We start from the raw sequence: 144,179 nt of genomic DNA, 5'->3' as shown, positions 1-144,179 counted from the left end.
CGAGCCGACAAGGGGACAGCTGATCTGGATTGTCCTGAGTGTCATCAGATTTGTTTTCAAGCGTGGTCGGACTGCACGCTTCAGTATTCACGGGTGTCAAAGACAGGTGGTCAACAATGGCACTTTTGGTGGGAGTGTGTGTTGATCCCAAGGCTGCAGTTAAAGCCCTCTTGTAAATAGCCTTCATCACGTCCTCCGCTGTCTTCGCCTTCTTTTTCATGTCCAAGGGAAGAGAGGATGCATGGCTTTCTGTAGAGTCCTGGGAGATGACAAGATGACCAGGCTAACTCGAGGTTTTGCAATAAAAATGTGCCACGAGGTATTGAACAAATTCACCTTGAGTGACTCAAAGGTCATCCTGGAGCGCTTCCTCAGCTCCACTTTGCTGTGAGAGGGGACGCCATCGCAGATCTCCTCCGCTTTTCTCTTGGGAGTGTCCAGATTGAGCTCAGCGAAGCCCACCGATCCTGGCGAGTCACTGAGGGCCAAAGCTTCTTCGGGTATCCTTTTTCCCGCCGAGGGCAGGGAAGAGTGAGAAGAAGATGGGGTTGGCGAAGAAGCCCTTCGAAGCCACCTAAAAGTCACCTTCTTCCTGCTGCTCTCCATGTCACGGAACCTGGACATGGCCAGAAAAGACATGATTCAACTCGATCATAGGATCCAGAAATCCACTTTGTAACCTGCTTAGCACAGGGGTGTCCAAACTTTTTCCACTGATGGCCGCACACTGAGAAATCAAAGCATGCAGGGGCCATTTTGATATTTTTGATATTCAAAACCAATACAATCTATAGATTTGTTTTTAACCTTTAGGGCTCCCCTGAGGTTTTAATCTACTGAGAACCGTTGAAAATAAATAATATACAATTTTTTCCCCCTCAAAGCTTAAATCTGTAGATCTGGGATAGAGAAAACATTTTTATATCGCAAACATACAAAATGTGCAATATTTTCCACAAAAAATTTTAAAGTGGATTTTTTAAGTATTTTTGTGCAATGACAGTTTTAAAAAAAATCCCACAACAGTTCGATTAAAGAGAGAAAAATAAAGTCATACATTGTTTTTCTTAGTTTCAACACTTAAATCTTAAGGTAAATTTCTGATCTATTCGTTGATTATAAGTTTTTATAATCTTCCGAGGATGTTGTAGTCGTAATGATTTGTGCAGTCCTTTGAGACATTTGTGATTTGGGGCTATATAAATAAACATTGATTGATTGATTGATATTATTTGTGTTTTTGGTTTGTTTTATGCCCTTTTTGCCAAAGAAAACTTTGTTTTCCATATAGCAAACACACAAAAAGTGCATTATTTCCCCCCCCAAAATATTTAAAAGTGGATTTCTTTCAATTATTTTGTGCAATGAGTTTAAAAAAATAAAAAATAAATCACACTACACTAATTGGGGATCCAAAGAGGCCCCACTCATTACAGTTAAAAATAAGTCATATATTTTAATTTTTGAGCTTTCAACAATTAAATCTCAAGATAAATTTCTGATCCATTCACAGATTATAAGCTTTGCTCATGTTTTCATATTTTTTTATTTATGCGCTTTTTGCCAAAGAAAACATTGTTTTTTTTTTGTTATATCGCATACATACAAAAAGTGCAATATTTCTCCCCCAAAATATTTCTAAGTGGATTTTTTAAATATTTGACAGTTTAAAAAAAATCCCACTACAATTCAATAAAATAGTAAAAAATAAGTCATAACATTTCATTTTTTTTACTTTCAACACTTAAATCTCTTGATCAATTTCTGATCTATTCGTTGATTATAAGTTTTTATTATTAGTTTGATGGCCTTTTTCCAAAGAAAACTGTTTTTCATATGACAAACACACAAAATGTGCAATATTCTCCCCAAAATATATTTCAAGGTGAATTTTTTTATTTATTATTTTGGGCAATGACAGTTTAAAAAAAAAATCCACAACAATTATTGGTGATCAAAAAGGGCCCAACTCACAAAAGAGTTCAAAATAAGTCATACATTTTATTTTTTCCTTCAACAGTTAAATCTCTCTTATTTGTGTTTTTTGTTTGTTTAATACCCTTTTAGCCAAAGAAAACTGTGTTTTTTATATAGCAAACACATAATGTGCAATGTTTCCCCCCGAAAAACATTTAATTGTTTCTTGGTTTTTTTTAACTATTTTTGTGCAATGACAGTTAAACAAATCCCACTACAATTATTGCGGATCCAAAAGGTCCGTACTCATAAAAGAGTTAAAGAAAGTTCATAAATTGTATTTTTTTACTTTCAACAGTTAAATCTCTATTATTTTTGTGTTTGTTTCATGCCATTTATGCCAAAGAAAATTTAGTTTTTCATATAAAAAATATACAAAAACCTGCAATATATTCCTAAAAAATATTTCAATGTGGATTTAAAAATATTTTTTGTGCAATGACAATCCCACTACAATTCTACCAAATAATAAAAAAATTGTCATACATTAATTTTTTTTTACTTTTAACACTTAAATCTCTGGATCAATTTATGATCTATTTGTTGATTCTAAGTTGTTATCATTCATGTTTGTTTTATGCCCTTTTTACCATATACAACTTTATTTTTCATATGGCAAACACACAACATGTGCAATGTTTTCAGTGTTTTTCTTTTACTATTTTTTTTGCAATGACAGTTAAAAAAATCCGACTATACTTATTGGGAATCCAAAAGAGTTAAAAAACAAGTCTTACATTTAATTTGAAATTATTTTAAATGTTTAAATCTCTAGATCAATTTTTGATCCATTCATTGATTATAAGTTTTCCTGTGTGTGTGTTTGTTTGATGGCCTTTTTGCCAAAGAAAACTGTGTTCTTTAAAGGCCTACTGAAATGAAATGTTCTTATTTAAACGGGGATAGCAGCTCTATTCTATGTGTCATACTTGATCATTTCGCGATATTGCCATATTTTTGCTGAAAGGATTTAGTAGAGAACATCGACGATAAAGTTTGCAATTGTCGGTGTTAAGTCGCAGACGATGACGTCGCAAGTGTGGGGGCTCCTCACATTCTCATTGTTTTTAATGGGAGCCTCCAACAAAAAAAGCTATTCGGACCGAGAAAACGACAATTTCGCCATTAATTTGAGCGCGGATGAAAGATTCGTGTTTGAGGATATTGATAGCGACAGACTAGAGAAAAAAACAAAAAAACAAAACGCGATTGCATTGAGACGGATTCCGATGTTTTTAAACACATTTAGTAGGATAATTCTGGGAAATCCCTTATCTTTTTATTGTGTTGCTAGTGTTTTAGTGAGTTTAATAGTACCTGATAGTCGGAGGGGTGTGTTGACGCGCAGTGTCTCAGGGAAGTCGACGTCAGCTTCATGGACGGCCCAAGCTCAGCTTTTCTCCGGTAAGAAGCGACTTTTTAACCACAATTTTCTCACCGAAGCCTGCTGGTTGACATTTGGTCTGGATTCATGTCTGCTTGACCGCGCTCTGATTCATAATAAATTTTCACCTCCGGTAATTTTAAACAAGGAATCACTGTGTGTTTGTGTGGCTAAAAGCCAACTCCATCTTTCTACTGTGACTTCTCCAATATTAATTGAACAAATTGCAAAAGATTCAGCAACACAGATCCCCAAAATACTGTGTAATTATGCCATTAAAGCAGACGACTTTTAGCTGTGTGTGTGTGCAGCGCTCATACTTCCTAAAAACGCATGAAGTCTTGCGTACACGTCATCATTACACAATGTTTTCAAGACGAAACTCCCGGGAAATTTAAAATTGTAATTTTGTAAACTAAAAAAGCCGTATTGGCATGTGTTGCATTGTTAATATTTCATCATTGATATATAAACTATCAGACTGCGTGGTGGGTAGTAGTGGCTTTCAGTAGGCCTTTAAAAAGTAAACACATAAAATGTGCAATATTTTCCCAAAAAGTATTTCACAGTGGATTGAGTGATGTATTTTTTAGAGCAATGACAGTTTTAAAGAAACAAAAAACAGTCTGCATGGCAGCTTTATGTCATTAGAGTCAACTTTGCACATTTTTCTTGTTTCATTTCACCTGTTTATTCTTTTGTTTCCACTTAAGTTTTTTTTTATAAATAGTACTTATAGAAAGTGTTCAAAAAGGAGCTGCGAGCCGCACTTTGGACATCCCTGACTTACTGTAGGGTGACGTGTGATCTATCCCAGCTGGTCCTCCTTAATCCAGGACTGTGCTCCGAACAAACTCTTCAAGCTGTTTGAACTGTAAAGTATGAACATTCACATATGTATTCATTTATCTTTTTAATCAACGAACATGTTATATTGACATCATTTAAAGGCGAAACTTCGACAAAATAACATGCATCCAGGGACTGTTTACCACCTGTTTTGGACTTGTGAAAGCACTCCATCACTATAGCAGGCATCCTGGACAATATTCATGACAAATTTGTGCTTCATTTTAAAAATGTGCTATTTGGATTTACACGGTATGAGAAAAAAATTGAAAAGGAATTTTACCTTTGCAACCTCATTATACTATTGGGATAAGTTTTATAATCATAAATGTAAGGATTAAATATTCTTTGCTTCTTCCTACTCCTTTTCGGACATGATGTAATGTGAAATAATATGAAATTGTCTGATGTATTATGTTGTAAGTATGTTCATGTTCGAAATAAACTAAGAAAGAAAGAAAGAAAGAAAGAAAGGTTCTCAACACCCGATCTGTTTGTGCCTTTAAAAAAAGGATTAGAAACTTTACTTTAAAAACACTATTTACCTCTAACAATCAAAAAGCTGTGAAAACTATGATGCTGTGCTCCAAATTTGGATTGTTTACGGAACTTGTGTGAGCCTATAAGTATGCACACACACGTGTGTGTGTGTATGTATATATATATATATATATATATATATATATATATATACAGTATTTTTTTTTTTTCTCACACCCCGCCCCATTGTTTACCTGTATCTTACCTTTTTTGTAAGGGGCACCGGAAGTTGTCAGACTCGTCAGCCATCCTGTTCTGTCTCCCTGTAATGTTTGTCTGATCTTGAATGGGATTGTGCTGAAAATTTTAATTTCCCCTCTGGGATTAATAAAGTATTTCTGATTCTGATGTATATATGACCATCCATCCATCCATTTTCTACCGCTTATTCCCTTTTTTGGGGTGGCGGGGGGTGCTGGCGCCTATCTCAGCTACAATCGGGCGGAAGGCGATTACACCCTGGACAAGTCGCCACCTCATCGCAGGGCCAACACAAATAGACAGACAACATTCACACTCACATTCACACACTAGGGCCAATTTAGTGTTGCCAATCAACCTATCCCCAGGTGGGGAGGAAGCCGGAGTACCCGGAGGGAACCAACGCATTCACGGGGAGAACATGCAAACTCCACACAGAAAGATCCCGAGCCTGGATTTGAACCCAGGACTGCAGGACCTTCGTGTATGTATGACATATGTATATATATATATACATATATATATATATATATATATGACATATATATGTATATATGTGTATATATTAGGGCTGGGCAACGATTAAAAATTTTCATCGAAGTTAACCGCACTATTTCTCAGATCAATCGCGATTAACTGCATTGTATACGCAAAGCCCAATAATTAATTCAAAAGTAGTGTGTAGTGCACCTTTATTGGAATATCCTCCCACATGAACAAAAGCGCCAAAACATTTGTTGTGCAAACACAATTTAAATCAGTCCTTGTTAAACAGTAGCAGTTAAATAGCATATTTTATGAAAATCAACTCAAAAAATGTAAATACAAACATTTAAGCTTATTACTACCACTGCCAGGGTATTTAAGTTATCCTGTTTGTTATGGAAAATAAATATAATCTACCTACAAATCTCTGAGCCACAATCATAACATCCGAACAGGCAATTTCTGAGGTAACAGCAGAAACATTTTTTTTATCAGGGATCTTATGTTTAAAAAACCTATATTATAGGTAGTGGGCTGTTTTAGGGAATTTTTTATCAAATTATCCGTAGTAGCAATATTAATAATGTTGTGTTTATTCTGCGTAGTGCACTTAAAATAATTATGACCATATTTAGGAATTGATATGATGGGAATTTTCCGATTGTTTGATGTTATGAGCCAGGGAATAAAAGAACTACCCTACCCAGCATGCAACAGGAGTGACGAGCATGCGCGGTAGCCTGGTACAGGTTGTGTCGCCATGACGGCATCTTGTATGTTGTGATATGCACGCTCTGAAAGCAAACGTTAAGAACTCAGCCAACACTCCTGGTCTGCATTATTCATAAATAGACAGACAACACATATACTCCGCTGCTTCACAGGCCGCTGGATGTAGCCGGCAAAGTATTCCCATGCTAGCTAGCCGGTCTAGCAAGCAAACCTCATTCAGTCCAAAACGGCCCGATCGATCCCCATTCAGAATTGTCTGGCGGTCGTAAGTGATCCCGGAGTGTCCACGCTGTAAGCCAGCCATGAAATTTGCAGAATTGTCCGGTATTTTTGCCAAATGTTCCCTCTTTACAAAGAGCCCCTCGACGCCATCTTGTTAAGAAAAAGCGTTAACAAAATAAAAGCATGTAAACAACATACGCAAATATGCGATAAAATAATTGTCAGCGTTAATAGATTGATGAGTTAACTCATAATTAACGCACTAATTTGCCCACCCCTAGTATATATATATATATATATATATATATATATATATATATATATATATATATATATATATATATATATATTGCATTCTTCTTTTGTTGCTTTATTGACTTTACAACCCCCTGGCACTGTTTTGAACAGTATATGTACTTGTTTTGATTATTATTATTTCTTTAAAGAAAAAAATAAATTAAAAAAATAAAAACTAAATAAAAAAAATAATAGAAACCCCTGTCAGAATTTTGTGGAGCACCACCTTACAAAACACGACATAAAAGGCTTAAAACTTTACCTTACCTCGTGGAAAACAATGATTTTGACTTTCTTCTTCGTAGATAGTAAAGTATTAGAACGTTTAAAGAGGATGTGTGAGTAGCATGTTAGCCAGCTAGTTAGCATTCCGCGCTTGAGTCAATTAGCGAAGGCTAGCGGCTAAGCTAACTCAGCTAGCTTCGCTTAAGCCAGCAACATTACTTACGTCGACACTCAAAATGTTCCCTTCTTACAGAAAATCGGCACAATTAAATATATACCAACTTACTCCACATCGTATTAAAAAGCAAATGACCATGTATTTAACGTATACATTGCCAAAGGTGTGTACCTTTTTCTGTGCGGGAAGTTGCAATGTCTTGATGAAATATCCACGCAGCCTTTCACTTCAAGCTGCCGCAACCAAACTAAAAGTATAAATGGATTTTTTTTAAGAACTTTGAACGGAACATACATTTGTATTTTTAGTGCATTGTCTGGACTCCGGAGGATGTTTTAGTCAAATTAAAAAACGAAGGCTGCGGCCAGAGGGCGACAAATTCCAGCTTGGTCTCATCTCGCGAGATTTTGTGCCGAGAGCACTTTTATAATGCAAATATTTCTAATAAATTCTATTTGAAAGTAGGCACAATATTTTTCCACATTGAAGAAATTCATTATTAATCAAATAAGCAAAAAACAAGTTTGCATTGTATTGTATGGTGGCATTTAATTTTTTATTCTACTTGTGTTTGCATAAAAAATTTCAGACAGTACAAGAATTAGCCTAAGAACAATGAGAACTGATAAATATTTTTTATTTTAGAACAAAGGCTAAAGTAGCAGAAACACTGACACTAACAGTATTAACAACAACTTCCATAAACTGTACAAAATGTATTTGATGTTCTTTGAAGTCTTAATGCAGGGGTCACCAACTTTTTTGACAGCAAGAGCTACTTCTTGGGTACTGATTAATGCGAAGGGCTACCAGTTTGATACACACTTAAATACATTGCCAGAAATAGCCAATTTACTCAATTTACCTTTAATAAATAAATCTATATATATATATATATCCATTTTTTTTTCTTTTACGGGAGTTTTTTTTTTGTAGAGAATAAATGATGCAAAAAACACTTAATTGAACGGTTTAAAAGAGGAGAAAACAGGGAAAAAATGAAAATTAAATTTTGAAACATAGTTTATGTTCAATTTCGACTCTTTAACATTCAAAATTCAACCGAAAAACAGAAGAGAAAAACTAGCTAATTTGAATCTTTTTGAAAAAATAAAAAAACTTTTTGAAAGAAAGAGCTACTTCTTGGGTACTGATTAATGCGAAGGGCTACCAGTTTGATACACACTTAAATAAATTGCCAGAAATAGCCAATTTGCTCAATTTACCTTTAATAAATATATCTATATATATATTTTAAAAAATGGGTATTTCTGTCTGTCATTCAGTCGTACATTTTTTTTCCTTTTACGGAAGGTTTTTTTTTAAAGAATACATGATAAAAAAAATACTTAATTGAACTGTTTAAAAGAGGAGAAAACACGAAAAAAATGAAAATGAAATTTTGAAACATAGTTTATCTTCAATTGCGACTATTTAAAATTCAAAATTCAACCGAAAAAAATGAAAACAAAAACTAGATAATTCGAATCTTTTTGAAAAAATAAACAAACTTTTTGAAAGCAAGAGCTACTTCTTGGGTAATGATTAATGCAAAGGGCTACCAGTTTGATACACACTTAAATACATTGCCAGAAATAGCCAATTTACTCAATTTACTTTTAATACATAAATCTATATATATATACATTTTTTTTCCTTTTACGGGAGTTTTTTTTGTAGAGAATAAATGATGCAAAAATCACTAAATTGAACGGTTTAAAAGAGGAGAAAACAGGAAAAAAATTAAAATTAAATTTTGAAACATAGTTTATCTTCAATTTCGACTCTTTAACATTCAAAATTCAACCGAAAAAAAAGAAGGGAAAAACTAGCTAATTCGAATCTTCTTGAAAAAAATAAAAAAATAATTTATGGAACATCATTAGTAATTTTTCCTGATTAAGATTAATTTTAGAATTTTGATGACATGTTTTAAAAAGGTTAAAATCCACTTTGAAATAAGATTTAAATTTGATTCTAAAGATTTTCTAGATTTGCCGGAATAATTTTTTTGAATTTTAATCATAATAAGTTTGAAGAAATATTTCACAAATATTCTTCGTCGAAAAAACTGAAGCTAAAATGAAGAATTAAAATAAAATGTATTTATTATTCTTTACAATATTAATTAAAAAAAATACTTAAACATTGATTTAAATTGTCAAGAAAGAAGAGGAAGGCATTTAAAAGGTAAAAATGTATATGTGTTTAAAAATCCTAAAATAATTTTTAAGGTTGTATTCTTTCTCTAAAATTGTCTTTCTGAAAGTTATAAGAAGCAAAGTAAAAAAAATAAATGAATTTATTTAAACAAGTGAAGACCAAGTCTTTACATTTTTTCTTGGGTTTTCAAATTCTATTTGAGGTTTGTCTCTCTTAGAATTAAAAATGTTGAGCAAAGCGAGACCAGCTTGCTAGTAAATAAACAAAATCAAAAAAATAGAGGCAGCTCACTGGTAAGTGCTGCTATTTGAGCTATTTTTAGAACAGGCCATCTGGTCCTTACGGGCGACCTGGTGACCCCTGCTTTAATGTCAACAATATACAGTCGTGGTCAAAAGTTTACATGCACTTGTAAAGAACATAATGTCATGGCTGTGTTGAATTTCCAATCATTTCTACAACTCTTTTTTTTTTTTGTGGTAGAGTGATTGGAACACATACTTGTTGGTCACAAAAAACATTCATGAATTTTGGTGCTTTTATGAATTTATTATGGGTCTACTGAAAATGTGAGCAAATCTGCTGGGTCAAAAGTATACATACAGCAATGTATGTATAGTATATTATAATATTTAGTTACATGTCCCTTGGCAGGTTTCACTGCAATAAGGCGCTTTTGGTAGCCATCCACAAGCTTCTGCTTGAATTTGTGACCACTCCTCTTGACAAAATTGGACTTGTTTCTTCAGCATTGTCCACATGTTCTCAGTGGGGTGACCAAAAAAAGTAATACACACAACCTCCCCTTCAAAAAAAATCATGCTTCATTTTAAATGAACTTTTCAGAGTTTAGGGAGTCCAAGAGATGTCTTGTAGGTACCGAGGCTGTATCCTTTACCTGTAAGGTGAGGAAATAAAGACGGAGGGGGTCACTCATGCAACATTCGTGTACATTATGTTATATTTCATGGATAATTCTTTTTTTTTCTTTTTTTTGATCTACAGCAGTTTCTTGACATAATTTTCCTCCATTTGTGCATATTTTAATGAGGATTATTGGGCTTTCATATATTTTAAACTCCTATCTCGACCCCAATGGCGATAAATCCATCCTCTTCTGTACATGCGCAAATCTTTCTTCCTAAACGTTAACATTTTTCACGTAATTTTTTTATTTTTTATTTTGAGAATATTCCAGTAGATTTAAACAAAGAACAAAAGACCATTACTGACAGAATAAAGTCATCTGAAAAAAGGTTAGATATAAAAACAAGAAACAAGAAGAAGTCGACCTTATAGCATTCTGCTCAATTTATCATTTTCTGAACATATTTATCTTATTAATCACACATGATCAAACTATGAGTAGAGTATACTTTATTTATTATGATTTTAGTTTTATTCCTGGCTGTGGTGATAAGTCTACAGTCAGGAAATAGGGGACCCTTTGTGACATAATAGTTGCAAGAAAAATGACACTCAACTAGGGATGCACCGAAATGAAAATTTGTGGCCGAAGCCGAAGCCGAATAAAATTTAAACGCTTGGCCGAATACCGAATAATGAATGCAGTTTTTTACAATTTTTTTAATATTGCATAAATAGCCTAGAATAAATATTTAGACATGTTTTTTCAAATAAAGTAATTTTTTATTGAATATTGACATTTTTTAAATAATCCAGTAGCCTTTGCTTTTCAAAAAAAGCACGAAGTTTTTCATTTATATTAGGCCTTCAAGCAAAACATGCATTCCAAAAAAAAAATAAAGTGCATTAAAGTGGATAAACCCACAACAAATGAATTATTGTCCTTTTGGCAAAAGTCTGCTTAGCCACAGTAGATATGCTAATAATGTAAACCGAAGGCTCAAGTAAATCTCAATTAAGTGTGTGCTTGTAACCTCATACACCTATACAGGTAGCCTACACAACAGGCTAATAATGTAAACAGAGGCCCCACTAAATCTCAAAAAGTGTGTGCTTGTAACCTCATACACTTATACAGGTAGCCTACACAACAGGCTAATAATGTAAACAGAGGCCCCACAAAATCTCAATAAGTGTGTGCTTGTAACCTCATACACTTATACAGGTACACAACATATCCCAACGTCACCGCGTCAAAAAATTGCGTCGCACGCCACTATTCGGCCTTGTTTTTAACTCATTCCACCGAAGGCCGAATGTGGCTTTTTTTTGCCATATTCGGCCGAATATATTCGGTTACCGATTAATCGGTGCATCCCTACACTCAACAATTGCAATACATTCAAAGTTATTATTGGAAAGACACTGTTCATTTTTGTCCTCAAAAATCTACACACAATACACCATAATGACATTTGTTTTGTTAATTATGCAAATGTATATTAAAAAAAAAAAAATCACATGTACATAATGTGGAAAAGCGGAGCGGACGGTCCGACAGAGCGGCAGGGCATGCTGGAGCCCGGCCAAGATGGCGGCGAGGAGGCGGAGATGGCGAGCGAGCGGCGAGGCAGGGCGTGCCGGGAGCGACGCCACAAGCGAGATCAGGTGCGTGGATCACGCACCTGGATACAATTAATGAATCGTCTCGCACTGTTAAAAGGGGCCGCAGCTGTGAACGCGAGAAGCGGAGGCGGAGAGACTGGAAGAAGCAGGAGTGCAGCTGACGCAGAGCGAGAGAGGAGGAGAGCCGAAGAGAGACGACGAGCAAGTGGAAAAGAGAAGCGGAAAAGCGACCTGGACTGAGGTGTTTATTGAAAAATAAACAAAGTCAAACTGTCCTTACTTGGTGGTCCATGGAACCCCGTAAGGCGACAGCTTGAGACGGTCACATATAAGTATTGACAGTCAATACTTTGTTGATGCACATTTGGCAGCAATCACAGCCTCAAGTCTTTTTGAATACGATGCCACAAGCTTGGCACACCAATCTTTGGGCCGTTTCACCCATTCCTCTTTGCAGCACCTCTCAAGCTCCATCAGGTTGGATGGGAAGCGTTGGTTTTCATCCGGGATGTCTCTGTACATTGACGCATTCATCTTTCTCTCTATCCTCACTAGTCTCCCAGTTCCCCACACCATGCTTCACTGTAGGGATGGTATTGGCCTGGTGATGAGTGGTCACTGGTCCTCTCTAAACATGACGCCTGGCATTCACGCCAAAGACTTCACGCTTGCCTCGTCAGACCAGAGAATTTGGTTTCTCATGGTCTGAGAGTCTTTCAGGTGCATTTTGGCAAACTTTTATTACAAAAATGACTTCCGTCTGGCCACTCGACCATACAGGTCTAATTGGTGGAGGGATGGTTGTCCTTCTGGAAGGTTCTCTTCTCTCCACAGAGGAATGCTGTAGCTCTGACAGAGTGACCATCGGGTTCTTGGTCACCTCCCTGACTAGACTAATGCAGGAACTGGGAGACTAGTCAGGATAGAGGGAAAGATGAATGCAGAAATGTACAGAGACATCCTGGAGGATAACCAACGCTTTTCATCCAACCCGATGGAGCTTGAGAGGTGGTGTAAAGAGGAATGGGTGAAACTGCCCAAAGACAGCTGTGCCAAGCTTGTGGCATCTTATTCAAAAACACTTGCGGCTGTAATTGCTGCCAAAGGTGCATCAACAAAGTATTGACTGTCAATACTTAAGTACATGTGATTTTTTAATACATTTGAAATGTAAAAAAAAACTTGTCACATTGTTATTATGGGGTATTGTGTGTGGAATTTTGAGGACAAAAGTGAATGTATTCCATTTTGGGAAAAGTGAAGCGCTGTGAATACTTCCACTGTAATATACAACTTTTATTTTAAGCTGCATGAAATGTATCCGTGAACGAGTACAATAAGTATCATGAAGTCCCACCACCTCCTAATTCGGGAGGTGGTGGGACGTGGTTAAGAGGGGCGGAGTATATTTACAGCTACAATTCACCAAGTCAAGTATTTCATATACAGTATAAGAAATACTTGACTTTCAGAGAATTCTAGCTATAAATAAAAGAAAAACTTGAATTTCAGTGTTAATTTATTTACACTTATACACACACATAATACTCATCTACTCATTGTTGAGTTAAGGGTTGAATTGTCCATCCTTGTTCTATTCTCTGTCACTATTTTTCTAACCATATGCATGTACAGTAGATGGCAGTATCGTCCTGTTTAAGAGTGTCACAACATTGCTGTTTACGGCAGACGAACTGCTTTACGGTAGACGAAAACGTGACTGCTGTTGTTGTGTGTTGTTGGGAGGACGTTAATGAAACTGCCTAACAATAAACCCACATAAGAAACCAAGAACTCACCCTCGATCATTCTACAGTTATAACGTCATTGGGCAGACACGCTGTTTATATTTTGGGAAAGCGGACGTGAAAACAGGCTGTCCTCACTCAGGTCCGCATGGAGCTGGAGGGGGCGTGGCCTCCAGCTCCGTCCGAATTTCGGGAGAAAATTTTTCCCAGGAGTTTTTCGGGAGAGGCGCTGAATTTCGGGAGTCACCCGGAAAACCCGGGAGGGGTGGCAAGTATGCCGACAAGTGAAAGTGAAAGAGAAAGTGATTATTTTGGTGACAAAAACTCACATGTCGTGGCTTTCTTCTCCAGCAGCCAGTAGCAGAAGCCCCTCCTGGCACGTTCATTAAACACATTCCTGTACTCGGGCATGTCTTGAGGCCGCACAATGTTTTTCACAGTCTTATGACCTGAGGTAAAAAATATAATACAATATTCCCAAGCAAACTCACTAAATAAACTGTGTGGAAAAACAATATTATTGTAGTACTGACTGTGTGCTTGCAGGGACGTTTCATTTCGCTTCCCTGAAGGCAACGTGTTGATGGCGGCACGTCTTGGAGCACCTTTTGAATGGCAAAAATCATAATATTTATTGTGTGAATTCCCCAGCATTCAGCTAGAATGTTGATTGTGTTGGACAGGAAGTCACGCTCAAACACAAAATGAAGTACTTTCAAAATAAAATAGTCCGTCTTCAAGGCGGATCGTATTTTACACTTTGAAATCCATCCATCCATTTTCTACCGCTTATTCCCTTTCGGGGTCGCGGGGGGCGCTGGCGCCTATCTCAGCTACAATAGGGCGGAAGGCGGGGTACACCCTGGACAAGTCGCCACCTCATCGCAGGGCCAACACAGATAGACAGACAACATTCACACTCACATTCACACACTAGGGACCATTTAGTGTTGCCAATCAACCTATCCCCAGGTGCATGTCTTTGGAAGTGGGAGGAAGCCGGAGTACCCGGAGGGAACCCACGCAGTCACGGGGAGAACATGCAAACTCCACACAGAAAGATCCCGAGCCTGGATTTGAACCCAGGACTGCAGGACCTTCGTATTGTGAGGCAGACGCACTAACCCCTCTGCCACCGTGAAGCCCCTTGTTGACCCAAAAGCTGACTGTGGACGTCCGAAACGAAGGAATCATATACAGGCATATCCCGGGCAGCTATGTGCGCATATGGGGTCAAATGTCAGCTGATAGTGAATATGTCCATTTTTTTACCACATTTTGTTATGTTACAGCCTCATTACAAATGGAGTAATTGCATTTTTGTCCTCAAAATTCTACACACAATACCTCATCATTAACACTTTGAAACGTCAAAGTAATTTCACCTTGTTGACCCAAAAGCTGACTGTGGACGTCCGAAACGAAGGAATCATATACAGGCATATCCCGGGCAGCTATGTGCGCATATGGGGTCAAATATCAGCTGATAGTGAAGATGTCCATTTTCTTACCACATTTTGTTACGTTACAGCCTCATTACAAATGGAGTAAATGCATTTTTGTCCTCAAAATTCTACACACAATACCTCATCATTAACACTTTGAAACGTCAAAGTAATTTCACCTTGTTGACCCAAAAGCTGACTGTGGACGTCCGAAACGAAGGAATCGTATACAGGCATATCCCGGGCAGCTATGTGCGCATATGGGGTCAAATGTCAGCTGATAGGGAAGATGCCCATTTTCTTACCACATTTTGTTACGTTACAGCCTCATTACAAATGGAGTAAATGCATTTTTGTCCTCAAAATTCTACACACAATACCTCATAATTTTGCAAATTTGGTAAAATAAAATAAAACATTACATTCATAAGCTTTGCTCAATACTTTGTTGATGCACCTTTGGCAGCAATTGCAACCTTAAGTGTTTTTAACTCTGGCTTATTAGTGATTCCCAGAGCCCAAAAAAAGTCTGCGGGCTATATAGTGTTTTCCATTCGGGCTCCAGTACTCTGGAATGCCCTCCCGGTAACAGTTAGAGATGCTACCTCAGTAGAAGCATTTAAGTCTCACCTTAAAACTCATCAGTATACTCTAGCCTTTAAATAGACCTCCTTTTTAGACCAGTTGATCTGCCGCTTCTTTTCTTTCTCCTATGTCCCCCCCTCCCTTGTGGAGGGGGTCCGGTCCGATGACCATGGATGAAGTACTGGCTGTCCAGAGTCGAGACCCAGGATGGACCGCTCGTCGGGACCCAGGATGGACCGCTCGCCTGTATCGGTTGGGGACATCTCTACGCTGCTGATCCGCTTGAGATGGTTTCCTGTGGACGGGACTCTCGCTGCTGTCTTGGATTCGCTTGAACTGAACTCTCGCGGCTGTGTTGGAGCCACTATGGATTGAACTTTCACAGTATCATGTTAGACCCGCTCGACATCCATTGCTTTCGGTCCCCTAGAGGGGGGGGGGGGGGGGGGGTTGCCCACATCTGAGGTCCTCTCCAAGGTTTCTCATAGTCAGCATTGTCACTGGCATCCCACTGGATGTGAATTCTCCCTGCCCACTGGGTGTGAGTTTTCCTTGCCCTTTTGTGGGTTCTTCTGAGGATGTTGTAGTCGTAATGATTTGTGCAGTCCTTTGAGACATTTGTGATTTGGGGCTATATAAATAAACATTGATTGATTGATAGAAGCATTTAAGTCTCATCTTAAAACTCATTTGTATACTCTAGCCCAGGGGTAGGGAACCTATGGCTCTAGAGCCAGATGTGGCTCTTTTGATTACTGCATCTGGCTCTCAGATAAATCTTAGCTGACATTGCTTAACACGATAAGTGAAGTGAATTGTGAAAAATATTTATGTAGCGCTTTTTCTCTAGTGACTCCAAGCGCTTTACATAGTGAAACCCAATATCTAAGTTACATTTAAACCAGTGTGGGTGGCACTGAGAGCAGGTGTGTAAAGTGTCTTGCCTAAGGACACAACGGCAGTGACTAGGATGGCGGAAGCGGGGATCGAACCTGCAACCCTCAAGTTGCTGGCACTGCCGCTCTACCAACCGAGCTATAAGTCAGTGTTTTTCAACCTTTTTTGAGTCAAAACACATTTTTTTCATTGAAACAATTCTGAGGCGCACCACCAGCAGAAAAAATTAAAAAAATTAAACTCAGTAGCCGATATTGACAAGAAAAAAATTGTTCTCGCCATAGCTCTTGTCTCTATGTAGGTGTACTGTCAAGCCGTAACTTATTTGGAGTTTTTTCGAAGTTTTCCTTTGCCTCCTATTTCAATCAATCAATCAATGTTTATTTATATGGCCCCAAATCACAAATGTCTCAAAGGACTGCACAAATCATTACGACTACAACATCCTCGGAAGAACCCACAAAAGGGCAAGGAAAACTTTTTGGAGGCTTTTCTTCTTTTGTTGGTATTTTCCTGTAGCAGTTTCATGTCCTCCTTGAATGCTTTTCATCGCACCTGCTTTGTTTTTACAATCAAGACTATTTAAGTTGTGCGGACGCACTCCTTCTTTGTGTGGACATTGTTGATTGTCATGCCATGTACGGATGTACTTTGTGGACGCCGTCTACTGATATGGAAAGAGTATTACACACTTACTCTGCCGAGCTCTAGACAGCACAGACACTCAGTAACAGCACATTTTTGAATTATAGTTACAGGTTTGCAAAAAATATTATCAACCCAATTAGGTGAAATTACATAATGTCTCCCACGACACACCAGACTGTATCTCACGCGCGGCACAGTGGTTGAAAAACACAGCGATAAGTAATGAATAATTCCGCTGGTAATCACAGTGTTAAAAATAACGTTCAAAATATAAAACATTCTCATGCATTTTAATCCATCCATCCGTTTTCTACCCTTCCTGTTCAAGAAGTCGCATTAATGGTAAGAACTATTTTATTCATTAGCTTCAGAATAACAATGTTATTAAAAAGAAGAAGATACGTATTATATTCTTAAAATGTTGGTCTTACTTAAAAATGCACACATTTATTTGTGTTCAGTGTTAAAATTATTATATGGCTCTCACGGAAATACATTTTATAATATTTTGCTTTCATGGCTCTCTCAGCCAAAAAGGTTCCCGACCCCTGCTCTAGCCTTTAAATAGACCCCCTTTTTAGACCAGTTGATCTGCCGTTTTTCTTTTTCTCCTCTGTCCCCATCTCCCTTGTGGAAGGGGGGGACACAGGTCTGGTGGCCATGGATGAAGTACTAGCTGTCCAGAGTCAGGACCCAGGATGGACCGCTCGCCTGTGCATCGGTTGGTGACATCTCTGCGCTGCTGATCTGCCTCCGCTTGGGATGGTTTCCTGCTGGCTCCACTATGGACGGGACTCTCGCTACTATATTGGATCCACTTTGGACTGGACCCTCACCGTTATGTTAGATCCACTATGGATTGGACTTTCACAATATGTCACAATATGTTGGATCCGCTTTGGACTGGACTCTCGCGACTGTGTCGGATCCATTATGGATTGAACTTTCACAGTATCATGTTAGACCCGCTCGACATCCATTGCTTTCCTCCTCTCCAAGGTTCTCATAGTCATCACTGTCACCAACGTCCCACTGGGTCATTATTGTCACCGATGTCCCACTGGGTGTGAGTTTTCCTTGCCCTTATGTGGGCCTACCGAGGATGTCGTAGTGGTTTGTGCAGCCCTTTGAGACACTAGTGATTTAGGGCTATATAAGTAAACATTGATTGATTGATTGAATATCATGTTAGACCCGCTCGACATCCATTGCTTTCGGTCCCCTGGTGAGGATAGGGGGGGTTGCCAACATGTGCGGTCCTCTCCAAGGTTTCACATAGTCATCATTGTCACTGTCACCGACGTCCCACTGGGCGTGAGTTTTTCCTTGCCCTTACGTGGGCTCTACCGGGGATGTCGTTGTGGTTTGTGCAGCTCTTTGAGACACTTGTGATTTAGGGCTATATAAATAAACCTTGATTGATTGATTATCTTATGTTTGACGTCCCAGACATATTTTCCTGGTAAACATTTTAATAATCAATACTTCACACAGACCTGTGACTTCCCAAAAGGCAGATGGAAGGGACGTAAGACACACCGGCGCCTGCTTGGAGGAAAACAGGAACACAAATGAGTCAAGTGATGATAATCTTCAACATTATTCAATCATTTTACCTTTGGTTTCATTTTGCTCCAGTGATCAGTCTGGAGATGAGGAAACATGACCGGATCGTCCCTCGACCAAAACGTCATGCTAGTAAAAGATGATATCGGTTAATCCGTCGTCCAAAAGTAAACTGCATGAACGAGCAAAGACTTACTGCTCTTGCCTGAAACGCTTCGAGTTCCAGCCTTTTTTTGCCTTTTGTCCGGCCTGCATGTCCCTGCTGCTTCACTTGCAGATAAATGGCTTGTGTTACCCAGTTGCCTAGCAACAGTGTAGGAAACAAAACCCCTGCAAACATCTGATGATCCCCTACGGCAGGGGTTGGCAACTTGCGGCTCATTGATCACTCTGATGTGGCTCAGCTGCATACTTGCCGACCCCCCCAATTTTTCCGGGAGGTTTCCGGATTTCAGTGCCTCTCCAAGAAATATCCTGAGGCTAACGTTTACAGATTTTCACCCAGACAACAATATTGAGGACGTGCCGTGATGGCGATGCCTTTAACGTCCTCTAGAACATGTCGTCACGTCCGCTTTTACACAATGCTATCTTAGTGCCGACCGGTCACATGTAGTGTGCGGCTGCTGTCAACACGCGCAAGTAACTGCAAGGCATACTTGGTCAACAGCCGTACAGGTTACACTGAGGGTGGTGATATAAACAACTTTAACACTCTTACTAATATGCGCCACAGTGTGAACCCACACCAAACAAGAATGACATCGGCACTGTAACACAACAGAACAAATACCCAGAATCCCATGCATCCCTAACTCTTCCGGGCTACATTATCCACCCCCCCTTCCACCAACTCCTCACCCCCTCTGTGCGTCGGTTGAGGTGGGCGGGGTTGGTGGTAGCGGGGGTGTATAATGTAGCCCGGAAGAGTTAGGGATACATGGGATTTGTTCTGTTGTGTTTATGTTGTGTTACAGTGCAGATGTTCTCCCGAAATGTGTTTGTCATTCTTGTTTGGTGTGGGTTCACAGTGTGGCGCATATTAGTGAGAGTGTTAAAGTTGTTTAAACGGGCACCCTCAGTGTGACCTGTATGGTTGTTGAACAAGTATGCCTTGCAGTCACTTGCGTGTGTCTGCAGAAGCTACATACAACATGGGTTGGCAAGCTGTTTGTTACGGTTGTAGAGGGCGCTAGACGCATTGCCATCAAAGCACACTCTTAGTATTGTTCGGGTGAAAATCAGCAGACGTTCGATGGAATAGTTGTCCTGAATGGTATATAAACAACTTTAACACTCTATAACTAATATGGCCCACACTGTGAACCCACACCAAACAAGAATGACAAACACATTTCAGGAGAACATCCGCACCGTAACACAACATAAACACAACAGAACAAATACCCAGAATCCCATGTATCCCTAACTCTTTCGTGCTACATTATACACCCCAGCTACCACCATTCTTGTTTAGTGTGGGTTCACAGTGTGGCGCATATTAGTGAGAGTGTTAAAGTTGTTTAAACGGGCACCCTCAGAGTGACTTGTATGGTTGTTGAACAAGTATGCCTTGCAGTCACTTGCATGTGTCTGCAGAAGCTACATACAACATGGGTTGGCAAGCTGTTTGTTACGGTTGTAGAGGGCGCTAGACGCATTGCCATCATAGCACGCTCTTAGTATTGTTCGGGTGAAAATCAGCAGACGTTCGATGGAATAGTTGCCCTGAATGTGATATAAACAACTTTAACACTCTTACTAATATGCCCCACACTGTGAACCCAAACCTAACAAGAATGCCAAACACATTTCAGGAGAACATCCGCACCGTAACACAACATAAACACAACAGAACAAATACTCAGAATCCCATGCATCCCTAACTATTCCGGGCTACATTCATCACTCCATTGCGCTAGAGTCCAATGCTTTACATCACTGAATCCCATGCTTTGCATTGGATTTGGTGATGTATGGCTTAGATGCAGCTGTTCGGCCATGAAAACCCATTCCATGAAGCTCTCTGCGTACTGTACGTGGGCTAATTGGAAGGTCACATTAAGTTTGGAGCTCTGTAGCCACTGACTGTGCAGAAAGTCTTTGCACTATGTGCTTCAGTATCCGCTGACCCTTCTCTGTCGGTTTACGTGGCCTACCACTTGGTGGCTGAGTTGCTGTTGTTCCCAAACTCTTCCATTTTCTTACAATACAGCCGACAGTTGACTTTGGAATATTTAGGAGCGAGGAAATTTCATGACTGGATTTGTTGCACAGGTGGCATCCTATGACAGTTCAAAAACTTACATTGCAAAACAGTGTCACCGTCTGAAATTAGTTGAAATAGTTTCTTTTTCGCTCGGCATCTCAATTTTAACATGGAAGTAATGAATATTTTACTAAAAAAACAGTACAATAGAATGTCGTACAAACAAGTATAGCATTTGACTTGAAGAGCAGACTTCTATGGTGGTGGTTCTCAATATTTTTTCACCAAGTACCACCTCAGAAAACACTTGGCTTTCCAAGCACGGCCATAATGGCCAACATTGAAATACAGTAGCATAGTAGGCCTGAGTATTCAGTAAAAACAAGGCAGAGGTTTATTTAACAAGCATATTCAATATTATAGCCCACTGTAACATTACACACAGTTTGAACAGTCAGACTGTGTTTGAATATTTAATTAAGTGATTATTTGGCATACCACTAGATGGAACCCATACCACAGTTTCAGAATCACTGTTCCCTATATTTTATTCAAGCTGTTTTGTCAGTCAGTCAAACACAGCATCAGCAGCTCCTCTATATTTTCATGGATAAAACATACCAGATATTATTTCAAAGTTCTTGTCTGGCGTTATCGACTCATTCTGCTTCAGTAAGCAGCAGGCTAGCAGCAAAATGCTCCAACTGCTAAGCCACTACACACTCAGTCATGTTCTTTGATGATTTCCTTCTTTAAATAGATGAATTTCATCCGCTAGCAACGTCCTTTACACTCATTTTCTTCCTTCTAATGCTTTGAAAGCAAAGTGAGGTCAATCCATAGCTATAAGCTAATGCTAGCACGCAAAACCAGATGTTTACGTTGGCTCTTACGGTGGTCATGTGACATGCGCTACACCAACTACGTACACATTTTTGCCAGCAAGCCGTTTTTCACAGTTAATAATGAGATGTAATTTCTTAAGTTTTAACCGTGAAGTCAAAATTTAGATATTTCATGGAGACAAAAAAACAAACAAAAAAGTAGTTTCTGTTTACCGAGTGGCTAAAAACATATGTTCCATTGTCACATACATCAGCTAAGAACATCTACGCAGACTTTTAATATGCCATGTAAAACATTATTTATTTAGGTTCCCCCACCACACCTATGTATTCTGTCACAATTTAGTATCATTTTGAGTGCATAAGTGTATTCACACTGGGAAGTACGCGCATGTTTTACTTAATACGCCCCAAATTGTGAGTGGAGCCCAACCTCCCTCAATAGTCTTCCTTCTAATGCTTTAAAAGCAAAGTGAGGTAAATCCATAGCTATAAGCTAATGCTAACACGCAAAACCAGATGTTTACGTCGGCTCTTACGATGGTCATGTGACATGCACTACACCAACTACGTAGGAATTTTTGCAAGCAAGCTGTTTTGCACAGGTACTAATCAGATGTAAATTGTTAAGTTTTATCTGTAAAGTCAAAATTTAGATTTTTCATGAGACAAAAACAAGACAAAACAGTAGTTTCTATTTACCGAGTGGCTAAAAACGTATGTTCCATTGTCACATACTCTTAATATGCCATGAAAAGAATGATTTATTTAGGTTCCCCCACCACACCAATGTATTCTGTCACAATTTAGTAGCATTTTGAGTGCGTAAGTGCATTCACACTGTGAAGTACACGCATGTTTTACTTAATACGCCCCAAATCGTAAGTGGAGCCCAACCTCCTTCAATAGTCTTCCTTCTAATGCTTTGAAAGCAAAGTGAGGTCAATCCATAGCTGTAAGCTAATGCCAGCAAGCAAAACCAGATGTTTACGTCGGCTCTTACGGTGGTCATATGACATGCGCTACACCACCTACGAAGGAATGTTTGCCAGCAAGCTGTTTTGCACAGGTACTAATCAGATGTAAATTCTTAAGTTTTATCTGTAAAGTCAAAATTTAAATTTTTCATGAGACAAAAACAAAACAAAACAGTACTTTCTATTTACCGAGTGGCTAAAAACATATGTTCCATTGTCACATACTCTTAATATGCCATGAAAAGAATGATTTATTTAGGTTCCCCCACCACACCTATGTATTCTGTCACAATTTAGTATCATTTTGAGTGCATAACTGCGTTCACACTTGGAAGCACGCGCATGTTCTACTTAATACGCCCCAAATTGTGAGTGGAGCCCAACCTCCTTCAATAGTCTTCCTTCTAATGCTTTGAAAGCAAAGTGAGGTCAATCCATAGCTATAAGCTAATGCTAGCACGCAAAACCAGATGTTTTCGTCGGCTCTTACGGTGGTCATGTGACATGCGCTACACCAACTACGTAGGAATTTTTGCCAGCAAGCTGTTTTGCCAAGGTACTAATCAGATATAAATTCTTAAGATTTATTTGTAAAGTCAAAATTTAGATTTTTCATGAGACAAAAACAAAACAAAACAGTAGTTTCTATTTACCGAGTGGCTAAAAACATACGTTCCATCGTCACATACTCTTAATATGCCATGAAAAGAATGATTTATTTAGGTTCCCCCACCACACCTATGTATTCTGTCACAATTTAGTATCATTTTGAGTGCATAAGTGCGTTCACACTCCGAAGTACACGCATGTTCTACTTAATACGCCCCAAATTGTGAGTGGAGCCCAAACGCCCTCAATATTCGGAAGGGGAGGGACTAACTCTTCAAAAGGAGAGAAGAAGTATTTTCCGGTAAGTGCACAAAGTAATAGATTTGGGACAACACGACACTGTGGAAATACGCCCCGTCAAGAACTGAGTATGCAGTGTATATAGCATACACTTTGAAGTGTACTGACGGAAGTATTCCAGTTGAGACACAGCCACTATAGAGCACTCAAGAGGCTACAGGGATATTTTCCCGTGAGGGTCGACAATACATTTGGAGTGCCGAAAAAAGCCATTTTTCAGTTCCAAGTAGAGAGAGGAAATGTAGCTGACCAGTTCAGTCTTGATCTGCCGCCTCGTTGCGTCTCCAATTCTCCAGAGTCAGCGAGTCCGCTTGTGACTCACTCCCCGTGTCCTTGGATTCTCTCTATCAAATGCTGCTCCACTCGATGATTCAAGCGCCGTAGACTCTTGGCCAAACTGGGCGGATCCCCCAGCTCCTCGATGAGACTCCGCGCTATTTCCAAGCTGCCGTAGTCCCCCGGTCGAACCAGGCGTCGGATCACCTGCAGGGCGCGGTCCTTGAGGCTGTAAACTGCGCAGGGATGGACGTTAAAGGGGAACATTATCACCATTTCAAAAGGGTTAAAAACAATAAAAATCAGTTCCCAGTGGCTTGTTGTATTTTTTGAAGTTTTTTTCAAAATTTTACACCTCCCGGAATATCCCTAAATAAAGCTTTAAAGTTCTTGATTTTCGCTATTTGCGGTGCGACTGTCCATTTCCCTGTGACGTCATACAGGGCTGCCAATACAAAGAACATGGCGGTTACCACAGCAAGACATAGCGACATTAGCTCGGATTCAGACTCGGATTTCAGCGGCTTAACCGATTCAACAGATTACGCATGTATTAAAACAGATGGTCGGAGTATAGAGGCAGATAGCGAAAACGAAATTGAAGAAGAAATTGAAGCTATTGAGCGAATAGCTATTGACGCTATTCGGCCATAGCGTGGGTGTACTTAATGAAGTGGCCCATAGCATGGCTGCCTTATTAGCATCGCCAGTAAAACGTGCGGACCAAACGATCAGGACTTTCGCATCTTGTGACACTGGAGCAACTTAAATCCGTCGATTGGTAAGTGTTTGTTTCGCATTAAATGTGGGTATCTAGTTTCAAATGTACATACTGCTAGCGTAAATAGCACGTTAGCATCGATTAGCGTAGCATGTTAGCATCGATTAGCTGGCAGTCATGCCGTGACCAAATATGTCTGATTAGCACATAAGTCAACAACATCAACAAAACTCACCTTTGTGATTTCGTTGACTTAATCGTTGCAAATGCATCTGCAGGTTATCCATACATCTCTGTGCCATGTCTGTCTTAGCATCGCCGCTAAAATGTGAAGACACTTTGGTACATTCAATGGGGGTCTGGCGGCAGACACTTTCTCATCTTCGGGCCGGTGGTGCAACTTGAATCCCCCCGTTAGTGTTGTTACACCCTCCGACAACACACCGACGAGGCACGATGTCTCCAAGGTTCCAAAAAATAGTCGAAAAAACGGAAAATAACAGAGCTGAGACCCGGTGTTTGTAATGTGAAAATAAATATGGCGGGTGTGTTATCTCGGTGACGTCACATTCTGACGTCATCACTAAAACACCGATAAACAGAAAGGCGTTCAATTTGCCAAAATTCACCCATTTAGAGTTCGGAAATCGGTTAAAAAAATACATGGTCTTTTTTTCTGCAACATCAAGGTATATATTGACGCTTGCATAGGTTTGGTGATAATGTTCCCCTTTAAGGAAGTGGAATAAGGCAGCCGACGTATTCCAGGTACGCAATGGATTAATGAAGTGGTAATGGCGGCCACACTTACCTGGTAAGGTGATATTTACAAAGGCAGCGCTTTCACCACCTGCCAGAGCAGGGAGGAACAGCTCCTTGCCATTCACCCGCAACAGGTCATCGCTTTCTGCATCTTTAAACATCCACGGATGACCTGGGTGGCACATTCACAAGACATGACTATACACACGCCACTGGTGGAGGAGGGACAAACTAATCTAAATATAGACAGTATTCGTACCAAAGACTTAATCCCACACATTTATCCATCCATCCATCATCTTCCGCTTATCCGAGGTCGGGTCGCGGGGGCAGCAGCCTAAGCAGGGAAGCCCAGACTTCCCTCTCTCCAGCCACTTCATCTAGCTCTTCCCGGGGGATCCCGAGGCGTTCCCAGGCCAGCCGGGAGACATAGTCTTCCCAACGTGTCCTGGGTCTTCCCCATGGCCTCTTACCAGCTGGACGTGCCCTAAACACCTCCCTAGATGCCCGAACCACCTCATCTGGCTCCTCTCGATGTGAAGGAGCAGCGGCTTTACTTTGAGTTCCTCCCGGATGGCAGAGCTTCTCACCCTATCTCTAAGGGAGAGCCCCGCCACCCGGCGGAGGAAACTCATTTCGGCCGCTTGTACCCGTGATCTTATCCTTTCGGTCATGACCCAAAGCTCATGACCATAGGTGAGGATGGGAACGTAGATCGACCGGTAAATTGAGAGCTTTGCCTTCCGGCTCAGCTCCTTCTTCACCACAACGGATCGATACAACGTCCGCATTACTGAAGACGCCGCACCGATCCGCCTGTCGATCTCACGATCCACTCTTCCCTGACTCGTGAACAAGACTCCTAGGTACTTGAACTCCTCCACTTGGGGCAGGGTCTCCTCCCCAACCCGGAGATGGCACTCCACCCTTTTCCGGGCGAGAACCATGGACTCGGACTTGGAGGTGCTGATTCTCATTCCGGTCGCTTCACACTCGGCTGCGAACCGATCCAGTGAGAGCTGGAGATCCCGGCCAGATGAAGCCATCAGGACTACATCATCTGCAAAAAGCAGAGACCTAATCCCGTGGCCACCAAACCGGATCCCCTCAACGCCTTGACTGCGCCTAGAAATTCTGTCCATAAAAGTTATGAACAGAATGGGTGACAAAGTACAGCCTTGGCGGAGTCCAACCCTCACTGGAAACGTGTTCGACTTACTGCCAGCAATGCGGACCAAGCTCTGGCACTGATCATACAGGGAGCGGACCGCCACAATCAGACAGTCCGATACCCCATACTCTCTGAGCACTCCCCACAGGACTTCCCGAGGGACACGGTCGAATGCCTTCTCCAAGTCCACAAAGCACATGTAGACTGGTTGGGCAAACTCCCATGCACCCTCAAGAACCCTGCCGAGAGTATAGAGCTGGTCCACAGTTCCACGACCAGGACGAAAACCACGCTGTTCCTCCTGAATCCGAGGTTCGACTATCCGGTGTAGCCTCCTCTCCAGTACACCTGAATAAACCTTACCGGGAAGGCTGAGGAGTGTGATCCCACACATTTATTTATACTGAATACTGAGGCCCGCTGTATACTGAGGTCGCTAACGTTATTAGCGACCAAAAGTTGCGAACTTTATCGTAGATGTTCTCTACTAAATCCTTTCAGCAAAAATATGGCAATATCGCGAAATGATCAAGTATGACACATAGAATGGACCTGCTATCCCCGTTTAAATAAGAACATCTCATTTCAGTAGGCCTAAAAAAGTTAAAAAACTTATTCGAGTGTTACCGTTTAGTGGTAAAGGCCTAAACAAGTTGAAAAACTTATTCGGGTGTTACCATTTAGTGGTAAATTGTACGGAATATGTACTGAACTGGGGCTTCACGGTGGCAGAGGGGTTAGTGCCTCACAATACGAAGGTCCTGCAGTCCTGGGTTCAAATCCACGCTCGGTGTGGATTTGCATGTTCTCCCCGTGAATGCGTGGGTTCCCTCCGGGTACTCCGGCTTCCTCCCACCTCCATAGACATGCACCTGGGGATAGGCCCCTCCCACCTCTAAAGACATGCACCATGCCAACTCATTCATTTTCACCTTGCCCTCATGTCACGCCCCTGTCCTCTGTTTGTAATGATCATTTTCATTATTTAAACCTGTAGTGGTCAGCCTGGCAACTTTTCATTATCCTTCAACCTCCTTCTCCATGCCATGGTGTTTAGTCCCTACTGCTTATGTCAAGTAAGTTTTTATGTCAGGACTTGGACTATGGAGTGGATTGTGTTTCCGACGCAAAGGAAAATTGGCACGAGCAAGGCGTGAATGAAGGTACATTTTAATTTTTAACACTATAACCAAAGACACGCACCTGGGGATAGGTTGATTGGCAACACTAAATGGTCCCTAGTGTGTGAATGTGAGTGTGAATGTTGTCTATCTGTGTTGGCCCTGCGATGAGGTGGCGACTTGTCCAGGGTGTACCCCGCCTTCCGCCCGATTGTAGCTGAGATAGTTTGATTGAATGACCCCAAAAGGGAATAAGCGGTAGAAAATAAATGGATGGATGAACTGAACTGTGCAATCTACTAATAAAAGTTTCAATCAATCTGTACTGTACCGACGTAAGTTGTGACTTTTCGCCCGGTTCTCGGCTGCAAGTCGCTGTACGGCCGCGGCTCCCCGCGGAAGTCTATCCAGAGCGGCTGCACCAGGCGGGGACTGCGGTTGCAGAAGACAACACTGATGGGGATGCGAGTGTTGAGGGAGCGGACCAGAGGAAGAGACTCATGCCCGTCTGAAGACATCCCTGGTTAGCTCTAATGCTAACTTCTTCTTGGGACCACGAGTAGACGTCGAACCAAAGCTAACTGGTCTAAAAAAATGTTACTTTAAGTAGCCCACTTGGTTGAAATTATTCCAAAAATAGAAACAGAAAGGCTTAAAAAACAACAAAAGCGTTGCAAGTTCGAGCCTGTATGTTTACTTTCCAATTTCCGGGTGCAAGTCACGTGGTTGTGTAAGGCGATTGGTTAAGACGTCCCTAAAAAATGTTTCCACCTCAAACTTTATTTTAATAACGTTTTATACTGTTTTTTGCACTATTTTGATTATTTTTTCAAATATGTTTGTTATTGTTGAAATTTATAAATAAACATAAAAATAAATAAAAAGTTCGCGGTCTTGTCTTTAAATGGCAATTTCCGGTTCCGGTGTGAGGATATGAGAACAACGTTTGTCTATGATCTCTTTTTTGTCCCTTTCTTTATTATTTTTAAATGTATTAATCAATACAACAAAACAGTACATAACACGACCATAACAAAGCAATAAATTCCAAAACCAAACCCGACCCAGCAACATTCCGAATAGCAATAATCAGAGGACACACAAACATGACACGGTACAATTTAAAAGTAGTCAAACAAAAATGATCCATCCATCCATCCATTTTCTACCACTTATTCCCTTTCGGGGTCGCGGGGGGCGCTGGCGCCTATCTCAGCTACAATCGGGCGGAAGGCGGGGTACACCCTGGACAAGTCGCCACCGATAATTATCAATATTAGTAACAATTTCAAAATAGCACTGATTAAAAATCTCTCATTGATATTATAATTAAAAACATTAATTAAAAAAAAAAAAGCTTAACACACTGTGTCCATATTTTATTTTTTCCCATTCTGATCACAAATCATTTAAATTTTTGTTATGTGAAATTTGAAATACTCTTCGACGCTGAAAAAAAGAAAGCTTTATTTTTCAATTTGATTTTCTTGTATGTCAAAATAAATCGTCGATAAACAAAAAAAACAACTTTATTTTAATAACAGTACAATCATTTCCATCCATCCATTTTCTACCGCTTATTCCCTTTGGGGTCGCGGGGATCGCGGGTGCCTATCTCAGCTACAATCGGGCCGAAGGCGGAGTACATCCTGGACAAGTCGCCACCTCATCACAGAGGACAATAATTTAATAATTGAAATAACAAAAACCAACAATTATATACACAAATAAGAAGTTGTAACAATGGAAACAGAAACACACACAAAAAAGAAAAAAATATATATATATATAAGAAGAAACATGCAACATGTGCGAAGGATTACACTAGAATACAACAAAAAAAAGTATGAGGCGATACATTTAAATGTTGTCAACAACGTGACTGCAACTATTTTAAACTAATGCACTTCCAGAAAAATGACTAATACCTAAGATTTTAATATTGTTCACAGTTTTTTTGTAAACGTTATTCATTACTATTGTTTCGTAAGATTAAATGTACGAAATGTATAGTTTTGTATTTAATTGTCACTAGAAAGAAAACGAAAAAAAGAAAAAAAAAGAAAAAGCAAGGACGGCAAAACCTAAAGGTCAAAAAGAGCTAAAAGGACGAAAAATACAAGTTTCAAACAACAAACAATAATAAACTTCAGACAAAAATAGAGGTTTGGAAATTGATAGAAATTCAACCAAAATTCAAAAAAGAGTTACAAAGACATAATAAAATGTCAAAAAGAATAAAGAATCATAAATAAAATGTAATACAATCAGCGGAAGTTATAGGACATAGTTCAAGTTAAAAAGTGTTGAACTTTTAATTTGAAGAAATTGAATAAAACAAAAAAAGACCAGCAAATTGTTCGAATACAGTAAGAAAAAAAAATGCACATACACACACACACACACACATATATATATATATATATATATATATATATATATATATATATATATATATATATATATATATATATATATATATATATATATATATATATATATACACACAGTATATACTATTGGATTTGGTTGTCTTTTTATTTCCTCGTCAGATTTTAGAACGGCTAAAGTGTGAGCCTTTTACATAGACCTTGAATTTGGAATGTTGGAATGAAGACATAACAATCTGTTATCTCAACTGTCCGAGGTCGGGAGGAGAAGAAGAGGGGCGGGTGAGAGTGAGTGAGGAGGGAGAAACTGCCATTTCAGGAGTAGATCAATTTGGACCGTGCCTTTGAAATGTTGTATCTAGATCTCCCTAAGCGCTTTGGTTACAAAATATCAAAATGAGCAACCTCTGTCTCTGATTGATTTAAAACCAGCTTGTGTGTCATAAAAGAACCTGGGGGCGTTGACCGAAGGAAGAACGGGTCAGAACGCAACAATACACACACAAACATATATACTATGTATGTACTCATATATATGTATACACACACAACACATATATACTGTATATACACACACACACATATATATATATATATAGGTATATATCTATATATATAGCGCTATATATCTATATACATCCATATATATCGCTATATATATCAATATGTGTATATGTACATACATATATATATAGCTATATATATACACACATACTGTATATATACACACACACACACATATATATATATATATATATATCCTTCCATCCATTTTCTACCGCTTATTCCCTTTCAGGGTCGCGGGGGGCGCTGGCGCCTATCTCAGCTACAATTGGGCGGAAGGCAGGGTACACCCTGGACAAGTCGCCACCTCATCGCAGGGCCAACACATATATATATATATATATATATATATATATATATATATATATGTAGCTGAGATAGGCGCCAGTGCCCCCCGCGACCCCGAAAGGGAATAAGCGGTAGAAAATGGATGGATGGATATATACATAGGGGCTTCACGGTGGAAGAGGGGTTAGTGCGTCTGCCTCACAATACGAAGTTCCTGCAGTCCCGGGTTCAAATCCAGGCTCGGGATCTTTCTGTGTGGAGTTTGCATGTTCTCCCCGTGAATGCGTGGGTTCCCTCCGGGTACTCCGGCTTCCTCCCACCTCCAAAGACATGCACCTGGGGATAGGTTGATTGGCAACACTAAATGGTCCTTAGTGTGTGAATGTGAGTGTGAATGTTGTCTGTCTATCTGTGTTGGCCCTGCAATGAGGTGGCGACTTGTCCAGGGTGTACCCCGCCTTCCGCCCGATTGTAGCTGAGATAGGCACCAGCGCCCCCCGCGTCCCCGAAAGGGAATAAGCGGTAGAAAATGGATGGATGGATGGATATATATATATATACATATATGTATATACACACACACACACACACACAGTGGACACATGTAGAACTGCAGTTTCTTTCATTAAAAAAAATAAATTGCCGCTCATTTTCATACTTAGCAAACTCATCTTGCGTCACTCATCTTGCGTCTCTCACCTGTGCCTGGCAGACCTGGTGGTCACTTTCTTCCAGTCCCAGGTGTGCCCACAGCTCACGTGGGACATCACGGACAGGCTCGTCTGTGGCTGGAAACGATGTACCGCCTGGTGAAAAAGTACCTTCGGGTTCTGGGGATGTTCTCATCTGCTGACATGACCGTGGTGATGCTGGTGGACAGGCACCGGGCCGCGTGCGAGGTCACTTACGCATCAAAGTGCAGGTGTGACACTGGAGGGCAGCTAGCCGCAGATGTTCGTCTTCTCCCAGGTGGAGGTGTAAAATGCTATAGAAGGTAAACCTTCTATTTTTGAGCCCAAAACAAAGAGGATGACAAATACAAACTAACCATAATAAACTATAATTAATGTAATATTTCCCCACATCTGCCGTCCCCTCCTCTCATTGTTATCCCATTGGGTTGAGTTTTTCCTTGCCCTGATGTCGTTGTGGCTTGTGCAGCCCTTTGAGACACTCTTGATTTATGGTTGCATAAGTCAACATTTATTGATTGATTCATTGATTGAATATGTTGCATTCAAGTGTAGTTTTAAGTCTAAACCCAGGAAGATGTTGAATTCAAGCACAAGTTTTAAATCTAGTATTGTATTCCAGAGCAGTTTTAGTTCTACATCCAAGGAACACGTTGCATTCAAGTGCAGTTTTAAGTCTAGATACAAAGAACATGTTGCATTCAAGTGCAGTTTTAAGTCTAAATTAATAATACATTTTGTATTCAAGTGCAGTTTTAAGTCTAAATCCACAGAACATGTTGCATTCAAGTGCAGTTTTAAGTTGAGATACAAGGAACATGTTGAATTCAAGCACAGTTTTAAATCTAGATACAAGGAACAGATTGTATTCCAGAGCAGTTTTAAGTCTAAATCCAAGTAACACGTTGCATTCAAGTGGAGTTTTAAGTCTGAATCCAAGGAACATGTTGCATTCAAGTGCAGTTTTAAGCTTAAATCTAAGGAAGACGTTGAATTCAAGCAGTTTTAAATCTAGATCCAAGGAACATATTGTATTCAAGTGCAGTTTTAGGTCTAAATCCACAGAACATGTTGCATTTAAGTGCAGTTTTAAGTCTAAATCCAAGTAACACGTTGCATTCAAGTGCAGTTTTAAGTCTGAATCCAAGGAACATGTTGCATTCAAGCGCAGTTTTAAGTCTAGATCCAAGGAAAATTTTGCATTCAAGGGGAGTTCTAAGTCTGAATCCAAAAAACATATTGTATTCAAGTGCAGTTTTAAGTCTAAATCCACAGAACATGTTGCATTTAAGTGCAGTTTTAAGTGAAAATCCAAGGAACACGTTGCATTCAAGCGGAGTTCTAAGTCTGAATCCAAAAAACATATTCTATTCAAGTGCAGTTTTAAGTCTAAATCCACAGAACATGTTGCATTCAAGTGCAGTTTTAAGTCTATATCCAAAAAACATGTTGCATTCAAGTGCAGTTTTAAGTCTGGATACAACAAACATGTTGCAATCAAGTGCAGTTTTAAGTTGAGATACAAGGAACATGTTGCATTCAAGCACAGTTTTAAATCTAGATACAAGGAACAGATTGTATTCAAGTGCAGTTTTAAGTCTAAATCCACAGAACACGTTGCATTCAAGTGCAGTTTTAAGTTTGAATCCAAGGAACATGTTGCATTCAAGAGCAGTTTTAAGTTTAAATCTAAGGAAGACGTTGAATTCAAGCAGTTTTAAATCTAGATCCAAGGAACATATTGTATTCAAGTGCAGTTTTAAGTCTAAATCCACAGAACATGTTGCATTTAAGTGCAGTTTTAAGTCAAAATCCAAGTAACACGTTGCATTCAAGTGCAGTTTTAAGTCTGAATCCAAGGAACATGTTGCATTCAAGCGCAGTTTTAAGTTTAGATCCAAGGAACATTTTGCATTTAAGCGCAGTTCTAAGTCTAAATCCAAAAAACATATTGTATTTAAGTGCAGTTTTAAGTCTAAATCCACAGAACATGTTGCATTTAAGTGCAGTTTTAAGTCTAAATCCAAGGAACACGTTGCATTCAAGTGCAGTTTTAAGTCTGAATCCAAGGAACATGTTGCATTCAAGCGCAGTTTTAAGTCTAGATCCAAGGAAAATTTTGCATTCAAGCGCAGTACTAAGTCTGAATCCAAAAAACATATTGTATTCAAGTGCAGTTTTAAGTCTAAATCCACAGAACATGTTGCATTTAAGTGCAGTTTTAAGTCACAATCCAAGGAACACGTTGCATTCAAGTGCAGTTTTAAGCCTGTATCCAAAAAACATGTTGCAATCAAGTGCAGTTTTAAATCAAAATCCAAGGAACACATTGCATTCAAGTGTGGTTTTAAAGGCCTACTGAAATGAGATGTTCTTATTTAAACGGGGATAGCAGGTCCATTCTATGTGTCATACTTGATAATTTCGCGATATTGCCATATTTTTGCTGAAAGGATTTAGTAGAGAACATCCACGATAAAGTTCACAACTTTTGGTCGCTAATAAAAAAGCCTTGCCTGTACCGGAAGTAGCAGACGATGTGCGCGTGATGTCACGGGTTGTGGAGCTCCTCACATCTACACATTGTTTACAATCATGGCCACCAGCAGCAGGAGCTATTCGGACCGAGAAAGTGACGATTTCCCCATTAATTTGAGCGAGGACGAAATATTTGTGGATGAGGAAAGTTAGAGTGAAGCACTAAAAAAAAAAAGAAAAAAAAGGGTGACGGCTCCAGGCGCGGAAGTGGGAGCGACTCAGATGTTATTAGACACATTTACTAGGATAATTCTGGAAAATCCCTTACCTGCTTATTGTGTTAATAGTGTTTTAGTGAGATTATAAAATCATACCTGAAAGCCGGAGGGCTGCGGTGACCGCCAGTGTCTCCGAGAGAAGCTAATGGAGGAGCCAAGATCACAGCTGCCTTTTCTGAATTCTGAATTATATTTATATAGCACTTTTCTCTAGTGACTCAAAGCGCTTTACATAGTGAAACCCAATATCTAAGTTACATTTAAACCAGTGTGGGTGGCACTGGGAGCAGGTGGGTAAAGTGTCTTGCCCAAGGACACAACGGCAGTGACTAGGATGGCGGAAGCGGGAATCGAACCTGTTTCTGGCACGGCCACTCTACCAACCGAGCTATACAGCTGCTGCAGGAGGACGCTAACTCCGCACAAGTCTCCGGTAAGAGCCGATTTAATATCACAATTTTCTCTTCCAAAAACTTGCTGGTTGACATGTGGTGGAGAAACATGTTCGCTAAAGCTTCACAACAGACAAAGAAACACCGGCTGTGTTTTGAGTGCTAAAGGCAGCTGCAATCCACCGCTTTCCACCAACAGCATTCTTCTTTGACGTCTCCATTATTAATTGAAGAAATTGCAAAACATTCAGCAGCACAGATGTTCAAATTACTGTGTAATTATGCGATTAAATCGGACGACTTTTAGCAGTGAGTGGTGCTGGGCTAAAATACGTCATAAGCATGCGTCAACATAAGTGTCATCATTCCGCGACATTTTCAACAGGATACCTCGCGGGAAATTTAAAATTGCAATTTAGTAAACTAAAGCGGCCGTATTGGCATGTGTTGCAATGTTAATATTTCATCATTGATATATAAACTATCAGACTGCATGGTCGCTAGTAGTGGCTTTCAGTAGGCCTTTGCTTAAGTCTAAATCCACAGAACATGATGTATTGAAGTGCAGTTTTATTAGAGATTACAGTCATAAACATGACCCAGCATTTTGACAAGAACAGTAGTACAACCTGGAGAGAATCATCTGGACGATCACAAGTTCACTTCCATCCTCACTTTGCCGTTAAACAAAGTACATTGTGTGTAAAAAAAAAAAAAAAAACACAACAGCTGCAACATTTAAAAGCTCCTCCCTCGCTTAAGTCTAAATGAGCGTTGAGTATTTTTGGCATTTTGCAGCAGAAAGTCACATCCATCATTAAGGACTTTTAGTCTGCATGCCCAAGGTCTACATCAGGGGTCGGGAAACTTTTTGGCTGAGAGAGCCGAGAAGCCAAATATTTTAAAATGTATTTCCGTAGGAGCCATATATATATTTTTTTTAACACTGAACACAACTAAACGCCTGCATTTTTAAGTAAGACCAACATTTATAATAGGTCTCTTATTCTTTTTAATAACATTGTTATTCTGAAGCCAACTATGGAGGGGGTGTGGCCTGCGGGCCTGCAGCGAAGCGGGTTGTTGCCAGGACCGGCCTTGAAATCAGCGACAGATGCGTAGATGGCCCACCTGTCTAATCACCTGTGGCTGTGTTATAAGGAGAAGTGACGGGGTTGGGGCTGGAGCCAGAGCGCGAGTAAGGACGAAAGAGAAAAAGACAATTGCTGGAAAGCAACTGAGAGACTTATTGAAAAAAAAAAACAATATTGTAACCCTAAAACAGGCTCTCATGTCAATGCTTGGTGGTCTGAAGAACCCCCAGGAGGGCAAGCCCCACACTAACCAATAATAAATAACTTATTACCATTAACGCAAATTCTTGAACAGGTGCGATATAAAAAAGGATGGATGGACTAAAAATGCTTGAGAATGTTTTATATTTTGAACGTTATTTTTAACACTGATTACAAGTGGAATTATTCATTATTTATCGTGTCAAGCAATGTCAGCTCAGATTAACCCGAGAGCCGGATATAGTCACCAAAAGAGCAGCATCTAGCTCTAGAGCCATAGGTTCCCTACCCAAGGTCTACATGGACATATGAAGTATATGTTGGTGACTCGCAGCCATACTTTGATGCAAAGCTTTGAAACCGGGCCAGGTTTGGACTTCATGACATAATGCTGGTCTCGGCACACATGGACCACATTTACTGGCGCTTGGGGTTGGTCTTCTGGGTTCTCCAAACAGGTTTTAGCGGACGTTGTTGTTATGGACAAAACACCATCGCAAGACTATTTCAGAATGTGTCACCTGACGTCATTCAGCCCTCACCTACAAAAATACACTTGACTTTTTAAAAAGTCCCCTCTCTGAGGTTCTACACTGCAAAAACTGAAATTTAAGTAAGAGGAAATATCTCAAATAAGGCTGATATTTGCTTATTTTCTGTCTGGTAAGATAATTCTTCTCACTAAGCAGATTTTATGTTAGAGTCTTTTACTTGTTTTAAGGGTTTTGCTCCTAAATGATCTCAGTAAGATACTACAGCTTGTTTCCGACATTTGATGACCTATTTTGAGAAAAATATTTTTGTCCAAGTGTCCAAAACACACCCAGCAATGGTGCACAGGAAGGCGGGGAAGAAGAGGGAGAAAAGGCGGCCAAAATGTTCAAAAGTCCCAATTGTGTCCAAAATACCTCCCCGGGGTTCCAGTCCCACGAGTCCCGCCGCCGGCCACACAAGTCCTGGGATACAAAAAATGTCCAAAACGCACCCAGCAAAGTCCCACGGGAAGTAGGGGGGGAAAAATGAGAAAAGTCGGCAAAAGTCCCCCAAAATTTTCTAAATACCTACCCAGGTTTGAGTCCCAACCGGGTTCGAGTTTGAGTTTGAGTGCACACTCGAACCCAGGTGGGACTTTTGAACATTTCCCCGACTTTTGTCACTTTTGTCTTTGCTGGGCGTGTTTTGGACATTTTCCGCATCCAGGCCGGCGGCGGAACTTGTGGGACTCGAACCTGTGTAGGTATTTTGAACATTTTTGGGACTTTTGCTGACTTTTCCAACTTTCATCCCGTCTCCCCATGGGACTCGGCTGGGTGTGTTATGAACATTTAGGGCATCCCGGGACTTGCGCGGCCATACATAAGATTTTAAGTTAGAGTGTTTTACTTGTTTTAAGTGTTTAGGTCCTAAATGATCTCAGTAAGATATTACAGCTTGTAGCTGAGATTTGATGACCTATATTGAGTAAAACAAGCTTGAAACGAGAATATCAAATGTTGCAAAGCTGTGTCATCAACACTCACAAGTATAAAACTACTTTTTAAAGTAAGAATTTCTTATTTCAAGAATGTAAAACAAAATCATGGCTTCGACACAATTCTTTCTCATATTAAAACAGATGACAGCCAAATATACTTTGCCGTTTTTTTTTCAATGAAACAATAGAAAATTCGTACTCGTATACTGTAGTAGTACACTTGTTATTAGTGAGAATATACTTATTTTGAAGTATTTTTGGGTTCATTGAAGTTAGCTAATTTTACTTGTTTTAAGGGTTTTGCTCCTAAATGATCTCAGTAAGATACTACAGCTTGTTTCCGACATTTTATGACCTATTTTGAGTAAAATATGCTTGAAAATATTTTTGTCCAAGTGTCCAAAACACACCCAACAAAGGTGCACAGGAAGGCTGGGAAGAAGAGGGGTAAAAGGCGGCCAAAATGTTCATAAGTCCCAATTGTGTCCAAAATACCTCCACGGGGTTCCAGTCCCACGAGTCCCGCCGCCGGCCACACAAGTCCTGGGATACAAAAAATGTCCAAAACGCACCCAGCAAAGTCCCACGGGAAGTAGGGGGGAAAAATGAGAAAAGTCGGCAAAAGTCCCCCAAAATTTTCTAAATACCTACCCAGGTTTGAGTCCCAACCGGGTTCGAGTTTGAGTTTGAGTTTGAGTGCACACTCGAACCCGGGTGGGACTTTTGAACATTTCCCCGACTTTTGTCACTTTTGTCTTTGCTGGGCGCGTTTTGGACATTTTCCGCATCCTGGCCGGCGGCGGAACTTGTGGGACTCGAACCTGTGTAGGTATTTTGAACATTTTTGGGACTTTTGCTGACTTTTCCAACTTTCTTCCCGTCCCCCCATGGGACTCGGCTGGGTGTGTTATGAACATTTAGGGCATCCTTGGACTTGCGCGGCCATACATAAGATTTTATGTTAGAGTGTTTTACTTGTTTTAAGTGTTTGGGTCCTAAATGATCTCAGTAAGATATTACAGCTTGTAGCTGAGATTTGATGACCTATATTGAGTAAAACAAGCTTGAAACGAGAATATCAAATGTTGCAAAGCTGTGTCATTAACACAAGTATAAAACTACTTTTTAAAGTAAGAATTTCTTATTTCATGAATGTAAAACAAAATTATGGCTTCGACACAATTCTTTCTCATATTAAAACAGATGACAGCCAAATAGACTTTGCCGTTTTTTTTTCAATGAAACAATAGAAAATTCGTACTCGTATTCTGTAGTAGTACACTTGTTATTAGTGAGAATATACTTATTTTGAAGTATTTTTGGGTTCATTGAAGTTAGCTAATTTTACTTGTTTTGGAAAGTCTTGACAAGCCAAATTTTCTTGTTCTATTGGCAGATAATTTTGCTTACTTCAAGTAAAATACCTCTCATTTTTGTATTTTTTTTTCTTGTTTTTGAACACTGACTTTTTGCAGTGTAGCAGTGGGAAATTTTGTCCTCCTGAGAAGACGTTGCTACTCAGAAGAAGGTGGTCAAATGTTTAGATACACTTTTCAAGAACATAATGTACTGGCTGTCTTGAGTTTCCAATCATTTCTACAAACTCTGTTTCCATATGAGTTGGGAAATTGTGTTAGATGTAAATATAAACAGAATACAATGATTCGCAAATCCAAATATTCAGTTGAATATGCTACAAAGACAACATATTTGATGTTCAAACTGATAAACATTTTTTTTGTTGCAAATAATCATTAACTTCAGAATTTGATGCCAGCAACACGTGACAAAGAAGTTGGGAAAGGTGGCAATAAATACTGATAAAGTTGAGGAATGCTCATCAAACACTTATTTGGAACATCCCACAGGTGTGCAGGCTAATTGGGAACAGGTGGGTGCCATGATTGGGCATAAAAGCAGCTTCCATGAAATGCTAAGTCATTCACAAACAAGAATGGGGCGAGGTACACCTCTTTGTAAGCAAATTGTCAAACAGTTTTAGAACAACATTTCCCAACGAGCTGTTGCAAGGAATTTACCATCTATGGTCCGTAAAATCATCAAAAAGTTCAGAGAATCTGGAGAAATCACTGCATGTAAGCCATGATATTACGGACTTTTGATTCCTCAGGCGGTACTGCATCAAAAACCGACATCAGTATGTAAAGGATATCACCACATGGGCTCAGGAACACTTCATAAAACCACTGTCAGTAACTACAGTTGGTCGCTACATCTGTAAGTGCAAGTTAAAACTCTACTATGCAAAGCCAAACGCATTTATCAACAACATCCTGAAACGCCGCCGGCTTCGCTGGGCCCGACCTCACCCAAGATGGACTGATGCAAAGTGGAAAGGTGTTCTGTGGTCTGACGAGTCCACATTTCAAATTATATTTGGAAACAGAGGACGAGGTGTCCTCCGGAACAAAGAGGAAAATAACCATCCGGATTGTTATAGGCGCAAAGTTCAAAAACCAGCATCTGTGATGGTATGGGGGTGCATTAGTCCCACTGGGTGTGAGTTTTCCTCGCCCTTATGTGGGCCTACTGAGGATGTCGTAGTGGTTTGTGCAGCCCTTTGAGACACTAGTGATTTAGGGCTATATAAATGAACATTGATTGATTGATTGATTAGTGCCCAAGGCATGGGTAACTTACACATCTGTGAAGGCACCATTAATGCTGAAAGGTACATACAGGTTTTGGAGCAACATAGGCTGCCATCTAAGCGCCGTCTTTTTCATGGACGCCCCTGCTTATTTCAGCAAGACAATGCCAAGCCACATTCAGCACGTGTTACAACAAAAACAGTGCGGGTATTTTCCTGGCCCGCCTGAAGTCCAGACCTGTCTCCCATGGAAAATGTGTGGCGCATTATGAAGCGTAATATAAGACAGCGGCGACCCCGGACTGTTGAACGACTGAAGCTCTACAGAAAACAAGAATGGGAAAGAATTCCACTTTCAAAGCCTAAGCAATTAGTTTCCTCAGTTCCCAAACATTTATTGAGTGCTGTTAAAAGAAAAGGTGATGTAACACAGTGGTGAACATGCCCTTTCCCAACTACTTTGGCACGTGTTGCAGCCATGAAATTCTACGTTAATTATTATTTGCAAAAAAAAAAAAAAAAAGTTTATGAGTTTGAACATCAAATATGTTGTCTTTGTAGCATATTCAACTGAATATGAGTTGAAAAGGATTTGCAAATCATTGTATTCCGTTTATATTTACATCTAAGACAATTTCCCAACTCATATAGAAACGGGGTTTGTACATAAAATAAAACTGGTTCCGTTTAATAAAATGCTTCCTAAACATTTAATAGTCAAATACAAATAAGGCAACAAGAGAAGTATCCAACACTTCTCTTTTGTAAAGTAAATATGTACATCCGATATTATCATCTACATCAAATATATGATTTGTCTGAGTGGCTGGACAGGACAGATTGGAGGAAAAAAATATATATATATTTGGGATTAATCTGAAAATCCATTTTTTTTTACACTCTTAGACGTCACCAGTCAGAAAATAGATTTCTAAATAACTTAAAAACCGGAACATCACTAACAAACTAACCAATGACGCTCTCATTTTGGTGCGAGTGGGGACTGAGCAGCCATGAACGGAAGCAAGTCTCGAGCGTGTCCAAGTATCAAGACGCAGAGTGAAGGCCTGGAGACCTTTTGCGCCAATCTGATGGACTTGTTGCCGTGGGCGACAAAGTGCGATGCGTTCCTTACCCGGAGGCAGCCGGACATGAGGGGGCGGGGGTTTTGAAGACTGGAGGAGAGAAGGTACGACGTCACAGGCAGAAGAGGCGGGAGCTGTGGCGCCCGTCCTCGTCGTCGCCCTCGGCCTGGGGGATGCGAGGGAGCATGGCGGAGCGGGTCAGACCCCAGAAGCGAGGCGGGGACAAGTCCTTCTTGGTGGCGGTGAACTTCCAACCCATGTGGGAGCCGCAGTTTCGGCACTGGGCGATGGTCCAGGCGTATCTGGGGGGCACAACACGTGTTGCCATGACAATCCATTCGTGGGGAGGGGGGAGGGGCTTGAGGCTGGAGCCTATCCCAGCTGAGTAGAGATGTCCGATAATATCAGCAGTCTGATATTATCGGACGATAAATGCTTTAAAATGTAATCATCATCCCATTGGGTTGAGTTTTTCCTTGCCCTGATGGGGGATCTGAGCCGAGGATATCATTGTGGCTTGTGCAGCCCTTTGAGACACTCGTGATTTAGGGCTATATAAGTAACATTGATTGATTGATTGATTGAATATGTTGCATTCAAGTAAAGTTTTAAGTCTAGATCCAAGGAAAAGATTGTATTCCAGAGCAGTTTTAGGTCTACATCCAAGTAAAACGTTGCATTCAAGTGCAGTTTTAAGCCTGAATCCAAGGAACATGTTGCATTCCAGGGCAGTTTTAGGTCTAAATCCAAGTAACATGTTGCATTCAAGTGCAGTTTTAAGTCCAGATACAAATAACATGTTGCATTTAAGTGCAGTTTTAAGTCTAAATCCAAAAAAACATACTGCATTCAAGAACAGTTATAAGTTTAAATCTAAGGAAGATGTTGAGTTCAAGCACAGTTTTAAATCTAGATCCAAGGAACAGATTGTATTTCAGGGCAGTTTTAGGTATAAATCCAAGGAACACGTTGCATTCAAGTGCAGTTTTAAGTCTGAATCCAAGGAACATGTTGCATTCAAGTGCAGTTTTAAGTCCAGATACAAAGAACATGTTGCATTCAAGTGCAGTTTTAAGTCTAAATCCAAAAAACATACTGTATTCAAGTGCAGTTTTAAGTTGAGATACAAAGAACATGTTGAGTTCAAGCACGGATTTAAATCTACATCCAAGGAACAGATTGTATTCCAGGGCAGTTTTAGGTCTAAATCCAAGGAACACGTTGCATTCAAGTGCAGTTTTAAATCTGAATCCTAGGAACATGTTGCATTCAAGAGCAGTTTTAAGTTTAAATCTAAGGAAAATGTTGAATTCAAGCAGAGTTCTAAATCTAGATCCAAGGAACATGTTTCATTCAAGTGCAGTTTTAGGTCTGAATTTAAGAAACATGTTGCATTCAAGCACAGTTTTAAGTCGTGATACAAGGAACATGTTGCATTCAAGTGCAGTTTCAACTAATAAAATCCAAGGAGCACATGGCATTCAAGTGCAGTTTTTAGTCTAGATCCAAGGAATATGTTGCATTCAAGCGCAGCTTTAAGTCTAAATACAAAAACATGTTTTATAAAGTGCAGTTTTAAGTCTAGATCCGAGGAATATGTTGCATTCAAGAGCAGTTTTAAGTTTAAATCTAAGGAAGATGTTGAATTCAAGCACAGTTTTAAATCTAGAACCAAGGAACAGATTAAATTCCAGGGCAGTTTTAAATCTGAATCCAAGGAACATGTTGCATTCAAGAGCAGTTTTAAGTTTAAATTTAAGGAAGACGTTGAATTCAAGCAGTTTTAAATCTAGATCCAAGGAACAAATTGTATTCCAGGGCAGTTTTAGGTCTAAATCCAAGGAACATGTTGCATTTAAGTGCAGTTTTAAGTCCAGATACAAAGAACATGTTGCATTTAAGTGCAGTTTTAAGTCTAAATCCCAAAAACATACTGTATTCAAGTGCAGTTTTAAGTTGAGATACAAAGAAGATGTTGAATTCAAGCACAGACTTAAATCTAGATCCAAGGAACAGATTGTATTCCAGGGCAGTTTTAGGTCTAAATCCAAGTAACACGTTACATTCAAGTGCAGTTTAAAATCTGAATCCAAAGAACATGTTGCATTCAAGAGCCGTTTTAAGTTTAAATCTAAGGAAGATGTTTAATTTAAGCACAGTTTTAAATCTAGATCCAAGGAACAGATAGTATTCCAGGGCAGTTTTAGGTCTAAATCCAAGGAACATGTTGCATTCAAGTGCAGTTTTAAATCTGAATCCAAGGAACATGTTGCATTCAAGAGCAGTTTTAAGTTTAAATCTAAGGAAGATGTTGAATTCAAGCAGTTTTAAATCTAGATCCAAGGAACAGATTGTATTTCAGAGCAGTTTTAGGTCTACATCCAAGTAAGACGTTGCATTCAAGTGCAGTTTTAAGTCTGAATCCTAGAAACATGTTGCATTCAAGTGCAGTTTTAAGTCTGAATCCTAGAAACATGTTGCATTCAAGTGCAGTTTTAAGTCTAGATCCAAGGAATATGTTGCATTCAAGCGCAGCTTTAAGTGTGAATATAAAAACGTGTTTTATAAAGTGCAGTTTTAAGTCTAAATCCAAAGAACATGTTGCATTTGTAATATGTAATATCGGAAATTATCGGTATCGGTTTCAAAAAGTAAAATGTATGACCTTCAGAGGAGTGGTAGAGGCTCAGCAAGGTTACTATAAAATAGTTACAGCATGTTTTCATATTGAGTCATCACAGCAGGGAACAGGAGCTACCGAGGGTGAGTTGATTACCCTGGAAACCAGCTGTGGAGTGTGGACGGCCTGCCGACCAGGTTGAGGTTGTTGGCCTTGTAGACGGTCAGCGTCTCATGGACGTAACCGTGCGGGTTGACGTAGGCGGCCATGGGACCGTAGAGGGACAAGCTGGGGAAGGAAACACAATGTTTGTGTGCTTCAAGAACAAACACAACGTAGCCAACAGAGACTCCAGACTCAGGACGAGTGGTCTTATACTTGATTGTTATCCATTTGAGACAGCTCAAATGTACTGAACAAGATGTAGTAAAACAAAAGTAACCCGTATAATCAGATCCAAAATTCCAAATATAACCTAATTAACACTCAATTTAACACAGTGGCATTGACCTATTGTTTCAAAGTAGCTAGCTAAACTGCTAAAGTGCGAGTCAATTAGTGATGGGAAACTTAATTCCTTTTACTAGAGTTCTAACGGGTCACTTAAGTGAATCGGATGCTTGATTCACTCGAGTCACTTGTCAAAGACTGCAGGCGCAAGTCATGTTTAAATTTGAATGATTCATCCATGTTCCACTCGTGAGAATCAGTGAAACTTGAATATTTGTTAAGCCGCTAATCAGTGAAACTCGAGTCTTTGTCAACCCATTAGTCAGGGAAACCAGAGTCTTCCTTAACCCATTAGACAGTGAAACTCGAGTCTTTGTTAACCCACTAGTCAGTGAAACTTGAGTCTTCCTTAACCCATTAGTCGGACAAACTTGAGTCTTCCTTAACCCATTAGACACTGAAACTCGAGTTTTCCTTAACCCATTAGTCAGACAAACTTGAGTCTTCGTTAACCCATTAGTCAGACAAACTAGAGTCTTCCTTAACCAATTAGTCAAGGAAACTCGAGTCTTCCTTAACCCATTCGTCAGACAAACTCGAGTCTTCATTAACCCACTAGTCAGTGAAATTTGAGTTTTCCTTAACCCATTAGTCAGACAAACTTGAGTCTTCGTTAACCCATTAGTCATGTAAACTTGAGTCTTCGTTAACCCACTAGTCATTGAAACTTGAGTCTTCCTTAACCCATTAGTCAGACAAACTTGAGTCTTCGTTAACCCACTAGTCAGTGAAACTAGAGTTTTCCTTAACCCATTAGTCAGGGAAACCAGAGTCTCCGTTAGTCAGTGAAACTCGAGTCTTCCTTAACCCATTAGTCAGGGAAACCAGAGTCTTCGTTAACCCATTAGTCAGACAAACTCAAGTCTTCCTTAACCCTTTAGTCAGACAAACTCGAGTCTTCGTTAACCCATTAGTCAGACAAACTCGAGTCTTCGTTAACCCACTAGTCAGTGAAATTAGTTTTCCTTAACCCATTAGTCCGACAAACTTGAGTCTTCGTTAACCCATTAGTCATGGAAACTTGAGTCTTCGTTAACCCACTAGTCGTGAAACTTGAGTCTTCCTTAACCCATTAGTCGGACAAACTTGAGTCTTCGTTAACCCACTAGTCAGACAAACTTGAGTCTTCGTTAACCCACTAGTCAGTGAAACTAGAGTTTTCCTTAACCCATTAGTCAGGGAAACTAGAGTCTTTGTTAGTCAGTGAAACTCGAGTCTTCCTTAACCCATTAGTCAGGGAAACTTGAGTCTTCGTTAACCCACTAGTCAGTGAAACTAGAGTTTTCCTTAACCCATTAGTCAGGGAAACTAGAGTCTTCGTTAGTCAGTGAAACTCGAGTCTTCCTTAACCCAGTGTCAGACAAATTTGAGTCTTCCTTAACCTATTAGTCAGTGAAACTCGAGTCTTCCTTAGCCCATTAGTCAGGGAAACCAGAGTCTTTGTTAACCCACTAGTCAGTGAAACTCGAGTCCTCATTATGTGTGTAAAATATATATATACATATATGTATATAATTTAACTGATAAACTGACAAAACAAACATCCAGTGTATCAAATGTAAAACAATAATGTTCACATTAGTGTTTCAACTTGTGACTTAGGAAAAACAATGTCCGCTGTAGTGGACATCTTATATCACTTTGGGAAATGCTGATTCTCAGAAAAGTTGGTTGACAGTTGAATGTTAAATCATTTAAATACTTCACAAATGATCCACGATTTGATTCAATGTTACTGCAAAAAATGTGGATGAAAACATCACAACTTCTTGGGAACACTCCTAAATAGGCGGAAACTTTGCCTTGCAATATAATCTGACCAAAGAGTTTGTGTTTTCGCTAGGGTTTTTGTTTCTGTCTCTTTGCAACATACCTCAAAAAGTTATGGATGGATTTTAATGAAAACCATGGGCCTAATCCAGGTGAAAACTGAGAGACGGTCTAGAACTCACCTGAAGATTTCATTTTTGGTGGTGATTTCAGTGTCGAGGCACTGCTTGCAGCACAATGATGTGCACTGAGGAGGAGACACAACAACATTTTAGAAGGAGTAGCAGTTTTTAAAGGCAAACGTGCAAAAGAAACACCTGCGTTCAAAAAAACTCACAAATGAGATCAGCGGGGATTTATATACAAAAACAAAACTAGGGTTGTGAAACGATTAAAAACTGTATTCGCGATTAATCACAGTTTGTTCATAGTTAACTCAAAATGAATTGCAGATAGATATTATTTTTCATCATTAATAAGTGCACTCTAGACAAATTTCAAGTTTTTATTATCATGGCTGGACAATTAGTTTGTACAAACCTTGTTTCCATATGAGTTGGGAAATTGTGTTAGATGTAAATATAGACAGAAAACAACGATTTGCAAATTATTTTCAACCCATATTCAGTTGAATATGCTACAAAGACAACATATTTGATGTTCAAGCTCATAAACTTTTTTTTTTTCAGATAATAATTAACTTAGAATTTCATGCCCGCAACACGTGCCAAAGTAGTTGGGAAAGGGCATGTTCACCGCTGTGTTACATCACCTTTTCTTTTAACAACACTCAATAAACGTTTGGGAACTGAGGAAACTTTGAAAATGGAATTCTTTCCCATTGTTGATTTATGTAGAGCTTCAGTCGTTCAACAGTCCGGGGTCTCCACTGTCATATTTTGCGCTTCATAATGCGCCACATTTTTTCCATGGGAGACAGGTCTGGACTGCAGGCAGGCCAGAAAAGTACCAACACCCACACTCTTTTACTACGAAGCCACGCGCCGATTGTGGCTTGGCATTGTCTTGCTGAAATAAGCAGGGGTGTCCATGACAAATACGGCGCTTAGATGGCAGCTTATGTCGTTCCAAAACCTGTATGTACCTTTCAGCATTAATGGTGGTTTCACAGATGTGTAAGTTACCCATGCCTTGGGCACTAATGCACCCCCATACCATCACAGATGCTGGCTTTTCAACTTTGCGTCTATAACAGCCTGGATGGTTCGCTTCCCCTTTGGTCCGAAAGACACGATGTCGAACATTTCCAAAAACAATTTGAAATGTGGACTCGTCAGACCATGGAACACTTTTCCACTTTGCATCAGTCCATCTTAGATGATCTCGGGCCCAGAGAAGCCGGCGGCATTTCAGGATGTTGTTGATAAATGGCTTTCGCTTTGCATAGTAGAGCTTTAACTTGCACTACAGATGTAGCGACCAACTGTATTTAATGACAGTGGTTTTCTGAAGTGTTCCTGAGCCCATGTGGTGATATCCTTTAGAGATTGATGTCGGTTTTTGATACAGTGCCGTCCGAGGGATCGAAGGTCACGGTCATTCATTGTTGGTTTCCGGCCATGCCGCTTACGTGGAGTGATTTCTTCAGCTTCTCTGGATCTTTTGATGATATTATGGAGCGTAGATGTTGAAATCCCTAAATTTCTTGGGATTGCACTTTGAGAAACGTTGTTCTTAAACTGTTTGACTATTTGCTCACGCAGTTGTGGACAAAGGGGTGTACCTCGCCCCATCCTTTCTTGTGAAAGACTGAGCATTTTTTGGGAAACTGTTTTTATACCCAATCATGACACCCACCTGTTCCCAATTAACCTGCACACCTGTGGGATGTAACAAATAAGTGTTTGACGAGCATTCCTCAACTTTATCAGTATTTATTGCCACCTTTCCCAACTTCTTTGTCACGTGTTGCTGGCATCAAATTCTGAAGTTAATGATTATTGGCAAAAAAAAATGTTTATGAGTTTGAACATCAAATATGTTGTCTGTGTAGCATATTCAACTGAATATGGGTTGAAAAGGATTTGCAAATCATTATATTCCGTTTATATTTACATCTAACACAATTTCCCAACTCATATGGAAACAGGGTTTGTATAAATGAAAAGTTGTTTGAACATTATGCTTTTCAAACCACTCAACACAAAGGACATAAAGACCCTTCTAATGATAATAAAAATATAAATACCTGTGTTTGAGCTGGCATCTTGCCAGATTTGATAGGAATACAGAATGTGTATTCCTGCTGTAGGAGCACTTGCATTCAGAGGAGAGGAGCTACACCTCCATGTTAGATAGCAGTATCATACATTTATAACAAAACATGTGGAGTGTTATGATCTTGGTTTGATTGTCAAACATGTTTAGTAATGTAATCTGTATTGAATAAATGCTTCTGATACATGATGTTTAAGTTAATGGTATTCATTTCTCTGCATGACAATGTTTTAACCTTCTCACTTTATCAATAACTTTAATATTCAGCCTGCTAAACATTTTATAGTTGAGGACTATCAACCAGAACAGGCTATAAAGGAATATACACTTCAAGCTTCCACAAAACGTCCCCCTTTATAATCTTCAACTGATATACTAGCATGTATTTAGTAGAAGTGTGGGAAAAAATTGATTCGAATTTGAATCGCGATTCTCACGTTGTGCGATTCAGAATCGATTCTCATTTTTAAAAAATCGATTTTTTTTTTCATTTTTGTATATCAATCCAACAAACCACTACACAGCAATACCATAACAATTCAATCCAATTCCAAAACCAAACCTGAGCCAGCAACACTCAGAACTGCAATAAACAGAGCAATTGAGAGGAGACACAAACACCACACAGAACAAACCAAAAGTAGTGAAACAAAAATGAATATTATCAACGACAGTATCAATATTAGTTATAATTTCAGCATAGCAGTGATTAAAAACCCCTCATTGACATTATCATTAGACATTTATAACAATAATAAAAAAGAACAATAGTGTCACAGTGGCTTACACTTGCATCGCATCTCATAAGCTTGACAACACACTGTGTCCAATGTTTTCACAAAGATAAAATAAGTCATATTTTTGGTTCGTTTAATAGTGAAAACAAATTTACATTATTGCAATCAGTTGATAAAACATTGTCCTTTACAATTATAAAAGCTTTTTACAAAAATCAACTACTCTGCCAGCATGTCAGCAGACTGGGGTAGATCCTGCTGAAATCCTATGTATTGAATGAATACAGAATCCTTTTGAATCGGAAAAATATCGTTTTTGAATGGACAATCGCGTTGAATCGATTTTGAATCAAATCGTGACACCAAGAATTGATATTGAATCGAATTGTGGGACACCCAAAGATTCGCAGCCCTAGTATTTAGGTGGAAATATCACAGAAAACATTACAAAACATCTTTGAAAAACTGTAATTTTATGTACTTAGACTGCATTTGACAAGTACCATTATTATTGTGAGCCTGGAAGTATGTGATTCGTTCGAGAAGAAAAGTCTTGACATCTTTTGACGTCGTGACATAAAAAAAATATTTTAAAGACTTCCGGTCTCCGTCTTTCCTTTCTGCTGAACTTTTAGTTCCCCTTAACAAACAATACACTCAACTGTAATGCATAAACGGTCGTGAAGCTCCACCTCAGTAAAAGACGATTGTCGGGATAACAACTTCTCTTGGTTTTGGATCTGGGATTTCCAAAATGTACCGATTTCTTTGTCCCTTTCTGCTCGTTATTTTCCTGCTTGTGGCTCAACTCCACCTGAACGCCATTACATTTTCTACCAGGGCAAAAAGGAGTCAGGATGCTTTTGTGTAATTTAAAAAAAAATGGCGTTGTTAAAGGAACTTACGGTTATTATCGCGTAGACTTTGACAGCCCTAATAAAAACCTGACGCCACAGATTTTGTCGAACGAATGAGACTGGGCTATGAAACTCCTTAGTGGCAGAGTGCTCTGCTAATCATGCACACAAGTGGGTTTAAGCCATACTTGCCAACCCTTCCCGATTTTCCCGGGAGACTCCCGTATTTCAGTGCCCCTCCCCAAAATCTCCCGGGGAGAACATTCTCCCGATTTCCACCCGCACAACAATATTGTGTACATCGGGGGCGGTACCTCTGGATTGTCAGACCGGGGTGGTGGTTTATCTCTTAAGACGAGGAACCAAAGGGTGTGTTCCAACTATCGTGGGATCACACTCTTCAGCCTTCCCGGTCAGGTTTATTCAGGTGTACTGGAGAGGAGGCTACGCCGGATAGTCGAACCTCGGATTCGGGAGGAACAGTGTGGTTTTCGTCCTGGTCGTAAAACTGTGGACTAGCTCTATACTCTCGGCAGGGTTCTTGAGGGTGCATGGGAGTTTGCCCAACCAGTCTACATGTGCTTTGTGGACTTGGAGGAGGCATTCGACCGTGTCCCTCGGGAAGTCCTGTGGGGAGAGCTCAGAGAGTATGGGGTATCGGACTGTCTGATTGTGGCGGTCCGCTCCCTGTTTGATCAGTCAGCGCTTGATCCAGATTGCCGGCAGTAAGTCGGACACGTTTCCAGTGAGTGTTGGACTCCGCCAAGGCTGTCTTTTGTCACCCATTCTGTTCATAACTTTTATGGACAGAATTTCTAGGCGCAGTCAAGTCGTTGAGGGGTTCCGGTTTGGTGACCGCAGGATTAGGTCTCTGCTTTTTGCAGATGATGTGGTCCTGATGGTTTCATCTGGCCAGGATCTTCAGCTCTTACTGGATCAGTTCGCAGCAGAGTGTGAAGTGACCAGGATGAGAATCAGCACCTCCAAGTCCGAGGCCATGGTTTTCGCCTGGAAAAGGGTGGAGTGCCATGGGAGGGAGAGACCCTGCCCCAAGTGGAGGAGTTTCAGTATCTAGAAGTCTTGTTCACGAGTGAGGGAAGAGTGGATCGTGAGATCGACAGGCGGATCGGTGCGGCGTCTTCAGTAATGCGGACGCCGTATCGATCCGTTGTGGTGAAGAAGGAGCTGAGCCGGAAGGCAAAGCTCTCAATTTACCGGTCGATCTACGTTCCCATCCTCACGTATGGTCATGACCTTTGGGTTATGACCGAAAGGATAAGATCACGGGTACAAGCGGCTGAAATGAGTTTCCTCCACCGGGTGGCGGAGCTCTCCCTTAGAGATAGGGTGAGAAGCTCCGTCATCCGGGAGGAACTCAAAGTAAAGCCACTGCTCCTCTGCATTGACAGGAGCCAGATGAGGTGGTTCGGGCATCTGGTCAGGATGCCACCCCTACGCCTCCCTAGTGAGGTGTTTAGGGCACGTCCAACCGGTAGGAAGCCACGGGGAAGACCCAGGACACGTTGGGAAGACTATGTCTCCCGGCTGGCCTGGGAACGCCTCGGGATCCCCCGGGAAGAGGACAGTCTGGGCTTCCCTGCTTAGGCTGCAGCCCCCGCGACCCGACCTCGGCTAAGCGGAAGAAAATGGATGGATAGACATCAATATTGGGGGCGTGGCTTAAAGGCACTGCCTTTAGCGTCCTCTACAACCTGTCGTCACGTCCGCTTTTCCTCCTTACAAACAGTCACATAATATATGCGACACACACAAGTTTAATGCAAGCATACTTGGTCAACAGCTATACAGGTCACACTGAGGGTGGCCGTATAAACAACTTTAACACTGTTACAAATATGTGAACCCACACTAAACAAGAAAGACAAGCACATTTCGAAGGAACATCCGCACCGTAACATAACATAAACACAACAGAACAATATACACCCATCTCCCGAATTCGGAAGTCTCAAGGTTGGCAAGTATGGTTCAAGCTAGTACTTTTTTTTTTATACCCGGTCCATGATGTCCAGCTCACAGCGGAGCCTCTGAATGGCGCTGCCGATCTTCAGCAGCTGGAGCCTCAGTGTGTCGTCTATGGGCAGACAGGCTGCCACTCTGTAGGAGAAGTCTGACAGTAACCAGACAGGAGGGGAGGACGGAGAGAGGGACGACAAGGAGGAAGGGTAGAGAACACGCACAACACAAACAAAAAGACAAATGGCGCTCATATGTGTGTGGGTGTGTGTGTGTGTGTGTCGGCCATCCACGTGCTATAAACAGAGCTGAAGCTAACCTATGGCGTTGGTTGGCAGAGAGTCATCCTTCAGGTTCTCGTCCCACTCGTGGAGTTGCTTCTTTACTCTGTTCATGAGGGACTCCTGCAGGGACAGAATAGACCCCCCTCTCCGATTTATATCCAGATTCTAAGACTGTCGGCATGTGGCAGGCGGGCACTTCTCACGGAGTCATAGAGGGCGTAGACCCACGGCGGCCACGGCGTCAGACCAGCACAGTGGAACTTCCTCTGTGAAGAACCGGAGACGAGCACAAATGTAATTAAACAACGTTCCTTCTAAGTCAGGGGTCTCAGACACCCGGCCCCACACCTTAATATGAAAGTTTAATGTTAGTGCGGGCTGCAAGTTTTATATGAATGGCGCTTGACAGCGTTATGTTATTTGGGTCCAAAATGGCTCTTTCAACGTTCTGGGTTGCCTACCTCTGCATAAGTGGAAAAGCGGCAAATGAGTAAAAGCGACAGAGACGTTGCCATGGATACGAGGGTTTTCTTACATCACACCGCAACACCTGTCCGTCAGTAATAACAGTCCCCGATAACGTGGACCAATTCAAATTATTAGTTTTTTTTATTGTTTAATTTGCATAACACTCCGGGAGCCCTCACTTTTTTGGGCTTGCTATGCTGGTACGTTCCTGGCTATTATCCGCCGACCGCCGTGTTGCTGTAGGGAGGAAAAGCGGAACGACACACATTGGGACGGCGTGGCGCAGTGGGAGAGTGGCCGTGCGCAACCCGAGGGTCCCTGGTTCAAATCCCACCTTGTACCAACCTCGTCACGTCCGTTGTGTCCTGAGCAAGACACTTCACCCTTGCTCCTGATGGGTGCTGGTTGGCGCCTTGCATGGCAGCTCCCTCCATCAGTGTGTGAATGTGTGTGTGAATGGGTAAATGTGGAAGTAGTGTCAAAGCGCTTTGAGTACCTTGAAGGTAGAAAAGCGCTATACAAGTACAACCCATTTATCATTTATTTATTTATTGCGGAAATAACATTATTCTCCATGCATCGGCTAAATACAAATATATTCCACAACGTACCAAAGACTATAAAAAAATGGGACCCATTGCCTCCCTGCTTGGCACTCAGCATCAAGGGTTGGAATTAGGGGTTAAATCACCATAAATGATTCCCGGGCGCAGTACCGCTGCTGCCCACTGCTCCCCTCACCTCCCAGGGGGGGATCAAGGGGATGGGTCAAATGCAGAGGACAAATTTCACCACACCTAGTGTGTGTGTGTGACAATCATTGGTACTTTAAAGGCCTACCGAAATGATAATTTCTTATTTAAACGGGGATAGCAGGTCCATTCTATGTGTCACACTAAATTATTTTGCGATATTGCCATATTTTTGCTGAAAGGATTTAGTAGAGAACATCCACGATAAAGTTTGCAACTTTTGGTCGCTAATAAAAAAGCCTTGCCTGTACCGGAAGTAGCAGACGATGTGCGCGTGAAGTCACGGGTTGTGGAGCTCCTCACATCTGAACATTGTTTATAATGTGAGCCTCCAGCAGCAAGAGATATTCGGAACAAGAAAGCAACGATTTCCCCATTAATTTGAGCGAGGATGAAAGATTTGTGGATGAGGAAAGTTAGAGTGAAGCACTAAAAAAAAGAAAAAAGAAAAAGAAAAAGCGACGGCTCCGGGCGGCGGCAGTGGGTGCGTTACTGCGTTTCAGAACACATTAGGGACGGCGTGGCGCAGTGGGAGAGTGGCTGTGCACAACCCGAGGGTCCCTGGTTCAATCCCCACCTACTACCAACCTCGTCGCGTCCATTGTGTCTTGAGCAAGACACTTCCCCCTTGCTCCTGATGGGTGCTGGTTAGCGCCTTGCATGGCAGCTCCCTCCATCAGTGTGTGAATGTGTGTGTGAATGGGTGAATGTGGAAGTAGTGTCAAAGCGCTTTGAGTACCTTGAAGGTAGAAAAGCACTATACAAGTACAACCCATTTATCATTTATTTATTTATCATTATTTACTAGGATAATTCTGGAAAATCTCTTATCTGCTTATTGTGTTAATAGTATTTTATTGAGATTACTGTCATACCTGAAAGTCTTAGGGCTGCGGTGAACGCCAGTGTCTCTCAGAGAATCCGAGGAGCCAAGATCACAGATGCCTTTTTGACAGCCACAGGGGGAGGTCCCATAATCCACTGAAGTCTTTGGTAGGAGCCGACTTAATATCACCATTTTCCCATCCAAAAACTTGCTGGTTGACGTAGACAAAACATGTTCGCATGACCGCTCTGTGTTAAAGCTTCACAACAAAGAAACACTGGATGTGTTTCGGTGCTAAAAGCAGCTGCAATCCACCGCTTTCCACCAACAGCATTCTTCTTTATAGTCTGCATTATTAATTGGACAAATTTCATCGCACAATTACACAGTATTCTGGACATCTGTGTTGCTGAATCTTTTGCAATGTGTTCAATTAATAATGGAGAAGTCAAAGTAGAAAGATGGCCGTGGGAAGCTTTTAGCCTTTAGCCACACAAACACACGGTGTTTCCTTGTTTAAAATTCCCGAAGGTGAAGCTTTACTATGGATCAGAGCGGTCAAGCGAACATGGATCCCGACTACATGTCAACCGGCAGTTTTCAGTGAAAAAATTGTGGAAATAAGTCACCTCTTACCGGAGATCAGCGGAGCCAGCATTCTCCTGCAGCTGCGGAGACTCTGGCGTCAAAACACCCGTAGCCACACCCCTTCGACTTTAAGGTACTATTTAACTCAATAAAACACAAGCAACACAATAGGCAGATAAGGGATTTCCCAGAATTATCCTAGTAAATGTGTTTAAAAACATCTGAATCGCTCTCACTGCCCTCGCCTTTTTTTTTTCTAGGCCTTCACTCTAAATTTCCTCATCCACAAATCTCTCATCCTCGCTCAAATTAATGGGGAAATTGTCGCTTTCTCGGTCCGAATAGCTCTAGCTGCTACTGGCTATGTTTGTAAACAATGTTCAAATGTAAGGACGTCACGCGCACATCGTCTGCTACTTCCGGTACAGGCAAGGCTTTTTTATTAGCGACCTAAAGTTGTAAACTTTATCGTGGATGTTCTCTACTAAATCCTTTCAGCAAAAATATGGCAATATCGCGAAATGATCAAGTATGACACATAGAATGGACCTGCTATCCCCGTTTAAATAAGAAAATCTCATTTCAGTAGGGGGCTTCACGGTGGCAGAGGGGTTAGTGCGTCTGCCTCACAATACGAAGGTCCTGCAGTCCTGGGTTCAAATCCAGGCTCGGGATCTTTCTGTGTGGAGTTTGCATGTTCTCCCCGTGAATGCGTGGGTTCCCTCCGGGTACTCCGGCTTCCTCCCACTTCCAAAGACATGCACCTGGGGATAGGTTGATTGGCAACACTAAATGGTCCCTAGTGTGTGAATGTGAGTGTGAATGTTGTCTGTCTATCTGTGTTGGCCCTGCGATGAGGTGGCGACTTGTCCAGGGTGTACCCCGCCTTCCGCCCGATTGTAGCTGAGATAGGCGCCAGCGCCCCCCGCGACCCCAAAAGGGAATAAGCGGTAGAAAATGGATGGGGCATTTCAGTAGGCCTTTAAGGGCCTCAAAAAGGTGAAAGAAAAAACAGGTTCTTGTCGATCTCTGCATGTACCCCTGTCCTAATTAAAGACAATAACCATAAAAATAATAATCGTGCACATCTTCCGGAGTTGTGTGGAAAAAGTCACCTGTCGGTAGTTGTTCCACCAGCATTGGGCCTGCTTGCAGCTCTGAGTGAGGGGCCTGGAGGAAGGGTGCGTGAGGATCCTGGAGAGGGCCGTGAGCTGCACAGCAGACAGGGGATCGGCAAGGATGCGTTCTGGAAGGATCTGGACTTTGGCCTGTCGGATCCTGAAGGGCCAAACACAAGTAAAGCACTTGGACGAAATGGTTCATCGTCTCGAGACTTGCGATATGGACTTAAATCTATATTGCTTTGTTATCTGTAAAACTTCAAATTTTAGATGCCATTGAATGATTCAAAAGTACCGAAAAGTATCGAAATACCGGTACCAAAATCTTGGTATTGAGACAACCCTACTTTTCACAATGTTATAGGCAATGCCAACTTACCCATCGGCTTGAGTTCTAATCTCGTGCACTTTGAATCTCTGCCTTCCTACAGCTTTCACTTTGACCGTCTCAATGCCGTACTCCTGCTCCTCCCGGTATGCGTAGATTTCTGCCGTCGTTCCGAACTCTGCATCCGGTTCGCCAGCGTCACTGGAAAAATTATAGATGTTAACATGTGCCCTCAATTATTGCGGTTAGTCTACTTGTCTGATTCCCTAAACGCATGTTTTCATTATTGAAGGCTGACACGCACAGCTGAAATGCGTCCGTGGTTGATTTGTGGACCTGCAACCATTGTGCTTATCAGGACGAGTCTGAGCAGGCGATGTGAAAAGTAAAATGGCGCCGGCTAGAACTGCAGCTATCGAATATTTTAATAATCGAGTATTCTATCGAATATGCCGATCGATTAATCGAGTAATCGAATAAATCATATTTTTGCTTAATTAAGGTTTAATTATACATGTTCAGGTGTGCACTAAATTATTGCGTTTGGCCTAATTGTCTGATTTTCTAAACGCACGTTTTCATTATTGAAGGCTGACACGCACAGCTGAAATGCGTCCATTGTTGATCCGTGCGAGCTTATAAAAACAGGTGTGCTCACAGCCCTATGTCCTGTGTGGTGTGACCACATGAAAAAACACTTACTTGGCGGCGGACTTGCAACCATGGCGCTTGTCAGGGCGAGTCTGAGCAGGAGATTTCAGAAGTAAAGTGGCTCCGACTCGAGCTGCAGCTATCAAATATTTTAATAATCGAGTATTCTATCGAATATGCCGATCCATTAATCGAGTAAACGGATACATCATATTTATGCTTAATTAAGGTTTAATTATACATGTTAAGCTGTGCACTCAATTATTGCGTTCAGCCTAATTGTCTGATTTCCTAAACGCATGTTTTCATTATTGAAGGCTGACACGCACAGCTGAAATGCGTCCGTGGTTGATGTGTGCGTACTAATAAAAAAACAGGTGCGCTCACAGCCCTATTAGCTGTGAGCTTGCTTAATTAAGGTTTAATTATACATGTTAAGCTGTGCATGAGCTACCATGAGTTAAGCTACCATGAATTGATTAACGTGGACCCCGATTTTAAAAAGTTGAAAAACGTATTCGGGTGTTACCATATAGTGGTCAATTGTACGGAATATGTACTGTACTGTGCAATGTACTAATAAAAGTTTTATCAATCAATCAATGCACTCAATTATTGCGTTCGGCCTAATTGTCTGATTTCCTAAACGCATGTTTTCATTATTGAAGGCTGACACGCACAGCTGAAATGCGTCCGTGGTTGATTTGTGCGTGCTAATAAAAAAACAGGTTTAATTAAGGTTTAATTATACATGTTAAGCTGTGCATGAGCTACCATGAGTTGAGCTACCATGAATTGATTAACGTGGACCCCGACTTAAACTAGTTGAAAAACTTATTCGGGTGTTACCATTTAGTGGTCAATTGTACGGAATATGTACTGTACTGTGCAATCTACAAATAAAAGTTTTATCAATCAATCAATCAATCAATGCACTCAATTATTGCGTTCGGCGTACTTGTCTTATTTCCTAAACGCGTGTTTTCATTATTGAAGGCTGACACGCACAGCTGAAATGCGTTCGTGGTTGATTTGTGCGTGCTGATAAAAAAACAGGTGCGCTCACAGCCCTATGAACTGTGAGCTTGCTTCATTAAGGTTTAATTATACATGTTAAGCTGTGCATGAGCTACCATAAGTTAAGCTACCATGAATTGATTAACGTGGACCCCGACTTAAACAAGTTGAAAAACTTATTCGGGTGTTACCATTTAGTGGTCAATTGTACCGAATATGTACTGTACTGTGCAATCTACTAATAAAAGTTTTATCAATCAATCAATCAATCAATCAATCAATGCACTCAATTATTGCGTTCGGCCTAATTGTCTGATTTCCTAAACGCATGTTTTCATTATTGAAGGCTGACACGCACAGCTGAAATGCGTCCGTGGTTGATTTGTGCGTGCTAATAAAAAAACAGGTGCGCTCACAGCCCTATGAGCTGTGAGCTTGCTTAATTAAGGTTTAATTATACATGTTAAGCTGTGCATGAGCTACCATGAGTTAAGCTACCATGAATTGATTAACGTGGAGCCCGACTTAAACAAGTTGCAAAACTTATTCGGGTGTTACCATTTAGTGGTCAATTGTACGGAATATGTACTGTACTGTGCAATCTACTAATACAAGTTTTATCAATCAATGCAATCAATTATTGCGTTCGGCCTAATTGTCTGATTTCCTAAACGCATGTTTTCATTATTGAAGGCTGACACGCACAGCTGAAATGCGTCCGTGGTTGATTTGTGCGTGCTAATAAAAAAACAGGTGCGCTCACAGCCCCATGAGCTGTGAGGTTGCTTAATTAAGGTTTAATTATACATGTTAAGCTGTGCACGAGCTACCATGAGTTAAGCTACCATGAATTGATTAACGTGGACCCCGACTTAAACAAGTTGAAAAACTTATTTGGGTGTTACCATTTAGTGGTCAATTGTACGGAATATGTACTGTACTGTGCAATCTACAAATAAAAGTTTTATCAATCAATCAATCAATCAATGCACTCAATTATTGAGTTCGGCCTAATTGTCTGATTTCCTAAACGCATGTTTTCATTAGTGAAGGCTGACACGCACAGCTGAAATGTGTCCATGGTTGATTTGTGCGTGCTAATAAAAAAACAGGTGCGCTCACAGCCCTATGAACTGTGAGCTTGCTTAATTAAGGTTTAATTATACATGTTAAGCTGTGCATGAGCTACCATAAGTTAAGCTACCATGAATTGATTAACGTGGACCCCGACTTAAACAACTTGAAAAACTTATTCAGGTGTTACTATATAGTGGTCAATTGTACGGAATATGAACTGTACTGTGCAATCTACTAATAAAGGTTTTATCAATCAATCAATCAATGCACTCAATTATTGCGTTTGGCCTAATTGTCTGATTTCCTAAACGCATGTTTTCATTATTGAAGGCTGACACGCACAGCTGAAATGCGTCTGTGGTTGATTTGTGCGTGCTAATAAAAAAACAGGTGCGCTCACAGCCCTATGAGCTGTGAGCTTGCTTAATTAAGGTTTAATTATACATGTCAAGCTGTGCATGAGCTACCATGAATTGATTAACGTGGACCCTGACTTAAACAAGTTGAAAAACTTATTCGGGTGTTACCATTTAGTGGTCAATTGTACGGAATATGTACTGTACTGTGCAATCTACTAATAAAAGTTTTATCAACCAATCAATCAATGCACTCAATTATTGCGTTCGGCGTACTTGTCTTATTTCCTAAACCCATGTTTTCATTATTGAAGGCTGACACGCACAGCACAGTCGTTCATTGATTTCATAAATGTAACCCATAAAAGTTTGTTTATACATAGCACAAAACAAAAACAAAAAACTTTATATGCAGTGTTATTTCATTTTAAATTTCCAAAGAGTTTTGTGGCTCCAATTGTCTTCTTTAATTTGTGATACGGGTCAAAATGGTTCCGACCCCTGACCTTAACAGTCCGTGCGAAACGTGAGCTTTGACTGTTTATCAAACGAGGCAAAATGCAGCAAAAAGAAAAAAATTTACAGACGCCTCGAGGTGGTGAAATTTCCTCAGGCGTGAGTTGTGTTGGCCATGCGATGCCGTGGCGACTTGTCCAGGGTGTACACTGCCTTCTGCCCGATTGTAGCTGAGATAGGCTCCAGCACCCCTCCCCGCGACCAAATGGATGAATGGATATTTTGTAATCGAATTACTCGAGGAACTGTTTCAAGCGTGGAATGGACGCAATGTTGTTGGCGTGGTACCTGTGTGCGAGCACGGCGAAGGTCCGGTCCTTCTGTATCACGCTCCTCATCATGCTGACTTCCTGCGGCCTGAAGAGCTGCAGGGGGAGAGTCTGTCCCGGCACCAGCATCACAGCCGTGTGCGGCAACACGGGGATGGTCTGGCAACTGTCCTCGTCGTGGACCGTGCGCCCGTGGAACTCCTCCATGTCCGAACCCAGGTACTACACACACACACGTATCACATGTCTTTTGTTGACAGGGGCCAAGACTCCAACTACACATGTGACCCAAAGGCCCATAAAAAACATGGACAACCCGCCCCTGCCCAGGACTCCGACCAGTATTGTCAGGCTTTTAGTCCGGCGCAAAGTCTTTGGGTATCAGGGAATGAGGTGGTAAGCAGTTACACATACCAATATTGTAGCATCTATACACTTAAAGGACGTTTTGTTCCAGCATCGTTCCCAGATATAAGTCGTCTGTTTCCATCGCATAATTCCACAGTATTCTGGACGTCTGTGTTGCTGAATCTTTTGCAATTTTTTCAATGAATATTGGAGACGTCAAAGAAGAAAGCTGTAGGTTGGAAGCGGTGTATTGCGGCCGCTTTTAGCAACACAAACACAGCCAGAAGAGTGGCCGTGCGCGACCCGAGGGTCCCTGGTTCAATCCCTACCTAGTACAAACCGCGTCACGTCTGTTGTGTCCTGAGCAAGACACTTCACCCTTGCTCCTGATGGGTGCTGGCTAGCGCCTTGCATGGCAGCTCCCACCATCAGTGTGTGAATGTGTAAATGTGGAAGTAGTGTCAAAGCGCTTTGAGTACCTTAAAGGTAGAAAAGTGCTATACAAGTACTACCCATTTATTTATTATTTATCGTTTACATTCCTAAAAGATGACGGTGAAGCTTTACTATGGAAAAGAGATGTCAAGCTAGCACAGTTGGATTGGACCACACACACAAAGTACAGTGTATTATGCAGCGATCATTTCGAAAGATCGTGTTTTGAAGAGGGTCCCTTGCGAAGGGCAGAGAAGGGCATCGCCACTACCCGTCGACTGGTGCTGAGAAAGGTGGGGAGCCGACTTTCAGGTTGTACAGGTACGACCATATAATCTCACTAAAACACTAGTAACACAATAAGCAGATAAGGGATTTTCCAGAATGATCCTAGTAAATGTGTCTAATAACATCTGAATCGCTCACACTGCCCTCGCCTTTTTTTTTCTTCTTTCTAGTCCTTCACTCTCACTATCCTCATCCATGAATTTTTCATCCTTGTCAAATTAATGGAGAAATCATTGCTTTCTCGGTCCGAATCGCTCTCGCTGCTGGTGGCCATGATTATAAACAATATTCAGATGTGAGGAGCTGCACAACCCGTGACGTCACGCCCACATCGTCTGCTACTTCCGGTACAGGCAAGGCTGTTTTATTAGCGACCAAAAGTTGCAAACTTTATCGTGGATGTTCTCTACTAAATCCTTTCAGCAAAAATATGGCAATATCGTGGTATTGTACAGAAAGGACAACTTTTTTTCTCCTCCATTTGAAAATGTGGGCGTTATCATCATTACTGTCTGATTCCAATCAATGCAAGTCATCAGAATCAGGTAATACACCAACTTATATTCTTGTCTTCGTGAAAGAAAGACATCTATATGTGTTACACATGCTTGTATTATCATTAAACACATTTAACTTGTTTACAAAAATGTCTCTTTCATAAATAAATAAATATAAATGATATATATAAATGAGGTAGATCCCCTCGAGTTGGTCAATTGAAAAGTAGCTCGCCTGCAGAAAAAGTGTGGGCACCCCTGGCCTGTGCAATACGGTGTGAAAAAAAAATAATATTGTTGATCTATGTGTGTATTAAGATTGTGAATTTTAAATTTTTTTCTTCTCTCTGTTCTATTTCCCCTTGTTTGTTACCTATTTTGTTTGTGATGAAACGGGGACGTTTCTACTTGAGGGGGGGGGCGTATGTAACAAACAGTTCAGGGTGTCCCTCCAGTGTTGCCGTAGGGCTGTGACGTAAGAGGTCTATATAAAAGGTGGGTTGTTGAAGAAGGTGAGGTATATGGAGATAGGTGTAAAGAAGGGAATAATAAAGTGGTGGAGACCGGACCTGCTCTCTATTATTTTATTTTATCAGTACCCAAATTCCTTCTCTTAGGCGTTCCCAACACCTCGGGATACCCCGGGAAGAGCTAGAGCAACGGTTCCCAAACTTTTGCAGGCTGGCGCCCCCCCCCCCCACAGACACATATGGAAACAAACACCTCTTTCTTGATATTTGGTATGCTGCAATTTGAAAAGAGAAAGGTTAAACACAAATGTGTATTTCACAAATAAAACCCAATTTAGTAAACTAAATTCTGTTGTCCTAAGCATGTTACACAATGTTTCTTCAATATTTTCAGCCATTTCATCTATTCTTCTCTGAACAGAGTTATCACTGAGAGGAATAGCTTTTATAATTTGGTCAAGTGACTTGTGTAGAACTGTGTGTAGAACTTCTCTTACTACTGGTAGAATAAGCTCTTCTCCAATTGTATGAGGCTTACCAGATCTAGCAATCAGCAAAGAGATGTTGTATGACGCTCGCAAACCGTCAGTAGATTGTTGTAAAACGCTGTCAAATATATTTCCGATGGTTTTCCGTTTCCGAACGTTGTCTCGGAGTGACTGAAAATATGCCAAGTTTTTGTCTGCTTTATCAGAGTGCATTTTCTTCAAATGTTCCAAAAGCCTCGAAGGTTTCATAGCTTCATTTGAAAACACTCTATCACACAGTAGACACATTGGTTGCTGTTGGTTAGTGAATTATATTTATATAGCGCTTTTCTCTCAGTGACTCAAAGCGCTTTACATAGTGAAACCCAATATCTAAGTTACATTTAAACCAGTGTGGGTGGCACTGGGAGCAGGTGGGTAAAGTGTCTTGCCCAAGGACACAACGGCAGTGACTAGGATGGCGGAATCGGGAATCGAACCTGCAACCCTCAAGTTGCTGGCACGGCCACTCTACCAACCGAGCTATACCAAATCCAGATTTCAGATATTCCACACTATATTGCCGACACTTCTATTTTGTTTGCTGTACCAAGGCCATACTTTATTCTGGAACAAAAAAATAAAACCATGTAAAATACAGCATTTTATCGCATTTCATAAATAGGCCTACTTAAAGACAAAAATGACAACATTGAATGTATGAAAAGCAATTTACCCTCTCACGTATTCATTTTCTTCCATTTACTCACAGAAAATGGTGGCGGACGTGATCTAAGGCACGCCACCCTCGCCACCCACACAATGACACACGCGCAAACACGCATATATGCACACACACACACACACGTACAAAGTCATATACATTCGTAACGGGACGGCGTGGCGCAGTGGGAGAGTGGCCGTGCGCAACCCGAGGGTCACTGGTTCAAATCCTACCTAGAACCAACCTCGTCATGTCCGTTGTGTCCTGAGCAAGACACTTCACCCTTGCTCCTGATGGGTGCTGGTTGGCGCCTTGCATGGCAGCTCCCTCCATCAGTGTGTGAATGTGTGTGTGAATGGGTAAATGTGGAAGTAGTGTCAAAAGCGCTTTGAGTACCTTGATGGTAGAAAAGCGCTATACAAGTACAACCCATTTATCATTTATTTAACAATATATATCAGTGAATGCACGGCGCGTTCTGGCGAGTCCCAAATTTCATGTTGACTTGAACTCAAGACGATGTTGACCGCCAGAATGCGGTTTTTATTATAAGATAAAATTCTGAACATTACAAGCTTGAAATTTCAAACCTGAGCTTTTGCTTTTGTAGTCTATGCTGTCGGATCTGACTGGGCCAGAGCGGCGTGTGGTAACCGGACCCTGATGCGTCGTCCACTGACTCGTCCTGCTGCACGTGTTGTGTACAAATCGTCAGACAAACGTTCGAACTTCGACTTCGGACTTCGACTTCGGACTGCCGCCACCCTACCGCCCCCTTCTTCCTCACCGCCCCGTGCCGCCCACTTTGGGAACCACTGAGCTAGAGGAAGTGGCTGGAGAGAGGGAAGTCTGGGCTTCCCTGCTTAGGCTGCTGCCCCCGCGACCCGACCTCGGATAAGCGGAAGATGATGGATGGAGTACCCAAATTATGCGAACCCAGGACACTCGGCTACAACACATAGAACGGACCTGCTATCCCCGTTTAAATAAGAAAATGTCATTTCAGGAGGGCTTTAACAAGAGTTTCATGTGAAGTGGAAGTGAAATCTTACACTGTGTGACGTGGGCAGACTGGGGTCGAAGGTGATGACGTCGGGTTTTGTTGCATCCTCGCTGTCTCGGTCCTCCGTCTCCATGTCGTCTTCCTCCTCCTCTTCGTTGCCTGGCAATGTGAGAGGAAAAAAAGAGTCCGAGGTGAGAAGAAAGACCGACATAAAAGTAGCTCGGCAGACCGAACGTGGCCTGTTGCTGCGTGGGGACAAGAGGAGGAAAGGCGGGCTGGATATACTTCACTCCCGGGGGGGGGGGGCGGTGGTGACGCCCCGGTGAAGGTAGAATGGTGTCGGTTACCTGGTAGAAGCTGGAGTTGGTTGCCCATGTTGTGGTTGACGTCGTCTTCTCCTCCCCGCTCGTCAGCCATAGCCTTCTGTTTACAATGCTAACTCTTCCTCGACGCTGTTAACACGCGTAGGCCCACTCCAGCCAGCTCTCGGGCGCCCCCTGTTGCCAGAGAGAAGGCCTCGTATTGGCGAGAGATGCGACGTTCGCGAACGAGTTGAGTTTTCTAAACGGCTTCTGCGAGTGAATCAGGGGTGTCCAAACTTTTTCCACAGAGAAAATTGAAGCATGCGGGGGTCATTTTGATATTTTTCATTCTCAAACCATAACAAAATATATGTTGTTGTTTTTTTATTATCCTTAGGGCTCCTGGGGAGCATAGAGGGTCTCAGTCACTAAAATGTTAAAAATAATTTGAATTATTCTTATTATTTTTTTATTTGATGCTTACAGTAATTCTCTATATCAACTTGAGGTTGATATGAAGTAAAACAAATAAGGTTTTATGCCTTTTCTGTCAAAGACAATGTTGTTTTTTATAGTAAAACTGAAATATGCAGTATTTAGATGGTTAGATACTACTTTATTGATTCCTTCAGGAGAGTTCCTTTATTTAGCAATAAAAGCCCTCAAAGATCAATAATGCAGGACACCGTTGATTTTAATTATTTAATATAATTTTTGAGTAATCACAGTGAAAAGTTACATAAAATCCTACTTAATATATTTGAGATCCGAAAGGTTCCCCGATCATAAAGTGTTGCATTTTTATTAGTATTCTTTTTTACTTTTAACACTTAAATTTCAAGATCAACTTCCGATATATCTGTCGACTTTAAGTTTGAACTATTGTTTTGTTTGTTTTATGCTCTTTTGTCCAAACAATGATGGTTTTATATGGCAACCATACAACATATGCAATATTTTTTCCACATAAAAAATTTTAAAGTGATAGTTTTTATGTAATAATTCATTATAACATAGATTTGTTTGTCCTTTTTTTTTTGGAGCAATGGAAAAAATCAATCAATCAATCAATGTTTATTTGTATAGCCCCAAATCACAAATGTCTCAAAGGACTGCACAAATCATTACGACTACAAAAAAGAAAATAAAGATATAGGCGCCAGCGCCCCCCGCGACCCCGAAAGGGAATAAGCGGTAGAAAATGGATGGATGGATGGAACAAAAAAAACTGCCTGCATGGCAGCTTTGTGTCAACATTGACACTTTTTCTCATTAGATTTCACCTCATTCCACTTTTTTTAAATGTTTTTTTAAATTTTTGCAATACTGTCAATTTTGCAATTTTTGCAGAATGTGTGGCGGGCCGGTAAATGATTAGATGCGGGCCACAAATGGCCCCCGGGCCACACTTTTGACACCTCTGGAGTAAACCAATTCAAAGTTATTAGTTTATCCCGTTCTTTGTATGAATTAGCCACGCTGCCCTTTCCGAATCATATTCACGATCAATAGCATTTTTGGATGTATTAGAGCAGGGGTGCCCACACTTTTTCTGCAGGCGAGCTACTTTTCAATTGACCAACTCAAGGGGATCTACCTCATTTATATATATCATTTATATTTATTTATTTATGAAAGAGACATTTTTGTAAACAAGTTAAATGTGTTTAATGATAATACAAGCATGTGTAACACATATAGATGTCTTTCTTTCACAAAGACAAGACTATAAGTTGGTGTATTACCTGATTCTGATGACTTGCATTGATTGGAATCAGACGGTAATGATGATAACGCCCACATTTTCAAACGGAGGAGAAAAAAAGTAGTCCTTTCTGTACAATACCACATGAAAGTGGTTGGTTTTTGGCATCTCATTCATCCAGCTTCCATACACTTTACAAGAAAAACATTGGCGGCAAATTCCGTAGCTTGCTTGATTGACATTCACGGCACCCGAGGGTCTTGTGAGATGACGCTGGCTGCTGCCAGTTCATTATTATGAAAAAATGACAGAGAGGAAGGCGAGAAACACTTTTTATTTCAACAGACTTTTGCGCCGTCACTTCCGTCAAAACTCTAAAGGCCGACTGCACATTTCCTATCTTCACAATAAAAGCCCTGCTTCATGCTGCCTGCGCTAACAAAATAAGAGTCTCGGAAAGCTGGCGTGCACAAGTGATGTGCACGCCAGCTTTCTGAGGGATCGCTTGTGCACGCCAGTTTTCCGAGACTCTGTATTTAGTTAGCGCAGGCAGCATGAAGCAGGGCTTTTATTGTGAAGATAGGAAATGTGCAGTCGGCCTTTAGAGTTTTGACGGAAGGTACGGCGCGAGTCTGTTGAAATAAAAAGTGTTTCTCGCCTTCCTCTCGGTCATATTTTCATAATAATGATCTTGCAGCAGCCAGCGTCATCTCACAAGACCCTCCGGTACCGTGAATGTCATTTAAGTGACGTCTTGGTGAAGATTGATGATCACTCATTTTTAGGTCTATTTTTTTTTAAAAGCCTGGCTCGAGATTGACTGACACACCCCCCGCGGTCGACTGGTAGCTCGCGATCGACGTAATGGGCACCCCTGATTTAGAGTGTTTTAATGTAGGGTTCCAAATCTTTTCTAGAGGCACAAAAGACAGGTCGGGTATTTAGAAACTTACATTTATGAATATAAAACTTAGCGAATAGAATAATGAGGTTGCAAAGGTAAAATTCCTTTTCAAATTGTTGTTCATACAGTGTAAAACCAAATATCACATCTTTAAAACAAAGCACAAATTTGTCATGAATATTGTCCAGGAGGAAGCGACAGATGGCCGCCATAGTGATGGAGTGTTTTCACAAGTCTAAAACAGGTGGTAAACAGTCTCTGGATGCATGTTACAAAAGGTGCAGGTAACATCATAGTCTTTACAGGGTAATTAATAACCATGAATGATATTAAAAGATATCTCTTTGACTTTGTTGGTAAGTAAATACCTGTTAGGAAGGGACCACGTTTTGACCCAACAGATGTCATCCACAACATTATTCCAGAGCACAATTACATAGGAGACAGACACACATTCATTTTGGAATAAGCTGCGGATTTTTCTGATCAAAGTTAAGTTTTCACCACAGGAGTGTCATATTTTTTTACAGCAGAAAGAGGAGATGTGTAAGGCCTGTACAACACAATAACACTTGTTGGAATGGCATCAAATACAATGGCAACTTGTTTGGGAGTCACAGAGATCTTAAAATGGCTGAGAAATTCTTGGTAATTAAAAAGTTGACATTCCTTATTGAAAAACTGACTCACTAAAATAATATTGAGGAAAATAGATTTCCTTTTGTCAAATATGACTTTATACTTTCGCGAGGGTAACAAACAAGGTAAGGCGGGCAGTGACGTCACTGCCAAAAGACGCGAAAATGGCACCATCTTGTGGAATGTTTATGAAAACAAATGCCAAATTAGATTCCTTGATGAAAAAAAAAAGTTTCAAGAAATACAAATAACGGGCAAAGCCTTGCAACCGCTCCGTTAAGAGCGATTAGTCCCTTTTAATATTTACTATACTACTTGTTTTGCGTCACATGCGCAGGCGCACATCAGCGAGCTCCCATGCGCCCCCTGTTGAGACGCCACAGTATGACAATATTGCTTATTTGCTGTACTTTAGTGTTATTGTGAATGTTCAAATACTAGCTATAATAAAGTTGAAAGGTAAAACAAATTGCATTTAAGTGTCGTGTGCCCAAAACAGAAGTAAATGCCTCGTATTTTATATTTGCAAACAGCTGGCTTCAATCTCAGCACTGAAACAGGGTTTGTTACAAGAATCGGGATTAGTCAAACGAAACAAAGTCGGAAGTCAGTAAGGCTTATCAAGATTATGAATTGCAACAACAAAAAAGTCAAAATTCCGTTAAAATGGCAGCTGTTCATTATATAGAACTTTTAATCTAGTCCTTGAATTTTGCTTATTGATCCAAATTGGAACACAAACCATAAGACCTTATCTCCAACATTCTTCACTGGTCATGTGACTTTGCCAAGGCCAAGACGACAGGTTGAGGGTCAGAGACCAGGAAAGAAAAGATACTTGGGACACATTGTATCCAAAAGGGAATAAATACTTGATTTGAAGTTCCTCCATCGTGCCTCCTTTAAACATCCTTTGGCTCCAGACAAAAGGCAATCTTACAATATAAAGCATAGTGAGTGATCCGATCAAAAAGGAAACTTCACTTAATTAAAGTTTTGGAACAGTGTTCATTTATTGTTCACTACCACATGACAGTTGACATGACTTATGGTCCATGAAGCAAACAGCCACAGCTCTGATGTTTAGAGTCCCAGGTCAGATGAAGCTTGCAGTCGCCAGGAAGCCGCAGGTGGTCAAGAACCGCTTCAGTCACAGCCGTCAATCAAGTCCAACTGGGCGGGACCATGGCTAGCAGGATGAGGGCTTACTTTGACCTCTGCCTCATCTTTCGCCTTTTACGCTTCAGCCTGATAAAAGAAAGTAGCACATGTGGTAAAACAGGCAGGACTTTAAAATACCTCTTTCTACCTAGGATAATACATCAATGTAGACAAGTTTTTTAATTAAAACTGACACTAAACCATATTTGTAAAGTTCTATTATACATTTCAGACAAACTTAGAACTGCTGCCATGGGGCAGGAAATACAGGACAAACAGGTTAATGAACACTTTCTACCAGAGAGCAAGTGTCGCTGAACACAATCAAGGCATAAAAAACAATGATTGCATGTGAGCCACATGCTTGGTATTTTAGTTTTTTATATGACATTCATAATTTTGCTTATTTCATTGTACAATAACAAATACCTATTCTATTGTAATTAGCTTATGCCCTCTGATGGTAGGAGTGAACAATTTATAAACCTGTTGCAATCTTAATCCATGAATCTATAGTCATAACTGATCATTGATTGACAAGTCTGACACCTTAAAGCAGTGGTCACCAACCCTTTTGTAGCTGCTGACCGGTCAAGGCTTGAAAATTTGTCCCACAGACTTTTTTTTCCCCATTAAGAAATATAATCACGTGTGTTTACGGACTAACCCTGCAGACTGTATTGCTATATATATATATTATATATATATATATATATATATATATACACACACACATATATATATATATATATATATATATATATATATATAGCGTTTTTAATGTTTATGTTATGCTGAATTTCCCCCAGGGATCAATAAAGTACTTTCTATTCTGTGTGTATTTAATAATTAAATAATGGAATCCATGCAATGCTTTAAAAAGCAAATCGATGGCACAAAAAGCCAAAAGGCGTGTTTCCAAACTATTGATCAGGACAGTTGTCACCACCACACTTACATGATGTAAAAATAAATATTTTCAGATTAGGACAAGTACTCGCGCGACAACGCTCCGACAAGTTAGCACGTTTACGCTACAAACATTCTATAGTGAGTAAAAACGTATATTGAAGTCCTTTAAAGCACGTGTCAAACTCAAGGCCACACCTGGTCAGCCACCTCATTTTATGTGGCCCGCTATTACCATGCATTTATTTTTAAATGTAGTCAACTTTCTATTTTGACAGGGAAAGATATATGTACTGTATGCAATTTTATATTTTAAACGTGATCCAATACTGCAACACTTATACCAGCACATGTTCCAAACACCAAAATAAGTACTTCAATATCTGATTGACTGATGATTACAAAGCAATTTACCCATAGAATTGTACAAAGTAAAAAAAATGTTGGTAAAAAAACGGTAGCTCAGCTGCTAAAACATTACAGTAAAAACGTAAAAAAAAAAAAAAAAGTGTAAGATTTTTATTTACAGTAATAAGCCATAAAACGACCGTGGACTTTACAGTAAAACAGTGGTACCGTTTTTTCATTTGCAGCACACAGTAAAAAACATGGTACATTTAATAATAATTTAGGCAGCTAAAATGTACTCTAAAATCTTTTTTTAGTGTACAAAAAACTAATTGTGTAACAAAACAATTTAAAATGTTTATATTATTCACTGTTACAAGTGGCCCTTTGAGAGCAACCATAACTGCCAATTAAACAAGTGTGGCACCCCTGCTTTAGAGTACAAGTTATATATGTATGAGTCTACCAAATATTTTAGATTTACACTTATTTTTTCTCTTTTACAATTCACATTACAAGTCAGGTCGGACCAATCATGTTTACTCCGATTACTTCTTACACTAAATTCACAAATAATTAGAAATACACTAGAACTGTGAAGCATATCGTTTTGTTGGTTTAAGAAGCTTCAGGCAGACCAAAATCTGACTCTGGGAAGCGGACACCCCTGCCATGCATAGTCGCATGATAACTCTGCCAACAAGGTGACTTTCGTGGCTAATTGGACTTGGGTCGCAAGCTCAGGTCTGATCATCCTGTAGATGGCCACCTCCGGAGAGGGTGTATAGTGGCCCAAACACGCAGAGGAACACTACTGATTATGCGCACCCCTTAATTCTTTAATCCTTCAGGTCTTCCATTCACGTTCACCTACAAGACCACCAAGTGTATATGCTCGTAAAAGATGCAAACACCTCATTCTGTTTTATTTTAATTTGTCTTTTTACGTGTTTTTAGGAGTCGTCTTACATGTTTTAAGAGTAATTTACGTTTTAGATGTCACTGTGCATCTCTTCGGAGTCATTGTATGTGTTTCAGTCATTTTTAATGTTTTAGAAGTTGGTTCTGTTTTTAAACGTTTTACTAGTCATTTTAATGTGTTAAGTCATTTTATGCATTTGTGTTTCGCACAAGAGGTAGAACATCTCACTCTGTTTTCTGGAACCCAACCTATTTAAACTGGGTTGAATATTATGTTTTATTATTATTACATATTCTGTGTTGTGTTGCATGATTGCACCAAGTAAAATATCTTAGTTTAGGAACCAGTTCTCAAACAGCAATAAAAACTGACATTTTTGCAAGTCAAAGGGTCTCAGGAAGTTGGCCATAAATTAAAACATTTTCATAAGAATACGTAAATTGCAGGACAATGACTTATATCATTCAAATTAGGGCTGCAACTCTTTGGGTGTCCCACGTTTCTATTATATATATATATATATATATATATATCGATTTTTTCGTTCTAACGCGACTCTCGAATAAAAAACGATATTTTTAATAAATGATAAATGGGTTGTACTTGTATAGCACTTTTCTACCTTCAAGGTACTCAAAGCGTTTTGACACTACTTCCACATTTACCCATTCACACACTGATGGAGAGAGCTGCCATGCAAGGCGCCAACCAGCACCCATCAGGAGCAAGGGTGAAGTGTCTTGCTCAGGACACAACGGACGTGACGAGGTTGGTTCTAGGTGGGATTTGAACCAGTGACCCTCGGGTTGCGCACGGCCACTCTCCCACTGCGCCACGCCGTCCAATTTTCCAATTCAAAACAATTCTGTATTCATTCAATACATAGAATTTCAGCAAGATCTACCCCAGTCTGCTGACATGCTAGCAGAGAAGTAGATAAAAAAAAAAAAAAAAAAAACGCTTTTAGAATTGTAAAGGACAATGTTTTATCAACTGATTGCAATAATGTCAATTTGTTTTAACTATTAAACGAACCAAAAATACGACTGTGAAAACATTGGACACTGCGTTGTCAAGCTTATGAGATGTGATGCAAGTGTAAGCCACTGTGACACTATTCTTTTTTTAATTTTAATAAATGTTGAATGATAATGTCAGAGGGATTTTTAATCACTGCTATGCTGAAATTAAAACTAATATTGATACTGTTGATAACATTCATTTGTGTTTCATTACTTTTGGTTTTTTCTGTGTGGTGTTTGTCTCTCTTCTCAATTGCTCTGTTTATTGCAGTTCTGAGTGTTGCTGGCTCAGGTTTGGTTTTGGAATTGAACTGCATTTTTATGGTATTGCTGTTTTGATTGATACTTTTATTAGTAGATTGCACAGTACAGTACATATTCCGTACAATTGACCACTAAACGGTAACACCCCAATAAGTTTTTCAACTTGTTTAAGTCGGGGTCCACGTTAATCAATTCATGGTACAAATATATACTATCAACATAATACATTCATCACACAAGTTAATCATCATAGTATATACATTGAATTATTTACATTATTTACAATCCGGGGGGTGGGATGAAGAGCTTTGGTTGATATCAGTACTTCAGTCATCAACAATTGCATCAACAGAGAAATGTGGAATGTTCTATTGGATTGATAAAAAATTATCGATTTTTATAAAAATTAGACTATTCTGATTCGCACAACGTGAAAATTGCGATTCGTATTCGAATCGATTTTTTCCCCACACCCTTAATTCAAAATGTAACTAAACCCAATAGTAGTTTAATAAAAAAAAAATACACTTAAATGGATGAAATATCGTGCTCACCTGCGCATGCGCTTCTTCCTCCACTGCAAAAGAGGACACCATTAATGTGCAATAACCCAACACGTGTTTTGAGGATTCGCATGCGGTTCAAGCGTGGAAAGTGGACGTTGCAACGCAAACAATTATGCAGATTAGACATTTTAAAAACTGACATCTTAACAGGGTACGACATAGCTAGCTTTAGCGGCTACATTGCAGCAGGCCCTGTGTCAGCATTAGCATGCACAATGTAAGTCTTCAAAGGATTAGCCCAACAATATAGTTAATGTGAGAAAACGTTAAATGTTTCAGTGGAATTATGAATAGCGGAGCATTTATTAATTAACATTTTTAAATCACATTGCGGTTGTTGCAAATTGTTTAGTCATGTCTGCTGTTTAGACCGGATGAGGGCGAAATAACACGAACAAACAAAGTTGTTACCTTTGCTCTCATCTTGAAGAGAGGAGTCTGTTGAAAGGAAAGATACAAAGATGTTGTTAGAGGCGGATGGTCAAAAATATCTAAAGATTCTTTCGGATTGTGATGAGAGGTGAAAAATGTTTGCTAACCTCGAAGCGAGAAGAGCAGCGGAAAGAGGATGTGACGCAGAGCAGGGCTGTATTTATAGGAAGGCGCGCTGACGTCATTTTCAAGCGCCACCGATGGCGATTGGTGGTGATGGGACTTGTAGTTTTATAGGGACACATGTTGTGAACGACAGTATTTGCTCAAACTTCTAGATGTTTGAAATCGTGGAGATATTTTGAAATTGTATTGGTGTTCTGTGTACATTAGGAACATATGTTTGTATTTACATTGGTAAAATAAAAAAATATAACGTTTAAAAAAATAATAGAAGCATTTAAGTCTCACCTTAAAACTCATTTGTATACTCTAGCCTTTAAATAGACCCCCTTTTTTTTAGACCAGTTGATCTGCCGTTTCTTTTCTTTTTCTCCTCTGTCCCACTCTCCCTTGTGGAGGGGGTCCGGTCCAGTGGCCATGGATGAAGTACTGGCTGTCCGGAGTCGGGACCCAGGACGGACCGCTCGTCCGGAGTCGGGACCCAGGACGGACCGCTCGTCCGGAGTCGGGACCCAGGACGGACCGCTCGTCCGGAGTCGGGAACCAGGACGGACCGCCCGTCCAGAGTCGGGACCCAGGACGGACCGCTCGTCCAGAGTCGGGACCAAGGACGGACCGCTCGTCCAGAGTGGGGACCCAGGACGGACCGCTCGTCCAGAGTCGGGACCCAGACTGGACCGCTCGTCCAGAGTCGGGACCCAGACTGGATCGCTCGTCCAGAGTCGGGACCCAGGACGGACCGCCCGTCCAGAGTCGGGACCCAGGACGGACCGCCCGTCCAGAGTCGGTACCCAGGACGGACCGCCCGTCCAGAGTCGGGACCCAGGACGGACCGCTCGTCCAGAGTCGGGACCCAGGATGGACCGCCTGCTGTGTATCGGCTGGGACATCTCTGCGTTGCTGATCCGCCTCCGCTTGGGGTGGTTTCCTGCTGGAAGTATCATGTGGAAAACGTCGCGGAATGATGATGCGTATGCATGACATCACCGGTGGTAGCGGAAATGTTCTTCCAGCACCGATCACAGCTAAAAGTAGTCTGTTTTTATCGCATAATTACACAGTATTCTCGACATCTGTGTTGCTGAATCTTTTGCAATTTGTTCAATTAATAATGGAGACGTCAAAGAAGAAAGATGTTGGTGGAAAGCAATGTATTGCGGCCGGCTTTAGCAACACAAACACAGCCGGGGTTTTTTTGTTTACATTCCCTAAAGATGACGGTGAAGCTTTAATATGGAACAGAGCGGTCAAGCGAAGATGTTTCTCTACCACATGTCAACCGGCAGGTTTCGGTGAGAAAATTGTGGTAATAAGTGAAGTGAAGTGAATTATATTTATATAGCGCTTTTCTCTAGTGACTCAAAGCGCTTTACATAGTGAAGCCCAATATCTAAGTTACATTAAAACCAGTGTGGGTGGCACTGGGAGTAGGTGGCCTTGCCCAAGGACACAACGGCAGTGACTAGAATGGCGGAAGCGGGAATCGAACCTGCAACCCTCAAGTTGCTGGCACGACCACTCCACCAACCGAGCTATGCCGCCCCCATAATAAGTCGGCTCTTACCGTAAACATGAGCGGAGCTTGTGTCGTTCCTCCTGCAGCTGTCAAAGAGGCAGCTGTGACTTTCTTGGCTCCTCCGTGGCTTCCCTCAGAGACACTGGCGGTCACAACACCCCTCCGACTTTCAGGTATGACCATATAATCTCAATAAAACTCTAGTAACACAATAAGCAGATAAGGGATTTTCCAGAATTATCCTAGTAAATGTGTCTAATAACATCTGAATCGCTCCCACTGCCATGTCTTTTTTTTTTCTTCCTTCTAGTCCTTCACTCTCACTTTCCTCATCCACAAATGTTTCATCCTCGCTCAAATTAATGGGGAAATTGTCGCTTTCTCGGTCCGAATCGCTCTAGCTGCTGGTGGCCATGATTGTAAACAATGTGAGGTTGTGAGGAGCTCCACAACCCGTGATGTCACGCGCACATCGTCTGCTACTTCCGGTACAGGCAAGGCTTTTTTATTAGCGACCAAAAGTTGCGAACTTTATCGTGGATGTTCTCTACTAAATCCTTTCAGCAAAAATATGGCAATATCACGAAATGATCAAGTATGACACATAGAATGGACCTGCTATCCCCGTTTAAATAAGAAAATCTCATTTCAGTAGGCCAGGGGTAGGGAACCTATGGCTCTAGAGCCAGATGTGGCTCTTTTGATGACTGCATCTGGCTCTCGGATAAATCTGAGCTGACATTGCTTAACACGATAAGTAATGAATAATTCCACTTGTAATCACAGTGTTAAAAATAATGTTCAAAATATAAAACATTCTCATGCATTTTTAATTCCATCCATCCGTTTTCTACCGCACCTGTTCAAGAAGTTGCGTTTATGGTAAGAAGTTTTTATTTATTATTGGTTAGTGTGGGGCTTGCCCTCCTGGGGGTTCTTCAGACCACCAAGCACCGACATGAGAGCCTGTTTCAGGGTTATAATATTGTTTTATTTTTTAATAAATCCCTGAGTTGCTTTACAGCAATTGTATTTGTCTCTTTCGTTCTCGCTCGCGCTCTGGCTCCAGCCCCAACTCCGTCTCTCCTCCTGGCTGCTGCTTATAACAGAGCGACAGGTGATTAGATAACAAGGCGCAGGTGGGCCATCTACGCACCTGTCGCTGATTCAGAGGCCGGTCCTGGCACACCCCAGTTCACTGCAGGCCGGCAGGCCACGCCCCCTCCACCGTTAGCTTCAGAATAACAATGTTATTACAAAGAGTAAGAGACCTATTATACTCTAGAAATGTTGGTCTTACTTAAAAATGCACGCGTTTAGTTGTGTTCAGTGTTAAAAAAAATATTATATGGCTCTTAGGGAAATACATTTTAAAATATTTGGCTTCTTGGCTCTCTCAGCCAAAAAGGTTCCTGTCTTAGAAAGTCGGAGAAAGTTGTACATGTAAACAAACCACGGTGCGTTCAAGGACCGCCAAAATGAGTAGGACAAAACGGCGCTCGCCAAATACTCGAATCAGTGAAGCATGTTTAATACAAACAGTGTGCTTTATAACAATTAGGGAGGTTTGTGTCATGTTTGTCCTCCTACAGAAACTATATTGAAACAAAAAATTTATTTATTATATTTTTTCCCCTCATCTTTTTCATACAGTTTTGAAAAAGCTCCAGAGAGCCACCATGGCGGCGCTAAAGGTCCTGGCACACCCCAGTTCGCTGCAGGCCCGCAGGCCACGCCCCCTCCACAGTTAGCTTCAGAATAACAATGTTATTACAAAGAATAAGAGACCTATTATACTCTTGAAATGTTGGTCTTATTTAAAAATGCACGCGTTTAGTTGTGTTCAGTGTTAAAAAAAATATTATATGGCTCTTACGGAAATACATTTTAAAATATTTGGCTTCTTGGCTCTCTCAGCCAAAAAGGTTCCCGACCCCTGTCTTAGAAAGTCGGAGAAAGTTGTACATGTAAACAAACCACGGTGCGTTCAAGGACCGCCAAAATTAGTAGGACAAAACGGGCGCTCGTCAAATACTCGAATCAGTGAAGCATGTTTAATACAAACAGTGTGCTTTATAACAATTAGGGAGGTTTGTGTCATGTTTGTCCTCCTACAGAAACTATATTGAAACAAAAAATGTATTTATTATATTTTTTCCCCTCTACTTTTTCATACGGTTTTGAAAAAGCTCCAGAGAGCCACCAGGGCGGCGCTAAAGGTCCTGGCATCACCCCAGTTCGCTGCAGGCCCGCAGGCCACGCCCCCTCCACAGTTAGCTTCAGAATAACAATGTTATTACAAAGAATAAGAGACCTATTATACGCTAGAAATGTTGGTCTTATTTAAAAATGCACGCGTTTAGTTGTGTTCAGTGTTAAAAAAATATTATATGGCTCTTACGGAAATACATTTTAAAATATTTGGATTTTTGTCTCTCTCAGCCAAAAAGGTTCCCGACCCCTGCAGGCGGTCTTTAACGGGTTATGTTTAAAAGTTCATACCAGCATACTTTACACATACAAACTGTAGCACACAAAAAAGTAAATTTAATAAACAAAAAACCTTATTATGGTCTTACCTTCACTTATAAATGAAGTCCATGCGCCGCTCCTTCTGAACAAAAGCGTCGATAACTTGTTTATAGAAGTCTTCCTTATCTTTCTTCAGTTTTAAAAGTCTCTCCGTCTCGATGGAGATCACAGCCAGGGAAGAAAGTCGTCCTTGATCGGTCCTGTTCGGACTGTGTGTTTTGATTCTTTTCAGTGCTGAGAAGGAGCGCTCCACCGATGCTGAAGCAGCTAGAACCGTGAGCACCAGCTGGAGTAACTTTGTGGCCTCAGGAACAGTTCTGAGGAGGTCCTTCCGGGCCAAAAAGCTGAGAAGCTCTCCGGGCGATTTACATTCATCCCTCACCGTTTGTGAGCTGTAAAGTCCCACAAGATCCGCCTTTAGTTTCACAAAATCAAAGAATCTGGCATATTTGGACAGACTCTGCAGTTTGGTATCGTCGAAACGTTTTGACATTTCACTGAATTTTGAACAATCAACCAAACCCAGGAAAGCCAGCTCCCCGAAACCATCGAACCTAGCCTTCATTTGACAGCTTATGTCATCCAGAATGTTCCAGAACGCTAGTTTCCGCTCCAATCTGATCGAGGGTCTGCTTCCGCTCTCTTCCAGGCCGAATGCGCTGCATTTCTTCTCGAATCTCTCACAGAAACCTTCGAACTCCAGTCCCATGCGCTGGAGAGAAGCGATGGTGTCGCGGAATCGTGCGAGGCAATACTCAATGTCCATCGCTTTGTTTTGCAGCGCTCTGAAAAGCGCATCAGTCTCGCGGAAAATGTCCTCATACAGCATCAGGAGAAAGCACGTAGAAGCTTTAGACAACCATTGATGGAATCCCGCCGCCATCATCAGCGTGTCGTTATCCCAGCTGTCAGGATTTTCAACGATGACGCGAAATACCGCCCGCAGATCATCAAGGTGCATGCTTATAGTCCGCAGCGGCGTGGAGTTAGAGCTCCAACTTGCGGGCGCCGCCCCGGGTGAACGGCGCTTGACCGCATCATCCAGCAAGCGGGCGCGCTTTGCCGACTCGCTGAAAAACGAGGCCAGTCCCTCGGCGGTTTTGAAAAACCTGCGACACTCGGGCACGGACTTTGCTGGATGCAACAGCGCGTGACAGTGGGTGAAGATGGCTTCGGGGACTCTGGCTTTAATTTTAGCTGGCACGCCATTGAACTCCGAGGTCATTACAGCGGCCCCATGATAAGTCTGAGCTACGAGCTTTTTAACACAACCATATTTCTCCAAAACTCCCAGGACATACTCAGCAACGTCGTCACTGACGTCATCCAATCCCAAAAACGCCTCCCTCACCGCACAGCCCGCTGGGGTTGTACACACATACCGTATTCTGACAGAAATCTGAGCTTGGTTGGTGACATCCGTGGTTTCGACCACTTCTACAGCAACAAACGGGGCTGCGGTGATATCCTTTTTAATGTCATTTCTAATGACGTCCCCAACCGCTTTGATTAAATCAGTCTGTATTCTATCGGACAAAGCAGAAAATACAGCAGATGTCTCCAAATGCCTGTCATCAAGAGCATCCTCAGCAATAGAATGCAAGAGTTCCACACAGTTGCCACGGTTACCGGAGTCAGAACTTCCATCATTTCCACCGAATGCCAGTTTCTGCTTGGCCAGGAAGCAGGTGACATTGATGAGGTCTTTCAAAATCTCCCGGTTCTTCTTTACCTTGGCATTGTGGCTGCTGATGTCGAGTCTTCTTTCTTCGTCCAAAGCCGAGTTAATGCCGGACCTCCCGAACGTTCTGAGCGCGATCTGGCTTTTAATGTGAGTGGTGGACCGCTCGTGTTTGATGAGGCTTCTCTGCAAGTTCTTCAGGTCACAATATCCCGCCTGAGTCCAGACATTGTCGCAAGGAGAGAAAAGAAGACAGGAGAAGCAGAAAAGGCGGTTTCTTGCCGGACATCCACACAGCCAGCCTTTGCGTGCGTACCACGCCGCTTGGAAAGTACGCGTCTTCGGTCCCGAAGTCTGAAGCAAACCTTTTAGCGCCGGCGTCGGTCTTCCTTTCATTATTACCTCCTGCTTCGATTGAAAGTCCCATTTAGAAATCTGTTTTATTTTCGATATGTAATCCATGTTAAAAGGAAAAAAAATAAACGAACGCTGCTAACTGTTGCTGTTTGTTGTCACTTCTTCTGCAGCCGAGTATGATCTCTGGGATCATTAGCGCCCTCTACCGCCTGGAGGCAGGAGAACTGCGTGCCTCACCCAGTGCGTCTTCGCAGCCGTTTTGATTGCTCACGTCACACACACACAGTTGTTGACAAAATACACTGCACATGATATACCTCTGCTAACTGAACCATGGACATTTATGACATAATTCATAAAGCAATATGGTCTCACTGCACGGTGACAGAGGGGTTAGTGCGTCTGCCTCACAATATGAAGTTCCTGCAGTCCTGGGTTCAAATCCAGGCTCGGGATCTTTCTGTGTGGAGTTTGCATGTTCTCCCCGTGACTGCGTGGGTTCCCTCCGGGTACTCCAGCTTCCTCCCACTTCCAAAGACATGCACCTGGGGATAGGTTGATTGGCAACACTAAATTGGCCCTAGTGTGTGAATGTTGTCTGTCTGTGTTGGCCCTGTGATGAGGTGGCGACTTGTCCAGGGTGTACCCCGCCTTCCGCCCGATTGTAGCTGAGATAGGCGCCCACGACCCCAAAGGGAATAAGCGGTAGAAAATGGATGGATGGATGCACAGCAGACCAGCAGTTAGCCGAGTCATTGTGCAATCTATGGTGAGGCTCAACTGGCTGCTGACTCACTGCAAGTCCATCCATCCATCCATTTTTCTACCGCTTATTCCCTTTTTGGGGTGGCGCTGGTGCCTATCTCAGCTACAATTGGGCTGAAGGCAATGTACACCCTGGACAAGTCGCCACCTCACCTCATCGCAGGGCCAACACAGATTCAGCTACAATCGGGCGGAAGGCGGTGTACACCTTGGACAAATCGCCACCTCGTAACAGTGTGAAAATTCAGCGATTTCGAATAAAAATAATTTAAAGCTGGTGAACTTAAATGGAAAAAAACTTTTTTTTTTCTTTAAATGATGGCACTGCCTCACCTGACTGCACGTCACTGATACATATATATATATATATATATATTCATACATATGTATGTGTGGGGAAAAAAAATCTCAAGACTACATCTCTACAGAACTGTTTCATGAAACAGTTCTGTAGAGATGAAGTAGTCTTGTGATTTTTTCACACACAGACAAATATTGTGCTCTACCACGCTATCGAGCACTATTCTCTGGATAATCTAATTAAGACATATGTATATATATACATGTATACATATATACATTCATATATGTATACATATATATGTCTTGATTGGATTATCCAGAGAATAGTGCTCGATAGCGTGGTAGAGCACAATATTTGTCTGTGTGGGAAAAAATCACAAGACTACTTCATCTCTACAGAACTGTTTCATGACGGGTTCCCTCAATCATCAGATGATCTCCTGATGATTGAGGGAACCCCCTCATGAAACATGTAACACACCAATAACATACATCACGTCTTCCTGCAATCATACAACGACTACAAACATTAGACAAGAATAAATGTTAGGCATTAAAAGTGCCTTTATTGAAAACAAATAAGTATGAAAAGGTTTGTCATTTGAAAAGTAGTTTTTGCCCACGAACTGAGCTACAAAATAAAACTTTAGAGATGATCACTTCAGAAGCATCAGCACCTTTTCCGCTTCTCTCGTCATGAAGGTCACGGCAGTAAATTTAGCATTTGTTCCCTTAACAAATATTATTTCCAAAAACATAGATGACGCTCAGGTTGTCAGACACTACGAACCTTCTAAAGTTGCGCAACTATGCGTATATTATTAATCTGTTTTCCACATGTAACCCTTTTCCGGCAAGTTCATCAGTAGTAGCAGAGATTTACATACACAAAAAGACTTTGCTGCCAAAATGCAATGGAGAACGTACAGCCCCTGAAAACATCACCAACAATTCATTTCATCATAACTGGAAGTCAAAAATGCAAATTGTGTTCCTCAACTAATGACCAATATAATATTGACATGACTTTTCAGTTAATGCAGTAAAGGGTTGAGTAATTAAACATGTCTGTTATTAAATATTCACTTTCTTCCCTCCCTGGGGCTCTTTTGTCCCAAGAATAATGGTGAAATCCGTTCTTCAGAAAGACTGGAGGACAGCTGCTTCTCTTTAGGGTCTTCTGGCATGGCTGTGAACTGTGAAGGCCGTCTTTATTGCGCCGCTTCCGTTTCCTGGCTTGGCTGTCCTGCTGCCGTTTCTGCCGTCTTTGTGGCCTAAGCGACGCGGGAAGAAAAGGAGCACATGTCATTCCCGCCGCAGGGTAGTGGCACGGGCCTCAACTCTTTGTCAAACAAACGGACATGTTACAATGTGAAACTGTGAACGTGATGTCAATATTGTAAACATATACATAGCTCGGTTGGTAGAGTGGCCGTGCCAGCAACATGAGGCTTGCAGGTTCGATTCCTGCTTCTGCCATCCTAGTCACTGCCGTTGTGTCCTTGGGCAAGACACTTTACCCACCTGCTCCAAGTGCCACCCACACTGGTTTAAAATGTCACTTAGATATTGGGTTTCACTATGTAAAGCGATTTGAGTCACTAGAGAAAAGCGCTATATAAATATAATTCACTTCACATGCTCTAACACATCACTTGGTGACTTTTTTGTTTTTTTAAGTTACTAAACATCCATTTTCTACCACTTGTCCTTTTCGGGGTCACGGGGGTGCTGGAGCCTATCTTAGCTGCATTCGGGCGGAAGGCAGCGTACACCCTGAACAAGTCGCCACCTCATCACACGCATAGACAGAAAACATTCACACTCACACATATACACACACACACACACATATATGTATGTATGTATATATATACATACATACATAGGGATCAATAAAGTACTTTCTATTCTATTTATACATATACATATATATATACATATGCATATTTTTTATATATATATATATATATATACACATATATATATATATATACATATATACACACACACGGGCTTCACGGTGGAAGAGGGGTTAGTGCGTCCGCCTCACAATACAAAGGTCCTCCAGTCCTGGGTTCAATCCCAGGCTCGGGATCTTTCTGTGTGGAGTTTGCATGTTCTCCCCGTGACTGCGTGGGTTCCCTCCGGGTACTCCGGCTTCCTCCCACTTCCAAAGACATGCACCTGGGGATAGGTTGATTGGCAACACTAAATGGTCCCTAGTGTGTGAATGTGAGTGTGAATGTTGTCTGTCTATCTGTGTTGGCCCTGCGATGAGGTGGCGACTTGTCCATGGTGTACCCCACCTTCCGCCCGATTGTAGCTGACATAGGCGCCAGCGCCCCCCGCCACCCCAAAAGGGAATAAGCGGTAGAAAATGGATGGATGGATATACACAAAGATATATATATATACATATAAATATACACATAAATATATATACATACACACGCACACACACACACACACACACACACACACACACACACACACACACACACACACACACACACACACACACACACACACACACACACATTTTTATATTTTGTCAGCTTTTTCTAATAGGACACCATGTATAATATTATTAATTGTTCAAATTTCAGCTTTTTCTCATTATTTTCAGACTTTGAGCTCTTTTTTCTTAAATTTTTATAGTTTTTTATGTTATTTAAAAACACACAACCTTTAAAGTTCAAGCAAAGTTTTGTGTCCGGGAAAAAAAAAAGGCATCCATGATTTCAGTTAGAAAAGTACCTTCTTTTTCTTCTTCTTTTGTGCTTTCCGGCTAGCAGAGCTCTGTAGTAAAGTCTAGAAAAGAGACAAGGGTCAGTGTAAGAGATGTCCTGAAGTCCAGATAAGGTCCAAAGTGAGACACGAGGGCTGCACGATTTTGAGCAAAAAACCTAATTGCGATTTTTCTCACTAAAATTGCTATTCGATTTTCAATTTTGTATTTTACACATATAAACACATAACAGAAAATAACAAGTGAAGGAAGACGTGTTACTTTAAGACTGTCAATCTACATATTTTTGTCTCAAAATGCCACACATTGGGGCGGTATAGATCAGTTGGTAGAGTGGCTGTGCCAGCAACTTGATCGAGGGTTCCAGGTTCGATCCCTGCTTCCGCCATCCTAGTCACTGCCGTTGTGACCTTGGACAAGACACCTGCTGCCAGTGCCACCCACACTGGTTTAAATGTCACTTAGACAATGGGTTTCACTATGTAAAGGGTTTTGAGTCACCAGAAAAAAGCGCTATATAAATATAATCCACTTCATTGGTAAAATATGCAAAAATGTACTTTATAAAATAATTGGCTTTATGCAGAGACTCAGCTTTTGTCTACATCATGCTCTTAACTGAAGAAATAATGGATAAAAACCGTACAGTGATTATAATGTAATCATAACAGAATTCAAGTAACCATTTAAAAGGATATAAACTATCATTTCTCATTACTGTCGAATTGTTTACCGTTGTACTTTAATTGGAAGGTAAATAACTGTCCTAAATAAATACAAAATACAACTAACTCATTTTATTGAAATAAATATTCAACATCTTACAGTGCATTTTTCCTCAGTTAGAAAAACTAGTATGGGCATTGCCGTCACATGATCTCCGCATATCCGCTCATTTGTCCGTGTTGATGGGCTCATATTGCCCATCCCATTTGAAAGGGAAAAATTACCACACGGGACATTTGGCTTTGTAATTTCTTTCCTCCTAATTTTTGTTAATAGCGAAATTTCTCACTCGGCAGTAGAGGCTCGCTGGCCGTGCTTCCTGTGTGTGTTTAAATCTGGCAGTCTGAGAATGTGGATGACTGAAAAGAGGGCTCACTACATTCAGTGAAATCTACAGTCAAATAAACGTGCTCAGGTGCTGAGAGCGACGCACAGAGTGAGACCTTTTCTGCCAGTTTAAAGCTGAAAAACTGAACAATGGTGACTGGACAACGTGTCTGTCACTATAAATGACAACGCATATTGCGATTGTGTTATCGCACTAACTAAATCCTCAATGTCGATTAATCGTGCAGCCCTATAGAACACTGGTCTGAACATATAATTAAACATGAAAGGGTTCAGCTTGTTTACAAAAAAAAAATCAAACTGGCCCCCCTTGGTCCTGGGATTTTTCAGTAAATGTCCTCTGTAAAGCTGACTTGTACCTTTAGCTCTGGGTCCTGGACCTCATGCTCCGACTTGTACAACTCTGGCTCAAAGGGGCCGTTGGTGATTCTGTGAGGGCCGTTGGGCATCAGCAGCACGGTGAACTTAAACTGAGCTACAAACTCCCCTGCGAGCAAGGACACAAAGCGAGGTGGAAGGTCAGCATGTGGGGAAGAGAAGACAACACATTTTTTTGTCCTGTCCAGCTTCTCAGGCAAATCATATAGTTGATGTAGATGCCCATATCGGCTGTTCAGATTTACTTTACAAAAGAGAAGTGTAGGATACTTCTCTTGTTGACAATGAACATTTTTACACTACAACGGGAGCATTACAAATACCAATAAAAATAGCGCTATTGATAATGAACAATACCATTAATTTTCCTCTATTATCAACAATACAGTTGTTCAAACGCAACAATACATATACGTAATGATAACTAGAGATTAAAAAGGAATACCGAAAGATGGAGGGGAAGAGAGTGAAGCAACCTATATTAACCTTGTAGATTGTTATAGTAACAATAGGTTAAGCTTTGCCAGTGTGCCATGTGTTACCCAGTTTCCCCTAGGGCAGTGGTTCTCAACCTTTTTTCAGTGATTTACCCCCTGTGAACATTTTTTTAATTCAAGTACCCCCTAATCGGAGCAAAGTATTTTTAGTTGAAAAAAAGAGATAAAGAAGTAAAATACAGCACTATGTCATAAGTTTCTGATTTATTAAATTGTGTAACAGTGCAAAATATTGCTCATTTGTAGTGGTCTTTCTTGAACTATTTGGGAAAAAAGATATAAAAATAACAAAAAACTTGTTGAAAAATAAACAAGTGATTCAATTATAAATAAAGATTTCTACACATAGAAGTAATCATCAACTTAAAGTGCCCTCTTTGGGGATTGTAATAGAGATCCATCTGGATTCATCAACTTAATTGTAAACATTTCTTCACAAAAAATAAATCCTTAACATCAATATTTATGGAACATGTCCACAAAAAATCTTGCTGTCAACACTGAATATTGCATTGTTGCATTTCTTTTCACAGTTTATGAACTTACATTCATATTTTGTTGAAGTATTATTCAAAAAATGTATTTATAAAGGATTTTTGAATTGTTGCTATTTTCAGAATATTTAAAAAAAATCTCATGTACCCCTTGGTATACCTTCAAGTACCCCCAGGGGTACGCGTACCCCCATTTGAGAACCACTGCCTTAGGGCAAGGGTCGGGAACTTTTCTGGCTGAGAGAACCATGAAAGCCAAATATTTTTCAAATTTATTTCCATGAGAACCATAAAATATTTTTTTAACACTGAATACAACTTTTGATTGGTTGATTGAAACTTGTATTAGTAGATTGCACAGAACAGTACATATTCCGTACAATTGACCACTAAATGCTAACACCCGAATAAGTTTTTCAACTTGTTTAAGTCGGGGTCCACGTTAATACAATTCATAGTACAAATATAAATATAACTAAATTTGTGCATTTTTAAGAAAGACCAACATGTTTAGAGTTTGATAAATCTCTTATTCTTTTTAATAACATTGGTATTCTGAAGATAACCAATAATAAATAAAATGCTTCCTACCATGAATGCGACTTCTGGTGCTGGATGGATTTGCTGATGGCTTTTTAGTCTGGCTGATACCTGGTTATTTTTAACACTGTGATTCCCAGAGTAATTATTCATTACTTATCATGTTAAGCAAATTTCAGCTACGATTTATCTGAGAGCCAGATGCAGTCATCATAAGAGCCACATCTGGCTCTAGAGCCATAGGTTCCCTTCTCCTGCTCTAGGGCAACAACGTTAATATATGTTTGATGAAACGCGATGATGTGCATGAGTGTATGTATGTATATGTACTTGTATATGTACAGAATGTGTATATGAGTGTTTGTATAGTGAATGTATATGCACAGTTGTGTATACGTATGTTTGTACAGTGAATGTATATGTACAGTGTGTGTATATGTATGTTTGTATAGTGAATGTATATGTACAGTGTGTGTTTATGTATGTTTGTATAGTGAATGTATATGTACAGTGTGTGTATATGTATGTTTGTATAGTGAATGTATATGTACAGTATGTGTGTATGTATGTTTGTACAGTGAATGTATATGTACAGTGTGTGTATATGTATGTTTGTATAGTGAATGTATTTGTACAGTGTGTGTATATGTATGTTTGTATAGTGAATGTATTTGTACAGTGTGTGTATATGTATGTTTGTACAGTGAATGTATATGTATGTTTGTACAGTGAATGTATATGTACAGTATGTGTTTATGTATGTTTGTACCGTGAATGTGGGTGTGGATGCACAAACTTTGAGATAGGTATGTACTGTATTTGTTTATATATGTGGGACCCTAGGTACCTATGTATGAATAACGGTGTGTGTGAGTATATGTGTGTTTGTATGTACAATATATTTGACTCCCAGTGTGCGTGGGAGCCAGAGTACAGCCCCAGCAACCCAGAGAGCCCAACCCACAAACAGGGAAGCACGTTTACCTTCTTTCTCGTGCAGGACACTGAAGGGCTGCAGCAACTCGTGCTTGGCACATTCCACCACTCCCAGCCGGGCTTTCGCCTCGTCTTCAAACGCCCTGGGGGGAAACGGCCAGAAGCATCGGTCACATTTCCCGATTCCATCTGGAGTTTGAGTTTTCTCACCTGAGAGTAAAGGGCATGACGTCAAAGCGCCGCTCGACCTCACTGAAGAACGTACGGGAAGTCTTCATCTTCAGGCCGTACTGCTTACTAGAGTCCCTCTTATAAATGGTGGTCCTCAAACCTCCATCTCTGGCCTGATGTCAGAAGAGGGGATCCTCAATCCAGCACTCGACACAAATTCAAAATAATCTTACGGCGTCAGGCCACTGACCTTTCCTTCGCCTGTGCTGACCAAGACGTCCACCGCGTAAACTTCGTGTACCTCAAACTCCGCCTTCTCGTGGTCTTTCCTGGATGCGACAAAACAAGGCAGGAAATATTTGACAACAGGTCTCACTCGACAGGGCACATTTTGGATAATGACAGTGCTGCCATTTCTACTGGAAATCAAAGCACCATTAGAGATAGGTATGGAAACCTGGCACCAAAACAGGACTGACGACGGTGTTGCCAATGGCAACCAGACCGAAAAAACACCAGTGCTATATTTAACTTAATGAATTTAGGTAACAACCTTTGCTTACGACGCATACAATCCCTAGGGCTGGCCGGTATACCGGTATTACAGTTAATAACGGTATGTTTTAGAGATATACAGTACATTCCAAAAGTTTGGACACACTTTCTCATTTCGCTGCGTTTTCTTTATTTTCATGACTATTTACATTGTAGATTGTCACATCAAAACTATGAAGTGGAAACCCTTTCAGGTGACTACCTCTTGAAGCTCATGGAGAGAATGCCAAGAGACTGCAAAGCAGCAAGCAGAGCAAAGAGTGGCTATTTTGTGGGTTCTTCCGAGGATGTCGGAGTCGTAATGGTTTGTACAGTCCTTTGAGACATTTGTGATTTAGGGCTATATAAATAAACATTGATTGATTGATGATTGATTTTGAAGAAACTAAAATATAAAACATGTTTTCAGTTATTTCACCTTTTTTTTTTGTTAAGCACATAACTTCACATGTATTCATAGTGTCGATGCCTTCAGTGACAATCTACAATGTAAATAGTCATGAAAATAAAGAAAACCCATTGAATGAGAAGGTGTCTCCAAACTTTAGGCCTGTACTTTATATTTGAGGAAATACCGCCATGCCGGTATCTTTTGGTGTGCCTTTTTTCGGGCCGTTTGCAGTCAATGGGACCCGGGAAGCAGTGTCGCGTAAGAAGGGTCCTGAGTCGCCAAATTTGCCTTCGAACACAGCAGACACGTCATCACCTTAACTTTGGCGGCTCCTCTTTAATAACCAGAGGTAACAAGTTTTACCAGAGCAGCTGGCAAAGCCAACAAAATGCCGCTGCTAACTGCTAATGCTTAGAAAAACTGATTTCCAGACACCGTATGGATTCAAATATAAAAAGTATTCATCCCTACATTGGCACAAATATCCGGAAAAATAAAATGTATTGTCCATCCATTTTGTACTGCTTGTCCCTCTTATTGCATTTGACTAAATGTTCATGTTTTTCTTGGTCTAAATTTTAAAAGCACAGATTTGACTATGTTAACAATAGCTTATCCCTAAGGACAATGTGCACATGTACCAAATTTACTGCACTATAAGGCACACCGGATTATAAGGCGCACCTTCAATGAATGGCCTATTTTATAACTTTGTCCATATATAAGGCGCACCGCTACAGTAGAGATTGGGGTTACGTTATGCATCCATTAAATGGAGCTGCCCTAAAGGGAATGTCAACAAAACAGTCAGATAGGTCAGTCAAACTTTTTAAATAGACTACAAACCAGCGTTCTGACAACTCCGTTCACTCCCACAATGAATAAACAGCTGTTTTATTACTCTCTCTGCTGTGTTGGATCCACTTTGGACTGGACTCTCACAGTTGTGTTGGATCCACTATGGATTGAACTTTCACAGTATCATGTTAGACCTGCTCGACATCCATTGCTTTCGGTTCCCCTAGAGGAGGGGGGGTTGCCCACATATGCGGTCCTCTCCAAGGCTTCTCATAGTCATCATTGTCACCGACGTCCCACTGGGTGGGAGTTTTCCTTGCCCTTATGTGGGCTCTACCAAGGATGTCGTTGAGGTTTGCGTTGTGGTTTGGGCAGCCCTTTGAGACACTAGGGATTCAGGGCTATATAAATAATCATTGATTGATTGATTGGGCTTCACGGTGGAAGAGGGGTTAGTGCGTCTGCCTCACAATACGAAGGTCCTGGAGTCCTGGGTTCAATTCCAGGCTGAGAATCTTTCTGTGTGGAGTTTGCATGTTCTCCCCGTGAATGCATGGGTTCCCTCCGGGTACTCCGGCTTCCTCCCACTTCCAAAGACATGCACCTGGGGATAGGTTGATTGGCAACACTAGATTGGCCCTAGTGTGTGAATGTGAGTGTGAATGTTGTCTGTCTATCTGTGTTGACCCTACGATGAGGTGGCGACTTGTCCAGGGTGTACCCCGCCTTCCGCCCGATTGTAGCTGAGATAGGCGCCAGCGCCCCCCGCGACCCCGAAAGGGAATAAGCGGTAGAAAATGGATGGATGATTGATTGATTGAATTCCCCCCAAAATGGATTAACTCGCTGGAATAAAAGGACAATTTAACATACATCCGTAAACCTGGATGCATATGCAAAAGTGAAATATATTTATCTGTACAGTAATCTGTTTATTTATATCTGCACCTTATTGCTTTTAATTATTTTATCCTGCACTACCATGAGCTAATGCAACAAAATGTTCTTCTTATCTGTACTGTAAAGTTTAAATTTGAATGACAAAAAAAAGGAAGTCTAAAGTCTCTATACCAAGTACTTTCATCACTGACAAGCATATTTACAATGTTTAATCTTGTTTTTGCTGGTTTGTTAAACGGTGACAAGATTCCAGAAACTGGACTGAGAACCTCGATTGGTGTATATTGGCTCCAATAAAAACTACTGAGGATGGAGGCCCAACTTGACATACCTCTGCTGGTCTGTTGGGTTCTGAATAATGGTCTTCTCCCCATCGATAACGTGCTGCTTGAGCTGATGAGACAGCATACCTTCAAAGGAAGACATTCATGTATGATAGAAAAAGTCATGAAAATGTGCAAAAGAGGTACTCACCCTCGATAGGTGTGCATTTGAATGACTGGGAGATCTTATTCCAGGCCTCCGTCACCTGCGTGTTCTGTATGTTTCAAAGTATATCTTGTTTATACTTGTAAGCTGCACTAATAAAACTTGATTGAGTAATAAGCGTACCTGGCCTCCAGGTTTGACAAGGCGAAGGGCAGCTTCCGCACACTGATGGGCTGCTTTGATGACGTCGGCTTTGCGGCCCGTGATGGGGTTCTCCTGCAGCGAGCACAAGAAGTTCAATACAGTTGCAACCCATTTATTTGTACACAGTAAGTGCTTGTTGACATTAGAGCTGGGCCATATGGCTGAAAAATGTATCACAACTAGGGATGCACCGAAATGAAAATTTGTGGCTGAAACCGAATAAAATTTAAACGCTTGGCCGAAGGCCGAATACCGAATAATGAATGCAGTTTTTCACAATTTTTTTTATATTGCGTAAATAGCCTAGAATAAATATTTAGACATGTTTTTCAAATAAAGTAATTTTTTATTGAATATTGACATCTTTTTAATAATCCAGTAGCCTTTGCTTTTCAAAAAAAGCACAAAGTTTTTCATTTATATTAGGCCTTCAAACAAAACATGCATTCCAAAAAAAAATAAAGTGCATTAAAGTGGATAAACCCACAACAAATGAATTATTGTCCTTTTGGCAAAAGTCTGCTGAGCCACAGTAGATATGCTAATAATGTAAACAGAAGGCTCAAGTGAAACTCAAATAAGTGTGTGCTTGTAACCTCATACACTTATACAGGTAGCCTACACAACAGGCTAATAATGTAAACAGAGGCCCCACTAAATCTCAATAAGTGTGTGCTTGTAACCTCATACACTTATACAGGTACACAACATATCCCAACGTCACTGCACGTTGGTTGATTGCGTCACCGCGTCAAAAAATTGCGTCACACGCCACTATTCGGCCTTGTCCTTAACTCATTCCACCGAAGACCGAATGTGGCTTTTTTTGCCATATTCGGCCGAATATATTCGGTTACCGATTAATCGGTGCATCCCTAATCACAACATATATTTTTTTCATATTGGTCAAAATGAATAATTATTAATAAGTTTAATGACTTATGGAAAATGTGGACCAGGAGAAAAATATATTAAATGTTTATTTTTATTCCAAATAAAACCTTCCTCTGATTATAATCCCCTCATCTTAATATCAATACAAGCATCGAAAAAAATCAGTTAATGTAAACCAAATTCTAAAATCACAATAAACACCTAACAATAACCTCTTTGGCAGTCAGTTCGTAACAACACATGCACACAGCGTTTATTGAGGCAAACTTATCAAGTGAAGTGAAATAAATTTATATAGCGCTTTTACTCTAGTGACTCAAAGCGCTTTACATAGTGATACCCAATATCTAAGTTACATTTAAACCAGTGTGGGTGGCACTGGGCAAAGGTGGGTAAAGTTTCTTGCCCAAGGACACAACGACAGTGACTTGTATGGCGGAAGCGGGGATCGAACCTGGAACCCTCAAGTTGCTGGCACGGCCACTCTACCAACAGAGCTACACCGCCCCAATTTTATTTTCATTTATTATTCCGGTAATCGAATGACCAAGTATTGGTCCAGGTCTAGAAATGACCTCCTTGCAAATGTTATGTCGGCAAAAAGAATGTATTTGTAAGTTGATTTAAGTGTGTTACAAGACGAACATGCTGGACTGGGACTTGGTGAGTTGTTGGACATAACCGGTACCACAGTATGTGTTGTGAAAAAGAAGTAATCTTACCTTAGTGGCTCCCACCACAAAGCTGTGTGCAACATTGGCAATGAAGCCGTCGACGTGAACGCCGAGGTCACTAGAGAAACACAAACAACATTTCAGGGCTACGTACATGCGCCCCCATCAGATACAGTATTTCCCTGCGTTTAACCATCACACTCAACACAACAACATACCGTATTTTTCGTACTACAAGTCACAGTTTTTTCATAGTTTGGCCAGGGGTGCGACTTTTACTCCGGAGGGACTTATGTGTGAAATTATAAACACATTATCGGAAAATATCATCCATCCATCTTCTTCCGCTTATCCGAGGTCGGGTCGCGGGGGCAACAGCCTAAGCAGGGAAACCCAGACTTCCCTCTCCCCAGCCACTTCGTCCAGCTCTTCCCGGGGGATTCCGAGGCGTTCCCAGGCCAGCCGGGACAAATAGTCTTCCCAACGTGTCCTGGGTCTTCCCCGTGGCCTCCTACCGGTTGGACGTGCCCTAAACACCTCCCTAGGGAGGCGTTAGGGTGGCATCCTGACCAGATGCCCAAACCACCTCATCTGACTCCTCTCGATGTGGAGGAGCAGCGGCTTTACTTTGAGTTCCTCCCGGATGACAGAGCTTCTCACCCTATCTCTAAGGGAGAGACCCGCCACACGGCGGAGGAAACTCATTTCGGCCGCTTGTACCCGTGATCTTATCCTTTCGGTCATGACCCAAAGCTCATGACCATAGGTGAGGATGGGAACGTAGATCGACCGGTAAATTGAGAGCTTTGCCTTCCGGCTCAGCTCCTTCTTCACCACAACGGATCGATACAACGTCCGCATTACTGAAGACACCGCACCGATCCGCCTGTCGATCTCACGATCCACTCTTCCCTCACTCGTGAACAAGACTCCTAGGTACTTGAACTCCTCCACTTCGGGCAGGGTCTCCTCCCCAACCCGGAGATGGCACTCCACCCTTTTCCGGGCGAGAACCATGGACTCGGACTTGGAGGTGCTGATTCTCATTCCGGTCGCTTCACACTCTGCTGCGAAGCAATCCAGTGAGAGGTGAAGATCCCGGTCGGATGAAACCATCAGGACCACATCATCTGCAAAAAGCAGAGACCTAATCCTGCGGTCACCAAACCGGAACCCTTCAACGCCTTGACTGCGCCTAGAAATTCTGTCCATAAAAGTTATGAACAGAATGGGTGACAAAGGACAGCCTTGGCGGAGTCCAACCCTCACTGGAAATGTGTTCGACTTACTGCTGGCAATGCGGACCAAGCTCTGGCACTGATCATACAGGGAGCGGACCGCCACAATAAGACAGTCCGGTACCCCATACTCTCTGAGCACTCCCCACAGGACTTCCCGAGGGACACGGTCGAATGCCTTCTCCAAGTCCACAAAGCACATGTTGGTTGGGCAAACTCCCATGCACCTTCAAGAACCCTGCCGAGAGTATAGAGCTGGTCCACAGTTCCACGACCAGGACGAAAACCACACTGTTCCTCCTGAATCCGAGGTTCGACTATCCGGAAAATATCAAATAATATTATTTATCTCAACTGCGGAAGAGACCAAGAAAATTGGATTCACTATATGCTGTTGAGCCTACAAGATATTTATTCATCTAGTTTATTAATATTATTAAGGATATTTTTTTGATGCTAACAAATATCACCAAAGACGCTATAATGTGGTTATCCGTGTTGAATTCTCTTGATGAGCTTGAAGAGGTAGTCACCTGAAATGGTTTTCGCTTCACAGGTGTGCTTGAAGCTCATGGATAGAATACCAAGAGTGTGCAAAGCAGTAATCAGAGCAAAGGGTGGCTATTTTGAAGAAACTAGAATATCAAACATGTTTTCAGTTATTTCCCCTTTTTATGTTAAGTACATAACTCCACATGTGTTCGTTCATAGTTTTGATGCCTTTAGTGACAATCTACAATGTAAATAGTCATGAAAATAGAGAAAACCCATTGAATGAGAAGGTGTGTCCAAACTTTTGGCCTGTACTGTGTATACTTTGCTCATTTTTCGTCTCTCTCACAGCTTTATTTCTAACTCCTACACCGTCCATTTCAAATACATGCAACATAGATGACTTCATCGAGGGTGCCTTCCAATCCACCCCCACAAATAAATTGCAATCCTGTAGGAAACACTCAGACCAGAGTAGAAGTGATAGCAGTATTACATTTTCTTTTAACTTAAATGATAAATAAATGGGTTGTACTTGTATAGCGCTTTTCTACCTTCAAGGTACTCAAAGCGCTTTGACACTACTTCCACATTAACCCATTCACACTCACATTCACACACTGATGGAGGGAGCTGCCATGCAAGGCGCTAACCAGCACCCATCAGGAGCAAGGGTGAAGTGTCTTGCTCAGGACACAACGGACGTGACGAGGTTGATACTAGGTGGGGATTGATTCAGGGACCCTCGGGTTGCGCACAACATCTCTACCACTGCGCCACGCCGTCTTCAATACGTGCATGGATGAGCGAGAATGCCTCCAACGATTTGGTTTTTCTACTTCCAAAAATATGCACCTGGGGATAAATTGATTGGCAACACTAAATGGTCCCTAGTGTGTGAATGTGAGTGGGAAGTGAAGTGAAGTGAATTATATTTATATAGCGCTTTTCTCTAGTGACTCAAAGCGCTTTACATAGTGAAACCCAATATCTAAGTTACATTTAAACCAGTGTGGGTGGCACTGGGAGCAGGTGGGTAAAGTGTCTTGCCCAAGGACACAACAGCAGTGACTAGGATGGCGGAAGCGGGAATCGAACCTGCAACCCTCAAGTTGCTGGCACGGCCACTCTACCAACCGAGCTATGCCGCCTACAATGAATGTTGTCTGTCTATCTGTGTTGGACCTGTGATGAAGTAGCGACTTGTCCAGGGTGAACCCCGCCTTCCGCCCGATTGCAGCTGAGATAGGCTCCAGCGCCCCCCGTGACTCCGAAAAGGATAAACGGTAGAAAATGGATGGATATTCTTATATATTTAAAAAGCTCCTATTATTGTACTTCCAGGACCTCCCATTAACAACGACACAAGGGCCAATGATTATCCGATAACAGTGATATTAACTCCACTGCATACGCAAACAAAGAAGACAACAAAGAGCTGAAAACAGAGTGAGGAGGGACACAACACCTACATTTTCAGCAGATCTCCGTTTTTGAGCGTGTAGTCGGGGTCACTCTTCAGCGGGGAGAAGTGGCATACACAGTTGTTGACCGAGACGCTGGTGGGAAAGGCAATGCCTGGGAGTGAAGAAGACAGAAACACAAACAACGTTTACAACAAACAAAACACAAATGACCACCTCGTCGTCATACCTTTCTTTATTTCCTTCTCCCTCTTGAAGACCTTTCCCGTTTCCGCCATGATGAAGGCGTCGCCTGTGTCGCAGAGGCTCAGCACCGACACACCGGGCTTGGCGGCTTCCACCACAAGACGCAGCGCCTCTGAGAAGGGGTGAGGTAACAAGCAGGAATTCAAAAATGATGGCAGAATGTAAATACAGATGAAGGAATGTTAAAGCACCAAATTGCAACAGAGAACTTTAATGATATATTTTACAGTGTTTGTTATCGTCATTGTAGTTTGCAATGGTACTGAACTAAATTGCATCGTATAGACCAGACCTGGGTAAAATACGGACCGAGAGCCACATGCTCAAACAAAATCTGCGCATTTGGGTGTTGATCAGAATCAGAATCAGGTGTCCTAATCACTTGGCCCGGCCAACCTTGTGGACAGCCTTCCCAGAAGAGTCGAAGATGTAATAGCTGCAAAAGGTGGACCGACATCATATTGAACCCTATGGGTTAGGGAATGGGATGGCACTTCAAGTTTGTATGTGAGTCAAGGCTGCGAATCTTTGGGTGTCCCATGATTCAATTCAATATCGATTCTTGGGATTGCGATTCGATTCGTTCGCTAAAATTCGCTCCATTTTGTCCACTAAAGACGCCGAGAACATTATCCATGCGTTTGTTACGTCTCGTCTCGATTACCGCAACGTATTATTTTCGGGTCTCCCCATGTCTAGCATTAAAAGATTACAGTTGGTACAAAATGCGGCTGCTAGACTTTTGACAAGAACAAGAAAGTTTGATCACATTACGCCTGTACTGGCTCACCTGCACTGGCTTCCTGTGCACTTAAGATGTGACTTTAAGGTTTTACTACTTACGTATAAAATACTACACGGTCTATCTCCATCATATCTTGCCGATTGTATTGTACCATATGTCCCGGCAAGAAATCTGCGTTCAAAAGACTCCGGCTTATTAATGATTCCTAGAGCCCAAAAAAAGTTTGCGGGCTATTGAGCGTTTTCATTTCGGGCTCCAGTACTCTGGAATGCCCTCCCGGTAACAGTTCGAGATGCTACCTCAGTAGAAGCATTTAAGTCTCACCTTAAAACTCATCTGTATACTCTAGCCTTTAAATAGACCTCCTTTTTAGACCAGTTGATCTGCCGCTTCTTTCCTTTTTTCTCCTATGTCCCCCCCTCTCTTGTGGAGGGGGTCCGGTCCGATGACCATGGATGAAGTACTGGCTGTCCAGAGTCGAGAGCCAGGATAGACCGCTCGCCTGTGTATCGGTTGGGGACATCTCTACGCTGCTGATCCGCCTCCGCTTGAGATGGTTTCCTGTGGATGGGACTCTCGCTGCTGTCTTGGATCCGCTTTGAACTGAACGGACCGAGGGGGGGGGGTGGTTGCCCACATCTGAGGTCCTCGCCGAGGTTTCTCATAGTCAGCATTGTCACTGGCGTCCCACTGGATGTAAATTCTCCCTGGCCACTGGGTGTGAGTTTTCCTTGCCCTTTTGTGGGTTCTTCCGAGGATGTTGTAGTCGTAATGATTTGTGCAGTCCTTTGAGACATTTGTGATTTGGGGCTATATAAATAAACATTGATTGATTGATGATTGATTAGATATCGATTTTTTTCGATTCAACGCGATTTCTCGATTTAAAAACGATATTTTTCCGATTGAAAACGATTCTGTATTCATTCAATACATAAGATTTCAGCAGGATCTACCCCAGTCTGCTGACATGCTAGCAGAGTAGTAGATTTTTTTTAAAAAGCTTTTAAATTGTAAAGGACAATGTTTTATCAACTGATTGCAATAATGTAAATTTGTTTTAACTATTAAATGAACCAAAAATATGACCTATTTTATCTTTGCAAAAACATTAGACACAGTGTCTTGTCAAGCTTATGAGATGCCATGCAAGTGTAAGCCACTGTGACACTATTGTTCTTTTCTTTTTCTTTTTTATAAATGTCTAATGATAATGTCAATGAGGGATTTTTAATCACTGCTATGCTGAAATTATAACTAATATTGATACTGTTGTTGATAATATTCATTTTTGTTTCACTACTTTTGGTTTGTTCTGTGTGGTGTTTGTGTCTCCTCTCAATTGCTCTGTTTATTACAGTTCTGAGTGTTGCTGGGTCAGGTTTGGTTTTGGAATTGGATTGCATTGTTATGATATTGCTGTGTATTGTTTTGTTGGATTGATAAAAAAATTAAAAAAAATAAAAAACATTTAAAATGAGAATCGATTCTGAATCGCATGTGAGAATCGCGATTCCTATTTGAATCGATTTTTTCCCCCACACCCCTAATGTATATATATGTATACATATATATACCCACAGTACATATATACATACACATTCATATATTGTAAGGCGGTATAGCTCGGTTGGTAGAGCGGTCTTGCCAGCAACTGGAGGGTTCCAGGTTCGATCCCAACTTCCGCCATCCTAGTCGCTGCCGTTGTGTCCTTGGGCAAGAGACTTTACCCACCTGCTCCCAGTGCCACCCACACTGGTTTAAGTGTCACTTAGATATTGGGTTTCACTATGTAAAAGCGCTTTGAGTCACTAGAGAAAAGCGCTATATAAATTTAATTAACTTCACATACATGTAAGTGCATACACATACATATATATACATGAGAATGTATATATAAGAACACTTACATGTGTGTTTACTTGAGTTTCTAAACCATTGCCATTCATTAAATGTAATAAACATAGCACCCTATTATAATACTAAATCAGGGTGACAATGACAAACTTTACCATTATTGAATTTCACATCAGCAAATTGCTGCAATCTGATAGGAAAAGTTAGCTCGGTTTGCTAATTTATTCAAATGAATTGGATAAAACGCCCCCAAATGGAGCGTTAGCAAGCAATTACTGTAATTTGTTCTAGAAGAGACGTTTCAACAGCAAAAAAATAAATAAATAAAATAAAAAAGCTAAGATTAGCCGCGGCAGTACGAACCTTGCTTGCACCTGTTAAGTAGCATGCTAGCCTGCTAAGTAGCATGCTAGTTAGCTACTTAGCATGCCAGCCTGTTAGGTAGCATGCTAGCCTGCTAAGTAGCATGCTAGTTAGCTACTTAGCATGCCAGACTGTTAGGTAGCATGCTAGTTAGCTACTTAGCATACTAGCCTGCTAAGTAGCAGGCTAGTATGCTATTTAGCATGCTAGTTAGCTACTTAGCATGCTAGCCAGGGCGCCCCGGACATAAACCACATGGCTGCACCGTGCCAGGCCGACACCAACGGCGACTTACGGTTGGCAATGTCGCCCCCCATCTTGTACTTGGTGACCACCAGGTCGTCGGCGACGGTCTGCTCCTGCTCGTCGTCGGACATGTCGGCAGAGTTTGAATTGAATTGGCCGGGAAAACGACACACGATCCCCGCGACTCCGCTTCTCTCGTGTGGGCGTCAGCCTCAGCCGGTTGGCGCCACTGGAGCGGTGGGTGGGGTCGAGGAAACATCATTATGGTCGACATCGCTATCGGACGGTCGCTATTTGCAGTTTAACAAAAAACGGTGAAGACTGGAAAGATCCAAATAATCGTCTAGGCCAGTGGTCCCCAACCTTTTTGTATCCGCGGACCGGTCAACGCTTAATAATTTTTTTTCTTCTTTGTCATGAAAAAGGGACATTTTTGTCATGATAAAGGGAGTTTTTTGTGGTTGGTGCACTATTTGTAAGTGTATATTGTGTTTTTTATGTTGATTTAATAAAAAAATATTTATTTATGTATTTTTTTTAAATAAAAAATCCTTCTGCGGCCCGGTGGTTGGGGACCACTGGTCTAGGCCAGTGTTTTTCAATCTTTTTTGAGGCAAGGCACGTTTTTTTCCTTAAAAAAACCCCAGCGGCACACCACCAGCAGAAAACGTTAAAAAAAGAAACTTTGTGGACACCGTAAGTTTTTGCTGTCGTCCAGCATTCTGTTTCTGTTTACTTTGTAGCCTGTTCACTTTTACTTCCGTTTTGCATAGCCATTGCCTTGTCCTTTCGTTCATTTTTGGTTTAAGCATTACATACATTTGAGACACTAGTGATTTAGGGCTATACAAGTAAACATTGATTGATTGATTGATTGATTTTTACCTGCACCCTGCATCCCACTGTGGTCTGCACACCGGGATCACAACAAACCATCCTGAACTGCCAGCTGCCTGAGTTTTACACAACACTGACACTAAGCAACTGCACATTATAACTATTGATTTGCAAAAAAATTTTTGGGGACCAATTAGGTGAAATTGCATAATTTCCCCCGGCACACCAGACAGTATATCACGGCACACTAGTGTGCCGCGGCGCAGTGGTTGAAAAACACTGGTCTAGGCAGCAGCAAAGTTCTTAAATGTATTGTTATTTTTTTTATAAACCTTCATTTATAATATGTAACATTTCCATACAAGCAAATAAATAATGAACAAAACAAGATCAGAAATAGTGCAAAGGGGGTGCTGGAGCCTATCCCAGCTGCACACGGGCGGTAGGCAAGGTACATCCTGGGCCAATTTAGATGGAAGGCGGGGTACAATCAACAATGTGGGGACATTGTTGATTGTCATGTCATGTTCGGATGTACTTTGTGGACGCCGTCTTTGCTCCACAGTAAGTTTTTGCTGTCGTCCAGCATTCTGTTTTTGTTTACTCTCTAGCCAGTTCAGTTTTAGTTTGGTTCTGCATAGCCATCCCTAAGCTTCAATGCATTTTCTTAGGGGCACTCACCTTTTGTTTATTTTTGGTTTAAGCATTGGACACCTTTTTACCTGCACCCTGCCTCCCGCTGTTTCCGACATCTACAAAGCAATTAGCTACCGGCTTCCCCCTACTGATATGTAAGAGTATTACACGGTTAACTGCTGAGCTCTAGACAGCACCGACACTCAACAAAATCACATCATTTGCAGAATATAATTACTGGTTTGCAAAAAAAATAGTTTCAACCCAAATATGTGAAATGAGATCATCTCCCACGTCACACCAGACTGGATCTCATGACCCCTTTAAAAAGCACACAAATGACTACTTTTAATGTACAGTTTTTGTTTAAATAAAAACACCAATGCGATTCTGAATTGTTTATTTATTAGCATCACATCATGTTTAAGGATGCAGCACTTTGTTGAGAAACAGCCAACATTGGGTTATGTTGAGCACATTTGGTCAAAAGTCAAAGCGTCCTACTTGGGGGCGTGGCCCGCCTTCTTGCTGACATGCTCCAGTTCGGCCATCAGGGAAGTGTCCAGTGTGGTGTCGTACTTGGCCAGGATTTTTTGGATGGGCCTCAACTTTAACCACCATTGTTCTTTCGGAATACGGTGACTGGGGAGAAAAAAAGAGATCATTAAAAGGATAAAGGATGCGTTGAAGCAACCAAATGTAATCAACGTTTGTTGTAGACTTTTTAATATGTTCGAACAGTAAAAAGTGTCCCTAGAGCCTGTTGTTGAGCAAACAGTTGTTGTGTTGTGGCCTAGAGTTGTTGTGTTGTGTCACACAGTTGTTGTGTTGAGTTATGGCTTACAGTTGTTGTGTTGTGGCCTACAGTTGTTGTGTTGTGGCCTACAGTTGTTGTGTTGTGGCCTACAGTTGTTGTGTTGTGGCCTACAGTTGTTGTGTTGAGTTATGGCTTACAGTTGTTGTGTTGTGGCCTACAGTTGTTGTGTTGTGGCCTACAGTTGTTGTGTTGTGGCCTACAGTTGTTGTGTTGAGTTATGGTTTACGGTTGTTGTGTTGTGGCCTACAGTTGTTGTGTTGAGTTATGGCTTACAGTTGTTGTGTTGTGGCCTACAGTTGTTGTGTTGTGGCCTACAGTTGTTGTGTTGAGTTATGACTTACAGTTGTTGTGTTGTGGCCTAAAGTTGTTGTGTCGTGATCTACCGTTGTTGTGTTGTGGCATACCATTTTTCTGTTGTAGCATACAATTGTTGTGATGTGGCCTACAGTTGTTGTATTGTGATCTACAGTTGTTGTGTTGTGGCATACCGTTTTTCTGTTGTAGCATACAATTGTTGTGTTGTGGCATACAGTTGTTGCGTTATGGCATATAGGTGTTGTATTAAGGCTTCAGCTGTTGTATTAAGGCTTACAGTTGTTGTGTTGTTTCATACAGTTGTTGTGTTGTGTCATACAGTTGTTTTGTTGAGTAATGGCTTACAGTTGTTGTGTTGTGGCCTAAAGTTGTTGTGTCGTGATCTACAGTTGTTGTGTTGTGGCATACCATTTTTCTGTTGTAGCATACAATTGTTGTGATGTGGCCTACAGTTGTTGTATTGTGATCTACAGTTGTTGTGTTGTGGCATACCGTTTTTCTGTTGTAGCATACAATTGTTGTGTTGTGGCATACAGTTGTTGCGTTATGACATACAGTTGTTGTATTAAGGCTTCAGGTGTTGTATTATGGCTTACAGTTGTTGTGTTGTTTCATAAAGTTGTTGTGTTTTGGAGTATAGTGTTGCGTTATGGCCTACAGTTGTTGTGTTATGGCTTACAGTTGTTGTGTTGTGTCGTGGCCTACAGTTGTTGTATTGTGATCTACAGTTGTTGCGTTATGGCATATAGGTGTTGTGTTAAGGCTTACAGTTGTTGTGTTGTTTCATACAGTTGTTGTGTTGTGGCTTACAGTTGTTGTGTTATAGCTTACAGTTGTTGTGTTTTGGAGTACAATGTTGTGTTATGGCCTACAGTTGTTGTGTTGTGGCATACTGTTTTTGCATTGTGGTCTACAGTTGTTGTGTTGTGGCATATTGTTTTTGCATTGTGGTCTACAGTTGTTGTGTTGTTTCGTACGGTTGTTGTGTTGAGACCTACAGTTGTTGTGTTGTGGCCTACAGTTGTTGTGTTGTGGCCTACAGTTCTTGTGGCGTACAGTTGTTGTGTTGTGGCCTACATTTGTTGTGTTGTGGCTTACAGTCGTTGTGTTGTGGCTTACAGTTGTTGTGTTGTGGCATACTGTTTTTGCATTGTGGTCTACAGTTATTGTGTTGTTTCGTACGGTTGTTGTGTTGAGACCTACAGTTGTTGTGTTGTGACCTACAGTTGTTGTGTTGTGGCCTACAGTTGTTGTGTTGTGGCTTACAATTATTGTGTTGTGGCTTACAATTGTTATGTTATGGTTTACAGTTGTTGTGTTGTGGCCTAGACTTGCTGTGTTGTGGCCTACAGTTGTTGTGTTGTGGCTAATAGTCGTTGTGTTGTGGCGTACAGTTGTTGTGTTGTGGTGTACAGTTGTTGTGTTGTGGCGTACAGTTGTTGTGTTGTGGTGTACAGTTGTGTTGTGGCTTACAATTGTTATGTTATGGTTTACAGTTGTTGTGTTGTGGCCTAGACTTGTTGTGTTGTGGCCTACAGTTGTTGTGTTGTGGCTAATAGTCGTTGTGTTGTGGCGTACAGTTGTTGTGTTGTGGTGTACAGTTGTGTTGTGGCTTACAATTGTTATGTTATGGTTTACAGTTGTTGTGTTGTGGCGTTTGCAAAGGTTGTGACCTTTCTGGGCCTGTGTAGACACGTGCAGATAGATGTGTGTAATGTGTAATGTGTAATGTGTAAAAGTCGTACTCAAAGTCGGCTTGTTCTTTCAGCTCCACCAGAGGCTGGAAGATCAAAGATCTCTTCCTCATGCCCAGCAGACACGCAGAATCCTTGGAGTTGGCAAAGACGCGACCTGGAAGATTTGAAGTTGCAAAATCTATCAAACATGAAGACAAAGACAACATCGTGATTGAATTATTCAGGAAGTCTTCTTGTCCTCACCATGTCGGTAACATTCCTTCAGCTTGTCAGTCAGCCAGATGACGGACTTGATCCCCATCTTTGTCGCAAAATTCCTGTCAAAGGGACTCGGAGTTCCACCCTGCAGACAAAGCGTTTTTTTTTTTTTTTCGCCCCCTTTGTCTTCATGCAGAGGATGAGTTAGTTCAGAATTGTCCAAAGTGCAGCCCGGGGGCCATTTGTGGCCCGCAGCTAATAGTTTATCAGCGCGCCACATATTCTGCAAAAATTGCAAAATTGATGGTATTGCAAAAATAAAAATAAAAACATTTAAAAAGAAGCGGAATGAGGTGAAATCTAATGAGAAAAAGTGGAAATGTTGACACAAAGCTGCCATGCAGGCAGTTTTTTTTCCTTTTGTCTTTATTTTCTTTTTTTTCCATTGCTCAAAAAAAAAGACAAAAAAATCTATGTTATAATGAATTATTACTTAAAAATTATCACTTTAAAATGTTTTATGTGGAAAAAATATTGCATATGTTGTGCGGTTGCCATATAAAAACATCAAAGTTTTGACAAAAGAGCATAAAACAAACAAAATAATAGTTCAAACTTAAAACCGACAGATATATCGGAAGTTGATCTTGAAATTTAAGTGTTAAAAGTAAAAAAAAAAAAAAAAAGTAAAAAAAACGCATCACTTTATGAGTGGGGAGCCTTTCGGATTTCAAATATATTTAGTAGGATTTTATTTAACTTTTCACTGTGATTACTCAAAAATATTAAATATTTAAAATCAATGATGTCCTGCATTATTGATCTTTGAGGGCTTTAATTGCTAAATAAAGGAACTCTCCTGAAGGAATCAATAAAGTACTATCCATCTAAATACTGCATATTTCAGTTTTACTATAAAAAGCAAAGTTGTCTTTGACAGAAAAGGCATAAAACCTTGTTTTATCTAATATCAACATCAAGTTGATATGGAGATTTACTGTAAGCATTAAATAAAAAAAAAAGTAATAATTTGAATTATTTTTTAACATTTTAGTGACTGAGACCCCCTACCCTCCCCAGGAGCCTTAGGATAAAAAAAATAAAAAAAATCCATATATTTTGCTATGGTTTTAAAATGAAAAATATCAAAATGACCCCTGCATGCTTAAAGGGGAACATTATCACAATTTCAAAAGGGTTAAAAACAATAAAAATCAGTTCCCAGTGGCTTGTTTAATTTTTTGAAGTTTTTTTTCAAAATTTTACACCTCCCGGAATATCCCTAAATAAAGCTTTAAAGTGCCTTATTTTCGCTATCTTCAAAACCACTATCCATTTCCCTGTGACGTCATACAGGGCTGCTAATACAAACAACATGGCGGTTACCACAGCAAAATATAGCGACATTAGCTCGGATTCAGACTCGGATTTCAGCGGCTTAAGCGATTCAACAGATTACGCATGTATTGAAACAGATGGTCGGAGTATGGAGGCAGATAGCGAAAACGAAATTGAAGAAGAAATTGAAGCTATTGAGCGAATAGCTATTGACGCTATTCGGCCATAGCATGGGTGTACCTAATGAAGTGGCCCATAGCATGGCTGCCTTATTAGCATCGCCGGTCAAATGTGCAGACCAAACGATCAGGACTTTCGCATCTTGTGACACTGGAGCAACTTACATCCGTCGATTGGTAAGTGTTTGTTTCGCATTAAATGTGGGTATCTAGTTTCAAATGTACATACAGCTAGCATAAATAGCATGTTAGCATCGATTAGCTAGCAGTCATGATGCCACCAAATATGTCTGATTAGCACATAAGTCAACATCAACAAAACTCCCCTTTGTGATTTTGTTGAATTAATCGTTGCAAATGCATCTGCAGGTTATCCATACATCTCTGTGCCATGTCTGTCTTAGCATCGCCGGTAAAATGTGCAGACACTTTGGCAAATTCAATGGGGGTCTGGCAGCAGATTTCTTGCCAGTGGTGCAACTTGAATCCCTCCCTGTTAGTGTTGTTACACCCTCCGACAACACACCGTTGAGGCATGATGTCTCCAAGGTTCCAGAAAATAGTTAAAAAAACGGAAAATAACAGAGCTGAGACACGGTATTTGTAATGTGAAAATGAATATGGCGGGTGTGTTACCTCGGTGACGTCACGTTCTGACGTCATCGCTAAAAGACCGATAAACAGAAAGGCGTTTAATTTGCCAAAATTCACCCATTTAGTTCGGAAATCGGTTAAAAAAATACATGGTCTTTTTTCTGCAACATCAGGGTATATATTGACGCTTGCATCGGTTTGGTGATAATGTTCCCCTTTAAATTTTTCTGTGTGCGGCCCTCTGTGGAAAAACTTTGGACACCCCTGAGTTAGTTCAATATGAAAAGTGAAGTCGATAATACCTGCTGCATGTGTCCCAGTACATTCTTCCTGCAGTCAAACACACCTTTGCCCTCCTCCGAGTACAGATTGAAGAGAACTTCGGTGGTGTAGTTGGCGTTGCACTTCTCGTTTCTAGGAAAAAGCGAGCAGGCTGAAGACATTGATGCGAGGTTGATTGTACGTACATGTCCTTTAAAACAACGTTGCAAAATAGTCGTATTTGTAAATTGAGACAAAGTTGATATCTAACGTTGGATCCACATCGTAGGTTGGGAAGTGACCAAATTTTAACGGTCAAATTAACGTCACAAACTGACAAAAAGTATGTTGTTTCAATGTTGTATTTGTGTTGTAAAATATTGGTTGGGAAATGACCAAATTTCGATGGTCAAATCAACGTCAGAACCCAACGTTGATTAAACGTTGTCAAAAAGTATGTTGTTTCAATGTTGTATTTGTGTTATAGAAAGTTGGTCGGGAAATAACCAAATTTCAAAAGGTTAATTCAGCGTCACAACCTGACATTAAATCATACTCGCCAACCTTGAGACCTCCGATTTCAGGGGGTGGGGGGTGTGGTTAAGAGGGGAGGATTATATTTACAGCTAGAATTCACCATGTCAAGTATTTCATATATGTATATATATATATATGAAATACTTGAATTTCAGTGTTCATTTATTTACACATTTATACACACATAACACTCATCTACTCATTATTGAGTTAAGGGTTGAATTGTCCATCCTTGTTCTATTCTCTGTCACAATTTTTCTAAACACATGCATGTACAGTAGAATGCAGTATTGTCCTGTTTAAGAGTGTCACAACATTGCTGTTTACGGCAGACAAACTGCTTAACGGTAGACGAAAACACAACTGCTGTTGTTGTGTGTTGTTACCGCGCTGGGAGGACGTTAATGAAACTGTCTAACAATAAACCCACATAAGAAACCAAGAACTTGCCCTCGCTCTTTCTACATTTATAACATCATTGGGGAGACACAGCGTTTATATTGTGTGAAAGCGGATGTGAAAACAGGCGGACCTCACTCAGGTCCGCATGGAACTGGAGGGGGCGTGGCCTCCAGCGCCGCCTGAATTTCGGGAGATTTTCGGGAGAAAACTTGTCCCGGGAGGTTTTCGGGAGAGGCGCTGAATCTCCCAGAAAATCCGAGAGGGTTGGCAAGTATGCATTGAATAAACGTTGCCAAAAAGCAAGTTTTTTTCAACGTTGTGTTTGTGGTGTAGAAACATGGTTGGGAAATGACCAAATTTCAACGGTCAAATCAGCATCACAACCTGACATTGAATAAACGTTGTCAAAAAGCATGTTGTTTCAACGTTGTATTTGTGTTGTAGAACATTGGTTGGGAAATTACCAAAATTCAATGGTCAAATCAACGTCAGAACCCAACATTGATCAAACATTGTCAAAAAGCATGCTTTTTTCAACAATATATTTATGTTGTAGAAACTTGGTTGGGAAATGACCAAAATTCAATGGTCTAATTAATGTCACGACCTGATATTGAATAACTGTTGTCAAAAAGTATGTTGTTTCAATGTTGTAGAATATTGGTTGGGAAATGACCAAATTTCAATGGTCAAATCAATGTCAGAACCCAACATTGATTAAACGTTGTTGAAAAGCATGTTGTTGAAAAGCATGTTGTTGAAAAGCATGTTGTTTCAATGTTATGTTTGAGTCGCTCAACGTCAGGACCTAATTCAACAAGATCGCAAAGTTGTTTTAAAGTCTTGTGCCTGCTGGGAAAGAATGTGTCAAGTTTTTTTAATTTGAAATAAAAAGATTCCATCCAGACCTTAGAATGAGTCCTCTCTTCACCGTTGTCTTCATCTTGTTTACCAGATGCTCCACGTTTAGCTATAATGGCAAATATAGGATAAGATACAAGATATAAGATATAAGAACAATTTCCCTTGTGGATCATTAGAGTTTGTCTAAGTCTAAAAGTTAGGTAAATACATCACACGCTGCATACCCGTATTTTTCGGACTATAAGGCGCACTTAAATTCTTCAAATTTTCTCAAAAATCGACAGTGCGCCTTACGACCCGGTGTGCCTAATGTACGGATTAATTCTGGTTGTGCTTACTCACCACAAAGCAATTTTATTTGGTACATGGTGTAATGATAAGTGTGATGGCGGTCACACGTAAGAGATACCTGTGGACTGCAGGTTGACGCCTGTTAAACAAATGATGCTAGCAAGAAAGCGAAAAACTCATGTTTCATTGAGAATACAGAACATTACACATGGCGCTAAAAGTCTGTCAAAATATTTTAGTAGGACTTTGGTAAGCTACGAAGTCGCACCACTTGACGGATTGTCAGCTACCATAGTCAGACGTACTGTGCTTCAACTTACGGGTCTTATTATGGTGTGTGTTTAATAAGGACCCCAAAATGGCACCTATTAGGAGAAATTACCTGGCCTTTTGTTTTGCAATATTATGCAAAATCAACTTTTCTTACCCATAGGTACCTGCTGTTGTGTATTTGGGATCTGCATAAGTCCAGAAAATTGGCACGCATCTGCAATATCAGTCAATGAGCTGTTTCTTACATTTCCTTATTTAATAATTTATTCATTTATTGATTTCACTCAACATAATTGCAATAATGCAAAAATATCACCCATTTTACAAATACTTTCATTAACTGCCTTTGTTTTAGCTCAATAGTAGTACACTGGGCTATCAAACCGGCAATGTGGGTTCTTGCCCCGGTAGAAACTGTAGGAAAAAAATTACGGCCCAAGGTGAAGGACTGGTACTCTTTAGACGCGGTATAGTACCAAATATGATAAATTAGTATCACGGTGCTATACTAATACCGGTATACCGTACAACCCTAAAACAGAGTGAACCCTCTAGTCAGTTATCCACTCTCTTTGTGTCTGTGGGTGGAGGCGTGACCGCTAGCATACACACAGAGAATTTGAGGCTCGTAACTTGGTAGAAATGATCTGGATCACCCCTAAACTTGAATCACTTATTCCTTATTCTATTTTGGACATTTATTGAAAGTTTCATTGTAACCCGGCAGTAACTATGTGTGTTATGTTGTAAACGCACAAACTAACAAACTACTATCGTTCGCCATGACACGGGCTGGTCCAAGGCGAGTCAGTAGCGAGTAGACTGCGAAATATAGAAAACATGATTCCGAAATACAACACATTGCCATAAGTATTTGGCCACCTGCCTTGACTCACATATGAACTTGAAGTGCCATCCCATTCCTAGCCCATAGGGTTCAATATGATGTGGGTCCACCTTTTGCGGCTATTAAAGCTTCAACTCTACCGGGAAGGCTGTCCACAAGGTTGCGGAGTGTGTTTATAGGAATTTTCCACCATTCTTCCAAAAGCGCATTGGTGAGGTCACACACTGATGTTGGTGGAGAAGGCCTCTGTTCTAATTCATCCCAAAGGTGTTGCATCGGGTTCAGGTCAGGACTCTGTGCAAGCCAGTCAAGTCTGTCATCCATGTCTTTATGGACCCTGCTTTGTGCACTGGTGCACAGTCATGTTGGAAAAGGAAGGGGCCTGCTCATAACTGTTTCCACAATGTTGGGAGCATGGAATTGTCCAAAATGTTTTGGTATCCTGGAGCATTCAAAGTTCCTTTCGCTGGAACTAACTGGAAAAACAGCCCTCCACCATAATTCCTCTGCTGACCCCTTTCTGTCAGTTTACGTGGCCTAACCACTTGGTGGCTGAGTTGCTGTTGTTCCCAAATTCTTCACTTTTCCTGTAATAAAGTGGACTTTGGTATATTTAGGAGCGAGGAAATTTCACGACTGGATTTGTTGCACAGGTGGCATCCTATGACAGTTCCATGCTGGAAATCACTGAGTGCCGCCCATTTGTTCACAGTCGCCATGCCTGAGTGCTTGATTTTACACATTATTTGGATGGGTGGCCAAATACTTTTGTCAATATAGTGTATGGACCGTTCCAAAGATTGTGGAAATGAATCCTTCCCTCTGACCTGTAGATCATGGAGTTTGAAGGGCTCCTCGAAGATGTAGGCATTATCAGCTCCAGATGCCAGGGCGGCCATGGTTGCCAGGTAACCACAGTATCCTCCCATCGTCTCAACGATGAACACTCTTCGCTTGGTACCGGCTGCAGACTGCTTGATCAGATCACATGACTAAAAGGGGCCAAGAAAGTAAAACAAAAAAAATGCAGTTGAATGTTACTTTGACATGCATAATAAACAATAAAACTACATTTATGGTGTTTGGTGGTGCAAGGACAAACTGCGAAGCAAAACTAAAATCAAAGGCCTACTGAAAGCCACTACTATCGACCACACAGTCTGATAGTTTATATATCAATGATGAAATCTTAACTTTGCAACACATGCCAATACGGCTGGGTTAAATGACTAAATTGCAATATTAAATTTCGCGCCAAAATATCCTGCTGAAATGTCTCGGTATGATGACGTCACGGATTGTAGAGGGCATTTTGTTCCAGCATCATTCCCAGCTATTAAGTCGTGTGTTTTCATCGCGAAATTCCACAGTATTCTGGACATATGTGTTGCTGAATCTTTTGCAATTTGTTAAATGAATAATGGAGACATCAAAGAAGAAAGCTGCAGGTGGGAAGCGGTGTATTACGGCAACACAAGCACAGCCGGTGTTTCATTGTTTACATTCCCGAAAGGATGACGGTGAAGCTTTAGTATGGAACAGAGATGTCAAGCGAACACGGTTGGATTGGACCACACAAACAAAAAGTACAGTGTATTATGCAGCGATCATTTCGAAAGATAGTGTTTCGAAGAGGGTCCCTTGCGAAGGGCAGAGATGGGCATCGCCACCACCCGTCGACTGGCGCTGAAGAAAGGTGCGGGGCCGACCTTCAGGTTGTACAGGTACGACCATATAATCCCACTAAAACACTAGTAACACAATAAGCAGATAAGGAATTTTCCAGAATTATCCTAGTAAATGTGTCTAATAACATCTGAATCGCTCCCATTGCCCTCGTCTTTTTTTTTCTAGTCCTTCACTCTCACTTTCCTCATCCACAAATCTTTCATCCTCGCTCAAATTAATGGGGAAATCGTCGCTTTCTCGGTCCGTATCGCTCTCGCTGCTGGTGGCCATGATTGTAAACAATGTTTAGATGTGAGGAGCTCCACAACCCGTGACGTCACATGCACATCGTCTGCTACTTCCGGTACAGGCAAGGCTTTTTTATTAGCGACCAACAGTTGCAAACTTTATCGTGGATGTTCTCTACTAAATCCTTTCAGCAAAAATATATCTCAAGGTTGGCAATTATGCTCTAATGTTGTGCTGAGAATATACCGTAGTTATGGTGTTGAGAGCAGTGTCGCAGCCAATGCTGAAGGCAGTTCCGGGAACGTTGTTGGAGACGGTTGCGGGTATGATGACAAGCGGGATGCACAATTCCTCATAAGTGTCTCGAGCGTGCACAATCTCCAGACCCCCAACGAAAGCCTGGTGAGAACAAGGCGCCAGAGAGTAAGTAAATTCACAAGTCGGATGAATCGTTGTGGGTAAATTACCACGGCCCGCTCACCTCAAAGCCTCCAACAATAACAATGCCGTGGACGTTGAACTTGGTGATGCTCTGACAGATCTCCTTCATGTACGCACTCGGCAGGGATCTTCAAGACAAAGGAAGCACTAACAATAATAATAATAATAGATTTCGGGGCGGCATAGCTCGGTTGGTAGAGCGGCCGTGCCAGCAACTTGAGGGTTGCAGGTTCGATTCCCGCTTCTGTCATCCTAGTCACTGCCGTTGTGTCCTTGGGCAAGACACTTTACCCACCTGCTCCCAGTGCCACCCACACTGGTTTAAAAAAAATGTAACTTAGATATTGGGTTTCACGATGTAAAGCGCTTTGAGTCACTAGAGAAAAGCGCTATATAAATATAATTCACTTCACTTCAATTTTATTTGTAAAAAAAAAACAAAAAACATTACGTTCAGCAAACAACCTCAAAGTGCCACAGTGTAAAAAAAAAATAGTAATAATAATGATGATAATAAAAAGATAATAAAAAATAAATAAAATATAAAAATAAAAAGAATCCAATAGCTAGAACCAGCATGCATATCCATAAAAAGGCTTTTTTTTTTTTTTTTTTCAAAAAGAAGGGTTTTTAAGCCTTTTTTAAAAGCATCCACAGTCTGAGGTGCCCTCAGGGGGTCAGGGAGAGCGTTCCACAGGCTGGGTGTCAAGGCGTGGACTGTGGTGAGGGTTGTTTTCTCGAAGTGTAAAGTGATTGGAGCGGAGACGGCGTGAAGGTAAGGACATGATTTAACCTAAACTCAAAACAGGAACAAACAAAAAGGCGCTCGCAAGGAGGTACAAAAACTTGGCTGTGAAAACAAAACTTGCGCTAAGGCAAAACTATGCACATAAACTAAAACGAAAACACTTACTGTGACCAAGAAAAGGGTATGAAAAAAATCAGCATGGATATCATGGGTTTGTCGAGGGTGATGTCGCCAGGCTGACTACCTGGTAACTGTGGCTTAAATAATACTGTGGTGATTAGTGAAAACAGGTGCATGACATGGGGACGGGTGAAAACTAATGGGTTGACATGGAAACAAGGCAAACAAGGAAGTGCAAAAACAGGAAACAATGAAGTCTTAAGCAAAACAGAACATAACTAAACAAAACATGATCACAAACATGACACTGGGAGCAGAAAGCCCGGTCTCCAAAACTTTTTCCATTTTACCGTAAAAACGTAGAATTTATACTGTATATGTTCAAAAACTCAGGGGCAGTTAGTTCCAAGGACGTTTTGTATTATGCCGGCCATGTTTTTTAACCAATCCCTCTCAAACTTTAGAAATATGTGCTCGTCAGTCCAATAAAAGTATGTGCCAAATTTGGTAGAGATTCGGCGAGACAACTTGAAGTTAAATCAGCCTTTTGTAGAGCGCATTGAGCTTTGTGAGAAATGACAAGTCAATACGACATTAGGGTTTATCCCTTGAAGTCTCCTTTGCACAGAAAAAAATGAGATTTTTTAAAATGTATTTTCCATCTACGACAATTCCGTTAAATCTAAGAGGTCTGAGGACCCAAAACCTTCTCGCAGTGAAGCACGGGTGCTACTGCTAACCCCTGTCCCGCCGTCCTGCCTCGTGCTGAAACTTAATATCATAAATTCCCCTTTGAAATAATTTTTGGGGGAAAATATCGCATATTTGGTGCTTTTCCTTTGATAAAAATAGTTTTCATTTTCACAAAAATAAAAATAAAAGACAAATGGGGCGGTATAGCTTAGCTGGTAGAGTGGCCGTGCCAACAAATTGAGGGTTCCAGGTTCGATTCCCGGTTCTGTCATCCTAGTCACTGCCGTTGTGTCCTTGGGCAAGACACTTTACCCACCTGCTCCCAGTGCCACCCACACTGCTTTAAAAATGTTACTTACATATTGGGTTTCACTATGTAAAGCGCTTTGAGTCACTAGAGAAAAGCGCTATATAATTATGATTCAGTTCACTTCACTTCACTTCACTTCAAAAAAAAAAAAAAATCTAAAAACTTTGGATTGATGTAAAACTGCTGAAGGATTTGAAGCGTTATAAGTTGTGAAGGGAAAAAAAATAATTTATGACTTAATTATAACATTTTTAATGAGTTTGTCCGTTTTTGGGAAAAACTGTCATTGTTCCAAAAATAATAATGCATCAACATCAGTGTCGTTATGAATTATTGACCTATTTAAAGGCTACTATTACCTAAGTTAAAGTGTTACACTTTGCAACAAAATTTTGGACAATATTGCATATTTTATCCTTTTTTTTACACAAAGAAAATTAAACATAAAAATATAAAAAAAACTATATATGTGGACGGGTCTAAAGCTGCTGAAAAAAATTAATCCATTGAAAGTAAGAAAAAAACAAACAAAACAACAACAACAAAATTAGAAGTAAATAAAAAAATAATATATGATTTATGGTTACGACACTTTTTTGAACATGTTAGTTTTTCAGCTAAGGAGGCATCAATATTGTGAGTTTTTGGAAGAAAACTCTCATTGCTCCAATTCTAATAAAGCATCAACATCAGTGTTATGAATTATTGACCCACTAAAGGCTGTAATTGGATTATCTTAAGTATTCCACTTTGTAAGTAAAGTTTGAAAAAATTTGCATATTTTATGTTTTTTCCCATATTAAAACATTTGTTTGTTTATTTGTTGTTGTTTTTTTAACAAAAAATACATGTTACGTTTTTCGCTATATATATATTTTTTTTATTTTTATTTATTTATAAAAAAACCATGAAAAAAAAAATAAATAAAAAAAAAATAAAATAAATATATATATTTTCTTATTGTTTCATGTTTTTTTTATTTAAAAAAAATACATATATATATTAGTTTTATGTTTGTGTCTCTTTTTGTATATATAAAACAAAACAAACAAAACCAAAAATGTTTTATAATGGTAAAAACACAAAATATGCATAATTTCCCCCAAAAAGTTGCAAAGTGGATTCCTTTAGATGAGGTAATTACGGACTTAATTAGCTTAATAATTCATAACAACACTGATTTTGATGCTTTAATTTTTTTGGAGCAATGAGCGTTTTCTTCCAAAAAAGTTCAAAAAGGTGTTGTAGTACATCAGTCATATATTTTTTATTTTTATATATATTTTTTTACTTTCAAAGGTTTACATTTTTCCAGCAGCTTTAGACCCATCCACAGATTTAAAATTTTTATATATATATATATATATATATATATATATATATATATATATATATATATATATATATATATATATATATATATATATCTATCTATCTATCTATCTATCTATCTATCTATCTATCTATCTATCTATCTATCTATCTATCTATCTATCTATATATATATATATATATATATATATATATATATATATATATATATATATATATATATATATATATGTATGTATGTATAAATAATATATCAAAACTTTAATTCCATTTAATAATATATTTTATATATATATATATATATATATATACATATATATATATATATATATATATATATATATATAAACACTTTATATCTGTGAATAGGTCTAAAGCTGCTGGAAAAATGTAAACCTTTGAAAGTAAAAAAAAAAATATATATATATATATATATGACAGATGTACTACAACACCCTTTTGAACTCTTTTGGAGGAAAACTCCCATTGCTCCAAAAATAATAAAGCATCAAAATCAGTGTTGTTATGAATTATTAAGTTAATAAAGTCCGTAACTACCTCATCTAAAGGAATCCACTTTGCAACTTTTTGGGGGAAATTATGCATATTTTGTGTTTTTACCATTATAGAACATTTTTGTTTTTGTTTGTTTTGTTTTATATATACAAAGAGACAAAAAAATAAAACAAACAAACATAAAAACGTTATATCTATGGATAAGTATAAAAGGTGCTGAAGAATTTAAAGTCTTCAAATGTAAAAACTAAAAAATACGACTAAGTTATGAAACTTTTGTGAGCGTGTTCAATTTTCTCCGCTTAACGTAGTTTTTGAAGTAATTCGACCCAAGCGTTAAAAGCTTTGTTTTTTTTTGCACTGAAACAATAGCACAAACAAGTTTGCATGTTTGGACAAACATCCCCCTGAGCGAGTCAGGAGTAGAAAAGTGACATACATCAAGTTATTGCCATCTTACCTCTTGGTGCCAAGAAGAGAGCCACCCTTTCCGATCCATCCAGCCACTCCAGTCCAACCAATAGACTCGATCTGTGCAGGGAAAGTGAGCGTCGTCATGCTCCAAACAATTCCCCGTATAGGAAGACTCTCAAACTATTACCATCCCGTTGGCAAAGCCCTCGAATCCATCGTGTACGGCCAGCATCTGGTGACCCTGCAGGAGGCCGGTCCTGACCACCGAACGCACTGCGGCGTTCATCCCGGCACACGGGGCCCCCACATTCAGTACGGCAATGTTGATATTACTCTGGCACGGTCGTGGAGACGTGGGTCAGAAACACAAAAACCCAATGCATCCCAAGTCAGGGTAACGCTCATACCTTCACATCTGGAGGGTGGACGTGGGACAGCATTTTGTAGGTGTTCCAGTTGTGCTCGAAGCTCCTAGTGGGGAAAAAGTTGCAAAGATGCAAAAACCCCCGCCAAAAAAACGACCACTTCAATGTGAGCAGAGAAGAAAAAAGGTGGATGTCTCACTTTCCCCTCAGCTTCACTGCATCTTCAAATCTTTTTTCGGTCATGGCTGTGGTGACGTCCTTTGTCTGTGAATGTGACATAAGCAAGTTTTTACGTCATGCTTCCATTAGACCTCCAAAGTCAGATGCTCCAAATGTGCACTTAGATCAGGGGTCGGCAACCCAAAATGTTGAAAGAGCCACATTGCATATTTTATGTTTCTTCCCATGTTAAAACATTTGTTTATTTGTTGTTGTTTTTTTGTTTTTTTACAAAAAATACATGTTATGTTTTTCGCTATATATATATATTTTTTTCTTTTTTTTTACAAAAAAAACATGAAACATTAAAAAAAATATATATAAATAATAATATATAAAAACTTTCTATCTGTGGATAGGTCTAAAGCTGCTGTAAAAATGTAAACCGTTGAAAGTTAAAAAAAATATAAATATAAAAAATACATGACAGATGTACTACAACACCTTTTTGAACTTTTTTGGAAGAAAACTGTCATTGCTCCGAAAATAATAAAGCATCAAAATCAGTGTTATGAATTATTAAGCTAATAAAGTCCGTAATTACCTCATCTAAAGGAATCCACTTTGCAACTTTTTGGGGGAAATTATATAAATTATATATGCAATATTGTCCAAAATTTAGTTTCAAAATGTAATACTTTAACTTAGGTAATAATAGCCTTTAAATAGGTCAATAATTCATAACGACACTGATGTTGATGCATTATTATTTCTGGAACAATGACAGTTTGTCCCAAAAACGGACAAACTCATTAAAAATGTTATAATTAAGTCATAAATTATTTTTTTTCCCTTCACAACTTTTAACGCTTCAAATCTTTAAGCAGTTTTGGATCAATCCAAAGTTTTTAGATTTTTTTTTTTTTGAAGTGAAGTGAAGTGAATCATATTTATATAGTGCTTTTCTCTAGTGACTCAAAGCGCTTTACATTGTGAAACCCAATATCCAAGTAACATATATATATATGTATATATATATACATATATATATATATATATATATATATATATATATATATATATATATATAAATAATATATCAAAACTTTAATTCCATTTAATAATATATTATTTATATATATATAAATAATAAATCAATACTTTATATCTGTGGATAGGTCTAAAGCTGCTGGAAAAATGTAAACCTTTGAAAGTAAAAAAATATATATAAAAATAAAAAATGTATGATGGATATACTACAACACCTTTTTGAACTTTTTTTGGAAGAAAACTCTCATTGCTCCAAAAATAATAAAGCATCAAAATCAGTGTTATGAATTATTAAGCTAATTAAGTCCGTAATTACCTCATCTAAAGGAATCCACGTTGCAACTTTTTGGGGGAAATTATGCATATTTTGTGTTTTAACCATTATAGAACATTTTTGTTTTTGTTTGTTTTGTATATACAAAAAGAGACACAAACATAAAACATACATATACATAAAAACGTTATATCTATGGATAAGACTAAAAGGTGCTGAAGAATTTAAAGTCTTCAAATGTGCACATAGATCAGGGGTCGGCAACCCAAAATGTTGAAAGAGCCACATTGGACCGAAAAAAAATAAAAAATAAAAATGTCTGGACATACCACTTGCACACACTCCATCAGAGGCACTTTGACAGCCATGTTTCCTGACAAGGTGACGACACAGGCGGGCGTGTCGGGTGTGGCCTCCAGCAGGGCCATCACTGCTTGCATGCCCATCCTGCTGGCCTGGCAACAAAGAACTTGTTAGACTTCTGCGGCATATAGTTGCCGGATTCGGTCCTCCGTGGATGTGTCAGCAAGAACACAGCTAACAAGGTAAGAACTAAGGGATTTATTAAACAAAAGGAGCTATGAACAAAAACACTGGTACAAATAGAAAAGGCAGATAAAAGCGCTAGCATGGAAAGCTAGGTCCAACACAAACCCTTGGCATTGTCACACTGTTTTTTTTTTTTTTGTCTTATGGTTTTAATTTGAAAAGTAACTCTCCTCTCGTTTCAGGTCACTTGCCCTTCCTTTTGTGTCATCAGTCTGACGTCATCCCTGTTCTCTGATTGTTTCCAGCTGTTCCCTATTACCTTCATGTGTTTATAAGCTCACTCCTTCCTTTGTTCTGTGCCAGATTGTCTCGTTTATTCGTGCTCTCTAGCGTCCATGCCTTGCCTTGTCTTGTGCTTATGTCCCTTGATCCTGAACCCCATTATGAGTATTTTGAGTGTTCCTTTCTTCCTCCTCAGCAGAGTGATTTTGATTATTTAGTTATTAAGCCGCAGTGGTAAGTTTCAGTTAAAAGTTTTTCATTCATTCCTCAACTTTTTGAGTGACTATTTTTGTTAAATACTTTATTAGATTAGGTAGTGTAGATATTTTCATAGATGTTGTTTTGGTCCTCCTGTTGGAGCGTTTTTTGTTAAATACTGTTTATAGTTCGTCTTTACTTTTGTGTTTTCCTCCGTTCGGAGTGATTTTCGCTTGTTCCTTCTTTTTCTGGAACCTTTTCGCCGAGTAGTTTATTTTTGTGATTATAGATAATGTTTTTTCTTGACTTAAAAGGAAATTGTCAAAATAAAAGCCTGTCTAAAGTACCAACTCTGCATCTGAGTCGAATCATTTTATTAAAGTGTGACAGGCACAAAGAGAACAAAACAAAACAGCTAGCATGAGAGCTAGTTTATTTTTGTGATTATAGATGATGTTTTTTCTTGACTTAAAAGGAAATTGTCAAAATAAAAGCCTGTCTAAAGTCCCAACTCTGCATCTGAGTCCAATCCTTTTATCAAAGCGTGACAGGCACAAAGAGGACAAAAAAAACAGCTAGCATGAGAGCTAGTTTATTTTTGTGATTATAGATAATGTTTTTTCTTGACTTAAAAGGAAATTGTCAAAATAAAAGCCTGTCTAAAGTCCCAACTCTGCATCTGAGTCCAATCCTTTTATCAAAGCCTGACAGGCACAAAGAGAACAAAACAAAACAGCTAGCATGAGAGCTAGTTTATTTTTGTGATTATAGATAATGTTTTTTCTTGACTTAAAAGGAAATTGTCAAAATAAAAGCCTGTCTAAAGTCCCAACTCTGCATCTGAGTCCAATCCTTTTATCAAAGCGTGACAGGCACAAAGAGAACAAAACAAAACAGCTAGCATGAGAGCTAGGAATAAAAATAGAGCTTAGCTTGAGACCTAGCGAGATAGCGAATGAGCGACAAGTCATAAGCAGTTGTATGAGAACAAACTAAGATCCGACAATGAGCGAACAGAAAAGGCTGGCTTATAAAGGGTGGTGATTAGTAAAGACAGGTGCGCTGAAAACGCGAGTAGCAGCTGAAACAGATGAGTGACCATGGAAACGAACAAAACAGGAACTAAGCCTGTCAAACCGCAGAGTGATATAAAAATGGAACAAAAATAACAATATGCTGATGATCCGACCATCGGATCACATCAGCACTGGGATTAAAAAGTCATGCACACACACACACGCACACACACACACACAAACACACAGAAAGCCACCGAGAGAGTACCAGGATTCTGTCGAAGGCCGAGGGAGTTCCGCCTCTCTGTACGTGGCCCAAGACGGTGGTCCGGGTGTCAAATCCGAGCCTTTTGGTGATCATCTGAACAGAAATTAGTCAAATGAGCACCCGTACGGAGACTGAAAAAACAAATAGTTCGAGACCTGTCTGATGAAGTCACAGCTGATAGGTTTACCGTCGCGGTCTATGGCTCCCTCTGCAACAATGACAATATGCAAACGGTTGCCAAGTTGTCTTTGCTGAGCGGGACACAGAGAAACACAAGGTGAGATCCTCCGGCAGCATTTTTTTCATTCGTGGAAGGGGATTGTTCCGGAGCAGACCTGGGTGAGTCGTCTGCACAGGTGATCTTCCCAGTCCTGCTCTGGGGGCATCTCTGGAATGAACACCCAGTCGGCGGCACACGCCAGGGCCGTCACCAGAGCCAGGTAACTGCCAGTCAGAGGGAGTTTAGGAACTTGGAAAACATGTACTTGCCAGGGAAATACCACATTTTCCATAAATTTTAGGTAATTTTTTCCCATATATATTATTCCAAACTGTGTCTGTAACAGGGCAGTAAAACGGGTGATCAAACAAAACATAGGTCGCCGTCATGGACCCACTAGCTTAAAATACCACTGATAGTCACACACACGAGGTGTGGTGAAATTACTGATAGTCACACACACTAGGTGTGGTGAAATTACTTACTGATGGGAGCAGTGAGCAGCAGCGGTGGCCGCGCCTGGGAATCATTTTGTTAATTCAACCCCCAATTCCATCCCTTGATGCTCAGTGCTAAACAGGGAGGTAATGGGTCCCATTTTTATAGTTTTTGGTATGACTCGGCCTGGGTTTGAATTCACAACCTACCCGTAGAACCGCTATGGATGGCTACTTTATTTTTACCATGGCCATCAGGGAGAAAAAAGTCTTTTTTTAAATGTAGGAAAAAAGTAGCGGCTTACAATGCAGAATTTACGGTACCGGACTATAAGTCGCAGATATATACGTTGCAAAAATTAGCTATTTACACAGAAAAATTATGTAAATGTTTATTTACATACCTTAATTGTTTTACTTTAATTAATTTGTCCTTAATTTAATTTACGGTACCGGACTATAAGTCGCAGGTATATATGTTGCAAAATGAGTTATTTACCTAGAAAGATTCTGTAAATGTTTATTTACATACCTTAATTGTTTCCAAACTGTGTCTGTAACAGGGCAGTAAAACGGCTGATCAAACAACACATAAGTCACTGTCATGGACCCACTAGCTCAAAGTACCACTGATAGTCACACACATTAGGTGTGGTGAAATTACTGATAGTCACACACACTAGGTGTGGTGAAATTACTTACTGAGGGGAGCAGTGAGCAGCAGCAGTGGCTGCGCCTGTGAATCATTTTGGTGATTTAACCCCCAATTCCAACCCTTGATGCTGAGTGCCAAGCATGGAGGTAATGGGTCCCATTTGTATAGTTTTTGGTATGACTCGGCCTGGGCTTGAATTCACAACCTACCCGTAGTACCGCTATGGATGGCTACTTTATTTTTACTATGGCCGTCAGCGAGAAAAAATAATCCATGTTAGCTGCACACTTTTTTTTAAATGTAGGAAAAAAGTAGCGGGTTACAATCCGGAATTTACGGTACCGGACTATAAGCCGCAGATATATATGTTGCAAAATGAGTTATTTACACAGAAAGATTATGTAAATGTTTATTTACATACCTTAATTGTTTTACCGTAATTAATTTGACCTTCATTGAATTTACGGTACCGGACTATAAGCCGCAGATATATATGTTGCAAAAAAAGTTATTTACACAGAATGATTCTGTAAATGTTTATTTACATACCTTAATTGTTTACAAACGGTGTCTGTAACAGGGCAGTAAAATGGCTTATCAAACAAAACATAGGTCGAAGTCATGGACCCACTAGCTTAAAATACCACTGATAGTCACACACACTAGGTGTGGTGAAATTACTGATAGTCACACACACTAGGTGTGGTGAAATTACTGATAGTCACACACACTAGGTGTGGTGAAATTACTGATAGTCACACACACTAGGTGTGGTGAAATTACTTACTGGGGGGAGCAGTGAGCAGCAGCGGTGGCTGCGCCTGTGAATCATTTTGGTGATTTAACCCCCAATTCCAACCCTTGATGCTGAGTGTCAAGCATGGAGGTAATGGGTCCCATTTTTATAGTTTTTGGTATGACTCGGCCTGGGCTTGAATTCACAACCTACCCGTAGTACCGCTATAGATGGCTACTTTATTTTTACTATGGCCGTCAGCCCAAAAAAATCCATGTTAGCTGCACAGTTTTTTTTAAGTGTAGGAAAAAGTAGCGGCTTACAGTCCGGAATTTACGGTACCGGACTATAAGCCGCAGATATATGTGTTGCAAAATGATTTATTTACACAGAAAGATTTAGTAAATGCTTATTTACATACCTTAATTGTTTTACACTAAATAATTTGACCTTAATTGAATTTACGGTGCCGGACTATAAGCTGCAGATATATATGTTGCAAAATGAGTTATTTACAGAGAATGATTCTGTAAATGTTTATTTATATATCTTAATTGTTTCCAAATGGTGTCTGTAACAGGGCATTAAAACGGCTGATCAAACAAAACATAGGTCGCTGTCATGGACCCACTGGCTTAAGATACCACTGATAGTCACACACGCTAGGTGTGGTGAAATTACTTACTGAGGGGAGCAGTGAGCAGCAGCGGTGGTCGCGCCTGGGAATCATTTTGGTGATTTAACCCCCAATTCCAACCCTTGATGCTTGAAGCAGGGAGGTAATGGGTCCCATTTTTATAGTTTTTGGCATGATTCGGCCTGGGTTTGAATTCACAACCTACCCGTAGGACCGCTATGGATGGCTACTTTATTTTTACTATGGCCGTCAGGGAGAACAAAGTCTTTTTTTAAATGTACGAAAAAAGTAGCAGCTTACAATGCAGAATTTACGGTACCGGACTATAAGCCGCAGATATATATGTTGCAAAATGAGTTATTTACCTAGAAAGATTCTGTAAATGTTTATTTACATACCTTAATTGTTTCCAAACGGTGTCTGTAACAGGGCAGTAAAACGGCTGATCAAACTAAACATAAGTCACTGTCATGGACCCACTAGCTTAAGATACCACTGATAGTCACACACGCTAGGTGTGGTGAAATTACTGATAGTCACACACACTAGGTGTGGTGAAATTACTTACTGAGGGGAGCAGTGAGCAGCAGCGGTGGCCACGCCTGGAAATCATTTTGGTGATTTAACCCCCAATTTCAACCCTTCATTCTCAGTGCTCAGCAGGGAGGTAATGGGTCCCATTTTTATAGTTTTTGGTGTGACTCGGCTGGGGTTTGAACTCACGACTTACCGATCTTCTACGACTGTGGACACATTTTTTTAAGGGTTGGAAAAAAGTAGCGGCTCACAGTCCGAAAACAGAAAAGCTTTGAAAAAGGTAATTTGTGAAAAATTGGACTCACCCACAATGTCTGCCCATTACTTCCAGGATGAAGGTCCTCTGATGACTGTGAGGAACATAATACAATGTCAGATATTTATGTGGCACATTCTGAATAATATTTACTGTACTGTATATTGCTAAAGCCAGTACAATTGGATCATTTTAGAGTAGTCAGTGTACAGGTTGTACAGCAGTACAGTTTCACTATCTACTAAAAAAAGAGTCAGCACAAAGCCATAATTGTCTAAAAAGCTGCCAACACAAATGAAAACACTAGCCTTCATTGGCCAGCACTCATGCACCCCAGCTCAAATCTATTAGAGCTGGGGTGCATGAGTGCTACCACCGAAGAAGCGTATATTCTGTATTTCACAGTACATGCTGTAATTTATGTTTCGACTTAATGAACCACAGCCCCTTGGTTCCAGCAGCAGTCATGCACCCAAAGGCTTGTCGCCACCACCAGGGGAGCGTAGAGTATCTTCTGTATGTCACAGTGCACGTTTAAATTCATGATTGCACTCAATGAACCTCATCTCCAGCAGCACTCATGCACCCAGAAGGGAGCAGATCATCACAACGTTCACAGTAGGATTGAATGTTTCCCTTGATCAACCAAAATCGCAACAATTTAAGCAGCACTCATGCAGCCAAAAGCATGTTGCCTCCAGCAAATAAGCGTACCTTCTGTCTGTCACAATACATGTTGGAATTCGTGCTTCCCTCAACCGACCACAGAGCAAGCAGCACTTATGCACTGCTCTCTAGACCACACATTTTGAATTCACTTTCACTTCATGAACCACATCTCTCCTGTGCCAGCAGCACTTGTGCATGCCCACACCGCCAATGTGTCACAGCACGCTTTGGAGTTCAAGTTTCGTTTCAATGAACCAAAGCTCCTTGGTTCCAGCAGCACTCACGCGCCCCAAGTCCATGACGCCACAACCACAGAGGGACTGAATCTTGTAAATGTCACAGTAACACGTTGGAATTCAAGTTTCCCTCAAGGAACCACATCTCCTCAGCGCCAGCAGCCCTCGTGCACCCATTAGCGTAACAACACCCAAATCCTACAAAACAGATCCTCTGACTGCTCACACTACATGTTTGACTTCATGTTTCTCTCAATGACTCGAATCTTCCCCACGCCAGCAGCACTCATGCACCCCAGACCACGTGCAACCACAGCTAAAGGAGTGGATATTTGGAATGTCACAGTACATGCTGGAGTTCATGTTTTTCTCACGGAACCACATCTCCCCGGCGCCAGCAGCACTCGTGCAGCCAGTAACGTAACAACACCGACTTCAATGGAATGGATCATCTGAATGTTCACACTACATGTTTGAATTCATGTTTCTCTCAATGGACTGCATTTCCCTAGCACGAGCAGCACTCGTGCGGCCAGTAGCGTAACAACACCAATTCCGACAGAAAAGATCATCTGAATGTTCACATTAAATGTTTAATAATAATAATAATAATAGATGCTATTTGTAAAAAGCACTTTACGTTGACAAAACAACCTCAAAGTGCCATAGTGTAAAAAATAGTAATAATAAAAATAAATAAAATATAAAACTAGAAACAGCCCAAAGGCTACAACCAGTATGCATGTCTATAGAAAGGCTTTTTTTAAAAGATGGGTTTTTAAGCCTTTTTTAAAAGTATCCACAGTCTGAGGTGCCCTCAGGTGGTCAGGGAGAGCGTTCCACAGACTGGGAGCAGCGGAGCAGAAAGCCCGGTCTCCCATTGTTCGAAGCTTTGTCCGTGGAGGTTGGAGGAGGTTAGCCTGTATGGAGCGGAGGTGTCATGTGGAGGATTTGGGGGTGAGCAGTTCCTTGAGGTAGAGGGGGGCATTTCCATGGAGGCACTGGTGAGTTAGTAGGGAGATAGTTTGAATTCAGGTTTCTCTCAGTGAATCAAATCTTCCCCATGCCAGCAGCACTCATGCACCCCAGACCATGTGCCACCACAGCCAAAAGAGTGGATATTTTGAATTTCACATTCCATGTTGGAATTCGTGTTTCTCTCAATGAGCCGCATCTTCCCTGCGCCAGCAGCACTCATGCACCCAAGAGCCTAACACCGATTCTGACAGAACAGATCCTCTGAATGTTCACATTCCATGTTTGAATTCACGTTTCTCTCAATGAACCGCATTTCCCTAGCACGAGCAGCACTCGTGCAGCCAATAGCGTAACAACACCAATTCCGACAGAACAGATCATCTGAATGTTCACATTAAATGTTTGAATTCATGTTTCCTCAGTGAATCAAATCTTCCCCATGCCAGCAGCACTCATGCACCCCAGACCATGTGCCACCACAACCAAAAGAGTGGATATTTTGAATTTCACATTCCATGTTGGAATTCATGTTTCTCTCAATGAGCCGCATCTTCCCTGCGCCAGCAGCACTCATGCACCCAAAAGCCTAACACCGATTCGGACGGAACAGATCATCTGAATGTTCACATTCCATGTTTGAATTCATGTTTCTCTCAATGAACCGCATTTCCCTAGCACGGGCAGCACTCGTGCGGCCAATAGCGTAACAACACCAATTCCGACGGAACAGATCATCTGAATGTTCACATTAAATGTTTGAATTCATGTTTCTCTCAGTGAATCAAATCTTCCCCATGCCAGCAGCACTCATGCACCCCAGACCATGTGCCACCACAGCCAAAAGAGTGGATATTTTGAATTTCACATTCCATGTTGGAATTCATGTTTCTCTCAATGAACCGCATCTTCCCCAGGGGCCAGCAGCACTCATGCACCCAAAAGACTAACACCGATTCGGACAGAACAGATCATCTGAATGTTCACATTCCATGTTTGAATTCACGTTTCTCTCAATGAACCGCATTTCCCCAGTGCCAGCAGCACTTGTGCACCCAAAAGCGTAGCAACACCGAGTTCTACGGAACAGATCATCTGAAGGTTCACATTCCACGTTGAATTCATGTTTCTCTCAGTAACTCAAATCTTCCCTAGGCCAGCAGCACTCATGCACCCCAGACCATGTGCCACCACAGCCAAAAGAGCGGCTGTTTTGAATGTCACAGTACATGCTGGAATTCACGTTTCTCTCAATGAACCGCATCTTCCTCAGGGCCAGCAGCACTCATGCACCCAAGAGCCTGACACCGATTCGGACAGAACAGATCATCTGAATGTTCACATTCCATGTTGAATTCAAGTTTCTCTCAATGAACCACATCTTGCCCAGGGCCAGCAGCACCCATGCACCCCAGACCATGTGCCACCACAGGCAACAGAGCGGATAGTACATGCTGGAATTCATGTTTCTCTCAAGGAAACCACATCTCCCCAGCGCCGACAGCACTCATGCACCCCATAGAGATCATTATCCATGCCTTTGTTACGTCTCGTCTCGACTACTGTAACGTATTATTTTCGGGTCTCCCCATGTCTAGCATTAAAAGATTACAGTTGGTACAAAATGCGGCTGCTAGACTTTTGACAAGAACAAGAAAGTTTGATCACATTACGCCTGTACTGGCTCACCTGCACTGGCTTCCTGTGCACTTAAGATGTGACTTTAAGGTTTTACTACTTACGTATAAAATACTACACGGTCTAGCTCCATCCTATCTTGCCGATTGTATTGTACCATATGTCCCGGCAAGAAATCTGCCTTCAAAAGACTCCGGCTTATTAGTGATTCCTAGAGCCCAAAAAAAGTCTGCGGGCTATAGAGCGTTTTCCGTTCGGGCTCCAGTACTCTGGAATGCCCTCCCGGTAACAGTTCGAGATGCTACCTCAGTAGAAGCATTTAAGTCTCACCTTAAAACTCATTTGTATACTCTAGCCTTTAAATGGACCTCCTTTTTAGACCAGTTGATCTGCCGCTTATTTTCTTTTTTCTCCTATGTCCCTCCCTCCCTCCCTTGTGGAGGGGGTCCGGTCCGATGACCATGGATGAAGTACTGGCTGTCCAGAGTCGAGACCCAGGACGGACCGCTCGCCTGTATCTTGTTGGGGACATCTCTACGCTGCTGAGCCGCCTCCGCTTGAGATGGTCTCCTGTGGACGGGACTCAAGCTGCTGTCTTGGATCCGCTTGAACTGAACTCTCGCGGCTGTGTTGGAGCCACTATGGATTGAACTTTCACAGTATCATGTTAGACCCGCTCGACATCCATTGCTTTCGGTCCCCTAGAGGGGGGGTGTTGCCCACATTTGAGGTCCTCTCCAAGGTTTCTCATAGTCAGCATTGTCACTGGCGTCCCACTGGATGTGAATTCTACCTGCCCGCTGGGTGTGAGTTTTCCTTGCCCTTTTGTGGGTTCTTCCGAGGATGTTGTAGTCAAAATGATTTGTGCAGTCCTTTGAGACATTTGTGATTTGGGGCTATATAAATAAACACTGATTGATTGATTGATTGATAGCGTAACAACACAGATTCCAATGGAACAGATCCTCTGAATGTTCGTATTCCATGTTGAATTCATGTTTCTCTCACTGAATTAAATCTTCCCCATGTCAGCAGCACTCATGCACCCCAGACCATGTGCCACCACAGCAAAAAAAACTGATATTTTGAATGTCCCAGTACATGCTGGAATTAATGTTTCTCTCAAGGAAACCACATCTCCCCAGCGCCAGCAGCACTCATGCACCCCATAGCGAACAACACCGATTCCGTTGGAAGAGATCACCTGAATGTTCACATTACATGTTTGTATTGATGTTTCCGTCAATGAACCGCATCTTTCTCATGCCAGCAGCATTCATGCACCCCATAGCGTAACAACACAGATTCCGACGGAACAGATCATCTGAATGTTCACGCCACATGTTTGAATGAATGTTTCTCTCAATGAACCGCATCTTCTTCATGCCAGCAGCACTCATGCACCCCAGGACTTGTGCCCACCCCAGCCAAAATAGATGATATTTTGAATGTTCACACTTCATGATTGAATTCATGTTTCTCTCAATGAGCCGCATCTTCCTCATGCCAGCAGCACTCATGCACCCAAAAGAGTAACACCGATTCGAACAGAACATATCATCTGAATGTTGAATTCATGTTTCTCTCAGTGCATCAAATCTCCCCCAGGCCAGCAGCACTCATGCACCCAGACCATGTCACCATGTATGTCCCAGTACATGTTTGGGCTGAGGTGGGGTGGTACCTCTGCGCCGTGGTGGTGATGGCGTCCACTATCTCGATGATGCGGTGCAGGGCTGAGTCGGTGCCGATGGTCATGTCGGTGCCACAGAAGTCGTTGTCGATGGAGCCCACCATGCCCACAATATTCAGGTGGGAGGACTCCTTCGCTTCATTGGCGGTGATTTTACCTGAACACAAACGGAGTGATTGCAGTTCCAGTCTCGAGTCTGTACGGTTCTCGCCAGGCCTCACCGGCTTTGATCAGGTCCGCCAGCAGCTCACTCCACTCCGTCCGGAACTGGTTGGCGCCGGTCAGGCTGCCGTCGCCTCCGATGACGCACAGGTTGGTGATGCCCAGCTTGACCAGGTTGAAGGCCGCCTTGGTCCGGCCCTCCTTGGTGCGGAAGTCCTGACAGCGGGCGCTCCCGATGACGGTTCCGCCCTGAGGGACGCCTCACAGTCAGTCATCGTTGACATTTAAACGGCCCCCTTTGACCCGTCGGTGCTGCCAGGGTCGTACATCCATCCCACCCGCCCATAGGTTAGAGTTGGGACTAAAAATGGAGGTTAGATAAGAGGTGTGGATTTCAATGAAAGGGATTCCACTTTTCCACTCACCAGCTGCAGCATCATGGACACACTTTCCCACGTGGCGGGGCGGATGTTGTCCCCGCCGTCCACCAAGCCCTGATAACCCTGTCAATCAACACAACCACAGCACATTTGTGATGGAAACTTCTAGACACTGTGGTACACCTACACCATCTAGTGGTCCATCCATCCATCCATCTTCTTCCGCTTATCCGAGGTCGGGTCGCAGGGGCAGCCGCCTAAGCAGGGAAGCCCAAACTTTCCTCTTCCCAGCTACTTCGTCCAGCTCTTCCCGGGGGATCCCGAGGCGTTCCCAGACCAGCCGGGAGACATAGTCTTCCCAACGTGCCCTGGGTCTTCCCCGTAGCCTCCTGCCGGTTGGACGTGCCCTAAACACCTCCCTAGGGAGGCATTTACCAGTGTTTACCATGCACCCTCAAGGACCCCGCCGAAAGTATAAAGCTGGTCCACAGTTCCACGACCAGGAAGAAAATCACACTGTTCCTCCTGAATCCGAGGTTCGACTAGCCGGCGTAGCCTCCTCTCCAGTACACCTGAATAAACATTACCGGGAAGGCTGAGGAGTGTGATCCAACAATAGTTGGAACACACCCTCCAGTTCCCCTTCTTAAAGAGAGGAACCACCACTCCGGTGTGCCAATCCAGAGGTACTTCCCCGGTAAACCGGTGATAAGGGATGCCGTCAAGCTGAAGAAGGAGTCATACCGGATTCTTTTGGCTCATAGGACTCCGGAGACAGCGGACAGGTACCGACAGGCCAAGCGTTGTGTGGCTTCAGCGGTCGCGGAGGCAAAAACTTGGACATGGGAAGAGTTTGGGGAAGCCATGGAAAACGACTTCTGGACGGCTTCGAAGCGATTCTGGACCACCATCCGCCGCCTCAGGAAGGGGAAGCAGTGCACTTTCAACACCGTGTATGGTGGGGATGGTGTTCTGCTAACTATGACTGCGGATGTTGTGGATCGGTGGAGGGAATGCTTCGAACACCTCCTCAATCCTACCAGCACGTCTTCCTATGAGGAAGAAGCGCCTGGGGACTCTGTGGTGGGCTCTCCTATTTCTCGGGCTGAGGTTGCAGAGGTAGTTAAAAAGCTCCTCGGTGGCAAGGCCTCAGGTGTGGATGAGATCCGCCCGGAGTTCTTTAAGGCTCTGGATGCTGTAGGGCTGTCTTGGTTGACAAGACTCTGCAACATTGGCTGGACATCGGGGGCGTAACCTCTGGATTGGCAGACCGGTGTGGTGGTTCCTCTCTTTAAGGAGGGGGACCGGAGGGTGTGTTCCAACTATCGTGGGATTACACTCCTCGGCCTTCCCGGTAAGGTCTATTCAGGTGTACTGGAAAGGAGGCAACGCTGGATAGTCGAACTTTGGATTCAGGAGGAACAGTGTGGTTTTCGTCCTGGTCGTGGAACTGTGGACCAGCTCTATACTCTCGGCAGGGTTCTTGAGGGTGCATGGGAGTTTGCCCAACCAGTCTACATGTGCTTTGTGGACTTGGAGAAGGCATTCGACCGTGTCCCTCGGGAAGTCCTGTGGGGAGTGCTCAGTGAGTGCTCAGTCCGTTAATGTCTTATTGGGGCGGTCCACTCTCTGTACGATCAGTGTCAGAGCTTGGTCCGCATTGCCCGCAGTAAGTCAGACCCGTTTCCAGTGAGGGTAGGACTCCGCCAAGGCGGCCCTTTGTCACCGATTCTGTTCATAACTTTTAGGAACAGAATTTGTAGGAGCAGTCAAGGCGTTGAGGGTATCTGGTTTGGTGGCTGCAGGATTAGATCTCTGCTATTTGCAGATGATGTGGTCCTGATGGCTTCATCCGGCCAAGATCTTCAACTCTCACTGGATCGGTTCGCAGCCGAGTGTGAAGCGACTGGGATGAGAATCAGCACCTCCAAGTCCGAGTCCATGGTTCTCGCCCGGAAAAGGGTGGAGTGCCATCTCCGGGTTGGGGAGGAGATTTTGCCCCAAGTGGAGGAGTTCAAGTACCTCGGAGTCTTGTTCACGAGTGGGGGAAGAGTGGATGGTGTGATCGACAGGCGGATCGGTGCGGCGTTTTCAGTAATGCGGACGTTGTATCGATCCGTTGTGGTGAAGAAGGAGCTGAGCCAGAAAGCAAAGCTCTCAATTTACCGGTCGATCTACGTTCCCATCCTCACCTATGGTCATGAGCTTTGGGTCATGACCGAAAGGACAAGATCACGGGTACAAGCGCCCGAAATGAGTTTCGTCCGCCGGGTGGCGGGGCTCTCCCGTAGAGATAGGGTGAGAACCTCTGCCGCTGCTCCTCCACATCGAGAGGAGCCAGATGAGGTGGTTCGGGCATCTGGTCAGGATGCCACCCGAACGCCTCCTTGGGGATGTATTTCGGGCACGTCCGACCGGTAGGAGGCCACGGGGAAGACCCAGGACACGTTGGGAAGACTATCTCTCCCGGCTGGCCTGGGAACGCCTCGGGATCCCCCGGGAAGAGCTGGACTAAGTGGCTGGGGAGAGGAAAGTCTGGGTTTCCCTGCTTTGGCTGCTTAGGCGACCTCGGATGAGCGGAAGAAGATGGATGGATGGATGACTCCTTTAATGCGCTTTATATATGAAAAAAGATCGAAAATAGACCATTCATCGGCAATGAGCCTTATAATCCAGAGAATACGGTAGATAGCCAGCACATTACAGGAAAATTAATGAATAATGAAAGGGAAGGGAAAAAATGACAACAAGGGATCAATAAGAGTTAAAATTATAGTAGTAATTACCGTATTTCCTTGAATTGCCGCCGGGCCGCTAATTATTTTAAAACCTCTTCTCACTCCTGCGCTTACCAAAGGAATGCGGTAAAAGTAAGCATGCGCTAATTATTTTAAAACCTCTTCTTACTCTGGCACTTACCATAGGCATGCAGTAAAATTTTTTAGTGTGATGTAAGCTTGGACCTTAAATCCTACTGAATAGCTCTTAATCTTCTTCCCATTGTGCGTTTTCAAATTACCGGTATTGAAATCAGCCTCCTGCATTTTGAAGATGATGACAGAGGAAGTGTCACTCGTGACGTCACGAGTTTGAGCAGGCGGTAATAGTGAATTTTTTTGTGAATTATATTTATATAGCGCTTTTCTCAAGTGACTCAAAGCGCTTTTACATAGTGACACCCAATATCTAAGTTACATTTAAACCAGTGTGGGTGGCACTGGGAGCAGGTGGGTAAAGTGTCTTGCCCAAGGACACAACGGCAGTAACTAGGATGGCACAAGCAGGAATCGAACCTGCAACCCTCAAGTTGCTGGCACGGCCACTCTACCAACCCAGCTATGCTGTCCCTAAGCATGCGCTAATTATTTTGCGAAGCGAGTTTGACCCGGCAGTAATTCCAGTCAGGCGCATACTCTATGCCCTGCGGCAATTCAAGGAAATACCGTAAGTTAAAAATTAGAAGCAAATGAAAGTAAAGAAAATAGGATTAATAAGAGATTAAAGATAAATCCAAAGACAATATATAAAAAATTTTGACAAACTTTATCTGGTCAAATATATTTTGGATTTCCATATTCACCTAATTGTTTTAATAAGTGACGTTGTGGCTGCAGAATACTTTTTCACCATATCTTGAGAACAAAACCAAAGTTACCTCATGGACAAAAAACACCTTGGCTCCGGTGTACAGTCCCACTCGAACTGTGGCCCTCACCGCTGCGTTCATGCCTAGGACACAGTGCACATGAGCATTCATTTGCATATTCCCACCCACTTTGAGGTTTTTCCTTGCCTCCGACCCTAAGTGCTTGTTCATACAGTTGGTTCACTTTGATGCAGCGTTTCTTAACCGTATGGTCGTAATACACTTTTCCACCACTTGTGGCAGTAATGACAAGATCAAACAAATAAAAGAAGCCTGGATCTAAAGCTATAGCGAAGTTAATTTAGCGCAAAAATGTCGACTAACGTGGTGGAATTGTATTTAATTTTATGGACGATTCAGTTAAGTTATTTTTTTTTTTTAACTCAAGTTTCATTGTTCTTTTTTTATATGGACTAAATATACCTAGTCTTGATAAAAATACAAAAATTCTAACTAAAAACAACAACATAAAAGATGTATGAATGCATTTTGTTTGAAATAAATGATTAAACAAAAGAAACTAACAAATAACATTAAATAAACATAACAAAACAAGCTTGTGGGAGCATCCATCCATCCATTTTCTACTGCTTATTCCCTTTTGGGGTTGCGGGGGGCGCTGGCGCCTATCTCAGCTACAATCGGGCGGAAGGCGGAGTACACCCTGGACAAGTCGCCACCTCATCGCAGGGCCAACACAGATAGACGGACAACATTCACACACTAGGGACCAATTAGTGTTGCCAATCAACCTATTCCCTGGAAGCATACATATTTTATTTTAACTTTTCCATTATTGTAAGAAATATATATATATATTTCTTTAATTTGTTTTAATTGATTTTATAACACATAAAAAGGACAAAAATTGTCCGACAAACTTCAAATGCTGTTTTTATCTTAAAATAAAAATAAAGTAAAATTACAAATTAAATAATGATAATAATAATAATGATAATAATAATGATGCTGATACTAATATAATGATTAATTATGACAATAAATATAATATTAATAATAATGATAATATAATAATAATGATAATGATAATATTATTAATAATAATAATAAAGTAAGAAATCACAAATAGATGTCAACATAAAACCACAGACAGTTGCATTCCTGAATTGACTTACAGAAATATAGCAAACCACAAGCACACAAAAAGGCTTGTCAACCACCCACATTTTCATTGTGACTCAGTCAGGGTTCATTTGGAGATCAGTTCCTCCCACCTATCTCAGAAAAGCACACCACAGTTCTTGAAACTTTGCAGAAACATCCAAAGTCAGCCTAATCTTCTCCAGTTTGAGGAAAAAAAAACAAAAACATCTTAAATCCAGCAGGCATGGCAATTCATTTAGTAAGAATTTATTTATTGTATAGAAAAAAACTAACAAAAAACATATCAAATATAAAAATATTTTTCATAAGTATGTATGAATTCCTATTTTTTTTGCAGCATATTTAATAAGGAGTCATTTTTGTAATCAGCCTGACCTAAGCCCGGCTAACAATCACAGGCTTTATTATCATAAACTGCAGATATAACTGTTGGCTACAATTAAAAAGTAGGAATTAGTGTTGATATTTCAGTGGAAAAGTTAGGCCCCGAGGTGAATAAGGGGAAGAACTTCTGATTTAAAGGCCTACTGAAATGAGATGTTCTTATTTAAACGGGGATAGCAGGTCCATTCTATGTGTCATACTTGATTATTTCGCGATATTGCCATATTTTTGCTGAAAGGATTTAGTAGAGAACATCGACGATAAAGTTCGCAACTTTTGGTCGCTAATAAAAAAGCTTTGCCTGTACCGGAAGTAGCAGACGATGTGCGCGTGACGTCACGGGTTGTAGAGCTCCTCACATCTGAACATTGTTTACAATCATGGCCACCAGCAGCAAGTGCTATTCGGACCGAGAAAGCGACGATTTCCCCATTAATTTGAGTGAGGATGAAAGATTTGTGGACGAGGAAAGTTAGAGTGAAGCACGAAAAAAGAAAAAATAAGAAAAAAGAAAAAAAGAAAAGAAAAGGCGACGGCTCCAGGCGGCGGCAGTGGGAGCGATTCAGATGTAATTAGACACATTTACTTGGGTAATTCTGGAAAATCCCTTATCTGCTTATTGTGTTAATATTAAAGTCATACCTGAAAGTCGGGTGGCTGCGGTGAACGCCAGTGTCTTTGAGAGAAGCCGAGGAGCCAAGATCAGAGCTGCCTTTTTGACAGCTACAGGAGGCGGTCGCATAATCCACTCAAGTCTCCGGTAAGAGCCGACTTAATATCACAATTTTCCCATCCAAAAACTTGCTGGTTGACGTAGAGAAACATGTTCGCTGTGTCTCGGTTGCTAAAGGCAGCTGCAATCCACCGCTTTCCACCAACAGCATTCTTCTTTGACGTCTCCATTATTAATTGAACAAATTGCAAAAGATTCAGCAACACAGACGTCCAAAATACTGTGCAATTATGCGATTAAAAGAGACGACTTTTAGCCGTGTGTGGTGCTGGGAGACCATGTCCGCTCCAACCAATAACGTCACAAGCACGCATCAACATAAGCGTCATCATTCTGCAACGTTTTCAACAGGATACCTCGCAGGAAATTTAAATTGCAATTTAGTAAACTAAAGCGGCCGTATTGGCATGTGTTGCAATGTTAATATTTCATCATTGATATATAAACTATCAGACTGCGTGGTCGCTGGTCGTGGCTTTCAGTAGGCCTTTAAAGCATCAGGGAGCGTTGTTCAAGCGTGAAAAAAAAGTGTTTTTAAGTAAAGAAGTAAACAGACCAAATTGATGCGGAGTGAAATATGAAATATGAAGCCTATGAACAAGTGCAGGTGCCAAGACTTAAGTTGCACAGAGGAAAAGGAAAGATCTATCCTGCACTTCTTTTCCTGGCCAGCTTTAATAACACATGGCAGAGAGGTCAGCCGTTTATATTTAGCCTGGCAAATAAATCCCGTGTCTCACACTTCTCCAACTCAAAGGCCGAGATCAGGAGTTTTAGCAGTTGCAACATTGGTAACTTCAAATACTTACAACGGCACTCGAAAAGGAGGAGGAAGATGCGGGACTTACACTTTGAACAATTTCAGTGTAAATGCACAGTAAATTATCGGCTTATAAGTGCATTGCTTTGAAATATGAGGTGGCGAATTGCCCAGGGTGTAGCCCACCTTCCGCCCGAGTGCAGCTGAGACAGGCTCCAGCGGTAGAAAATGTATGGATGGATGAAATATAAGGCTGTTGTCAGGTTACAGTTTTGTTTTACTGTGAAAGAAAACCTAAATGCTGGGAAATAAAAGGGACAATTTTGTAAGTCTACTTAATCCCAACCCTTCATATATGGACTGCTTTTCCCTTCCTGTGTTTCACTCTTGTAACATCGGATGTGTTCCGGAAGCAAAATATAAGCCAAATATAGAAAAAAATAACCCAAAAAACCCCACTTTAATATCAGTGATTAATACATAAATGCTAGCAAATCAAATATGCTTTATAGCAGGGGTCCCCAAACTACGATCCGGCCTGCCAGCGTCGAAAAAACACCCCAAATAAGTCCAAAAAAAAAAAAAAAATAATAATAATAATTATAATTATTGTACATATTTTTTTAATCATTTCTTTCTAATTCATTTTCTACCGCTTGTTACTCTCGGTGTCTTCTAGCTGCTCAGGCAAATCACATTGTCTAAAAATGCATTTTCCCCATCGATAACGTGACATCATATATATATATATATATATATATATACATACATACATAATTATATATACAAACATATATATATACACACACACATATATATGTATGTATATATGTGTGCATATATATATATATATATATATATGTATAATGTGGGGCTTCACGGTGGCAGAGGGGTTAGTGCGTCTGCCTCACAATACGAAGGTCCTGCAGTCCTGGGTTCAAATCCAGGCTCGGGATCTTCCTGTGTGGAGTTTGCATGTTCTCCCCGTGAATGCGTGGGTTCCCTCCGGGTACTCCGGCTTCCTCCCACTTCCAAAGACATGCACCTGGGGATAGGTTGATTGGCAACACTAAAAAATTGGCCCTAGTGTGTGAATGTTGTCTGTCTATCTGTGTTGGCCCTGCGATGAGGTGGCGACTTGTCCAGGGTGTACCCTGCCTTCCGCCCGATTGTAGCTGAGATAGGCGCCAGCGCCCCCCGCGACCCCGAAAGGGAATAAGCGGTAGAAAATGGATGGATGGATGTATAATGTGTGTGTGTGTATATATATATATATATCCATCCATTTTCTACCGCTTATTCCCTTTGGGGACGCAGGGGGGGCTGGTGCCTATCTCAGCTACAATCGGGCTGAAGGCAGGTACACCCTGGACAAGTTGCCACCTCATTGCAGTATATATATCTATATATATATATATATATTTATTTCCTAGGTCAGGAAAAAACACAAGAGGCTATTTCATCCCTACAAGCCTGTTTCGCAGGTTTCCCTGCTCGCCAGGGGATTTTATTTCATTAAAATTGTTGACTTTGAATGATATAAAAAAAGAAATAAATGTTATTTAAAAAATAATAAACCCAGTATATTTTTCCACACATCTTTTTTCATTAAGCGAGGCAAGCTTTCCACTGACCTTTCACTTGATTCACCTTTGACCTTTCTGCCAGCCCTAATGGACAACTCTGAGACATGCATTCATTTGCTCATCACGTCATCACTTCATTATTTGTCATATATTCCTGCATATATCATAAAGCAGGGGTCCGCAAACTTTTTGACCCGCAAGTCAGGGGATTTTATTTTATTAAAATCCCCTGATGAACAGCGAAACAGGCTTGAAGGGATTAAATAGCCCTGTGTTTTTCCTGACCTAACGTATATTCTGCTCTACCCCTGTATTGAGCACTGTATAACAAATTAAAAAATAAATAAAATAAAAAAATATATATACTGTGGTTTATCTGTTATACAGCGCTCAATACAGGGTTAGAGCGGAATATACATTAGGTCAGGAAAAAACAAGGTGGCTATTTCATCCCTACAAGCCTTTCACTTTCGTATACATACACAAACACATATACATACATATATATATATATATATATATATATACTGTATACATATATATATATATACATACACACACATACATATATAGATATACACATATACACACATACACATATATATACAGGGCTTCCCACACATTCATTCATTTGTGGCGGCCCGCCACGAAAGCATTAGGGCCGCGACAAATTAAAAAATGTTTATATATATATATATATATATATATATATATATAATTATTTTTTTCGGCTTTTGACTTGCTCGCCCGCTCATAAAACAATGGGACTCTGTCTGTGAATGTAGCTTGTAGTTACATATTATATAAATATGTACATAAAGTGTTGTATTTATATTCGAACTCCACATTCTAGCTTGGTCATCGCCGCCGCTGCCCCCCAATAAACCCCCCACCCCCCCGCCGCCCGACCACACCACCACAAATAGATGCCTGACCTGTGGGAAACACTGATATATATATATATATATATATGTATTTGAGATTTCTGTGGTAAAAAAATCATTTGACGAGCAGGGAAACCTGCGAAACAGGCTTGTAGGGATGATATAGCCTCTGTTTTTTTCCCTGACCTAACGTATATTTTGCTCTACCCCTGTATTGAGCACCGTATAACGGATAAACCACAGAAATATTGACTATATATATATATATACTGTGTGTGTGTATATATATATATGTATATATATAGATATATATACATATATATATATACATATATATAATGAAGTTATGAAGTAATGAGTGAATGAATGTGTTGGAGTCGTACATTAGGGCTGGCAGAAAGGTCAAAGGTGAATCAAGTGAAAGGTCAGTGGAAAGTTTGCCCCGCTTCATTAAAAAAGGTATGTGAGGAGAAATAATACAGAGTTTATTATTTTTTAAATGACAATGTTTTGTTTCATTTTCATCTTTCAAAGTCACCAACACTGGCAGAGAATGGCAAACGTCACGGATCCCCCGCCATCACTTACCCTGGGCGTCGCCGCCCGAGGTCAGCACTGCCATGGCCCGGCCTTTGCCCATCTTGCTGGGGTCAACGGCCACCGTTTCCACCATCTTTTCCTGGGAAGTCTGGACCTGCCGGCTTAAAAGCTGCTCTGCTCCTTTAGCATCGAACTCACGCACAAAGTGAGCACATCTGCAAGTGATGGCCAACCAGCCTGTTGACATACGATGAGGCGCACATGCTTATGCCAACATTTTTAGACACACACACACACACACACACACACACACACACACACACACACACACACACACACACACACACACACAGACACACACACACACTTAAAGCCCCTCCTCCGCCTGTCATGTTGTGTATTTTTACTGCACTGAATCAGAGGAGATGCGACCAAGTTATTTTTGATCCACCTAAATCCAGCGAGATGAGAGATGGGTGCAGTGCAGCTTTTGTCCACATGGGGGCAGCAAAAACAAGTAGAATACATAGGTTAGACTTGAGTTGTTGCATGCAGGCAGGATCATGCAGGATAACTACCCCGATATCTTCTTGGTGTTTGAGGTTTGAGGGGATTCCATCAGGACTCCAGCTAAGATGCAGGACACAGAGGAGAAGAGCAATCTTTGACCCCTGGGCAGTGCAGCTCCTCAACTCCTGACCCCCATCTAACCCCTTCATGTTTTTTTATTATGCTAAGAGTGGTCCTCATGCACTAATCCACTTTAGTCTGTTTGATATCAGTACTCCTATCTTCAGTACTCTTATCTTGTGGGGCGGCATAGCTCAGTTGGTAGAGTGGCCGTGCCAGCAACTTGAGGGTTGCAGGTTCGATTCCTGCTTCCACCATCCTAGTCACTGCCGTTGTGTCCCACTTTACCCACCTGCTCCCAGTGCCACCCACACTGGTTTAAATGTAACTTCGAAATTGGGTTTCACTATGTGAAGCGCTTTGAGTCACTAGAGAAAAACGCTATATAAATATAATTCACTTCACTATTCATTATTGAACTAAACTCACAAACAAACACACACATACATATATATATATATATATATATACTGTATGTAATTGAGTTTTAGCACTTTTCTACCTTCAAGGTACTCAAAGCGCTTAGACACAAAAAAAATCTCATGTGTTTACACAAATTGTGTTTGTCGGTTTTTGTTCATGCACATATTCGTGACATGTATTAGATTTTTATAGCTTATTGGCATTAATGCTGCATCTGAAAATTGCCAAATCCATGGCTAAAGAAGTATTCTCCCCAAAAATGGATCAAACATATTACTTTAGATTTAGTGCGTCTCACAGCTAATTCATTATTGTCTTATACATATACATATATATATACACAAACACACATACATATACACACATATATATATATATACATACACATATATATATATATATAAAATATATACACATATATATACATACACACACATATATATATATATACACACATATATACCTGCACGTATACATATACAGTATATATATATATATATATATATACACATATATATACATACACACACACATGCATTATATACATATATACACATACATATATATATATGCACACATATACATATATTTATACATATATATATAGTTATACATATATATTTTTATACATATATATACATATATACCTGCACGTATACATATACAGTATATATATATATACACACACACATTCATTATATATATATATATACACACATACATATATATATGCACACATATACATATATTTATACATATTTATATATCTATATATATATACACACACATATATATATACACATATATACCTGCACGTATACATATACAGTATATATATATATATACACAAATACATATATATATATATATATATACACACACACACATGCATTATATATATATATATACACAAATACATATATATATATACAGACTCATACATATATTTATACACATATACATATATATATTTATACACACATTATATATATATGTATAGCCGTATTTATATTTCAAACACAAACTTATACACACACACAAATATATACGTGTGTGTGTGTGCGTGTATGTACTGTATTTATAAGTTTTTGTTTGAAATATATATATATATATATATATATTCCACCAGCAGGGGTGCCCATCTGACACTGATGAAAAGATTAGTTCTGGGCGTCCCTGAGAAAGAGCTGCCCTGGAAAATTGTCCATGTATCAAATGATCAAACATTTTCAATTAGTCCGTGTAAGTGAGTGCTGCAATCTGTGAGGAGCACCGTCATCACATTTAAAATTCTCTGCATCTTCTTACACCTTCTCAAACTAAATTGAGATGTTTCATGTGAGTGTATGCATATTTGAACTAAACTCAAGAATATGATGGGAAATTTCCCCAGACATCCTTCTAACCGGTCCATTTGATTGAGACGTGTCAGGAAGTTTCGCAAATGTATCATTTATTTATGTTGAATAATAAAACACGTATAACAATGGTATTGAGCAATTTATTCCCCATTTATTTGTCTTAGTAATAAATTTGTGTCAAAATAAAATTAAGTTTGATTTAAAAAAATGTTTTTTTGGTGACTCAAAGTGGAAAAAACAAAAAAACAACTTAGATTTATATCGCGCTTTCCTATTGTTAGACACTCAAAGCGCTCACAGAGAAGTGGGAACTCATCATTCATTCACACCTGGTGGTGGTAAGCTACATCTGTAGCCACAGCTGCCCTGGCGTAGACTGACGGAAGCCTGGCTGCCAGTTTGCGCCTACGGCCCCTCCGACCACCACCTATCATTCATTCACCAGTGTGAGCGGCACCGGGGGCAAAGGGTGAAGTGTCCTGCCCAAGGACACAACGGCAGCGATTTTTTTTTTTGTGTACGAGGGGAGTAGATGGCACAGACCACAAGGGGGCGTAGTTAAACTCTATGACAGGGGTCACAAACGAGGTGCCTACGGGCACCAGGTCGCCCGTTAGGACCAGATGAGTAGCCTGCTGACCTGTTCTAAAAATAGCTCAAATAGCAGCACTTACCAGTGAGCTGCTTCTATTTTTTAAATTTTATTTATTTACTAGCAAGCTGGTGTCGCTTTGCTCGACATTTTAATTCTAAGAGAGACAAAACTCAAATAGAATTTGAAAATCCAAGAAAATATTTTAAAGACTTGGTCTTCACTTGTTTAAATAAATTAATGTATTTTTTTTACTTTGCTTCTTATAACTTTCAGAAAGACAATTTTAGAGAAAAAATACAACCTTAAAAATGATTTTAGGATTTTTAAACACATATACATTTTTACCTTTTAAGTTCCTTCCTCTTCTTTCCTGACAATTTAAATCAATGTTGAAGTAAATTATTATTTTTTTATTGTAAAGAATAATAAATACATTTTCATTTAATTCTTCACTCTAGCTTCTGTTTTTTCGACGAAGAATATTTGTGAAATATTTCTTCACATTTATTACAACTAAAATTCCCCAAAAATATTTTGGTAAATCTAGAAAATCCTTAAATTCAAATTTAAATCTTATTTCAAAGTCTTTTGAATTTCCTTTAAAATTTTGGTTCTGGAAAATCTAGAAGTGATAATGATGTGTCTTTGTTAGAAATATAGCTTGGTCCAATTTGTTATATATTCTAACAAAGTGCAAATTGGATTTTAACCTATTCAAAACATGTAATCAAAATTCTAAAATTAATCTTAATCGGGAAAAATTGGTAATGATGTTCCATAGATTTTTATTTTTAATTTTTTCTAAAAGATTAGAATTAGCTAGTTTTTCTCTTATTTTTTTGGGGTTGAATTTTGAATTTTAAAGAGTCGAAATTGAAGATAAACTCTGTTTCAAAATGTATTTTTCATTTTTGTCGTGTTTTCTCCTCTTTTAAACCGTTCAATTAAGTGTTCTCTACAAAAAAACCTTCCGTAAAAGGAAAAAAATGTACGACGAAATGACGGACAGGAATACCCATTTTTTTATTCATATAGATTTATTTATTAAAGGTAAATTGAGCAAATTGGCTATTTCTAGCAATTTATTTAAGTGTGTATCAAACCGGTAGCCCTTCGCATTAATCAGTACCCAAGAAGTAGCTCTTGCTTTCAAAAAGGTTGGTGACCCCTGCTCAATGATACACAATGATGATTTGTCACACTCTATTTTCCTTAGTTTAATATTATTATTGTTTGTTATATATATATATATAACATAGTTTAATATTATTATTGTTTGTTATATATATATATATATATATATATATATATATATATATATATATATATATATATATATAAAACAACAAACAATAATAATATTAAACTAAGGAAAATAGAGTGCGACAAATCCAAAGTGTGTGTGTGTGTGTGTGAGACTATGTGTGGCGATTAGCTGCTGAGTGTTACCGTAGTGTTGAGCGAGAGGCAAGTCCAAAAGGGGCAGGGCAGGCAAGAGGGTCCGTGAGACAAGCAGGTAGTCGGGGCGATAGCAAGGCGTCAGAGTCCGTGTCCGTGCGAGGGGGTCAGGATCCAGTGGGAGTCCAGGGGAGCGAGACACACAGCTTGAATCCAAGGCGATGGAAGAAAACACTGCGGGGCACAAGGGAGAAGACAGGGGACAAATTTGACTGATTGATTGAAACTTTTATTAGTAGATTGCACAGTACAGTACATGTTCCGTAAAATTGACCATTAAATGGTAACACCCCAATAAGTTTTTCAACTTGTTTAAGTCGGGGTTCACGTTAATCATTCATGGTATATGAGCATGGAAGCGGAAGGACACTGAACGAGAGAATGCACAATGACCTTGACAGGTTTGGCTTACTACACAGCACAGGTAGCTACGTTCTGGCCCGGAACCCAGGTCTGCACCAGTTTAAAAAGCCCAGGGAGAGCATCAACGACAGGTGTGCAGATTGCAGATTGATTGCAGCTGCCTGCAAGAGACACAATCAACAGAGCGCACAGGTGAGTGCGCATTGGCATACGCCCGGGCTGTGACAATGTTCGTCATATGTCCCATTCACCTGTCAGGTGACATATCCCATTATTGATTAACACTGGTGTTAAAATGCTGTGTCGGCGTTTCAGCCTTCTGATTGGACAACATGGCTTGGTGAATGTGTTTCATACTCCTGTGGTAAGGATGGGCGTTTTTTTTCCAACTCAGGACCCTTCTCATAAACAAACCTGGCTACCTTGTTGTTGAGGGACGTCTCTTGAAGCAAAACCCTGAAACGATCAATAGAGGCAATTTCCAGATAATCAGCCACCCCCACCCCCCCAGTCTTCTGGCCACTGTTAACACTTGCGTAATAAGGCATTTGGATCGATGCAACAGCACTTCCACAATACTTCCACAGCTAATGCAGTGAAATGTGGGAATCTGACCTCCTCTCTGCTCCTGTCGGCCCAATCCCACTCAAGCCGCCGACATTCCC

At 40.8% G+C, this 144,179-nt stretch overlaps 6 protein-coding genes and 1 long non-coding RNA gene across 9 annotated transcripts in view; all 7 read right to left on the bottom strand.

Moving 5' to 3' along the window:
- Positions 1–7,485, bottom strand: part of tatdn2 (TatD DNase domain containing 2) — a 14,003-nt gene extending 6,518 nt beyond the window's left edge. For all 3 annotated transcript variants that reach the window (XR_009802173.1, XM_061874735.1, XM_061874743.1), the window contains exons 1-4: positions 7,263–7,485; positions 4,152–4,233; positions 337–616; positions 1–259 (exon numbers count right to left, since the gene is read on the bottom strand). The exon at positions 1–259 is cut by the window's left edge and continues 53 nt beyond it. Coding sequence is in view for 2 of the 3 variants with exons in the window: in XM_061874735.1 (XP_061730719.1) it covers positions 1–259; positions 337–606 (529 nt within the window). In the remaining variant the exon portion in view is untranslated. The remainder of the gene's footprint in view (positions 260–336; positions 617–4,151; positions 4,234–7,262) is intronic.
- A 13,731-nt stretch (positions 7,486–21,216) lies between these two features.
- vhl (von Hippel-Lindau tumor suppressor) lies at positions 21,217–28,362 on the bottom strand. The gene is made up of 3 exons (XM_061890584.1): positions 27,959–28,362; positions 25,385–25,507; positions 21,217–24,088 (listed from the first exon to the last, which is right to left on the bottom strand). Exons 1-3 carry the CDS (start codon positions 28,143–28,145, stop codon positions 23,895–23,897), a joined length of 504 nt encoding a protein of 167 aa, XP_061746568.1. The 5' UTR covers positions 28,146–28,362; the 3' UTR covers positions 21,217–23,894.
- A 6,900-nt stretch (positions 28,363–35,262) lies between these two features.
- Positions 35,263–64,853, bottom strand: crbn (cereblon). Its single transcript, XM_061890572.1, has 11 exons — positions 64,716–64,853; positions 64,418–64,527; positions 60,156–60,358; positions 56,302–56,451; positions 55,917–56,079; positions 52,371–52,433; positions 52,203–52,287; positions 51,922–52,037; positions 46,257–46,321; positions 43,951–44,082; positions 35,263–41,476 (listed from the first exon to the last, which is right to left on the bottom strand). The coding sequence occupies exons 1-11, from the start codon at positions 64,783–64,785 to the stop codon at positions 41,287–41,289; spliced, it is 1,347 nt and encodes a 448-aa protein (XP_061746556.1). The 5' UTR covers positions 64,786–64,853; the 3' UTR covers positions 35,263–41,286.
- A 4,053-nt stretch (positions 64,854–68,906) lies between these two features.
- Positions 68,907–73,752, bottom strand: LOC133545186 (uncharacterized). Its single transcript, XR_009804749.1, has 4 exons — positions 73,650–73,752; positions 73,522–73,548; positions 73,099–73,121; positions 68,907–69,166 (listed from the first exon to the last, which is right to left on the bottom strand). It is a non-coding gene; the product is annotated as an uncharacterized LOC133545186 (long non-coding RNA).
- Positions 73,753–74,307: 555 nt separating this feature from the next.
- On the bottom strand, positions 74,308–79,937 carry LOC133545177 (uncharacterized). The gene is made up of 2 exons (XM_061890558.1): positions 77,761–79,937; positions 74,308–76,415 (listed from the first exon to the last, which is right to left on the bottom strand). The coding sequence occupies exon 1, from the start codon at positions 79,854–79,856 to the stop codon at positions 77,763–77,765; it is 2,094 nt and encodes a 697-aa protein (XP_061746542.1). The 5' UTR covers positions 79,857–79,937; the 3' UTR covers positions 74,308–76,415; positions 77,761–77,762.
- A 1,422-nt stretch (positions 79,938–81,359) lies between these two features.
- LOC133545171 (proliferation-associated protein 2G4-like) lies at positions 81,360–99,365 on the bottom strand. The gene is made up of 13 exons (XM_061890548.1): positions 99,167–99,365; positions 95,890–96,018; positions 95,709–95,814; positions 92,555–92,624; positions 90,918–91,010; positions 90,780–90,843; positions 90,637–90,715; positions 87,912–87,990; positions 87,701–87,834; positions 87,539–87,633; positions 85,005–85,132; positions 83,580–83,633; positions 81,360–82,093 (listed from the first exon to the last, which is right to left on the bottom strand). Exons 1-13 carry the CDS (start codon positions 99,246–99,248, stop codon positions 82,031–82,033), a joined length of 1,176 nt encoding a protein of 391 aa, XP_061746532.1. The 5' UTR covers positions 99,249–99,365; the 3' UTR covers positions 81,360–82,030.
- A 1,608-nt stretch (positions 99,366–100,973) lies between these two features.
- pfkmb (phosphofructokinase, muscle b) lies at positions 100,974–138,955 on the bottom strand. The gene is made up of 22 exons (XM_061890538.1): positions 138,733–138,955; positions 132,682–132,755; positions 129,072–129,149; positions 128,706–128,895; positions 128,476–128,641; positions 123,323–123,367; positions 120,131–120,239; positions 119,951–120,046; positions 119,796–119,888; positions 117,872–117,997; positions 116,259–116,323; positions 116,102–116,165; positions 115,882–116,028; positions 115,741–115,811; positions 111,602–111,689; positions 111,367–111,519; positions 110,031–110,195; positions 107,837–107,898; positions 106,031–106,142; positions 103,663–103,762; positions 103,468–103,573; positions 100,974–101,232 (listed from the first exon to the last, which is right to left on the bottom strand). Exons 1-22 carry the CDS (start codon positions 138,929–138,931, stop codon positions 101,091–101,093), a joined length of 2,451 nt encoding a protein of 816 aa, XP_061746522.1. The 5' UTR covers positions 138,932–138,955; the 3' UTR covers positions 100,974–101,090.
- Between the last annotated feature and the right edge of the window lie 5,224 nt (positions 138,956–144,179).

The sequence above is a fragment of the Nerophis ophidion genome, linkage group LG02 (assembly GCF_033978795.1).
Source record: "Nerophis ophidion isolate RoL-2023_Sa linkage group LG02, RoL_Noph_v1.0, whole genome shotgun sequence".
Classification (NCBI taxonomy): domain Eukaryota; kingdom Metazoa; phylum Chordata; class Actinopteri; order Syngnathiformes; family Syngnathidae; genus Nerophis; species Nerophis ophidion.
Note: the sequence above shows the minus strand (reverse complement) of the source record. Positions and strands in the feature narration are given on the sequence as shown.

Bases quoted from the DNA above. Each gene is read 5' to 3' on its own strand.
- vhl (XM_061890584.1), bottom strand. From the start codon at position 28,145: ATGTCTTCAGACGGGCATGAGTCTCTTCCTCTGGTCCGCTCCCTCAAC. The intron at 25,508-27,958 runs GTACAGTACAGA...TGTGCCACCCAG, and splicing joins AAAAGTCACAACTTACGTCG to GTCATCCGTGGATGTTTAAA. The intron at 24,089-25,384 runs GTAAGTGTGGCC...ATCCCTGCGCAG, and splicing joins TGTAAATATCACCTTACCAG to TTTACAGCCTCAAGGACCGC.
- crbn (XM_061890572.1), bottom strand. From the start codon at position 64,785: ATGGCTGACGAGCGGGGAGGAGAAGACGACGTCAACCACAACATGGGC. The intron at 52,434-55,916 runs GTGACTTTTTCC...GGTTCTTCACAG, and splicing joins GGTGGAACAACTACCGACAG to AGGAAGTTCCACTGTGCTGG. The intron at 52,038-52,202 runs GTTAGCTTCAGC...GGTTACTGTCAG, and splicing joins TCTGCCAACCAACGCCATAG to ACTTCTCCTACAGAGTGGCA.
- LOC133545177 (XM_061890558.1), bottom strand. From the start codon at position 79,856: ATGGATTACATATCGAAAATAAAACAGATTTCTAAATGGGACTTTCAA.
- LOC133545171 (XM_061890548.1), bottom strand. From the start codon at position 99,248: ATGTCCGACGACGAGCAGGAGCAGACCGTCGCCGACGACCTGGTGGTC. The intron at 83,634-85,004 runs GTACAAGTCAGC...TCTCTTTTCTAG, and splicing joins TCCAGGACCCAGAGCTAAAG to ACTTTACTACAGAGCTCTGC. The intron at 82,094-83,579 runs GTACTTTTCTAA...CGCGTCGCTTAG, and splicing joins AAAAGAAGAAGAAAAAGAAG to GCCACAAAGACGGCAGAAAC.
- pfkmb (XM_061890538.1), bottom strand. From the start codon at position 138,931: ATGTCAACAGGCTGGTTGGCCATCACTTGCAGATGTGCTCACTTTGTG. The intron at 117,998-119,795 runs GTACTCTCTCGG...CTTTGTTGCCAG, and splicing joins CGGCCTTCGACAGAATCCTG to GCCAGCAGGATGGGCATGCA. The intron at 111,690-115,740 runs GTAAGATGGCAA...TTTGTCTTGAAG, and splicing joins TCTCTTCTTGGCACCAAGAG to ATCCCTGCCGAGTGCGTACA.